This window comes from Xiphophorus maculatus, chromosome 20 (assembly GCF_002775205.1).
Source record: "Xiphophorus maculatus strain JP 163 A chromosome 20, X_maculatus-5.0-male, whole genome shotgun sequence".
Classification (NCBI taxonomy): Eukaryota; Metazoa; Chordata; class Actinopteri; order Cyprinodontiformes; family Poeciliidae; genus Xiphophorus; species Xiphophorus maculatus.
Genome location: NC_036462.1, coordinates 16,532,543 through 16,649,361, shown reverse-complemented (window position 1 = coordinate 16,649,361; position 116,819 = coordinate 16,532,543). Strand labels below are relative to the sequence as shown.

General features: G+C 36.7%; 3 protein-coding genes across 7 annotated transcripts; 1 reads left to right on the top strand and 2 right to left on the bottom strand.

The window, feature by feature from the left end:
• Positions 1-9,158: 9,158 nt before the first annotated feature.
• On the bottom strand, positions 9,159-49,840 carry LOC102218167 (potassium voltage-gated channel subfamily B member 1-like). 2 transcript variants are annotated; one of them, XM_005797001.3, is made up of 3 exons: positions 49,435-49,840; positions 46,921-47,572; positions 9,159-13,923 (listed from the first exon to the last, which is right to left on the bottom strand). In XM_005797001.3, exons 2-3 carry the CDS (start codon positions 47,515-47,517, stop codon positions 12,010-12,012), a joined length of 2,511 nt encoding a protein of 836 aa, XP_005797058.1. In that variant the 5' UTR covers positions 47,518-47,572; positions 49,435-49,840; the 3' UTR covers positions 9,159-12,009. The 2 variants fall into 2 exon arrangements, with proteins under 2 accessions (XP_005797058.1, XP_023181366.1); XM_023325598.1 differs by having other exon boundaries at positions 49,716-49,840.
• A 2,173-nt stretch (positions 49,841-52,013) lies between these two features.
• Positions 52,014-59,840, bottom strand: LOC102218429 (prostacyclin synthase-like). Its single transcript, XM_005797002.2, has 10 exons — positions 59,689-59,840; positions 59,136-59,259; positions 58,825-59,003; positions 58,589-58,735; positions 58,376-58,488; positions 56,876-57,042; positions 54,074-54,239; positions 53,619-53,800; positions 52,908-53,059; positions 52,014-52,543 (listed from the first exon to the last, which is right to left on the bottom strand). Exons 1-10 carry the CDS (start codon positions 59,757-59,759, stop codon positions 52,384-52,386), a joined length of 1,461 nt encoding a protein of 486 aa, XP_005797059.1. The 5' UTR covers positions 59,760-59,840; the 3' UTR covers positions 52,014-52,383.
• Positions 59,841-64,842: 5,002 nt separating this feature from the next.
• LOC102218680 (SLIT-ROBO Rho GTPase-activating protein 3-like) lies at positions 64,843-104,811 on the top strand. Of its 4 annotated transcripts, none has more exons than XM_023324979.1 (22): positions 64,843-65,344; positions 75,336-75,531; positions 80,099-80,261; positions 81,701-81,763; positions 85,643-85,834; positions 86,143-86,271; positions 86,352-86,573; positions 87,192-87,293; positions 89,567-89,764; positions 89,879-89,963; positions 91,505-91,532; positions 95,851-95,881; positions 96,215-96,275; positions 96,801-96,878; positions 97,197-97,331; positions 97,425-97,530; positions 97,606-97,833; positions 98,261-98,334; positions 98,454-98,634; positions 99,662-99,808; positions 100,450-100,768; positions 101,431-104,811. In XM_023324979.1, exons 1-22 carry the CDS (start codon positions 65,278-65,280, stop codon positions 101,893-101,895), a joined length of 3,270 nt encoding a protein of 1,089 aa, XP_023180747.1. In that variant the 5' UTR covers positions 64,843-65,277; the 3' UTR covers positions 101,896-104,811. The 4 variants fall into 4 exon arrangements, with proteins under 4 accessions (XP_023180747.1, XP_023180746.1, XP_023180745.1 ...); XM_023324978.1 differs by having other exon boundaries at positions 100,450-100,798; XM_023324977.1 differs by lacking the exon at positions 95,851-95,881 and adding an exon at positions 94,232-94,334.
• The last annotated feature ends 12,008 nt before the right edge of the window (positions 104,812-116,819 follow it).

Here is a 116,819-nt window from a genome sequence, read left to right as displayed (position 1 = left end):
AAGTACTTCAACTAAAGAAGAGTCCAACTAGAAGTGCAGACGGCCAGGCGGCTGTTTACCTCCGTCTGACAGTCTCGGCTTCCACCAGTTTATTTGAACTCCTTCCTCTTGGATGCTAATGAAACCACTTCTGTTATAAGCTGTGAAAGTAAAAAATGTTATCTTTTCTGCTGAGCAAAATAATGTGCCAGAGATCATTGTTGATGCTGGTATGAAGAATGGTAAAGTTTAAAGTTGAAAGCATGCCATGGGATCAGAAACAACCAAACATGTTGGCTCTTGACTTTTTGTTTGTTTGTGTTTGATGTTTAAAACTCATACCTTATTTGGATTTAATTGGATGGGGTGTATTCTTGTGTAGCAGAAGAAAAAATATGCATTCAGAAGAGATAAAGGAAAACTCTGAAAAGCTGCATTATAGCTGAAAGATTTGGTGTTTTTTTGCAGTCATTTCTATCCATGTTGAGGAAAATCTGGAGAGGGCATTCTGTTTTATTTGATTATAGCACCTATTTTCACTTTTGCTGATTTTCCCCATCATGGCCCATAAAAACAAATAAAACTGGTCACTCTTCCATAAAGGCCAAATTTGTGAAGTACATCACTAGGACTGATTAGAAATACTTTTGCAAGACGCTGTAAGCACAGATGGATTCTCAGCACACCAAAATGAGAGAGACTACTGAGATATAACCTCTCAGATGGAAGATGGAGTGTGAAAAAAGTCACAAGTGATAAGGATAAGAAAGCTTAAGACTGTTATATTTTTATGTTTTCTGGGAACATGGCTTGTAACCAAAATAAATAGTGAAAGGTTGGCTGTAATATTGATTGGATGTGGTGGGAAACATAGAAGCATTATAATGAACCTCAGCCTGTTTCAGTATTAGCTCAACCAGAAAAAATGAGCTTGGCTGTGTAGTTAGCACATCTGGAAGTATCACTGAATCATCAGGATGAATGGACACGATTCAAAGATTTAATCTGGCTTCACTTCAGCAGCTGCTCAACTGAGCAGTGAGAATCATATTAAATAAGTAAGGATATTATCACAATACACACATACTTGCTGTCTACTTCATAAAGGCAGGCTTCTGTGAGCCTGATTGTGTTTTCTAGGTGAAGATGAATGGCCTGGTTCTTATGAATTTATAAATGCTTTGCAAGAGCAATTAAAGCTCTTTTCATAGCTTTTCCTACCATCATTTTTTATTTAGACTCACAATTATGTGCTGTGCAGGGACTTAAAAAATGTCCCATCTCAATAAAGCTTCAAGAGTAAATTAATTTAAGACCATTTAATTACTATATAACAAAATTTATTTTGAAACAATAACATTGGCTACAGTGTTGCACAGTCCTCAGTGGATTTCATTAGCTGGCAGATAATTGAAAAAAATAAAAACTCAATGTGAAGCAAACAAAAACAGTTTTTTTTGTTTTTTTTACATATAATAAATATGTTTCTAGTTTTCTAAATGTATCAAGGACATTTCCTTGATATATTTCCTGTCTGTTTAACAGACAGCTTTAACTGTTGGGCAAAGAAAAGGGGAAAATTATTCACTTATTTAGCAGACTACATTTTATGACTTTATGATTTTCCATTTCTTATTAATCAAAGGCAGATTTTAACAAGTTGACTTTTTGTGAAGAATCAAGAAGACTTATTTTTATTTGAAACTCACAATTGCAACAATGTGACAAATGTCACATTGTTGCAATTGTGATTTCTATGTTGTAATAACCAAGCTATGTTTAACTTTACCAACGGCTATTTCTGTTCCCATTTTTTTCAGTGCACTGTTCCCTTGAAAGATGCAGTGATGACTGATGAATAACTTCCAGCTCACCACCCTGCTTTCTGCCTCTGGTGATCACACAACTGGTACTAAACTAACTGAAAAGAAATTACTTTGTCTTGTTAGAATTAAAAACAGAAATTCTGGGTGAGAAAAACAATCACAAGTTCAATATGTGTTGTTTGTATCCGTATGCACAAATTCACAGGTTTTTAAATTTATTTTTTCTTTTCTTTTTCTGTTAGAATATCAAGTAAATTTTAACACCAGACAAAGATAAGCTGAGTCTACACAAAATTCAGTTTTCAAGTTATCTCAAAGAGTTTGGGGAAAAGAGGGGAGTGGTGAGACAAATATCTTCCTTTTTTCAAAGGGCTGTATTTTATTCTATCTGGTGTAAAACTTGCATATCATACCAAAAGTAAGAGATGGTGTTAGTAATGTAGTGGTCTTGAACTGTTGTGCAGCCTACGTGCATCTCTTTACAAGAAAGTTGTGAGAGAGGAAGTCTAGCTCTCAGTTTGAAAACCCAAGACCAAATGGGTCACACAGCAAACTCAAAATCAAAAGTCCCAAGAGATATTAAAATGTTATTAAATTGGGCTCTTCTCAAAATTCTACACACAAGTACTTAATTATGACAATGTGGACAAATATTTGAAATTTTTGCAAATTTATTAAATAGAAAACCAAATGAACAAAAACTAAAATATATATATTTTTTTACCTGAAACCTTTAAGTGTGACTTAACAAGTAAAGAGAAGTCATCTATAAAAGGACACATTTCTAATGTCACTGTTTGATGTTCTTACATTTCAGTATTGATCCAAAATTATTGCTTTTTCCAGTGATTCTATTTTCATCTTTTTCTTTGCGATGTGCTTGGTGAAACATTTTCGTCTCATTTCAAATGTAAATCTACCCGACATTACAAGGAACGTCATTCTTTTCATTCCTGCATCCTCTGTTTCGCCAGCTCTTACTACTACTGGTAACTATGGCAACCATATGAAAAAAGAGATGTCCCTGAGAGCAGCAACATTATCATTCTTAACAAATGTTGAAAATGTGCTTTTATTACTTTATCTACAGTATACGAGACATTTAGTATTACTCGTACTCAGGTAATGCTAGCCCCAAGCTAGCATTACCTGAAAGAAGTGTTCCAGGCATCTAAAATATGAGTTTAACTGTCCATTCAAGACATTATCACCACTAGTTAAAGATCTCAGCTTAATTTTTAAAAAATCCATTTAATAAAAAAGATAGTTAGCCTACTACTCAAACACCCCCCAAATATAATGCACATAAATTTCTGATGGTTTGTTTATATATTGTTTGTCTTTAAATGTTTTGAAAGGCGAAATTTTACATTTAAAGAAAAGCAGTTCAAATCTGAGGTGGTAATGTCTTTCACAGTCATTATGTTTTCAATGACGACTGGTTCATCTCATTGCTTCTTAAGTGACTAAATAGAAAACCTAAATCATTGTTTCACACAAATTAACTATGACACGCAAATGCTAGCTAATTGCATACTATAAACTGTAACTTTCTTTTCATATTTTCTAGGTTGGCACTTTAATAAAAGATATGATATTAACAGAGTAAATGTTATCAATCTGTATTTATGTTTGCTACATAGACACATCAATAAATCTAGAGATTAAATCGCAATATTGTAAAGACAGATGTTCTTTGTTGGTTAGCAACTGTTACAATAATGTATCAAATACAGAAGCCTTAACTTAATCCTTGTTGCCATGGTTACTTGAGTGCAAGGCTTGTCCTTGGGGTCCTCAGGTGTTGAAACAGCACAGTAATTTAACGCATATGTTCTATAGTTTCACTGGAATAACTTGGTGGCCTCTGCAAGGAGTTTCATCAAACCGTAGAGCTCGATCAAGATAACACAAATAATTCAGCAACAGTGTTGCTTGCATTACAACAATCACAGTGTCAAGAAGTGGCTCTAAATTAGCTCTGTAGTATCCCAGTTGTCTGAGGGGAGTGGTGGAATGACAAGGTGAAAAATGAATTAATAAACTTAGAAAGTGCAACCAGTTTGTTTTCAGTATGAAATAAACCACATTATTAAATGATTATTATCCCTTTGTTATGTAAATATAAATCATAGCCTGAGTTATGAAGAAGGGTTGCTCCCCCCCACTAGAAAGCAATGCTAAAAGTTTTTTTTTTTTTTTTTAATTAGACTTCTTCAATTTACTGTGAATACTAATTCATGTAGGTGAAGGTTCCATGCATTTTCATGGAATTAGCAAAATGTGCGACACAGAGGGTTACTACAGACATTTCACAGGAGAACTATTCTCTGCTTAGCATTATTACAAAGAAAAGTGTTTAGTCATATTATAAATCTATACATTCTAAATGTTTTCATTTAGGGATACAAATATCCTACATATTTTATGAATGGAATTGACACTGACGATAACTAATTCTGTAACACATTTATTAGTTAAACATATTTAGAACAAGAAGATATTTCATGTATAAAAAATATGTTTCATAAGAAGCAGCTTGGACTAAGTTTAGCTAATTCCCTGTAAAGTATCATCCAGGAAACCTGATTTTATTTCTACTCTGGTTTGCTATTACACAGACAAATGCATTATTCTAAGCTTCTTGCTAATGTTCAATATTGGTAACGACCATTTAACTGAAAAATAAGAAATATTTTCTACTCTTGAGTTTTTCAGTGCTTATAACTCTTTGATGCCTTTTAGCTGTTAACTTCTAGAAAGAATTCTTTATATAATTTTTACAAGCACATCAAATAATAGCTGTTTTGCCAGCAGCTATTATTTGACACATCATCCTGTTATAGACGGCATGCAAGATCTAGAACAGACTTAGTGTGTGCAACACTACCTCCACTAGTATTTTGAGAAGTCCAGTGGTGAGTACAAATATGTGGGTCAGTTGTATTGGAAAGACTTTGGTCGCAGTTCTAGTTTTTCTCTCTTTTTCTTCTCCCAGAAATTTGATCTGGACCTACTTTGTTGCACAGAATCGAGCAAAACATACCACCACTAGATGGCAACCTTGTTTCTCATATGATTTAAAAAAAAACGTTCTGGTTACTTTTTCCTCCCTTCCCCCAATACCATCTCTCCAGTGGCAGGCTGGGGGGACCCTCGATTTAGGGCTCTGTGGTGAAATCTTGGAAGGCTGGAAGCTTGTTTCTGCCCAAAATCCTTCAGCCTTCTCTTAATTTAACCTCATTCTGCATTTTTTTTATTATACATACTCTGTCTTACATATAATCAACTGTAAAATGAAAGTCAAGAAATCAAAGTTCAAACTGTAAAGTGATTTGCTTTATTTCATTTTGAGTCATTCAAGGGAAATGTTGCTTTTTCATAAGAAATAGAAATATCTTAAGACATTCAGACACATTTTTTTGTACATGACAGGTACTGGCTCTGTGTGAATCACAACCAGTCACAACGCCAAAGTTACAACATGCACTGAACAGTAGAACACTTATACAGAAACAACAGCATAGAAAGTCAATGGGTAAAAATGTTCTCTGTGGTTTTTTTCTTTTACAAAACAGACAGCCTCGAGACCTACAAATAAACATCATATAAGAGCTGGCTAAGGTCGTTCAAATATCTTTTTTTTAATTATTATTATTTAATTCCCTGGAAACAGTGTGTACTTTACAAAGATCAATGGCTTAGGCAAGGTTGGGGTCAATTCCACTTGGAGTGTAAACCTTAAAAAAATATATCTGACATTTTGTGTTGTACTGTTGGTTTTATTGTACTTTCATTCTCTAATAATACTCATTTATGTCGCATGTGATGAGTGTACTCCATCAAGGCATCCTGAATCAACCCCAACCCTGTAATACAGTGTTAGATTTAGTGTGTGCAGCTAATAAAAAAAATCCTTATTGGGTTTTTAAAATTACCACATGCTCTTTAAAGGACCTATGGGGTTCTATCAAATAATTGCAAAAGACTTAAACTTTTAAACTGTGAAATATATCAGCTAACAACCTAATTACACATTAGATTTTAACCTAATGAATTTATCTGTACACTTGGGAGTCTTATAAGACAATTGAGCGTATGGTTATAATGAAAGAATCTGTGCTCTTCTTGAAATGTTCTTTTTTTTAACTAAAATCAAACAAACATAATTTAGTCTTTTAATTTGAGCAAATATCTCTACTAGGAGGTTAGGAAATTAAAAGGTGCTTTGTACGGTTTGTTTCATATTGGCTTCCATTAAAATTGGAGCACCCAGGCATACCTTAAAAAGACAACTTGATTTATTTTAAATAGGGTTCTGTGGACAGTGAGTAGAGGTCAGTATCTTTCCTGATTATTTTTTTTTTAAGACAAAGTGGATTTCTACCCTCTTAAAAAAACCTCCAACCTCAAAAATTATATTATGATAACAAATAATTGGTCCTTTTTGTAAATGAATATATAAAACTGTGGATATGATCATATTGTATTGGTATGATTCTGATTAATTTGATTATTGATTTTGATATACATAGATTTGAACTGGATATTACATTTCTTGTAAAAAGTTTGAAAATAATCATTTCTGTTAACTGGCTCTTCATAAATGAACTGAAGTGAATTGGATAACCATCTTATGTAAATATAGTTTGACGATTGAAGATTGGTAAAGCAATAAAATAACTAAATTGGAGTTTTAAGATGCGACATTTTGAAACTGAACCAATCATTACCTTGATTTTCAATGCCAAAAATAATCTCTCTTTATCCAAGCAGATATTTTGAAAACTATTTTTACACAAGATACTAACTGCTTACAACTATTCCACATAACCCCACTTTAACAATCCCAAATAATTATGCTAGCAAATAAAAACAAGATTAATTGTAAGAACATACATTATGTAATAATATGTTTGCTCTGTGTCACAGTATTACAGTCTAAGTATCAAATTCAACTTCTTGCCTAGTGTTTTCTTGGTCAAAAAGATTAAAAGTATCAACACTTGTTGGGATTCTGGTGCTTATTTCAGCAAGAGTGTGTTTGTGCATGGCTGTAAATTTGTATCTCCACAATAAATCTCAATTCTCTGAAGTAGAGCTTGCTGCCTTCTGATGAAATATTGATTGTCATCATTGTTCAGAGATATTTCAGCAGTAATGGTCCCTGACTATATTGTAGTATAGAAAAAACAAATAAAAGGATCACATGATGCTTCAGGAGCAGTTTTTGTATGTATATATTTTTTTAGGTTACATTGTTAACTTTAAAGGACATCTGTGACTGTCATATAATGAAATATAATATAATTTCTTTTTACGGGTCACCATATAGTGAAAGATGACACATATTTGACTGCTGGTTATGAATGATTAGCAGCTGTTTTTACAGAAATTAACCATTTAAAATCATCAAATTCAATGTAAGCACACATGGTTATCGAGAACAGAATACATGTATCTATGAATGTAAACAAAGCCATTTTTATTGTCCATCTGAGGAAATGTGCAATGCCTTCCAGCAGTTCTTGTGCAGCAGTATTCAAGCGTTAGACATATGGCAATGTTTTATTAGATAGTAGCAGAATGTGTACTATAACGGAGCACTTGTTAAAATAACAGTTTATTGATTTTTCTCTCTAAAAAAATAAGATGCTGAAATACCGGTTGAATTGTGTAGTATTTTCCCTAGTGTTAAACATGCCATTTTCAATATAAAATTTTATTTTTTTGTGTCATGTGGAAAAAAAAAATATTATTCTTTTCTCTTTATACTGTATTTTGTTTCAGCCAAAATAGCAGATGTACTTGGGAAGAAAATAAAAACAGGAATCCAACAACACAAACACACATTCCCATTGAATACAGTTCATTCTTTTCCATTAAGCAGCGCCCTTGCTGCTTTAATGCTTCCCAGTGGTAACGCACACACAAACAAGCTTGGCTCCCCTCTGCTCCTCACAGTCATTGCTATTCCTTTCACACCTCAGCTACTCTCACTAAGGGAGAGCAATATGAAATGGTCCAACTCTGTGATTAAAACTGAAAACAGAATCGGGATTTGTGATTGGATTTTTCACCACAAGTCAAAAACATCTAAATCAGTTGGAATCTGTTGTTATTACTTTTAAAAACTACATTCATTTTAGTCCAATGGCTTTTTTACTTACTGTTTCACCAGTTGGTCTGGGTCTGTAAATGACTTAGATCCTTTTTTACAAACATGTTTGTTCCCATAAACCTTGGTGTGATGAAAGAAGACATAAAAAATGACAGAGTTTAAAGGAAAAAATCTACCATATGTACCCCAGAAATGTTGGAGGGAGGGATCAACTCTACCAGTCCTGGAAACTCTGCTGAAATTTCATGTTTCCTCATCATGTGTTTTAATGATGGAACTGGGAAACACAATACTGATAGATGATAGACTGGAGCACAGATTGTGAGTCATTTTTTTCTTTGTTGAATTATTTCTTTCTTTGCCGGAAATGAAAAAAATATCTTGTTTCACATGTTTTTATTTTGGGATTTTTATCTAACTTCTGTTACTCATGGTTTTTCCCACCTAACAGTCAGACAGTATTTTGATTTTGTTATACTTTGTGAAATTGAGCTACATCTATTGATCATACACCACCAAACTTTGATTTGCTTTTATGGATATTTTCTGTGTGTATTTCATGAGCTACAAGTGTACTTTCTGCCAAATGTTCAAACTTTTGATTTACAGTGTGACTATGTCCTATGACTATGTGTTGAAAGATAGTTTTTTTTAATAATGAATGAGTGATTTATGCAGGGGATGTAGCTATTTCTTCAACATGACTGAGCCTCATTTACTAAATGACAGTGTGATCAAAACAAAACCAAACAAATCTAATTGATAAAACCCAGAGTTTTATCATCTAAACAATTTACAAAGTCTAACAAAATCAAATGTTACCATTCAAACTGGTCTGCCAAGCAAATAACATCACACAGTGCTGAGTAGCTTGGCCATATTATCTGAGGGTTTGTGTACTCATGTAGAGGAAAAGTTGATTAGACAGTAAAAAACAGATTCTCAAAGACCATAGCAATCTGCGACATGTAATCTACATTAATTTGCAGGTCTCATAAAATCTGATGGTATTTAATTTGCAGAAGAAGATACAAAGAAGTAGTACGAGTCACTTGATGCTCTGCTGGATTCAGATAAAGAATGCAACAATGCCACATAAGGTATTTCATCTTGTCTTCCACTGATGAGTATCTGGAGTACCTGCAATCTATAAATAATGTTAAAGCAGTACATATTATGATTATAGAATATTTGAAGAGATATAAAATAGTTTGTCCACTTTGCATAATGTAAGTAGGGGAGCTCTGACCTGGTGCTAACTCCTGGATGGGAGTGAGTGGCAGCCAGCAGTGTATCGTGGATATGAAGTATGGAGCATCTTTTTAAACAAGGGATTATGCTCATTACAATATTAGACCAAAAATTTAATTTTTGATGCTTTGTCTTTTGGTAAATTAGGTAAAGAGATTAATTATGGCTGTTGCTGTGCTTTATTACTCAACAATCATAATCAGCAAGTTCTGAATTCCTTGCTAGATGTTTTTCTAGTTTGGAGATGTTCTTCTATCCATCATCTAAAAAAACACATAAGTCAATGAAAGAAAATTTGCTTGCTCTTCCTCTTTATTTTAGGCCTAGCTTAGTGGTGTCAGAGTGGCATAGACTGAGCAAGAATGGTACATCTGCAGATGTACATCTGCAGATGTACATCTGCAGACCCTCATGGTCATACTTGTGCTTGTTTTGTGCTGTAAAAAGGATTTGGTCCCTTGCACATTTTGTTTGTTTTTGTTTGCTTTTTTTCTTCTCTCACTTAAATGTCACCAAAGGATTTTACCATCTAACAAAATAGCCTGAGGAAATAAAAGAAATGTATTATTCAAATGATGTTTTGCTTATTAGAGGGGGAAAAAAAACAACCTAAACAATGTGGCCCTATGTATAAAAGTAATCGTCACATAAACCTCATAGCTGGCAGCAAACTCTCCCATCAGGTATTTGAGTAAACTGACAAAGACTTTTATTTCCATAAGGAGATATTTTGGGCCACTGTTCTTTGCAGAATTGTTTTAAGTCAAACACAATGGATGGTTTTTCAGCATTATGCCTTGTATAAAGAAAAAAATAGTTTGAAATCTCTTACTATGGTTCATGTTGTCAGACACATACTATTAAAGAGTTTTGGTTTCTTGTTTTAAATTCCCCTGATATGATCATAATCAACCCTAAGGGTGGCTTATGAAATTGCCACCCTTGATGAACAAAAATAATGTAGTTAATCACACGTGAATAAAAAAAGGCGGACAAATAAAATCATGACTTGAAAACATCATTTTGTATTCCCACTGGTTAGTTGTACTGGGTGAGAACATTTTTTGGTTGACGTGAAATGCTTAAGCATGTCAAAAAAAAGCAACAGAAACCCCTGAAGAAATGTGTGAGGGGCGATCACCTTTTTACAGTGCTGTATAGGGCAATGTAAACAAGCTGGCGAATTTAGTTTTCTGAGGTATGATATAGAGATACAAAAATGTTGGATATGGAGCATTTGCTGAACTTTACAGATTCTTACATCATAAGTTTGTAATGACACATTGTTCATAAAAAACACACAGTGAGGAGTGAATTTGGCATGCAACTATCATAGACTCCTGCCACATTATGGACATGTCTTTAATCAGTGAGGATATATGCCTACAAGCATCTGTGACATGCAGACCTCCAACACTAATTAACAAACCTTTGCTTTCCTCTTGAAAGCAATGTTGATTGAATCATGTCTCCATGGAAAATATCGGTATCTATGTAGCCAGTGGCTATCTTCAACAGGCGTGTGCATTTGTGAGTGAGGATCAAATCTGGTGACTATATATAAATGGTGATAAAATCATCCTTGAACATAGTCAGTGCTAATAGAATTAATTACGTTGAGAAAAAAGAAGGAAAGCCCATTTTTTTTGTTCTTGTATCCTATTCAACTATTTAAAACTCAATGTCAGTCAAATCAAAGCTTACACACTCTGAGAATCTGCCACTCAAATGTGAACTTCATGTGAGTACATTGTAAAACATTACAAGATAAGTCCACTTTAAGCATTTCTATACCTGTATTCACTGCCAATTCATGTTTTTAAGTTGATGTTGTGGGAGTGTGCATGTGCTATCACTTTATGCAGCAATTGAGATGTTTCTCATTTTTCTTTAACCAATATTTCAGCTAAGGTCCACCTTTATCCTCATAAAACATCATACAATGCTAAAAAAAATCCAGTGGCAGATGTTCTGTATTCATCCATTCTATACACAACATGTAAACCTAAAAGATAGCAGGACAGATGCTAAAAAGAGGCCATGAGGCTCATGCAATGAGAAATGAGTGGGATCCTGTGATAACTGCAGACCTTAAGCAAAGACATTAAACCTTATGTATTACATAGAAATCTGACATTGTAGACAAGCAAATCACTTCTGTATAAGGGACTTTCTCTTATCTATAAAAAAATAAATCAGGTTAGATTGTTTTAAGATTTTGTTTACATCAGTTTCTCATAATTCACTCATTCATATTCAAATTATCTCACACACGTATGCGCACCCCTGCAAATGTAAATGATTAAGGCCAGGTTTGGGAATGGAGGGCACAATATGTAGCTTATAGGCTTCTAGGTCCTCTGGTATGTCTCCAATAATAAAAAAAATAATAATAATTGGGAGTCACTACAAGAAGGTGGACTTTGTATTTTTATGGAACTGAAAAAACCCTTTGGCTGAAATCATTATTTTGTTGTGTTACTTCCAGTTATATCCGAAGCTCAATCTCTCTGCTGACTCTGCATTTTTAAACAAACCCAATGGCTATTTGGGGGTATTCTTTGTCGATGTGAAATATAGCACACAAGAATTAACTCAAAGGAGGGGCAGTGACATTCTCCAACTTAAGGTACTTTTCTTCCAAAGTATTCCCAACATGTATTGACATAGCTTGTTGCCCTAGCGGCATGCTCAGGTTATTTGCGAAATATGAGAGCCTTCTTCTCTATACCTTTCTTTGTCTCTAGCTTATTGAGTAGCTCTGTTTGCCAGGTGTTTTTGTCAATAACCATATGTCCACCTGCGTTCCATGTGTCTCTGATAACCTATACTTCAAAGGCCTTTGTCCAAAGTATTTTGTCGTCCCCTCTCAGCCTTTGGTCTACGTGCTGGGTCAGGTCCTATATGATTTTCATGAGCTTTCCCACGAATACCTTCAAGGGGAAAGTAACAGTTCTGACCCAACATCTTTTGGGCTGCTTCTAAATGGTTAGTCCCCCTCTGGTAATTTATGTTAATACTGCGTTTTGGGCTGCCACCAGCCAGTAGACGATCTGAGGGACTGGCCTCAGTAATGTCCCGGAGGTGCTCATCGTCATCCGTATCAGCATCGATGTATTTGCTGATTGAGGAGTCATGGAAAGTGAAAACTGTAGGGGCCATGGCAGTGCTGTCTGGTGACTTTGGAGGGGTCCTGCTGCTGGCAGTGGTGTACACAGATGCTTCGGGACTCAAAAGAGACTGGTCTGAGACAACTGAGCTGTCTGAAAGTGGGGACGGCCCCGAATCCCCGTCGCTACGGCAGCCTCCTTTAAGGCTTTTTGAGGAGTTTCCTGAAAACAAGAATCTTCTTGTATTCTCTGGGCCTGAGGATTTTAATCCTGGACTCAGCACAGACTCATGCTGCCCTATGATTTGATGACCAATTCTTTTACTAATGTGCTGAGACAAAACTGTAACTGGACCAAAAGTAAACCGTGTGCTTTCTTTAAGACCAATGTCTGCTGCTGGACTGTGGGGATATCGTGGATTCTCTTGGAAGTCTGTAGCACAACTGATGTAGCTATCTATGCTAGATAAGCTTTTCATGTCCCCCACTCCATCTTTGGCTCCTAGCACTGATGGTCCATAGTCATGAATGGCTCCAAGCTCTATCTCATCTCTCTGTTTACTAACTCTGGACCCTCTGTCTTTTGCATTGAGGTTAGGTTGTGACTGTGTCTTTGCCATCTGGCTGTACATCTCTTCTAATTTCTCGACATTCAATCTTTGGGGACTGGTGTCTCGAGCTTTGCAGGGAGAGCCGATTTCTTGGGCATTGAAGGAACGATTTGAACTTGTCTCTGATGCAGCTCTTTTGGACGCCCATTTCCAATGACTTGGGGACAGGTGGTTGTCATGAGGTCTCTCGCTCTTTTCTACTACTACATCCATGAGCTCTGCACTACGAGCAAAAGCTTCCTTTAAGTTCATAGAAACAATGCTACCATTTCGTTTTGCCCTCTCAAGAGCCTCCCTTCTTTTAAGGGCTTTTTCTTGTCTTTTCTGCTCCTTATAGAACTCGGAGAAGTTATTCACAATAATGGGAATAGGTAGCGCAATTACAAGCACTCCAGCAATACAGCACAATCCCCCCACAATCTTTCCCAACAGAGTTTTGGGATAGATATCTCCATACCCTACTGTGGTCATAGTGATGGTGGCCCACCAGAAAGAAGCCGGAATGCTTTTGAACTTTGTATCCTCTTCATCTTTCTCGGCAAAAAATACAAGACTAGAGAAGATCATGATACCCATGGCGAGGAAAAGAATAAGCAGGCCCAGCTCGTTGTAGCTTCTCCTGAGTGTGAAGCCTAGAGACTGAAGACCTGTAGAGTGACGAGCCAGCTTTAGGATACGAAGGATACGCATAATCCTGAAGATCTGAACCACACGGCGGACATTCTGAAACTGCAGCACACTCTTGTTGGACTCTGTCAGGAAGATGGTGACATAGTAGGGTAGAATTGCCAGCAGGTCAATGACATTGAGAGGACCCTTGAAGAACTTCCATTTATTGGGAGAAGAGAGAAAGCGAAGTAGGTATTCCATGGTAAACCAAGCAATACAAACAGCTTCCACATGCGCTAGCTGTGGGTTGTCTGTGGACTGGCCGAACTCATCTGTGCCCTGAAGCTCTGGAAGGGTGTTTAAAGACAGAGCAATGGTGGATAGCACAATGAAGAGAATGGAGATGATGGCCAAGATCTGAAAGACAGAACAAGAGAAGTAATATGAGAAAAGATTGCACCATTAGGGAATTAGATAAAGTACATAAGACTTGAAATGAAAGAGGAGAAGACACTTAGACTGGCAAACTCTGTATGAGAATACCAGTAATTGCTAAGAATATAAGAAATGCATTGTAAAGTCGTGTGCAATTACACCGAGTAGAAGTAAAGGGGTATTTTCTTAAAATTTTTGCTGTGATATAATAACATTTTGAAACTTTTGAAATAGACCCCACTTTTAAACCTATTTGCTACTTTACTTAGTCTTAGACTTAAATACACCTTCAATGTATTTATTAAAGGTCAGGAAGGCAGTATGAAAGTGGTGAGAAGTGTAAGAGAATGCTGATATTCTCACAGTGTAAATAAATCTCCACTAAATACCCAGCAGAGTGTGAGACTGGCTGACAGCAAATGGACTGAACTCGGTTGGATTACTTATTTATTTATGACCGACTTATCCAGTGTACTTACATCAGTAAGTGTGCTGGGGTGAACAATAATGGTTAGCAATCTATAAAATCACCATCGTGTCTGCATGTCTGGTCGAGGTGACATATTTAATAGCCAACACTTTAATAAATATAACTAAAATAATGGGATTCCAAATTTGTTAAAAATTCAATACTTACATAAATTTGTGAAAGGTTCCAAATATTGTAAAAGTTATTTCACCAGGGAAATCCCATTGAGATTAAAAATCTATTTTGCAAGAGAATCCTGGCGAATACGTCATGTACCTCTCAGGAGATCATGCAGTTGATGGATTGTCTTCCAAAATTTGATTTGAAGGTGCTTCTTTCAGCTCTTACACCTTTGTAGGATTAATAATTTGCCTTTTTTGCCTGGGCACAGAATAGCACAAATCCCCTAATTGTTTCTATTTCATCAATCCTACAATGATACAACATGCAGACTCAGTCAATTTTAAAAACAGGCATTATTGGCACAATTTTGAATTCTTTGTGGAACTAATATGGTTAAAATTAAATATACATGCTGAAATATACGCAATGAAAAGGTTAGGATATTCTGGATTTTTCTAACACATTTGTATATTACTTCCTCTAACAGTCCAAAAACATGACTATTAAGAAAATCGGTCTTTCTAAATTGTCCTTAGGTACAAGTGTCTGTGTGTTTGGTTGTTTCTCCCGTGTGTCCCTGCACTGACCACACTTCTCTCCCATTGACTGCAATAGACAGATGTAGTAGAAAGTTAACTTTCATGTGACGTGTGCACAAAGTTAACCTCTTCTGTTAAAGGAAGAATGAAGGTCAAAATAAAGATGGCAGTTTTTAAATCATTAATGTTGTTAGAAGTATCATAATGTCACCCTTCAAATTAGAACAGTTCAAATAAACCATTAAAAGAACAAAATAAATATGGCATTCATGACCGTGACAAGCATATGTAATCTTCTGACAGAAATTGTTCCTTAATAGTTTAGTCTATTTTAGTCCTCCGTTTTCTGAACAGGCACTTATCAAAAGTTCCTCTGCTTTCATCCTTTCCAATTGAAATATGTTTGTTTGTTTGTAAATGTTTTCATAATCTTAATGCAGCACTTAGATAACAAAATGCAGGGTGATGAGCATCCTTTGCCTTTAAAGAGGACAAGGAACAGGATTACTTCATGAACTGCTGTCTACAGTGGATATATTAACCCTAAAACTCCAAACAGAACAACTTAGAGAGATGAGTAGGAGGTTGTTGCTAGAACACTGAGCCTGTTTTGGCAGTAGCCCACACGCTAAAGGTTAGGATGTTATATGATGATATAAATCAAAGGATTGTTAAAACATTTTCTGTAAGAGTGAAAACCATTGTGCAGGGCAGCATAGCGCAAAGAGATATTCAAAACAGTGATTAAACATTCTGATTTTACTGCAGTTTTATTTGCTATAGACAGAGTACAGCTGCTTTTTTATTAAGAAACTTTATTACAACATTAATCAAGTCCATCTGCTTAAGACTTACCTGAAATTCTGTTTGTTTAAATAAAGGAACACTCTCCACAGTTAACATGTAATGGAAAATTAATCTAGTATTCAGATTCCCCAGAGTGTAAGAGTGGCTAAAAAAGCATCCTTATCTATGACCAATCAGAACAGAAGGATCCTGTTGCCATAGCTTCATGGCAGGCATGAATAATAGCCCTATCTGTTTATTTTCTTCCTTCTGTGTGTGTCTCCCCCCCTTCTCTTGTCCAGGAGCAAACCTATTTGAATCAAACACTTGAAGAGCAAAGAGGGTCTGGGACTGAAAGGTGAGTGTGAAGCTGACAGGGGCAGCATACAAGGGAAGGAGGTAGGGAGGCCACAGTGGAAACAATGATGTTGTTTAACACAAAATTATTCCCCATAAAGCAAATAACAGGATGTGCTGCTTGTGTTATCTGCTGTACCTTTGTAAACACCAGGTATTAAAGGTCATCCTCTGGGTAGGAAACACATCAGACTTGTAATAAGTCTCAAGGGAGATACAGAGGGGCACCGCTGACAGATTCCAAACTTACAGCCGGGAGAGATAGCAGCTGAGGAAGGGCAAGACCAAAAAGGGGGCAGAGGTAATAGGATTGAGAGGCTATAAAAAGATTGCTAATGATGATGCACCGATGCTGCTGTGTAATGTTTTGGTGATGAGGTTAAGTTCCACCAGGAAACCCTGCACATTTCCCCCAGGATGTGGTGCCGTGGCCACTGTCCTCTCTGAGCATTCATCCACCCTACACATCTTTACATTTGTCATCCCGGGGTTGTTTTAATGTCAAAGGGCTCTAATTTCATAAATCCACTGAACTCCACAGCTGACACAAACCTTTAAGCACACAAATGAGACCACAATAGAATGAAGAGTGGGATGGGACTCAGGAAAGGATTAATGGCATCAATACGATTACAGGCTGTTTATGAGCAGTGTGTTGACTCAGAAATCAGTCTGATCTGACCTGACTGGTGACAAGCCAATTAGAAACTCAAACTATCCGTCATTTTCTGATTAGTGAATGTATCGGGTAGCTGTTACCAGCAACACTCTTCAGTGTGGATGTTGTTATAAAGAGAAGAACACTTGGCAAAATATTTTCATTATCAGTGAGGTGTTTAAAAATTATATAAGAAATACAGAGATTTAAAAATCTACTTAAAAGAAAAAATTTTTTACAACATGGTGAATTTGACTAAAGTGTAGTGATATTTCATAAAAATATTACTCAAATAAAAGTAAAAGTAAAAGGTACAGTGTTAATAAGGTATATTTTTCCAAAAGTTTCCTTGTGTCACTAGTTGCTACACACTTGTGTCTTGATTAAGTGCATTTATATTTGCCAGGTGCATCAATTCTGAATTGTTCTTTCTCTTGTAAATACAAGAAGAAAAACTGCTGCTTAAGTAATGTAGCCACATTTACTGAGTTAATTGCTTGTAAAAGATGCTAAGTTTAAAAGGACATATGTTAAATAATTTTACGTTATTAAAGTAAAATCCAGTTTTATAGTCCCTGCTCTCTCACACAGTGTGTCATCATCTCCGAATGCTGGCTGCAATAAATTGTAATCAGCTAAAATGGGAGTCAATTAAGCTCAAAGGTTTACAAGGAAGATAGATCAGAAAATGGACATAAAACATTAATCAATCCATCAGTTTCAAAACCTTTCACAGCAGAATCTGATGACTGACATGGCTGACTATGTTCTCTGTAAAATAGAAAATGAGTGCATGAACCCTGGTGGCCAACTAAAGGAAAGCTATATAAAATTATTTGAAGGATAGCAGAAGACAACATGTGCATGATAGATGGATAAAGAGAGGGGACACACTGACAGGAAATCCCACTGTGACACTAAACAAAGCCAGATCTCACTGGTTTGTGTCTCTCCTGGCATATGGTACAGTGGTTCAGCAGACACAGTATTCCACAGAGAGTAGCCACATCGTTGGGGCAAGGTGACACCAGAATCTCATTAGGCTGTTAGAGAACATGTGCTGGACCAAACCAAATATGCATATTTTATTAGACCAAAGAAAGGGTTGCATAAACTACACTGATTGCCTAGTCTAAATTCCATAAACACATACATTTAAAACTTAGGCAACTGTATATTAATGCAGAATTAATGCAGAAATCCAGTTATTTCTGGACAATCTGCTGTGCCTCAATGACAACTCTGTAAAACATACAGTGACCTACTTTTAGACTGGCTATGTCCCAGCAGCTGTGCCTTTTTCCTTCTCTTGTAATATCACTTCTTGTCAGGGATTTCACCATCTATACGTCTATTCACCACTCACTTGGCAAGAAATCAACTTAAAACCCCTTTTGTCTGTTTGGAAATATAAATACTTTCATTTGGGAGTTTTTATGCACAAACACCTCTGAGTTTACAGAGAAAGATAAGAAAAAGAGAAAATATCAAGTGTGCTGCTATTGTGTCAAAGAAAAGACCTTGATAGTATCAGAAGTCTGGAGGAAATATTCAGACTGATTTGAGATAATAAAAACACAACAGAATAATCATTCATTACAGTCAATCTGTAATGAATGCCAATTCTCAATATGCGACACACTTGTCCATAACACATGTCCATAACTTTGAAGCAGATGAAGCAGAAGACAATGCCAGGTGTCACACCTGTCAGACAAGAACAGGAAACCGAGGATGAAAATTTACACAGGCTCACAATTGAACAACAGTAGAAAGAAAAGGTGTCGCCTGTACTGATAAGTCTCTATTTCAACCTGTAATATTGAAATGATTGGAACTTTTCACTAAGCATGCACTGACAACATTAAAACAAAACAATATTAACATTTATCACTTATCATTTATAACATTACAAGCCACTATTTGCTTTATTCTGACTCTGAATTCATAAAGCAGCTACACAAAATATTTGGGTGATGATAATGTCAACAGAAAACAACAGAAAACTCCAGGCCAAGACCTGATGAGGTATTCCTCAAAACTGTATGAATAACATGGAACAAAAGTTGGGTTCAAATTTACAAGTAATCCTACATATTGTAAGACACAACCTTCATATTACAAATACAACAACTAAATTATTTAAGATTAAAAAAATAAAAAGCATGTACATGATTCCATCATTTTAATTTTTACTTAGAAGAATTTATGATTTCCCTTGCAGTGGGCTATGATGTTGCTTGTTTTGGCATTTCTGATTTTATTCTGTTGCAGCAAAGTTACCACTACATTTTGTCAGCCCATCAGAAACAGTTTGGTTATGAGGAAAAAGAGTTATTTTCCCTGGATGGGATTTACATAAATATGGTTGAGCCTTCACTTAAATGGATGCAAAATAGCTAATTTAAATTTAAATTTAAACTGTGACAGTGCCCAGAGAAACAAGTAGGCATGCAGATTTACCTTCTAGTTTCTAGTTTCAGAATTAGATGTAACTTTCCAGTTAGGTTTGCAAACATTTAGCACCCATTGATAGCTTTCTCCATGAATCCCTCTGTTTACAGTTCTATACAGTTTTTCTTTAATGTCTGACCTGATTATGATTTTAACTAATTCCAATTATTTACACAAGTCTTATCTGCTGCAAGTGTTTAGATATTGGATGAGTTCATAAATATAAATGAAGACAAAGATTAACCCTGTTAATGTATAGGACACAAATCCAACTAATGTAATTTTCATAGAATTTTTAATGAAGTAAAGTCAGAAAAAAATCATTTCAAAGAATATGCAAAGTGTATCCATCCATCCATCCATCCATCCATTTTCTGTTCACCCTTGTCCCTAATGGGGTCGGGAGGGTTGCTGGTGCCCATCTCCAGCTACGTTCCGGGCGAGAGGCGGGGTACACCCTGGACAGGTCGCCAGTCTGTCGCAGGGCAACACAGAGACATACAGGACAAACAACCATGCACACACACACTCACACCTAGGGAGAATTTTAGAGAAACCAATTAACCTGACAGTCATGTTTTTGGACTGTGGGAGGAAGCCGGAGTACCTGGAGAGAACCCACGCATGCACAGGGAGAACATGCAAACTCCATGCAGAAAGACCCTGGCCGGGAATCGAACCCAGGACCTTCTTGCTGCAAGGCAACAGTGCTACCAACTGCGCCACTGTGCAGCCAAAGTGTATATTTACTATTTACATTGCATTTACTATTTACTATGCATGTACTTGAAAACATCAGCCTGTGTCCAATTAACCAATATAATTTGTTTCACTAAGAAAACTGAGTGACTGAAATAAAATATATGATTATATGACTACTTCCTTTTTCATGTCAGCCAACATTACCATGAAGAGTATTACAACATTGAGGTGCAACAGCAAGAAATATCCATGAAAAAATAAAATTTAGTCAGTAGTTGACACTTGTTCATATGGATGCGCTAATACCAGCCTTTACAAATTATAATTCAAGAGTAAGAATCAGTATATTATAAGATGTTAAAATAGTATAAATGCAGTGTAAGAAGTTGATAGGCACAACTTTTATTCAAAATGTAACAAAAACATGCAAATTCTTTGACAGAAAAGTCTGGATTGAAATTTTAAACTGAAAGAAATATTTTGTTGAACCAATTTTAAAAAATTACTCTAATTTATCAATGAGCAAAAGTGATAATTTTTTATCACTTTTGGTTATTTTCTATGTAATTCTGAAATCACACATATAACTTGAGCAAAACTAACAAAACCAGCTTTAACAAATTAGAGTATTTTTTTAAAAGTTGGTTCAAAAATAAAAAAAATTCAGTGTCGTTACATTATTTGTAGCTCAGCTTATATTCTCCCAGCAAAGAATCTGTGGTGAGATCCAACTCCTAGCCTCCCAGTGCTCTAGCATCTTTCCACCTTTTTCTATGGGAAAAATGTTGCATGAAGTCCCATTCTATTGGGACTAACCCCCACTGCACTGGGACTAACCATCACTCCACCATAGTGCTTTAGTGGCCGAACTTCCTGTTCCTCTCAGCCACAGTGTCATTGTTATCACTCTGCCAAGTCTCACCCATAGAAACACATTAAACCTTCATAATAATGGCAGGTAGTACTTTTTAACCTCCACCTAAGCCTTTAAACAGGCTGGGGCTGAAGAGGTGTCGGTTTCTGTTTTCGGTTGAGTGAATCCAGGTTTTGCTTGAGCTCCAAGATCCCCCGACAGCTGACTTGCTTTCTCATCATCCTTGGAGCCACATCGTGGGCCACAGGGATGCGATGCAATACACTCTCTCCAGCCTTACCGCTCGCCACTGTCACCATGACAACCCCCTCAAAGCTTGACAGGAGGTGGCGACGTGGACCTGCTCGTGAAAAGCAAGTCTGACAGAATCTCCTTCTTTGTCTCTCCCTTCCTCCTGTCCCAGTGTTAATACCTTTCTGAAAGCTTACTAAACCTTGAATCATCTGTACTACTTTAGTCTTTTTTCTGCATTTCTTCTGCTTGTGCATTTTGTATTACAGCACAGGATTCAGTTCAAGTTGTTAATAAAGCAGCATTATTAATAGAAAGGGGATGAAAAGATTTCCTAAATAAGTCTGCCAGGCACCATTTTCATTTGCAGATGTTTGCTCCACCCGATTAATCTTTAATCTTTTCAAGAGATTAACGGGCATTATCATTACTACACCACTGATATTCATTTTATACAAGATGTTATTGCCAGTGGTCAATACTATGCGAGTAATGATGCAGAATAATTCACACCCCTGATTCCGAATGTAGAACGGCTTTGCCTCTCCGCCTGTGAAAAGAGACGGGGTTTCCATAGAGACGGGAGGAGACTGTGTCTTCCACAATTCCCCCAGCATGATAGCTTGAAATACACAGACACATTTGCAGTGGCTCAGCTGTAGGCTCCCCACCCTGCATCACCTCTTAACTTTGAACAGCAGAGCCCTGTTTGTCTTAACCTCCAAACGTCTTGCCGAGGCAAATCACTTGCATATCGCGGTTCTTCCTGAATTCTGCCAAAAGCTAGAATATCATGACCTTGACTCTTTGACATTAAATAAAGGCTCTTTAGTCTTCTTATATGAATCTCAGGAGCTGGACCGATACATATTCTTATGTTTAAGACCATTTTAGTTTTAAGATGACTATTATGTTTTGCGTAACTGTATTGAACAAAATTTAAGTTACTTGATTTTTTTCCACGTAGTGTTGCCATAAAATCCAGCATGAATATTTAAAAATATTGCAGAAGAAAACCAGAGTACATACAAAAAGCTGTTTTCAAATTAATCGTTCACTTCTTAAGGATAGCTAACAAAACCAACCATCCTCACTCTGTCCTTCTCACTTGTTTTGTTTTTGTGAGGCTATGTGTGTGTGTGTGTGTGTTTGTGTGTGTGTGTGTGTGTGTGTAAAAACCAGACTAGGGTGCACAAGGGTTTTTGGTTTGCATAAAACACAAGCATAATTCACATTGAGTTTCTAAAAGGTTTCAGTCTGGAGCCTGTTGTCAAACCTTTGTGTTTTTGTCCACTTAAAATGTTACTGACAAAATGAGAGGTTAAAATGAAGCGGAAGATAAATATTCTGTTTCCTGGTGTTGCTGCGTAAACAGGGCCTTTGGATTTAGAACTGCAGCAAACCAACATGAGACAACTGGAAAAAAGTTGATATATTATCCTTCTATCATAATGACTCCTAAAATGCATCAATTCACCCAGAAAGTCACAAAAGAACCCAGAACACAATCTAAAATACTGTGCCGTGTTCAGTTAAAAGTCACCAAAATGAGAGAAACAGTGTAAAATTTGCATCTGTGGGCAAGATCTGAGGTCAAAACCACTGCTGACAAAACACACAGATCTTTTTTTTACATTTTGCCATTACACAACTTGACCATCCTTCAAACTTTGGAAAAATATTATCTGGACCAATAAGTACAAGGAATAATTTTTGGAATATGTGTATATTAGGAGAGAAACAGTTAGTTATTTAGTTAGTTAGTTAGTTAGTTAGTTAGTTAGTTAGTTAGTTAGTTAGTTAGTTAGTTAGTTAGTTAGTAATATGGGAATTTCAGCTCTCCGTGAGAAAATGCTAAACCTTTGTGTATTCCTGAGTTAAAAGACAAGCACTTTTGTGTTTTCCAGAAGGACAAGAACTCAAGCTAGCAATAGCAAAACCATCTATAAATGAATTAAAACAAATGAACAATATAAAGGTTTGTCTGTAGCCTGGTCAAACTGCTGGCTTAAATTTGATTAAAATGCCATGGCATGGCTCTGAACAAGCTATTCATGCTTGACAGCTCTCCAGAGTGGCTAAATTAAAACAGTTCTGCAAAAAACGTGGGCTAAAATTCCTCCACAGTTATGTAAAAAGCTCTCTGAGAACAATCAATACTAAATAGGAATAAACAATTTGCCAATTTAATTTAACTTTGTTAAAGAGTTATGTAAATTCAAAGCCAACACTGAATAGCAATATAAAATTTACATTTTCATGAGCAGTTTCTGTTTCTAATCACAACTGTCTCCATGCTCCGTGCACACACAGTTGTCACTTAGACTCTTCCAATGTTAATTTTGTCACACACATTTTCACCATTCTTTCATTAATATGTAATGTAAGCTTCCTTTTAATAATTAGCACATGAAAGCCTCTGTAATTAATTGATTCAATTTCTGCCTTTTGCAATCTAGAACGCTTGCTAAGGAGTACATGGGATGATTGAAAAAACGTAAAACAAGCCATATTTGGAATATTTATCAAACTTCCCTCTAGTCTGTGCGGCCAAAGTGAACCATAGCCCTCCCTTACCAAATCAAAGACGTAGGTACAAAATCCATGCTTGCACCATCCATCTTCTGAATGAATCCCACCTCATCTCCTCTGCTCTTCAACTATTCATGCATTTCAGATGAAGAAGAGAATCCAGACTTAGCATCTATATTTAAACTCCGACTGGTCCTTGGTGGTTATATAATTAGAAACAGTATAGGAGCTGTGCTGCTACGCCAAAGGAGGATGTTTTCTGAGGGATTCTAACTTTGGGTACAATGCAACTGTAATTACAAGAAGAAGACTAAATAAGATCTTTCAGTATGTAGACATTTTTGTAATACCAGAGCAAATGTGCAAGAAGACCTATTCCTGTCATCTATTTGAAATTGTTTTTTGTCTGGGTGTACAGTAACATGCTGCCAAAAAGTACAGAGGCAAGACTATTACATTTATGGGGATTCTGCTTCTACATTAATGAATGTATGATGCAGTTCACGTAGCCTCACAGTTTATGATCATTTATTTATTACAGAAACCAGAGAACATCCTGGTATGCTCTGCAAACATCAGCGCAAAGGGGAAAAAAAGATAAACAGAAGAAAAGCATTGATTTGAAATAAAAAACAGGATCAGACAGAGAAAGACACAAACTCCTCTTCAAATACAGTCAATCAGCACCAAGGCCTGAATAGGAGGCAGCTGCAAGTCTAACAGTGATGACAGCTACCATGGTGATGGTGACAGTGAAGTTTTAAACATTTCAGAACTGACTCTGAAAGAAAAGGAGAATCGAGGAGCGAGAGAGAGAGAGTGTGTGTGGAAAAATTTCAAAAACAGAAAGACGAAGACAAAGAGTCAAGGGAACTCAAATGATAGATATGAACATTTCTATTTACAGAGCAACCGTCATGCAAAGAAAAATTCCTCTTAACACATCAACTAAAACACATGGTTTTACACAGTAATAATGCAACATGCTTTTCTTCACATCATGTAGAAGCTCAGATTAGAAGCCGTTTCATGTCAGGGTTGTTAATCCCTTTGAAATTTACACACAAATTAGCATGCAAATCCGTATAGCCTTGGTGAACGGACAACTTGAAGCAAAGTGGATGCAATTTAAAGGTACACTGACTAATTCAATTAAAATAGGAACAAGTCTGCTTAAGACGCAGTTAATGTAAATTAATCTGCGTGAAAATGACCAACTGTTAAGCTCTGCCCTCCCTTAGTTACTGTTTAAAGCTTGTACTTGGATTTAAAAAATGCTTGAAAGTCACAGAGAAAAGCCTCCATCTTGTTTGGCCACATTTCCTCCCTTTGCTTTAATGTGTTTTTATCAGCTGATAAGATAATTTAGCAGAAGATTAACCTAATTTCTATGTACCTAAACTCTGACTTTGTTAATTACCACATCCACAACAGAAAATTTCCTTTACTGCTGAATTGAAAGTTATTTTTGACATTTTCACAGACTACTTTAACAACATCTAACATGACAATTCCACATACATACTGACCCCATTATATCATATCATTAGACCCCATTTTGCCTTCCAAACTGTCTATATTCTTCATGGCATTCATTCAACCAGGTGGCACAAAGATTCTGTAAAGATTTTCATCCATATTGACATGATAGCACCATTCAGCTGCTGCTGCTTTGATGGCTGTGGCTGTTTATCTATTTGTATTTCTCCTTCTACTGTTTTCCTAAAGCTGCTTTATTATAGGGGTCACCAATAGCAAAGGATTGAACAATAAATATGACCAGTAATTTCTGTATTGTTAAGCAGTTCAAAGAAATATTAATCACTGAATTTATATTCTACTATTCTATTCATACTGACTACTCAGAGCACTTTAAACTAAAGTTATATTCTCCTTGAAACAATCAAAAGATGCACACATTCATTTTCCAATGAGCAGATAAGTTGGCAACTTGGGTTTGAGTGACTTCCTAAGGGACACATTGAAATATGACAGGAATAAAACCCACAAATTTCCAGTTGTATGATGATCACTCTGCCCACTGAGCTTCACACACAGCAGCCCTGTTTTGAAAAGTTGGAAGGATCTGTTGGTGAGTTTGACAAGTAGGAACATATGCAGTGAAAGAGAGCATGAAGGCAAGTAAGTGAGCTAACATGGATGAGCAACCATGTGGCTCTGCCGTTACAATATACACAAAGGTCTGTCAATACATCTGGAAAGGCAAGTCCAGTCCATGGCAAGCAAAAGATATCCGCTCTATTGAGTCGAGATCTGGTGACTGTTGAGGCCACTGCAGGAAACCTCTAGAAAACCTGTCCTGTTTCCTCTGGATGAAAAAAGCCCTGTGAGAAATAGATCTAGTTGCCTAAGTTTCTCAAGCATCTTTTGCTCATTTTGGTGAGCACATATACTCTTGTTACACTCAGCAAGTGCATTGTACTATAAAGATTTTGTAACTTTTTCTGGGTATAGTTTATTTAAGCTGTAGACTGGTCACTGGTTGCCAAGGCTTACTCGTTTAGTGTTGCCTACCTAGTCAATTTGCTAATGTGGCTTGCTTTGTTACAATGTTAAAACATAAGGTTATAGGGTGCAGAGGATTTGTGATTAAAGCACACAATGATATAGTCAAAAAAGGTTAAGGTAAGTTTCAAATTTGACTCTATGATGTATTTTTTTGTTTTATAAATCCTTTTGTAAAATGCACTTAAAATGAATCTTTATTTTGAGTTATATATAGTTTTTGATTTGAAATAGGTATATATACATGATGTTCAAGCTGGATCTGCCATAAATCTCACACTACTAACTCAGCTGGGAGTTCCAAGGTGCCCTTTCTTTCCATTTGAACACGTACACCCCCAAAACGTCTGTGCACACCACCGCACACACACTCCCGGGTCAACATAAAACACCCCTGCTCCACAAAAATATGTTACTTGCGCTATCACATAGAAAGTAATAAACCCCCCAGTTTTGGGGAAAAGAAAATTGGGTCAGTCTTGGTTAGGCTTGCGGGCTTTTCTTGGCACTTTGCTTTTAATTTTGATAAAAGTTGATTATGAAAAAAGCTCTTAGACCTAAGGTATTTAAAGGCTACCTGGAGGACAAGCCAACATGAACACACATCCACTATTTTGGTAAATCTTGACAAGTCTTCTTTGCCTCCTCAAAGCTGCAAAGACAGAATTGAGTCTTTTTGAGGTAAGGTCTTAGTCACTGCTAATTCAGGGAAGGCATTTCTAATCCCAGACGACAGCATTTGAGAAATTCACCTCCTAATGTGATATGCAGCTTTATAGCAGTTTATGTATAGAAAACTCAAAGTACTCCACTGGGTGGGTGAGGTTTGGGGTTCTCTCCTTTATTGTTTTCATAGTCAGTGGGGGGTTTGTTTCTCCTTCACTAGGTGAATCTGCTCTTTGCCCAAAGCCTCCACACTTTCATCAAGGTCATCCGGATACGCACCTATTTTCACAACCTTCACAGTGAAAAAACTGTCTTGCAGTTGTTGCAATCCAAGGCACATATTCCTGTGTTTCCTGACTGTTGGTTTGCAGAAATATTGAAATCTCAAGGATTACATGACTTTAGGGTTACGTGTGAAAGTGTATGAGCTTTCCTACGAGGCAACAAGAAGCTGATGCCTCAGGGCTCCAATGCTGGGTTTTCAGCTCAGAATATGTTCAAGAAAACAAACCACTTATTCCAGATTTGTCCCATAGGACAGTATTCTCCTGCTTGAAGGTAATGCTTGGTGACAGTAAAACCAGCTCAGAATAAAGCCAAAATATTTATTTTTAATGCTGTAAACTCATCAGTTTGAGTTGTGTCAATGAAAAACACCCCACTGTATTTTCTAGGCATCCTTTCTGAACCTTCTCTCAGAGAGCTATGGAAACTGTTCTGTTGCTGCACTGCTCATCTGCAACAAGCAAAGTTCCACTGATGCAAGCCCTCAGTGCCGATGCTGCTCGACCCGTCTCCGTCTGCAGGGTGAATCTAAATAACTCTGGAGTATAGTCTATTATTGACTCTCTTCAACCATCACTTAGGCAAGCTGTGCTTAGCTGGTAAAGCAAGTACTATAAAATCACATGAAATAAATCAATTTTACCAGGGTTTACTTACTAAGCTTATCATTAACCTTTTAGACAATGGGGACTGATTAAAGCTGATTAGAGCTTGTTAGAGATTGCTTTCAGACTGATGTAAATCCTCAAAGAAGAAATAATCAGTCAATGTCACGATGGCAGCTAGAAGAAACTTTCACACATTTAACCTAGAAAAAGCAAAAGCTTATAAAATACGCAAATAAATAAATAAACATGCAAACTTTTGCTATTCTGCCACCTTCTCAGAGCCTTCTGGGTCTCTAAAAATATACAGTTAAAGGACTACTAAAAATAATCACACAAACTCGTGATATTTTTGAAAGTGAACTGGTTTCAATATGACAGAGGTCTTTTTTGTGTGGTAGCCTCACATATTTAGATTCAAACCTAATCTCCATTTCATTAAAATGCCAAGAAAGTTATGTTCTACAGCAGGTGCCTGCTCTAGTATTGCTGTTCTGCAACTTTTGGATGCATCCCTGCTGCAACACACCTGAATCAAATCAATGATTAATGATCAGGCCTTTGCAAAACTTGCTGAAATGCCAAGGAAGTAATTCAGCCTTTTGAATCAGGTGTGTTGGAGCAGGAATGCTTCTGAAAGGTACAGGACAGTGGTACTCAAGGACTGGAGTTACAAACTTTCGTTGTACAGGTATGAGCCTTATTGGCCATAACTTTGTCTGATTCTGACTTAATGATTAAAGCCTATGGCAGACATTTGATTTGCTTTGCATAATATTAATCAAGCACTAATTTGAATTTGTTATTGGTTGTTTTTCCAGAACATTTTGGTTTAAGCAGTGTAAACTATGTGTTTTTTTGTCTCTCACATACACTTTTTATTGGATGACAGAAGTATGACTGTGATTATTCAGAAAAAATATATTTGTTTGTGCAGCAATTGTAAGCTCATTATAGTAACTCTGGCTCAATACTTTAAGAATCAAAACTGGTTTTGCTCTACTATTTGCTCTACCCCTGATTTCTATTGCTAAGACCACATGTTAATTATTTTTCTGTATGCAATAAATTATCAGCTACATTCTTTATGTTTTCAACCAAAATTATGTAGGGAATTCTCATTGCAATCTCTCCTATTTTAATGCAGCTATTTTACTCACATTGTCTCCTTTATCACATCAGGAGTCACATCAGTATGATGTTTTTAAATCCGTAAAAGCTCCAATGGGGTAAACTACATGTAGCCCATGCAATACTAACTTGTTATCATGTAGCACATAACCAAAAAGACTTAATAAGTGGCAAGAGGACTGTTGGTTGCCATTGCTGGGAGCTGCAAGGTGATGACTGTGTGGGCAAGTGGACAGCCAACAATCGTGAGGTTTGGATTTCGTATCTAGAAAAGCAACAGGATTAGATTTTAGACAAATGGTCTGAACAGTATTTGCAAAAATATTACACTGTCTTTATTGGAAAACAGGATCAATTCTACCTTCTGTGGCATTCATGACTTTTTTTGTAAGCCAGCACTTAAGTAAATAGCATTTTTACTTATTCTGTACTAAAATTACCAGATTTCAGAAGATGGTCATTTTTTCCCACTCAGATAGTTTAATGCAAATTACCTGCAGTTTAGTCCAAAGCTGTGTGGTCTGGCTGTATTTCATATAAACATGGATGGGCTTTCTTCTAATTGCAAACATACTTAATTCAAATGCTAGCAAGCTGCGTAAGTGGAGAGTGTTGCTATTTGCTCGTTAGAGCTATTTGAGCAGATCTGCCTTTGCATGTTGATTCAGACTTAGGACATTAAAATCTTGAACTTGTATTTGTGAATTTGCCTCTTCTAACTGAATAGTTATAACAAGTTAACCATGCTTTTCAGCTTTATTGGAAAACTTATTTTAAGTCACATGAGTCATGTGATCAAAAGCTGGATGTTACTACCGGCAAAAAGGACAAATAGGATGGTAGGAAGTTGTAGGAGGATGTTGTTTTTTTTTTGCTTTGCTTTGTTTTGTTTTTCAGACAATGTGCAGCTGGCTCCACCAGAACTCTCATAGCATTGCATATTTCACTAAATGTATGTCATTCAAACATGTTGAATCCACAAATCTTCTGTAAAATCATTAACTACAATTTCCCCAAAATGCTGCAAGCCCCAAGTAGGCAGGGCTTGTCGCTCCAATGCATGAATAAGACGCCAGCATCTCCTCTAATAGATAATGAGCACTAATGCCGTGGATGAATTATGATATTTATATTTCATGAAACCGTACAGCCTTTGCTGCCATTATTCTTTATGACTTAAATGCTTATTCAAGAGATTTTAATTCCGTTTCATATTTAATGGAAACACCATTCCATTAGATATGTTTTTTCTACCTTAGCAGTAGACAAATTACTGCACACATGAGTTGGAAATGCAGCTATTGTCTCATTTTGCTGTGCTGTGAAAGAGGGCTGACTGACAGACCCACCAGGTCACCACATGGCTAGTTATCAATAGTCACCCCACTATTGTCATCTTAGAGGCTGTATTGCAATATCTAGCAACTTTTCAGACAAAGAAAAAAAAAATCAGTATCGCAATTGCTAGACATGAGGTATTTGGTAGCCAAGTTAATAGGTTAATTGAACAGAAACAGAACTCAACCACCAGGATGCAGTAAATAAAGTCAGCTCTTTGAAGACTCTGTGAGTAGGTTGTATAATTTGCATCAGAAAAGTGCAGTTCAGAATTATTTTAAGCCTGGCTAAACTAATAAAATATACATACTGTTGAAGAAAGAAAGTTAAATGTAGCCTACTACCACAATGACAAAGCTTTTGTCAGAGAACTTTGGAAGAATCCCTGTCTATTTTAACCCTGGCTGCACAGACATGCATGATTCAGCAATGGCAGGCACCAATGGGCTCTCCATTTTACTGCTGGCTCTGATTTGGAAATCCTACACAGAGATGCGATAATAACTACTCACTCACTCACTTACAGTCTTCCTGGGCATATTTTTACATTGTAAAGTGAGACAGCATTTTACCAGCAAACTCGACCTCCACTTCACTTCTACAGTCAAGCTGAAAGCACCATCTCTTCAATAAAATATTTCGTACACTTTGCTGCCGAAATCTTCTGTTTTCAGGCTGGGAATACATATGTCTTCATATCAAAATAGAGGAAAGTTGATCGGAGGTTTTTCTGCCAGCCAGCTGTGTTAAATATTTTATTTTCACCATGCACATATTTCCTCCGGAGCATCTGTGTCCCAGCATGGCTTTTTTTGTCTAAAGAGATGCACTGATATGCACAATAAAATGTAAAACAGATGCTTTTTGTTCTTTTTGCCACAGGAGCTGTGGATGATTGTCTTTTATATGAGACAATCAATTTAATTTGGTCTAAAGGCAACCAAAGACTCGGATAGCTAATTATGAACCCAACAACAGTTAACATCAAAGGCTTTTCTCACAAAATAGTGGAGGACTGAGCTTTTTCAAAGTTGTTAGAAGCTGAGAAAAGCATGAAATAAAATTCATCCTACAGTGTAGACATTGTATGTGTCTACAACTACATAAACATTGTCAGAGCTGCTCATTTTTTTTAATTTATTTTATTTTTAGTCACTGCGTTAAATCAATGCAAATAAAACACTAGAATGATCTCAGTACCGGTATGTTCAATCAATTAATCAATCTTTATTTATGGATCACATATTATGCACAAGGACAGCACAAAGTGATTAACTAAATAAAAAAGGAGGGAATAAAAATAATCCAACATAAAAGGAAAAGAACTAATGACTTAAATATGGCAAAGCATGGAAAATAAAAAAAAATATATAGTTAACATAGTTGATGTTGGCTTGAAAGTCTGAAGAAATATAACTGTGTTGACAGTGATTAATAATTCTAAAGCTAATTTCAAAAATACAATGAGAAACACATGGAAACAGGTCAACCAGGACAGCCTGGGATGGAAGGATTTCATTTTTTCCCCCAGTAACATTATACATCCTGTCTGGACCTGCTAAACAACCACACGATCCCCCACAACTGCCAACAATAACAGGAAAACGAACTGAAGCTGGATCAAGTCAAACCAGTTAAACTTCAGCAAGCTACAAACTAAGTCATTCACTCTCATCGTTCACTTTGTAGAGTGAAGATCTGAATGACTGCTGTCCTGGCCTGTCACATAACTGAGGCAACACCAGCAGGTGAGCATGTGCAGAAGTCAATCAAGTGAAACTACTAAAGTCAACAAATTAGAACAAATCATCCTGTTTGTCACAATTATTTTAGCCTTATATATCTGGCCATTTAATATAAAAATATCTCTGGTTAGTTTTATTTGAAGCTTTACAGATGCAGTACTGATGTGCAGACTCAGGAAATACTGTATTATTCAACAGAAAACAACAATATCATACAGTAACTGTACATAAAGTTTACCTGTTCTTCCTGCAGGCTAAAAGGTACATACGCACTAATCTAATTGAGAATACTTAGATTTTATTTTCCTCATAATCTGAAATCTTCATGTCTAAATTAATCTTGAATGCAGTATTTTTGTCTTTCATGTTTACCGTCTCAAACTCTCCAGATCTTCTGATCACAGTTTTTTTTCTCTCTCTTTACACTCTTCACAGTCCTCCCCACTCCCCTCCAGGGCTAACTCCTCCTGGAGACAGTGACGTCTTTTGTGTCTTTCACTCGGTGCTCACATAACAGCTCGACTACAAATTGAATGAACAAAGGAGCTTGCCGAGCTTTGAAGCAGCAGCCCATGATTCTTGACCACCTCCAGAGCCAATGCAGAGGTGCCAGAAACTGCAGTTCCTTGCTGCTTTTCAAAGCCAATTAATCTCCACAGTTCACAATGTCAGAATACACACTTTTCAGCTTCAGTGTTCAAGTTTACAGCTTTGAACGGCATTTCAGGCTCAAAACTTTGCTCTTTGACACGATACACTATACAGTTGTTTAAATTTAAGTTATATTAATGTCTAATAAATGTGTTTAAACTAATGGCTTTAAACATATTTAAGGCTCTAGATTTGAAGCTTAGTTAATGCAATACATTGGCTTGATTCCTCTCCTGCTTCCTTCATCTTTACATCAAAAGGAAGAATGAAGAGCGGTAAAGAACCAAAAAGACTGAGCACAGTTTTCAACAAGCTGTAACGTGGGTGTCACTGAAGGTGCATATGTTCAAAAATACCAAAACAAATAGTGCCTTAGATTCTTTGCCTTGTGCAGATTACATTGTATTTTTGTACTGTAATGCTGGTAATTAATTCACAGTGATAAAAATTAGAAAGCATTATAGTATTTATATACTTTGAAATTTTTCATGCTTTCTCGCTTTCGCAACCTGAAACTCCAAAGTATTTTATTGGGATAACATGAAGTGGAGCACATGAAATGGAGCATAATTGTAAAGTGGATTGAATAATGGTGAGATAATCTGTTTGCTGTACAGATACTAGTACTGTAATGCCATTTACAAGTCTTGTCTTTATTGAAGAGTGGCAAAAAGAAAGGCAAAATATAAAAAATCTCAAGCATGTGAATGCTTTCGCAAGGCTCTGGCTTTTCCTGTTAAGACTTCTGTTTCAAAGTAATCAGACATTCGAGCTTTCAGATTGAGATGAATATTAAAGCCTCTTCCCACTAAGTAAATTCAGACAGCTCTTATAACAACTGCATTTAAGTTCTGTTAAAACAGTTCACACAGTTAAATGATTTCTAAGACAATATCTATAAACCTCATGCTCCATCTATGATAAATTTAATAATTTCAAAATGAGCTAAGTGAAAAAAATGAGAGAGATTTTCTATCTCAATGACTGGTGTCCTGACATTAGCTAGATGGACAAAATACTATAATCAGATGTGATGTGGATTTATTTGCAAATGTAAAGACTACATGCATTCAGGCATAAAGTCAGTTATCTCCTGACTTGTTGGTGGAAAATGACAATTTATTGTTATTCTTTGTAAAAAAAAAAAAAACTTTGGTTTAAATTTTATTGTACTTTGGTTGTTTTACAACTATTGTTTTTCTGTTGCTATTTGGTTCCCTGGTGAACACTGGCAGCTTTTGCATATCTGCTACAAAATGCATAAAAAGATGTAACTATGGCATAAGACTTAAACACATTGACAGTGCATGAACATAAAATATGCAACACTTTAGTTAAAGACCAGCTACATATCCCTAAAAGCTGTCCATCATTAACAAATGTGACCAGTTGAGACATTACTTGGACATGGACTTAACTTATGGGCAGCATACTCAACACACTTCATGTAGACACATTTGCTGCCAAAGGGTGGTGTGGATAGTAACTTTTTTGGAAACTTTTATCTCAGAGTAAGTAAGAAAGAAGTAAGTCAAAGCAAAATTGAAAAAATCTATTAAAACATTCTATAGAGGTACAGAAGCTGCAATTTTTTCAGCTATTATCAACTTTAAAATGACTCAGACATTTTCACCCCATCTTTTTAGCATACAATCCATTCTGTTCTATTCATGCTATTCTAAGTACAGTAGCCAGATAATGCACAGCCTCAGAAAGTAATGACAGACGTACATTAAAGATCCACTTCTCTATATTTTCATATTCAACAAAGATTAAATAGAGATGACGTGGCAACAATCATACCAAGAAAAAATGCTATTCTCTACAGAATCAATGTGTGTACAGTATTTATTGAATTTATCTTTTGGGTTATTTGCTTTTTAGCATTCTTCCGGTCAGTGTCTGACTTCAAAAATATTCTCCTGCAATACTAGTCAAAACTTCCTATGAGCACACTTCTCATTTTTGTAGTTGAAGATGTTGCTGCAAAGGTTGGGTCAACACCACAGCACCTTTATATTAAGAGGCAAGTGACTGAATACTTTTGGCAATAGAGTGATTCAAACCTACCTCACCAATGTTGGCTGTCTATTTAAGCTGCAAACGTTTCACCTCAAGCTGTATGCAATACTCCACCGCTGCCGCTGCCTGCTGTTTGCTGCTTTTCAACCCCTCTACCATCCCAGATGTCAGAGAGCACATTCTCATTCCCAGACATACTGGAAGAAGTCTTTAGGAGGAGGACATGTTGAAAAGCCTGGACTTGTTGTAATGAGATTAGAGCCTGGGTGCCAAAATGATTCTATAATTTTAACTGAACTAAAATAGATATGGGGTTGGATTCTCCCATAACAAATGCAGCTTAAGTTTTCAGTGATAGCTATTTAGGATTACCTCTCTGTCATCAACTTTTTCTGATTATGCTTGAAGTTGAAAATAAACACAAAAAAATGAGATAGAGGTTTAACAAACAAAATTATACTCAAACAAATATTTTATTTATGTATCTATTTATTTATTTATTTAATCAATTTATTTAATCTATTTGCCAACATCAACCTGGGGATTTAAAAAATGTGTTAATTGGAAATTGCTTTTTATTTAATGTTTTTTAACCAAAAACTATGTCTTTGTGAGGTTAGTTAGTTTTGCTAAAATTTCCATACCGATATAGATGTGATCTCCACATTTCACCTGACTAAAAGCATTCAATCCTTGGTCTTCTGTCAAAAGTGTGTGTTGTGTACAATGCTCTAAATAAGACAAACATAAAATGATGACCAAGGACTGAAGGGTTTGTAATAATAGTTAAAAACTGCCATCTACAATCTATGTCTAGTTGAATGCTTTGTTTTTGCTCAAATCTGTAGCTGCTAAGAAAAATGTGTTGAAAACTTCTAAGGTTAATAGTATTCCCTTACCCTTTTCACATTGATAAATCATTGTGTTGAGCATTATTTCTAAACCCCAAACTTGATCAAAATTGTGTTTTTCAGCCTATTTCAACCTTCACATTCAAAGGCCACTGTAGAGCTTTATTACTTCTGTTTGGGATTTTGACTTCTGGGCTTTTATTCACTACAAAGCTGCTGACAAGGGGAGGGTGTGACAGGCACAGAGCAACCGACAATAACCCAAACAACGGGGCACTCAGCCCGTCAGTACTTGAAATGTGTATTGCCTGGTCACCGAACAGCTTCCTGGAGGAGAGCCAGGTGTAATATCTGATACTGACCAAAATTCTCTTGTTCTCTGGGGTCTTTGAAAGTTTCAGTCTTTTTTTACCCCTCCCGGGGGTCTTTTGTGGGCTCTAGTGTTCCTTATGTGATAGTGGACTGACAGGAAACAGGGAAGGAGAGGGGGGAAGACATGCGGCAAATGTCGTCGGGTCCGGGACTCGAACCCGCGACGGCCGCGTCGAGGACTCAAGGCCTCCAAATACGGGTCGCGCTAACCACTACGCCACCACGGCATGCCCGAAAGTTTCAGTCTTGCACAAATACCACCAAAAAGAACTTCCTGCTGCTGCAGCTTCATCAATAGATAATTAACTAGTTGTATTCACAGTCAAACAGGAGTTACTTCAAAGCAGATACCTGAGCACCATTTCCTCCAAGATGGAAAGCAGCCATTTTGACAAATCGCTAAATATTTAACAGTAAGCTTTTTGAGGGAATTATATATTATGAATGCTATTTCAATTTTTCAGTTGTGAATGGTACTGATCAGCAGATGTCACTGAACATTAAATGGCTTTTCTTGAGTTATCTTGCCATCTAACGTACTTCAGACAATCATGGTCTGTTAAGTTATGTTATGTTCTCTAAAATTATTCAAAGAAAAGTGGGATAAAAATTCTCCACACTGATGCAAAAGACTCATTGCCAGTTATATATCCATTTTATTTCTTCCCATCTGAGGCCAAATGTTGAAGATTCTCCCTCAACCGGGACCCAATACTGACATGCAGGGAAGAATGAATTGACAAAAAAGATAATTATTGTTTTAATGTAGATATGGGCAAGTTTAGGTGAGTAGGCGTTTCCTTGTAACTATCCTGAATGCTCTACTGTCTTTCCAATTTTGAATAGTGGCTAAAAGAAATGGACTTGTGTGTCATATCATGTTTATACACAAAAGAAACAGAAAGCTATGCTTTGTTTATTAGAAGGACTGTACTTTGACTAGCTTAAAAAAGTACATATTATTACTATTATTTTAATTATCAAAGGGTCTATGGGAATTTTTATGGTGCCAGTGACAGAGCCGCTTGTGATTTTGTAAAATGAATTTTTCAGTATGTGGTTATATAACTGGTCCTTGTATATTCAAACAGTTTTTTTGTTGTTGTTTTTGTTCCATTTTTTTGTTTCAAATAATAAAAAACAACTGCCTCAATATAGACAACTGCAATAATGTATGTTGTATTTGATTTGACTTGTGCAAACCAATCAGTCTTTAAAGTATAGGTGGAATAAGGAGTATTCCAACTTTGCATTCTTGTCTTGTTTTTTATGGCTTACCATAATACATCATCTGACCTGAGGTGACTACGCAGCTGTCAGAAACAGTGATAAATTCTCGTCTAGTGGCTTTGTGTCAGGGATTACACCGCAGACTGATTTATGAATATGGCCAAACCACATTTATATGTCATCTTCAGTGTGACATGAGAGGAGCATAATTGGAATTTGTGGCCTTCCTTCTGAGGCACATTAGCCACTGAAAAGAATAAGGAACGGGTTTTACTCTTTTTGGATGTGGTCAGGACAAGCATGGCAGCAATATTCAATGTTCAGGTTTGGCTTTGGTTGATAAACCAATTTCACATTGCGTACTTTTTTTGCATATGACACACTAACACAAAGTATTATGTAATAGTAAAGTGGAAGGAAATGATACATGGTTTTATAAAACATATTAAATTTATCTCCAGTTACCACTAAATAAAATATAATGAAATCACTCAGAACTAACCTAATTAGTAACCATTGGCCCAAATAAACAGAACCATAGAACTGGAAGATATAGCTGAAAAACGTATCACAACATAAGACTTTAGTACTAGTTGATATTGATAATTATTGGTTACAGGAACAGAGATGCTGGTCAGGGTTTATGGGAAGATGAACTGATCTTAACACAGGACAATCCTGTCAGAACACTTTTGAGTTTGCAAAGATTTGAGTTGATGTTACCCCTAACAATCCTAAACAGACAGCCAGAGCAACAATAGGATGGTTTAAATCAAAGAACATTCATATGCTCTAGTCAAAGTCTAGACCTAAATCAACTTGTGAATCCAAAAATGCTGCTCAGCATCCAGTCTGACATTGAGCTACATTACAAGGAAGAACAGGAAACAGTTTCAGTCTCTAGATTTGTACAGCTAGTAGAGCTGCAATTGACAAAGAATGCTCTGCAGAGATTTATATAGAGTATGGTCAGTAATAAAACATATTAAGTTCTGTTTACATTTTGTTTGTCATTAATAAAAGTAAACAATGATACTTGAACTGACATTGCACACAAACAAGCTTTAGAGGAAAGGACCTCTCCCAGTGGCAGGGTGGCTCTTCGCCCGTTCTGTGCCAGCGGTCAGAGACAATCTTATTTTATGGGGACTCAAATCTGATTTGAACCAGAGAGAAACAAGGCAGCTTACAAAGAATGTAAACAGATAGGGTGGGGGGGACTTCAAATTGGGTCCAGAGTCTCCTGGAGAATAATTAATGTGACATTTCCCTGACATTTAGTCAGAGGTATGGCAGAGGAGCCTGCAGAAGGAAAAAGGGAAGGGAAGACATGATCGAGCGAGGGAAGCGAAACACAGAGCCGGGCGAAAATGGCAGCAATGCTGGTATTGTCCCCCAAAATCTTGACAAATATCAAAGCTTCTACTCACCTTCCTGTTGTTAGTCATTAAAGTACAGGAACATAGCAGAAGTGTAATTACACAGAAAGAGAGAGAGGGAGATGGAAACATAAATAGTTCAATAGCTACTACTTCAGTGATGATAAAACTTTACTTTTGTTGCTTGGTGACCGTTTGTTTGTGCACATCTCTTCGATCCGCCATCTGTTTACGGGCTGCTGCATTCCCATCTTTGGACCAGGATAACTGATGAGCTAACACTGAGTCTGTGGTTGCTGCTGGACCACTCAACAAGCCCACAGTTGCCTATTAAAAATACCTAAATACCATCAACCTCTGTCAATGCTTTTAGTACCCTGGTCTGTGGTTTCATGTTGCTCCTTTAAGCTAATTAGGAACTGATAAACTCAGCTTCTTATTTGATGGAGGTTGCTCTGTTTATGCAGGAGGAAATCCTAAACTGTAGAGCTGCATCACTTCAACCCAAAGCCAAGTCAGGATATGAATCACTCTGTTAGCCTCAATTCTGGGCACCCCTGGTAAAGATGTGCAAAAGTAAACTGTTATTTTATTTCAGAGGCATCTTAAACTGAAAAACATCACCAATTAAAAGCAGAAAAACATTCCATGTCAAGAAATAATTGTTTTACAATGATTGTTACTACTGGTGTTGATACTTTCGACATCAACAATTTGGTCTTAGGGTAGCACTTAGTCTTCTCTTAAAACATTTAACAAGGTTGGGAGCATATAGCAAGTATCTTTTACCATTCCTCTTTCAAAAATCTCTCCAGCTCTTCCAGATTTGTGGGTTCTCTCTTTTCTTGTGTCCTCTTTACCTTAACCCACTGACTTTCTGCAGGATTTATATCTGTATTCTGAGTTGGCCATGGAAGGAGTTTGTTTTGCTTTAGCTTTGAGAATCAATATCTTGCTGAGAGAAAAAGTGATGACTCATTTCTAGTTTTCACATATCCCAGATTTCCATGGGAAATGCTGTGGTACAAACTTGCTGAAGTCTTTTGAGGAGAAACTCTCCCACAGCATCATAGATTCTCCACTGCACTAAACCGAGGTGTGTTTAATTTCATCCTTTGTTATACACCAAACCAACTGCATTGTTTGCAGCCAAAAAGCTCACTGTTAGTCTCATCTAACCAAAGTGCATGGTTCAGTTCATGTTCCAATAGCAAACTCCACATGTTTACTGGATGTTTATTAAAATACTTGTTCTGGCATTTGTCAATGAGTTTTGAATGTTTTGAATTACCTCCATTATCATTCTGCTCATTGTGAGTGGAAGCCAGATAAATATTTGTTCTCATCGACTCCTGTCACAATTTCAGCTGCGCTGAGCTTTATAATTACACTGCCTGGCCAAAAAAAACGTCGCCACCTGGATTTAACTAAGCAAATAGGTACAAGCCTCCTATTGGATAAGTACTGCATAGGCAATTATCTTTCAGCTGGCAACAAGTTATTTAACCCCAGCTGATGCAATGAGTAACTCCTCATTTCTTAAACAACCATGGCAAAAGACACATCCTGTGGTCATGGAAAAGATGTTAGTCTGTTTAAGAAGGGTCAAATCATTGGCATGCATCAAGCAGAGAAAACATCTAAGGAGATTGCAGAAACTACTAGAATTGGGTTAAGAACTGTCCAACGCATCATTAAAATCTGGAAGGATGGTGGGGAACCATCGTCTTCCAGGAAGAAATGTGGTCGGAAAAAAATCCTGAATGATTGTGATCGTCGATTACTTAAACGTTTGGTCAAATCAAATCGAAGAAAAACAACAGCAGAACTCAGGAGTATGTTTAATTGTGAACGCAAAAGCATTTCCACACGCACAATGCGAAGGGAACTCAAGGCGTTGGGATTGAACAGCTGTGTAGCTGTAAGAAAACCTCTAATCAGTAAGGCTAACCAGAAAAAAAGGCTTCAGTTTGCTAGGGAGCATAAAAATTGGACTCTGGAGGAATGGAAGAGGGTCATGTGGTCTGATGAGTCCAGATTTACCCTGTTCCAGAGTGATGGGCGCATCAGGGTAAGAAGAGAGGCAGGTGAAGTGATGCACCCATCAAGCCTAGTGCCTACTGTACAAGCCTGTGGGGGCAGTGCTATGATCTGGGGTTGCTGCAGTTGGTCAGGTCTAGGTTCAGCAACATTGTGTGCCCAAAGAATGAGGTCAGCTGACTACCTGAATATACTGAATGACCAGGTTATTCCATCAATGGATTTTGTCTTCCCAAATGGAACGGGCATATTCCAAGATGACAATGCCAGGATTCATCGGGCTCACATTGTGAAAGAGTGGTTCAGGGAGCATGAGACATCTTTTTCACACATGGATTGGCCACCACAGAGTCCAGACCTTAACCCCATTGAGAATCTTTGGGATGTGCTGGAGAAAGCTTTGCGCAGTGGTCAGACTCTCCCATCATCAATACAAGATCTTGGTGAAAGATTAATGCAACACTGGATGGAAATAAATCTTGTGACACTGCAGAAGCTTATTGAAACAATGCCACAGCGAATGCGGGCTGTAATCAACGCTAAAGGCGGTCCAACAAAATATTAGAGTGTGACCATTTTTTGGTGGCGACTTTTTTTTTTGGCCAGGCAGTGTATTTTCTTGACTGTAAGAGCAATGAGTATCTAGCTTCTTGCCATTTCCTGACCAACAAACTTTTCTTAGTTGACATGTTCTCTACTCTTTCCCACTTTAAAGAGAAATTAGCTTATGTGTCATTTTCTAATTTGTGACATCTTAAAATGGAAAATAATTCATTTCTAATTACTTGAGATGTAATATTTGGGTTTAAAAGGTGCTGACTGTATGTTTTCAGAACCACACTTCAATCAAGAAAAATAAACTAACCTACATAATTCTTTAAACTTTTCATTATGCTCTAAAACTTAGAAACAACATGAAGTATAAAACTGAGTACAGCTGTGGATTTATTATTAGAGTATAAATTAGTTAAAGACAATAGACAATGCCTGGATAGAAAGATTTTATTTTTTCATTTCCTTCATTTAACCAGGTAAACCCCGTTGAGATCTAGATCTCATTTTCAAGAGGGCCCTGGGCAGAAGTCTGCAATGCACAGCAACCTGGTTACAAAAACAACCTGGTTACAATAAAGATCATAGAGCAATATGACCAGTTGAAACAGTCAAACAATATTTAACAATTTTTGAATCACACCATTGCTTATATTAGAGAATAAACATTTTTAAACCACTTTAAAATTGTTTTGATGGATAGACAACCTAGTGTGCCAGCAGTACCTGATTGCACATTTTCATATAGAGACTTATACAACAATTTACAGAATGTATGGAGTCTGGATTGTTTGGATGCTACAGGTGGTCATTTGGAAGTTAGCTTATTTTTGTCCAGTACCAGAGATTCAGCTTCCTGTTGTTTCAAATAAAAAAATTATTTAAGTGCTTAGCTAGCTATGTTGCTGCTGGCTCTAATGTTTAGTTTAATATTGCTATGGTGACAACTGGGAGTCTTCTCTGTTTAGTTTTGGTGTAACTTTTTTAAAGTTGGGCTACATGCTGTTACTTTGCTCACTTGGTTATGCCCATAAACAGCGTGTGCTTAGGTATAAAAGAGTATGTATTTGTTTAGTACACCTGTGGATACAAAACCAACAGGCTATAATGAATATTTTCAGTATGCACCATTACAACCTTCTAATTAGTTATTTTTTAGAAATCTGATCAACTTAAAAAAGTATAAATATAATTTTTTTTCAGTTACATTAATTTTAAAGAGACAAATACCAATCAATATGTGTGCTTTCTGCGATTACCGTACCTTAGTCAATTATTTCTTAAAGTTGGATTTCTTCTGCTGTACAAAATAAATGTTCTAAAGTAAATATTTTTTGTATAATATTTAGCGAGTTTATTCTACTGCATTTTGAGGGTTTTCACAAACTTTTACCTGGGGGCCTACTTGTAAATACCAATATGACTTAGTGGCCTAATGTGAACAGAGACTGACAATATTCATCAATGTCCAGAAAACGTGATTAGGGTCTGTAGGAAACACTCTAAAGAAGAAGTTTGCATTATTGTGCAGATGGAAGATCCATGCTTATTTTACTTCAGCACTACAAAGTGCTTTTCCACCAATATTTCTGTTAAACTCAAGATATGAGAACATGAGAGCTGAGATGGCAATGAATGTTGGTCATTTCCTTTTTTTAGACTACAGCATTTCCTTCAGTGTAACACAATAAACATTGATTTTGCATTTCTTTGATTCCTCTGAAGAAGACCTTCCCCTCACAGACATGCACTAATCTGAGTTTGTTTGCAACAAAGAGCAGGCAGTCCTCCTGAATCCTTACTGCAGAACACTAGTCAGTACAATTTGCAAATTGTTTAATTTTCATTTCCCATGCAGTACAAGCTGTAGAGCAAAATGATGTACAGCATTTACCCTGGAGGGGGGAAAAGGTGCTGGAAACAATTCGCTCTTTGATTTCTCATAAATATCAGACCTTGAAGAAATGATCAAAGGTTTTTTTCATGACACAAAGGTTACAGTTGCAGGCTTGTCCTGAATGACCAGCCGAGGGCAGAACCAATCTTCTTTTGACTAAGGTTGAGCACAGCTGATATGAGGAATCAGATGTAATTTTACCAATGACTAAAAAACTACTGAGACTCATTCAACCAAACTCTGCTTCATATCAAAACACGGCCACATGTGCTTCAACTTGAAGCAGCTGCTCAGTGTTTTCAATGTATCACTTAGAAAGTCCTTGAGCAACATGATCTGACTGCTTATCTCATAATAACTCAATGAATCATGAGCTAAACTCTGCAACTACCAACTAACCTTTGTTTCTTTCCTGCCTCTCCTGTACATTAGAAAATGTTAGGTACACTGTCTTTCATAAATAAAAATATGCTTGTCACATGAACGCCTTATTCTATGTCTGGTTATTATCACATTTCTGCATGTACTGACATTATTTGCATAAAAAATATATACATGTGTGCATTTTCAGTTCTGTTTCAATGTGCATAGCAGTTCTGCAGTATGGAAGAGATATATTGAGATTAATTTTATAAAAGCAGGCTGATGGAGATTTGATATAGCCATTACTGGAAATACAGATAATGATTTTCATATTATGTTTTGATGAGATGGTAATTAAGATGGCTAATAGCTGCACATCCACACAGTCGAGATAAGTTCTTCAATAATGATAATAGAGAGTGAACACTTCTGGTTATACATCACAAATGATCCAGGATTCCTTTTACACCGAGAGAACATTTAAAGATGCTTGTAGACAATGATAACATTAACAATAGGTCATTCAGAACAACAAACCTGCTGTAAGTCACGTGTTTTTACCTTTCCTTCCTTTAGTTACATTGAACTACTAGTGAATGTAGAGTGAATAAAAACGTTTATGCACTCCTTTTAAAATGTAATGTTTTGTTATGTAAAATAAATTAATTCAAGACTTTTCCTACTTTTAATGTGACACCGATTCAGTCAGTAAATTGAAAACAAACTAATTTATTGGTGTAAAAGTATGAAAAAAACAATAACTAAAACTCACTTTGGGTGTGGTGATTTTTGATTAAAATTTTAAGCTTGGTAGCATTCTTCCACAAAACTTTGGGAGATTTTAGACAGGCCTGGTTGTTTCCTTTGAAAAAAAGTTGCTTCATGTTATGTCATGGTCAGTGTCTGATTTTTATTCTGTCTTGGTTTTGTGTATGGATTATTACACAATTTTTTGTGTTGTGTTTCTTTGTTCTTTCTTGTGTTATGCTCTTTTTGTGTCTAATTTCAATCTTTAATTTCTGGTTTAGTTTCATTATCTTGCATCTTGTTTAGTTCTCCTTCCCTTAGTTTTCCCTGCGCAGGTTCTTCCCCAGCTCCTTTGCATTCTCCCGATTAGTCAGCAGGAACAGGCAGCTGAAATTCACTCCTATGAGAGTTCATGAGATTGTCTGTGATTGATTGCAGTTGTGACTTCAAGAAGACTGAAATCGAATCAGAGTGCTTCAAAAAATAAAAAGGTTGTGCACACTTATGCAACAAGGCTGTTGCAGCTTTTTATTTTTACATTCTTTCCTTTAACAACTTTACTTCTTCTGCATTTGAACTGTACAGCATATGCCACAGTTAAAATTTCATGCATAATTTATCTTGGTCTAATTTTTTATACCTAATATCTGCTAATTATCTGCTGATTAAAAAGTTTTTAAAACTATACATATTGATTATCTGTACAAAAAAATGTCAGTTTTCTGCTGGGCAACAACATTTCTACCTACTGACTGTAAGGAAGTGACATGTTTTGTAGATGAAGAAAGAAAAGAATCACCAATCATAAGTTAGGAATTTGACTTAAGCATTTTCTAAATCTGGATAAGTGTAGAAAAAAAAGAACATTTAAAATGAAAAGAAAGATCATAGTTTTCCATCCATCCATGCAACACTGAGTAAACGTATATTCCCACTATCCTACTTAGAAAGTAACAATTAAATGGCACATTCAGAAAAACAAAACTCTTTTTATTTTTATTTTTTTGCTCAGCTTAGAACAGCAGCCACCTATCTTCACCTCGTTATTTGAGTAACTTTAAACTCCTAGCACTGCACAGCCACATAAAAGACTGTTATTTGGAACGGAGGGATTTTATAGAATGACTCTTTGCAGTGTTTTAATACCTGGCTTCATTAAACAAGTTTAAGAGTGGACCACACCGCTGATACCTTTGTAGCACCATGTTTCTGATGTGTTACAATCCAATTTCAGATCAGACATTTCCAAGACCCGCATTATAAATTCAGAGCATACAACAGAACTCACAACATCAAATATAAGGCAGGTGAGTGTGTTTTTAAAGGCAGGGAGGATGTGTCTCTGAAAGCAGCAAAAGCTTAGTTTGATTTAGTGAAAAAAAAAAAATCCCATACAACTGTAAATAACTAGCATGGAAATTTAACACAGTGATATCAGTAAAAACCATATTGAAAGTTATTGCATTTGATTTACCTTCTTCGCAGGAGGATTGAACTGGAAATTACATCCTTTCATCCCCACACTTAAAAAAAAAACAGGATGGCTGCAGGCTCTTTTTTTACATTCACAGAAATATGTACACAGTCAAATAGCAAACGCATAATCCTTCAAAATTTAAATGATTAAGTACTAAAGCTGATTTTTTCATCTGTTCTGAAGCATTGTATCTCACTAAGTGTAGAAAAGCTGCATGTAGTCTTCAAATGGTTACTGAGTAAGCAGTCTGAGACTCTTTTTGCAGACTGTCTAATGAGTCTGAGGGCAATGCCAAAATGTTGCAGCAAGTCTGTTGATGAATATCCAGAGATCAGTGGTAGGATGAAGACACCCATCCAAAAACTAAATGTGAATGCAAGTAAGTGTGGAAAAGTAGACAAATTGGTTTTATTACTGTTCTGCTATGCTACTTGTGTGGACCTTTTTCTGTTATATTCTGTAGATGCATTTCAGCAAATTAGAATTTTATGAAAAATAAATTTAGTTTAGTAATTCGGTCAATTTAATTTTACTATATGAACTTGTCACATTCAGTTGTTTATTAAGTGTTATCAGGGTTTTACCACATATACTGTACATTCATTCTTTGTGTTCAGTTTTACGTTAATTTCTGGTGTTTTGCTCTTTGTGCTTTTTGATTTATTTCTCTTAGATCAGTGTCTTTCAACCCTGGTTTGTAGTTAATTATCCGCCTTTACTCAGTCTCTCCGTTTTTTTCTTCTCAACAGCTTTTCGAAATTCCCCTGATAAATGATCACCCGAATCTCTACATACGAGTTTAAGTTTTTGAATTAGCTAACAGAAATATATTACCTTTTCGATGGTATCCTAATTTATTGACATGCTGTTGGATTAAAAATAACAGCTTGAACTTACTTTTTAACAGTACTTTCCAAACAACATGAAACATGTGATTTATATACAATTAATTGTATATTCACACACAAATATTTGTTTGTTCATTGAATTCAATCTCATTATTTAGCATCCAGTTTCTAATGTTTTCTTATTTACTTTATTGTCTTCAAACATGCAAGCTACTTTACAACTACTATAACTAATTTTCATTAGGTTTTAGAGTAATACAAACCTAAACTTTCAAGAGGAACAGTAGATCCAGTAAAAATGTCAAAAGTAATCCCAGAATCCAGATTCACTGAAAAGACCAAACTGGACTAACTTACAAAAATGTACTATGTTTTGTTCTCTTGTTTCTGTTTGTGCATATTTGTCAGTCAACATTTAAATGATTAAGTACTAAAGCTGATTAAGTACTAAAGCTTGTATTAGAATCAAGTCAGAAGGCTTACATCGGTCATATGTTCAGCTCACACCCAACATTCAGTTCAAAATTACCTTCGCTGCAACGGATGAGCTCGGCTTTTCCAGCAGATCCCACAGCTTCTTCCGTTTTTCTGCACAGCAGGTGTTGTCAAATTCCTCTCCGTCTCTGTCTTTTAAATTGTCAGCCTCTCTCTTCAGCTCCTCGTTCATCTGCTCCTTCTTCTGGTGGTACCTCGCCTGGCAGCAGGACTCCAGATAGATCTCATCAATGCCCCAGTAATCGAGCTCTTGGCTGAAGGACAGGGCACACATCTCCTCCATCATGTGCAGCTTGCCCGTGCGGTAGAAGTTCAGGATGGACGTGAAAGCCCCTGGGTGTCGGTCAAAAAAGTATTCGTTCTCCTCCAGGTTGTAGTCATCGCACACCTCCATCAGAGAATCATGGGAGTTGCAGTCTCTCAGTTTCCCTAAACGAGTCCGAGGCAGCCGGTCCAACGTTCGCCACAGGACCTCGTGTGGGAGACCCCCAACATTCAGCCGGACTCGGCGGTAACACGACTTGCTGCGGATGATGTCCACTGGCTCAGGTGGCAGGGACGATGTCGACCGAGAGCCAGCTTTGTTTAGATCCAAGGATTTTTCCATGATGACTTTGAGTTGAGGAAGCATGCAAACATCCAGGACTACGGACTACTGTTGATATTCTTTTCTTTCATTGTGGTCTCTAAAAACAAATCATGGAAGCAAAAATTATTTACTAGTTTTTAGTGATTTGGGTACAATTTCAGTATTGCATAATGATTTAATCTTTGGAGTAGCATGGTTAAAAATAAGGGTTGTAACTTTGACATTGCTGGGTAAATCTTTAAATATCCCTTATATAAAATGCTAAATAATCCCTTAAGAATCCTAAATAATGATTATATAAAGTGTAAAAATATGTTATAAATTGAAAGAACGAAGCAAATATACCTGAAGAATTAATAGTATCCTTAAGGAGACTATACCATAAAACTCTGTAGAAGAGAATTCAAGAGAAGAAAAATGATGAACAGTATGTTGATCATATGTTAAGCTTCTTCACCAAACTTTTCTTCTGTAGGATCAGACTGTACTTCGACTCAACTTAAAACAGCCCATCATGAATAAACTAAAAAGGCTTTTGTGAGCAGATGGGAATTACTGAGATGACTCACCCATATTAGCAATGCAAGAAACAGAGCCCTGGCTTAGTTTGTGTTGTCAAATTCTCTACCAGCCATTAAAAAGAAACCTGATGAATTATATATATTGACAAAAATCACCAGCCCCTAAACTCCAAGGTTACAATAACTAGACAGAAATTACAACAATTTGGTATACGTTTTTCTATAAATGTTTTCTGATATCATGTTATATAAAATCTAGCATTTTACTTAATTTTTTTTTCTGAAGCAGTAATAAACACGTCAACACATGGGATTGTAGAGATGACTCATGCCTTAAACCAGCCTGCAGAGTCAAATGTCTAGCTTGGTGATTAAAAAAGGAAATTTTGGCACTTGGATAAAAAACAAATACCCCCATGTTTTATAGTATTAAAAATATGTTGAAACTAAACTTAATTTGCATTAAGTTTGCAAAGGTAATTTGGTTTTGACCTGAATATTAGACACAAATATTTGAAGACCAAAATAAAACATTTTGCATGCATACAGTGCATGCACTGTGGTTCGAGATTTCTTCGTTTAATTTATTCGTTTGCATGTTGCAGTTTTTGCTCTCTGCTCCAATGACGCCCATGCAGTGCTGTGGGTGGGACGCAGGGATGCTACAGCGCAAAGTGAGCGCTGTCCAGCCCAGAGGTGCTGAAACGCCGGGGAAGCGCTGTTTTCTCCCAGCGTGCGGCCACCTTCCCCAGGGAGAGGAGGAGGGATGACCCAAAAGGAAGCACTTCTTTCTGAGTCTAGCATGCCCTGATAGTTTTTTTTTTTTTTTGTGACTGTAGACGTGGCACCAGCAAACCCACTCCACACCACTGTTTACAGTGTTTATGAGAGCCCGGCAACAGACCAGGCATATAGATTAGATCTTTAATCACTGTCATGCAAAGTTTATTTTACTCTTCCCAAACCCGACAACGAGTGACAACTGTGTCAAGTACAAAGTAAAAATATAACCACATTCAAAATTAAAATTAAGACAGAAGCTGAATATATTGGACGCCTTGGGAACATGCTGTAACAGACTGGGCTAAACATGAGAAAAACAATTATTTTAGCCCTCCTGTTCCACTAGAGTCCAGGCTTCAATAAAGCAGGTAAACATTACACGAACACCACTCCCTCTTGTGCAAACGCTGCTGTTCTGCGTAGCTACAGGGAGGATGTAAATAAGCTGGACTGGAACCATTTAACAAAGTGCAAATCTTTCTCATATTTTTCAGAAGCTGAATGCTCTATGTTGCTACAGCTGGTATGCAGAGAGCTCACACACTAAAAAGCTATCACAACTGACAGGTTTTAAAGTCCAGAGATGCGTAAGAGCTTAAAAAAAAACACCATGATGGGTTGTAGTCATACTGCACTGAATCAAACCAGCACGTACCAGCTCTGTGATCAATCAATCCGCAGCCATAAACGAAGATGAAGCAGAGGCGTTTAAAAAAAAAAAGGAAAAAAAAAAAAAGCAGAAGGCGTCGATATTGGTTTACAATTGCCGGGGTTTAACCCATCTCTCCCTCCTCTGTCTCCGACATGGCAGAGACAGATCCTCAGCACGACCCGAACCGCCAACCCGCGGGCTTCCCGCTCCGCATGTCTCACCGCGCTGTTTGAGCCCGGATATCAACAAGTACGCCGACAGACAGCCCCCTTCGGACGGACTACCTGTGTTCCCAGTCAGCTGTGCGAGGAGGCGCCGCATCTCTGTGAAGGTGGATTCATGGCAGCTCCAAACTCCCCTCCACATCTGTTTAACTCTTCCTGCACCGAGTCCTCAATCACTGTAAACACACTGCTGTGGGCTTCAAGGCTGAGACTCCAATGGGTATTTTCCAGTTTTTTTTTCTGCTTTTATTTTATTTATTTATATATTTTTTTTAGTGTTCCAGATCATCATGCAAAATTTAAGATGAAACAGAAATAAATAGAGTACATTTTAAAAAACGTTTTCAAACCAACCTGATTTTTCTTTTTAAGAAATTGCCTCCTTTAGATAATAAACCCATTCTGGCTAAATAAACCCATTCTTGGGGACCAACAAATGTCATCAAGATTTCGCTACTGGTAAGATCTTTTACATCAATGTGAAGAAGTTCTCCTCTTTTCATAAAGGTTTTAATTCAGTCACACTGAAGAGTTTCCAAGCATGAATGGCCTTGGAACCAACTCTAAAACTTTTTTTTGTTAAGTCAATCAGAGGTGGATTTGCTGTGTTGCATATCATTGTCCTGCTGCTTGACTCTGAAGTTGCACCCCGACAGTCATGCATTCTCCTTCAGGATTTTCTGGCAAATAACAGAACTCAGGATTCCAATAAGTCATGAAGCAGAAACTCAGTGAGAGACCATCACACACCCATCACAATTAGCTTTATTTTGTAACCAGGTTGCTGTGCATTGCAGACTTCTGCCCAGGTCCCTCTTGAAAATGAGATCTAGATCTCCACGGGGTTTACCTGGTTAAATAAAGAAGAAAAAAAACACTTGCTCTTTTTTCTGAAATACTGTGTTGTACTGTTTGAGGTAACAACAAACACAACTTCCAAACTGTTTCACTTTGATTTCCTCACTTCCCATGTAACACATGTCTTAATTTCACCAAAATACTCCTTTATATTATTCTCTTTTATGCTTTAATCTCCTGCCTTTACATTTCATTACATTTATGGGGTTCTGAGTGCATGAATGGATACTTGAGATGTACTGCAAAGTTGTCCATCTCACTGATCTTTGGAAATGAGTCAACGGTACCTTGAAATTTAAATTAAACAGACATATAATAAAGGACAAATGGATGTAGTTGGTTGCAATGGTGCAGTTTATTTGCATATGGAAGTCTATTTTTTGAGATCCCAGTCAGAAAACTGCAGGACCACCAGCATAGTAGTACATTGCATCACTACAACATCACTAACAATTGCTATGTGATACGCATAAAACATATCCAGTTGGGGTGTGACCTCATTCCAAGACCCGACTTCTGAGGCAAATACACCGAGCGCAAGATGAATTCAGCACAAATTGAAGAAGTTATTGTTGCAACCAATTTTATGCACTCACGTTTTCATCCCATTGATTTTACTTACAACTCAGAGCTTATCTGCTTTGCTGTGTTGCTCACCAAGATAAAGCCACTATAAAAGCTACTGGTGTCAAGTCTTTAACTTAGAAAGTGCTAGAACAATGTTTCTGCATTTTTCTTAAAAAGTAACTGATAGGCTATGGCAAAGGCCTCAGGCATTGCTGCAGTGTTCTTCAATACCCCATTATCTGGTAATGGGGTATTTTGCCTTTCCATTGTTTATATATGCATCCTTATGTATTACAGCAAAGTTAACTCAATGGAGTCATCTGTCCACTGTTGCTATGTTTCTTTAGACGGAGGAGGGATTGCTGCTGTCAGTCACTCAATGGGTTTCCTTAGATAGAACGCTTTTTTTTACCAATGAAACTATAATAAATTGAACATGATTGCCCTGTTTTAGAACGTAGATAAAATTATATTTTATGTATTTGGCATTGAATATGTCTGCATGACTGAAATGAATGGGCTAGGATCTGTTTGTCTTCTAAATTGACCTTAATTGTGTGTAACTGCCTCTTAAAGGCGTGTGGGGGCGTGGGTGTGTGTGTGTTTGTGTGTGTGTGCGCTGAGGAGATATAAAAAACAAACCAGACTGAATTGAATCAATACATTAGAACACATTCAGATAGCTTTTTAAATCCACTTTTCAATGACCCATTTATTAATTAGACAAAGGCAAGCTTATCTCAAAATATAGAACAGTGCAAATAAAAACAACAGTCATTAAATAAAAGTAGCCTATCAAATGTAAACTAAATCCACCCTAGAAAATATTCTTCACTGGAAATCACTGTGAACACTATATATATATATATATATATATATATATATATATATATATATATATATATCCAATTTATATCCAATTGGATATTTTGTGTAAAATATCCAATTTATACACAAATTGGATATTTTAAGACATAAATTACATTGTTTTGACAAAATGTGCTTGTGTGATATGAATTACTGTTGCATCTTACCTACAAGTAAAATGTATAAAACAATCACAGAAGATCTGACACTCTGGAATATTCTGTTTCAGATGAGTTATAACCTGCTACTTAGCAAAAGGAAAACAGAGGGTGACAAGGCTTTCTATCATTAATTCCCAACATTTTTTAACACGCAAAAAACTTGAAAACAATAAACTGGCAAGCTGACAAGGTATAAAAACTAAATAAATAGTGCAATGCTACATTCAACCAAAACAAAGTTTATAAAACAAGATATTGTGAAGCTTTCCAACACTTCACATTTCATGCTGCATCGTCTTGAGTCTGAATCTCACCCGCAGATCTCCATCTGGCTGGAGCATCCCAAAGCCAAAGCGACTGGGATTAACTGGTGGAAGTTTAGAGCTGGGGCTGCACAGCTCCAGATCAAAGTGGGTCAAAAACAGGAACACAAATCTGTAGGGAGAAAGTCAAGTATTATGTGAGAATATAGCTGCATGACAAACCTTGTATGGACAACAAATTGCAGAGCAAATACTCTTTGATGCTGTTGATTACATGAAGTGGTCTTTAACCTTTGCCTGATATAAAAATTGTCTTCCACATGTCTGCTCTCCCTCTCTTTCATTAATTCCAGCTCATTATTGAGTAATAGCGATTACTAACATGAAAGCATGGCTGAAGCTACAATGTAAAAGATTATTCAAGTATGATTTTGCTGGTTTGTTGCTTGGGATGAAATTCTTTGGTTACAAACATAATTTTTCAAATGACAAGATGCGCAGGGGATTACATTAAAAGGCCGTGGAATCACACTCACTGTTTAATGGATGTAACAGCAAACTCCTTTCCAACGCAGATGTTCTTCCCTGCGCCCCAAGGCATGGTGAAGTACTTCAGCTTTTTCTCATCCTTGTAGAATTCCTTCTTCACTGTTTTATCTTCATTTAGGAATCGATCATACTTGAACATCTGTCAAGGGAAAGGAGAATGAAACAGATGTGCACAAATTAGGAGATGCAAAAAAGCCCTGTTATCTGTTTCCTCTGCCATACGTTCTGTCAAAAATAGGTTTTACTTTTGTTATGATTGTTAACCACAGAAGACAAGCAGAATTAACAAAGATGAATTATCTTAGTTCACTGATTAGTTCACAAGTCAATTTCTTAGTATTAATGTCCTGATATCACACCGTGTTGTGTAAAAGTACTGATAACGTTTTTACTTTTTGTCACTTTATAGTCACAAACTCATAGTTCATCACGATTTTATGTGATAAATTAAAACAAAATTACAAAATTAAAACGAAGCAGAAGGAAAATGAAACATTTTCAGCATTGTTTTTTGTTACAAATAATCTTCTGAAAAGTGGGGCATGCATTTGTGTGCAACCCCTTGAGTTTGCATATTGCAGGACTGATTACAGCAGCATTAATCTCCTTAATCATGCGTGATATAACAGCAAAACATGCTGTAAACTGTTGCATACCCAAATGAAGCTCCTTATCAGTATCGTCTGCATGTTAAGTACCTGTGGTTCTTCATGAATCTGTGGGTCCATTTGAGGGCTGAGGAAAGGAAACAGACACACCCTGTCCCCACGTCTGAGGTGGTACTCCTTTCCATTGGCCATCCGAAGGATCTTGTCTTTAACAACTTCTCTATTGATCATTACTGCGGCGGTGAGCCGTAAGGTCTCACTCAAAACGCTATCTGCAGAGCGGAAAGGACAGGAAAGTGGATGATGTCAGAGGGCTGTCATGACTGGTTAAATCAGTAAGAGCCTTCAGGCAGTATCCACAGAGGCACAATAATTTGTGATGATAAGAATATTTGAAAAAGGCAATTCTGATTTAATTAGTTCAAAGTTCAGATGCTTATTTCAAACAAGTGCAACAACTGTTGCGTCCATCCCAATTAGGTGATTAAAACCAGGGGTGGAAGAGCGCAATTAGCATAGAAGGCAACAAAGCAGCTGCTACGTACCAAACACAGGTGTGCTCTGTGATTCCAGCTGGTTCAAGGGGCGTCGCTGCAGGGAAGTATCCTGGAGAGAAGGAAGGCCTCTGATCTCTGACTTAACAGCCTCCATTGCCTCAGGGTGAGTGAGCAGGAAGCCGAGGACCCAGAAGGCAGCTGGTCCAGCATTGCACTAAAAGGAAAAAAAAAACACCAAAAAAAACCAGTTTTTAACTTTAACATCTAGTCCGTAAAACTACGCAGGAGATGGAATTAAAATATAATTCAATGTTTAGTGAAATATACCTATAACATGGCCTAAATGTTTTCTGCAGTGTTGCTGTCTGAATATGACTGATGTGAGAAGAAGCCAGTAAATGAGTCCACACTTTGTAGAAACTGCTGTCAGATCCACAGAGACAGACACCTGAGCCTGTCAGACAGTAATTGCTGAGGGTTGAGAGAGCTGTTCTTTTTACCTCTGCACATCTCAGGTCAGCTCTCTACTGACAGCAGAGCAATTGCCCCAAAAGTGACAGGAGTTACAACACATTGTCTTTCTGCCCTCTCAATGTCTTTGAATAAAAAAAACTTTTAAAGTCTCAGAGGAGTCTGGGTATTAACAAAATATCAGATTGTCTTTTTAAGTACTACATGTCAGATGACATGAATGAAAGGTAAAATTAAATTTTTTTACCTTATTACAAGAAGCCACAGTACATAGATTTTATAGGGCCCAAAACACAAGTTTCATGTTGCTGTGAGTTTATCAAAAAGTAAATAAGTCTTCAGCTAATCAGACCAGTCCCCTGTTTTAGATGATTTTAGTAATTTAAAACAGCTCAAACAAAAACGTGTATATTAGGTCATATGTTAGCACATACTAAAAGTCTTCATTTTTACAAGACACTGTTGAGTTTGTCTTAGCTGAACCAGTTCTATGTAATGATGCTAGAGTTACACATATTGAGGAGCCAGCCTGTTTCAATCCACCTGACCAGCTGCGACTCATCGGTCTGCTGTAAGTTGAGTTAAGCTGTGGATTTGGCAGAAGGATGTGATTTGTGTAACATCACGTTCCTGTGCTTCTACGGGCCTCTTGGCTATTTGGTAAACTCCCAATCAGCTGATTGTGCTGACTGATGTAGCTGGCAAGAAAAATAGATTGGCTGAGAAAACATCAACAACCTTAAAACAAATCTCCTCTGAAAATGTACACCTTTAATATACTGTACACTAATACAGCATTGTGTGGCATGGATGTGAACATTTTCAGATTGAATTATTTTAAACAGCCAAATAAAAAGTGAAAATAGTGATTCATTTTGCCTAGCTAGTTTCCATCTCTTTTAGCAATTTACTGTTTTTTCTCTAAACTCACAAATGAGAACTGTCTACAACAGGAAAAGACCCTATTACTCTAACTTTGCAGAACCTCACTTAAAGTTGGGACTATACCTTTAAATTATTTTAAATGCCAAAGGAACTGATTTTTCTTCTCTTTTTTTGACAAAAATAAAAGTCCATCTTGTTCCTCATGAACAGAAATACAAATTGGAAGTTTTGAACATTAGTTTTCTCTGTGAAAAGTTAAGTAATGTTTGGAAATCTTTGCTGAAGGGATCCAAACAAAGCAGCTGATTAGTTTCCTTTGTACAGCTCTGCTCCAGTTCTTAATTTCTTGCCAATATGTTAAGTTTACAAGAATATGACTCCAATAGTGTGTTTGGATCTGATTAATGTATTATCACAATCTATGTGATTTATCTCAATCGCAATAAAAATCACTTTTACATGTATTTCAGGTTTCAGACGAATGGGAATGGAAGATCATTCAAATCTACAGTGGATGTAGGTGGGTACTGGGTAGAGTTAAATGTTAGCATTATACTTTCTCAAGACAAAAAAAAAAAGGCATTGTTATTACAAAAAGGAAAACCCCAATCCCTGCGGCACTTCTCACCATCCTAAAATCTAATCCCTCTGTTCTCGGCAGCGCTGCTCCAGTTTCATTGTAGCACGCAGATTGTGTCCCCCTAAACCACAGTTATCCATAATAAGGCACGAACGTATATGGAGTGGAAGTGTCAAAATTTACCCAGAAAAGCTGAGTCTCTGTTTCAGAGAGAACGGCAGGTTCACGAAGGGGTAAATTACTACAGATAAAGTGTTGCACCGATAAACAGCAAACACTATGAACGGCTCTCTTTCTCCCCCACCTGGATGCTCTGGGGAATAACACCATGCGGCCATGAACTCGTCTAGGCTGATGAACAACTATTTAGTGTTCAAGCCAGTACCTCACACACTATATTCGTGTGTTACTATGTAAACACTGTTTCAACAACGCTTCATGGGCAGAGTCAGTTAATATTAATCTTAAATAAAAATGTTAATATTAAACAATGGTATAGCTATGATATATTGGCACTGAAGAAAGGTCATGACTGAGAGTGTACGAGCCAGAAACTGTGTGACGTACACAAACAAGGAAGCATTTTAGCTATGACTGCATTCTTCTAATAAACTACTGTTTACACAAGTAATGGACTGAACCTTAAGACATATAAAAGGATGTGAAGACTGATCCGTAGGATCAAAACTTAAAAAGAAAAACAAAAGATGTCCTCTTCAAGTAACAAGTTGAGGCAGGTTTGTCTGAGTAATCTGACAACAAGGAATCTGGCTCTTCTTAGATTTGCACGGTTAGAAGGGCAACTGTGTGTTTCAGTCACAGGATAGCAATGTTCAGCCTAAGAAGGGTGTGTGAGTCACTGTGTTTATCTTTTTTTATATATAGCTATATATATATATAAAAAGAACTCTCACCTGGGTGTTCCACAGCTGCAGCAGCTGTGCTTTTTTCTGCATGTCTGCATCTACCCCCATTTCCTGCAGGAACTGAACATAGCTCTGTTGCCAGGAACCGTTCACATGACCTGGGGACAGCAGGTCCCACAGTCGGTCCTGGGATGTGGCGACCACTCTTTTTTCCTCTGTTATTGAAAATAGTTGGAGAAGTAGGTAAACAGGTTCATTTGCCATCAGGTAAGTGCAACTGACAAAGTGCTGTTCAAGAGCAGGAAACGGTGCCTTGCAAGATTTGTCACCGCAATCAGTGTATTTTATTGGGATTTTATGCAGCAGGAGTGGAAGGGGAATAATATATTGTTTTCAATGTTTTTCAAGTTGTGGAATGCACTTATGTATTCAGTGCCCTTGAGTCAATAATTGGTAGAGCCACCTTTTACTGCAGCTAGAGCCACAAATCCTTCAGGGTAGGGTTACATAATATATTGGAAATACATCACCAGATGAAGCAACAACAATATAACAATAGACTGTTTGAAACTATATTATTTTGGGCTAACATGTTCCAAGGAGCAGGAGTAAGAGCAGGCATACCTGGATTTCAAATCTTATGATAATATGCATTTTATATTGTAATGATGGTTAAAATGATTTTAAATTACTCACAGTTAGCTATAAATATATCCCGGCATTCAATCAGAAATTTGCAAAAGAAACTAAAAATAAAGAATGTAAATAATATAGATGGAATTATGAAATAAAACCAGCATGTTTTAATGTCCTCATCAAAGCAACTGTGGACAAATCATTCAACTAACCAAGATAACTATTCAAAACACATTAACAAATGTTGGCGTTTTTCAACAGCTTTCCTGTCCCTATCAAGCAAATTACCCTGATAGCATGACACTCCCACCATCGTGTTCAAGGTAGGTTTAGCAGTAATTGTGTTCATTGTGATGTACAGTGTGTACAAAGAACTCTCAGTGTTAGGTTTTGAAAGTTTTGCTGGACAAAAAGATACATTTTGCTTTAATATGATCAAAGCACTGTTTGCTGTGTCATACATGGCTTGTCAAAAATGCAAATGAGGCTTTGTAAATGTTTCTATCAACACTGACTTTCTTCATGCTACTAGTCCATAATGGCTCATTGAGTACACAACTAACAGAGAGCCTGTAATCTTCTGAAGACAATTTGTTGTTCTATTTAATGGTTGTAACTGAGTAAAAAGGGCCATAAAAACCTGTCACTCTTGCAGTTAAAAAATTAAAAACCATGAATCATTTAACATTTGCTTGGGAGACCGGTTCCTTTTGGTCTCCCAAGCAAAGTCCCAGCAAAATACATTGAAGTTTGGGGCTACAATGTAACAAAATTACTTATGGAAAGGACTGTAAACAGATGTTTTAATCATGTCCAGAAACCTAAGCCCATAGAACTACTGTGATTACAGTGACTGTAGGAAGAAGGGGTGGATGTCAGAAATGTGCTGTCATTTTCAGTGGAACTGCTTACCTCGTTTCAGTGAACCTCGAGCCAGTTTGGTGAGTAGATCGTCAAACTTGCGGAACTCCTCATAGACGGCATCAACATCATCCCTCCTCTCAAACAATGTAAGATATCCAGCCCTGTCAGCAATTAGTCAAGTATAAACACACAGTTCCCATGTATCACTCTGCTACCGTATAAACAATTACATCATGAATGTCTTTTTATGTATTCTGTTACCTGAAAAGAAGACTGTAACAGAGCTCGAACAATCCATCCTCTCTCCATTCTGATGGGCTGCGAGATTCAAAACTTTTCAGCATCACGTTGGAAAGGTGAGCATTCATGGAGGCCTTGAGCTTCTGCTGATTGACACCGTGAAAATGTCTGAAAGAAACAATCAGAGAATTAGGTATTTCTGAAACCATTTTTGAGTGTTAGTTATTTTTGATTAACTTAAATCATCAAATCATTACTGTTCCATCCATTTTCTTTCAGAAGCAGGATAGTTGCCTGGGAGCTGCAGATTGAAGATCTTTTTTAAGAGCTGGCCTCTGCGATTGCTGAAGTCAAAGCTATTGGTGTCATCGTTCAAGACACCATCAAAGGAGTTTGGATCCAACAGCATTGTCACATAAATGCCAGCAACACGAACCTACAAGGACATGTTTGAGCACACATAAGTTTTTTTTACTGAATTCTTAATGTTTAAAGTTTTGACTTCTTTTCATATGAACTGCTTTTTAATGATTAATGTTGTGGTATTTCAGTAATTATAGACACTTACAGTGAAGATGTCTCCATGTTTGTCTTTCATGCGTGACAAAAATTTTCCAGCATCCTTTAAAAACTCAAGAACATGGCCGAGCCACGGGATGAAGCCCTTATCAAGAGGAGGCTCATTTTTATTTCTGTCAAGTACGAGGAAATTCAAATTAGTGTACCATGGTTGTTTGCATATCTACATTTCGCAAGTCATAAATCTCACTGAACAGGTTTCAAGTTTACATAAAATCTTGGAAAAGGAAGTGCTCATGAATGATAAAAGAAAAATTAATAAAAGTGTTGAGTTTCAGTCTAACCCTGTGTTTGCAAATAAAACTGCTTGCTGCGAGTGTTTTTAATATATTCATAAATACAGAAAACAATATTAGATTTAAACAGCATCAGTGACCTCTTACAATGAAAGCTTACAGAATTTTTTTTAAAATCTATTTTGCCTTCAGATTAGAAGTGATGCTTGGTAAACCTTAAGAAAAAAAACCTTAAGGTTTACCTTTTTTTCTTAAGGTAAACCTTAAGAAAAAAAAAGGTAGAAAAGTAAACAAATAAAGTTTTACCTTCTGCGAGTGGTGTAAAGAAGTAGAAGTATAACCAGTCCATTAAGAAGCAAAAAGGCTGTTCCCAACATGTTTCGGTATGACCTGACACTTGAGCTCCTCTGCAGATTCTAACCACATAACCACTGTCAACCTGCTTATAGCTCTGAGCCTGGCTTTGGTGTAATCACCACTTGTCGAAGGGGTGTGGAAAGGTGCGGCTGGTGACACAAAGTCTTGCACAACTATCTACAGTAGACAGTGTCTGACACCTAAAAAAACATACCCAGCCTTAATAAGCTGCTCTAAATAAAAGAATTATAAACAACACAGAATAGCAGGTTTGAGAACCTCTTCAAACAGTCTAGACCTAATTCTGCTTCACGGTGTTGAAGGAAAAGTCACATACCACAAATTTACATAGCTTACATAACATCTAATTCTAACCAGTACTTTTGAGTTTTGCAAGAGATGAAACCAAGAGATGAGTAGTGGTATAAAAACTCTCGCGATTTGACAATCTGAAATCTTTATGACCACACCAACTTCTTCTTTTGCAGAACATCTATTTTTACATTCATGGTGACTCAAGCAACAAGACAGACAGGAAAAAAGTACAGTTTGCAGTCAGTCTGTCACACTGAAACCAGCCTGTCATATTAGACAAATACCAAAGAGATGTTGTCCTATAGGACATGTCAAGCCATGAAACCATGACTCCATGAAGACTGATCTCAGTGTATAACAGAACTCCTAATGAACTGATGTCAAATATTCTTACCTTATAAATTAAGGATGCGTTTAGTATTGGAAATACTATTGGCGGTTGTTTTTCTTGGTGCGTAGGCCTACCAGCAGATGGCAGTAACGTATCTGCATTAGCTTTATCAGAAAGCAGGTGGTGGTGGAAAATTTGCTTTAAATTTGAATTTATTCTTTTTTAAATACATTTTGAAAACATTGTTGTTGTTATTATTATTATTTTTGCTCTGTCTAAAAAGAATGGCTAATTACTAAGTTTTAATAGCGTAGAAGTTTGTCTTCATATAAACTATTGAATAATGATAATGTTCTGTCATTTTACAGAGCATTAGTTTCAAATGGATATAAACCAGAAATTATATAGCTTTAAAAATATTTGAAAATAAATAAACCTTCAGGTAGATTTTTAGCCTATGTGCACGTGTGCTCCTTAAAAGAGTCCGTGTAGCAACAGCAACTTTAGGTCAAAAAATTTAAATAAAGACGCGCAACAAATGCGAGTGTTGTGACAGAAGGAAAAAGTGGGGGTAATTATGACAATTTACTCTTCTGAAAAAAGCTGATCATCACCATCAACTTTATTTAGAAATTGCTTTAATATGATCCACAGCTGAAACAAAGTGCTGAAGATCATTAATCAGTAAATAAGATAAAAGAAAGCATAAAATAAAGTGACAAAAAAGTTGAGTACCCTCTTAATGAGAAAAGGCCACTAGTCTCAAAAAAAAATCTGAAAAAAAAATCTGAGACTAAGGAAATAATTTGATTAAAATTAATGCAGCTTGAAAGATGTTAACCTTGCTCTCGAGCCTGTCTTTCATCTTTGTTGTGACATCAGATGTGTGTCCATGCTCAGTCCTAACAATGTGCTACTTTTAGATGTGTCCCTGCTCCAACAACCCTGAATCAAATAATTCCCTCACCATCAGTCATTTAGTTGTCATTTAATTCATGTGTTTTAGAGAGAATAGATCTAAAAATTGCATGATGGCAGCTTTCTAGGACTGGAGTTGGGCACCCTTGCCACAGATTATTTATGATCCTTTGGTCAGGTGGGTTTACTGGCCAGTAAAGCACAGCAGTGACACCATGGTCATTAAAGCAGGCATTGGTAGCTCGAGGTCTAGCTACTTGGTAGATGGCTATTCTGATTATTGACTTGAAAAAATGCCATGAATCAATACTTTAAAATGACTTGGCTTCCCAAATGATCATTCATTGTGGTAATTTCAAACTGGACCTCCAGCAAGTTAGATTATCTAGTTCTTTATTCTTCCTTTAGACACTGGAACCTTAATTTTCCAAATGAAAGTCAATATTCAATATTTACTGAGATGTTATTTTTGACTTTTCTCCATAAGAATGATTACATTTTACTAATCTAGTCTCTGCAGGAGGTAAAGCTGTTATCTTATGTGCTGTAGTTTTCTGTCATTAAAAACAGTATACTGCAAATAAACCTTAGTGTTAAAATTTCATAAATTGAAATTAGAAAGCCACATCTGCAAACTGCTTCGCTGACAACAGAGGAGTGATTTTCTGTTGCTTCATCATCAGTTTTAGAGTTAGGATGAATATGGCTGATGACAGATAAGAAACATTCTCCTTGAGATGCAGTTGCAATGAACCTTCATCATTCTAATCTTTGAATTAGTCAATTGCTAGTGAATCATTCAGCTCAGAATTAGCTTTGTGCAGATATTTTTAGATTTTGTTTTGCTGAACATATGGGCAATAACCCTAAAACTTAGGCAGCCAATACATTTAGATCCTTCTGCTTTAATGCTAATCTTATATCGCATAATATTTGCTAATAAGTATAAGTAGAGCTAAGATAAGTATGATTACATAAGTATGAGCTAAGATAAGTATCTTAGCTCTACTCAGACATTATGAGCATAAAAATCTCAACAATGTTTTAAAGATCAACATTTTATTAATGTCTGGAGAAATGTGTGCAAAATTATTTGAGCTTATGTATTTTTTGTGTTACAAAACACAAAAAATATTGAGAACATTTTCCAGGTTTAATCTTAAACAAATACATTTTGGTGTATCTGTAGCATGACATGTTTTTTATACACATTTTTATTAGTTCTTTATTAAAGAACTAATAAAGTTCTTTAACTTTATTAAGTTCTTTTATATTCTTTATTAGTTCTTTATCAAAGAACTAATAAAAATTTAAATATAGATTACTCTGTAAATGTGGCGGTTAGCACTGTTGCCTAACAACAAGAAGGCTGTTGGTTCAAATCATGCCTGAGGCCTTTCTCTGTAGATTGCATAGTTTCCCTGTGCATGCAAAGGTTCAAGCCAACATGTACTCTGGCATCCATACAAAGCACAAAACCTGAATTTTATATCAAACTGGTTTGTGCTTGGATTTAAAAGAATGTTTGCATGGCTGTAAATCCCTGTGTTGCCTTGTGATGGACTGGCCACCTCTGCAGAGGGGGATCCTGTGTCTGGACAAGATTACACATGTATTGAAATGGATTCAATGTAAACAAGTAACATCTGTTCAACTAAGCATTATAGATCATATAAGGTCATATAAAATTAAATGCATTTGTTCTACTATTAACTATGTTCTCTCAGAAACACAACTATATTTTAATGTGTGCATAGAAATCAAAATTTGAAACAAAAGCTGCTCATTGTTGCCCTGAAGCACTTACTGTGCATAAACCTGAGGTGAAATTTTATTTTATTTGATGAAATAGTTCCATAAAAATATTTCAGAGGTTCAATTAAAAATGGATTGTTTTAAAATTAACAATAAACTCACAAAATAACCAATTTTTAACTCTTCAAGATTAACAGTATGTGACCTGGGCAATCCAGTGTTGCCCAATATAATGGTCCAATAATATAACCAGTACAACTCTATTATTTATTTGTGCTATGTAAAGAGAAGGAGAATTGCTTATGTTAACCTTTTTATTTGGTTAAGTTTATACCCAGTTGCCTGGGTAGACACAACTTTTTCACTTTATTTCAAAAATACATAGCTTATGTAAAGTTCAAGCTGAGGTCTATTTCCTAGTTTTCCCCCAGAAATTTGTGTTAGAATGGTAATTCTTTGGGAGATTTTCTGCTGCATCCCTACTGGGATCTTTCAGTTTGTCAAAGACTGACTTTTACCTACAGATTTTCTGAGGATTTGCAGCAAAGGTGGATGAGCATTTCTTAACTCAGATAAAATGAAATCTTCTCACTGCAGCAGCTGCTCTCATGTGAGACAAAGATATATTTTGGGAGACAGAAAAACTCCAAAATAGCAAATAGTAAGTAAGATGATACAGGAAGTCATGTCAAAAAGCCCGTATGCAAACTGTGTCAGAGTGAGTTACACATAACAGCTCAATGCTATATGTAGCTCAGACAATGAAAAGGTTTCATAAGTGCATCGACTGTAGTTCACAATTAGCTCACAATTCAGTCAATAATGAAATGTCAACATCCCAATAAGCTGTTTTACCTGAGTGAAGTTTTCCCGTTCCGCCTCCCTCAAATCAAATTAAATTGGTGTCAAACATTTGTGTTTGTTCTGGTTTGTAATGCAAAAATTTTCATTTGTACTGCTGTCATTTTAAAATATTTATAAATCTTTCCAGAAATCATCATCACAGCCAAGAGGTATGCTTGTGCTGGATTTTTTAGCAAATGGGCCTGACCTTTAACCCCAGAGAGAATCTATGGAGTACTGTCAAGAGGAAGATGAGAGGCACCAGAACCAATATGACCTGCAGGCAGCTCAGACTTCCAGATCACCTCAGCAGAATCTGATTTCCCCCACAATGCATTGATCCAGTAATTTATGGGCCAGAACCCTTAGAATTACAAAAAAATAAAGGCTTGAAATATTCCACTGTGTCTAATAAATCTATTTAATGTACAAGCTTTACTTTCTGAAATAAGTGACAAAATTTTGAATCTTTTTTACAATATTTTAACTTTTGAGATTTATTTGTATATTTAATTTGCTTCCTGTATATCCTCCAGACTCACACTTGGTTTCTCATCACCTGCAGTTGGGTCTTGGCCCCTACTTCAGTAACCAATGATGCAGATAATAGGAGACTAAAAGTTCAAGAGGTTCGTCATGATTATAATAGCTTGACTGGACCATGTGGATGCAGTGTTATTCTCTTGTTAAAACCATACATGCTACACTACCTTAAAAATCCATGTGAATCTGCAACATTTGTGGCATTGGCAAGCCTGCAGATTTAATTCTCATGAATGCCCACAAAGTCATGGCCTGTGTCCCCGCAGACAACATGCAATCTGTTATTGAGACAGATTTTAATTTCAGTTCACACAGAAGAATCTTAAATCATCCATGAAAGAAAAGAGAGAGTGGGGAGAGGGCTGGGGGAGGAGTCTCCCACTGACTTTCACATCCATTCAGCCAAATCTGCAGCAGCATTGAACTCGCACAGAAAAGGAGAGGCCAACAAAAGAAAAAAAAAGAGGCAAACTGAAGAATGCTTTTCTGAAGGATCTCCTATCACTAGGGCTGAGTTGAGTTTGCATGTACATTAGACGTGAACTGGTTCATGATATACTGAGGAGTGCTGGTGAAGAGGAGGAGGAGTGGTCAGGATCGGAGATCATTAAGTACTTTGAGAAAGACGTCGCCCTGAACGCAGCACAGCAGCACCGCAGCCAGGAGGACCAGAAGTGCGTTTAACCTCCGAAAGTTGCGTCGATCTGGATATGATTTGCTTCTGATTTGCTGCTCAGCTGCCCGGAGAGGACTGCGGAGGGGCTGAACGCCGCATTGTGGCAACCGTCACCCTCGATTCCTGCCCGAGGACTGCACAAGCCGCTCGCTGCAAAATGTCATCTCAGGCCAAAGTCAAGAAGGACAAAGAGATTATTGCTGAATATGAGACCCAAGTGAAAGGTGGGTGACGTGCAGGGCCTGCTTCTATTGTTTTTTTCTTTCTTTTTTTTTTTGTTTGTTTGTGGGAGGACACCCTTGCATAACTTTACTACAATCTTTATGTGGCTCTAGTGTGCAATGTTGTGGGGTGGGACAGATTACATTGGTTTAGATAACTTATTTTCCTGCCTTCCTTCCAGAAATGGTCCCTGGCACCATGTTTCACTCTATTTTATTTAGATGGAGTTCTTTTTACTTGAAATTAAACATGGGGAAAATTTAAAGCAAGCATCTAGCTACTGCAGAGAACTCTGTACTCCAGTTTGTCAAACATGCCTAGCTTTGTGTGACCATGTAAGCAATGGGCTTTTATTATTTCTTTGCTCTATGGAAGCTTTGACAGTTATTCCTGATGATCCCGCAACAAGATTAATTATATTTTTAAGTACATTTAACTCTTAAAATGTTCCCACCTTCCCATTGCAGAAGCTTCTTTGACGTGAAAAAGTTAAGACATATGAGAGATGGTGATCATCCCTTTTGTAGTATTTTCCTGTCACTTCATGACTCAGTGTGATATGAGAAAGAATAAGAGGGAATGCTTGAGAAGGTCACACAACAGTTCAGAAAGTCCATGAATTATGTATGCTGTTTGTATGAATTATGAACTATGAAAGGATTTCACTGTCTGACACTAAATATGTGACTGGATGAACCAACCAGTGAGAGTGAGAAGAAGGTCAGGAACAGATCTGACATTGCCGGATGTGAATAGTCAGGCTTGTCTTGTCATCATGCTGCACCTCTTATTGTTGTGGTTTTAATGTAAGTCTTACATTTCCTGTTGCTGTAAGGTGCCACTTCAGTCTGTCTGAACCTCAGAAGCCAGTTAGATCTTTTTGCATGCTAACTGATGACTTTGTTTAACTGATGACAAACCAATGAGTTTAAAATAAGCGTTAGTTAAGCTATGCTCACTCAGTTTCACGCAGTTTGAGAGAGAATTGTTTTCACAGGTTATTATATCCATTGAATGGCAGACATTTTGGTCTGAGAAAGAAATAAGAACAAAGGTATGAATTACATGAATGTACTACATTCCACTTGATTATTCCTGTGAACTAGTCCTGCAGGAAAAATGCACTAAAACAGAATGACCACTAAATGGATTTCAGCCACTTATTGCTTTTTCATAGTCCTGCTCATTTACATCAACGGTGGTTAAAACAGGCGATTCTTTATCAGGACAATTTGCAAAAAATTTGCAATGTTGAACTTGTAGCTTCAGTCTTTTTCTGTTATTCGACTTTCATGACCACATTTAGTGTTGCAAGCTCTGTTAAAAATGATGTTTTCTTTTTTGTTTTCTACTTACTAGTTTCTTTTTACTGACTAGTTTTTTGTCTGTGTAAACCCCCCTGCCACACACACACACATGGTGTTCTTATTAATTGCAACCTTTTTTTAATTATTTTACATTGGTGAAGCATTTAAACAAAATTAACTCTCTTACACATTCTGTGATCTGAACCTATTTAGAGAAAATGTTTGAATATATCAATCTAGTTTAAAATATCATGTTCCAAACTGTAAATAGATAAAATTGTATTTCTGCTTTGAAACCCAATCATCAAAAGTACATTTCAATACTCTACTCCAAGTATACTATGAAGAAATGTGGTTACATGACTATAGTAAATATTTATCAGCAGAAGCTTTCTGGGAGTTTCTTTTATTTTGGCCATAACTGTCATATTTTATCAGAGTCAAATCCCACAAAAATGGATCAGAAACAAAAAAATAAAGTGGAAATAAATATTTATATTTATCTATATACATCATGCCAATCCCTAAGTGCAATGGAGAACACAGATTTGGGTATGATGGGTATAAAATTCATTCTTTACATGTATTAAATCGAAGTAGGAAGACAAACAGCTGTACAAAATGAGGGTTTGAAATGCTGAAAGGGCAAAATGCCCTGAAGCTCTGAGATAAAATAATATGTATTTATCATATTAGTATTGTGATTACCCATTCGGGGCTGCATGGTGGGGTAGTTGTTAGCTCTGCTGTCCAGTAGAAAGGTCTTGAGTTTGGACCCTCTACATACATTTTGTATGTTCTCCCAATGCATGTGTGGGTTCTCTCAATCAACTCTACCCACTGTCCAAAATTATGCACGTTAGATTAATGGACTCTCTAAACTGTCTTTTAGAAGTCTAGATGGTTGTCATTGAGTGTCACTGTGTTGCTATGTGATAGAGTGGTGATCAGTTTTTTAAATACACCGTCTCTCGCCCAGTGATTGGCACCAGCCCTCCTGCTGCTCAACAATAATATACACATTTGATGGCTGGATTGAAACTACGGCTGTATGATATTGTGAACATGTGGTAAAGGATGATTATGATGGATCTCATGATGTTGTCTTTTTACAATGACAACAACAAATCAATAGCACTATTGACATCTTTCTCCTTTGGTTTTACAAGAAAAACAGACCTCTCATAATTAGTAAGCTAATTATGAGGGAAAAAAAACATTTTCTTTTTTCCATCTTTAGAAATGTTTTTTTTTAAGTTTTCTCAGCCTGATTTCTGCTGTTTTGACCTTTTCAATGTCTGTGGTACTTTTGCTTACACACTGAGACTGTGATAGGCGACTGGTTGCATATGAGATCAATGTCATATGCCTGAGATGTGTCCATGCTCCAGCTTGTTAACGTTGGAGCCAGAAAGCCTCAACTGCACGCTCAAAGCACAGAATGTATAGCCGGTGTGAAGCCAGGCTTAGATGGGAGAGCTAACCACTGCACTGCACAGCTGAAATGACAAAGGATTGTCAACACGTGTCGGGAATGAAGAACATGATGAGCATTTATAGTGAGAGGAGAGGTGTGGTGAAATTTTTTTTTGTCACTCTTTCAGTCTCACACTGTCTTCACGCTCACCCCTACACACAGATCGGTCTACACTCGGCTCTGCGTCTCTGAGAGAGCCATCACAGCCCAATCTCTCGTCTCAGTTTCAGGACAGGCTTTTAAGCTGACATCTTAAGCTCATTTGCTAACGGGGCTTGGATTGGTTTGGTGCTATAGGTTTTATTCATGCACCGACTCTGGCCTCCAGTAAATCTCAGCTGCTGACTGCACACCCCATCAATCAGACCCAAATCTTCTGCACTTTACAAGTGTTTATTTCTCTGACATTTTGTCACTGTTTGAACAAATGGTAGTTTTATCCTTTTAATACTGGCATGTATTGGCTAACATTTTTAATAAGCTGAGGGAAAATACTAATTTATTTCGTAATTTTGTGAATAATCATAAAATAATTCACAAAATAATTACTAACTTGTTGGCCAAGGTAGTGACTTTATTTGTGAGAAATCATTCTATTTTATCTCTTGCTAAAATGCATCCATCATGCTATTTCAGTTTTGTATATTAAGCCTTGCACATCTTTTCCATAATTTAAAGTTGTTTGAAAAATAAAAAGCGCTGAAGACTTTGTGCAGTCTAACTGCAACTTTATCATAGTTAAGGACTTGTTATTTCAGTCAGTCTTATTGATAGCCATGAAATTAATGTGATTTTCTTCACAAATACGCATTCCTTGGAGAGCAAGCAGACAAACCTTTCTTCCAGATTCCATCACAAAGGAAAAAATGCTTTGATAAATGCTGGCCTGAAGCGTTATGGTTGAATTTTGACAGTGCCATAAATATCTTTGTTGTTTGTGTCTTGGTAACACCAATGTTTGAGATTCTTGTTTGTTGCTTTGGTGACAGACCAAGGTTCACAGCGGAGCATTATGAAATCCAAGGAGAAAGCCATTTGGAACTGCGCCTGTAAATTTAGGATTTTCCTGTGTGATTACACCAAGAGTGACGCAGTTAGTTGTTAAAAGCATTTTTCAGAAGTGAGAGAGCAAGCTATGTGAACTCAACCAAACCAACTACAAATGCATGCCATAGTCATTACTGCATTCAGAAAACAAGCACTCACACAACACAGCCTTGATTTGCACCAAATTATGTCAACGTGTCATTCTGGGTTAGGTCCCTTGTGACTAGCCACGCATGGCTAACAACAGTCTCAGTCACTACTACCAGCCTCGCTTACTAATAACTGTGCTCGGCTACTTTGAACTGGCAGCCGTGGTGACGGCGACTCAATTCTGCGTTGTATTTGGTGTTCTGTTGTAAAGCCCACGCCTAGCTGACAGAGCTGGGATGAAACAGTGACCAAAGCTTTCTCTTATTTCATTTGACTGTCTGCCAGAGATTGGAGCATAACCACCCCAAGCACTGCTGCTGTTAAATTTGTTGGGTGAGCATGTCTTTTTTGACCCTGCAGAGTAAAAATAGCAGGTGACGGCCTTCTAATATTTCAGGAAGGGCAAACATTTGTAACAAATAACCTTTTTGAGCGGTAATTATATCAGATTAAACGATGTAGGTGGTGCTACATCTCTTAATGTAGCACCACATTAAACAATGTAGTGTCAAGCTAAATTATGTTTTAGTTTGACACTGACGTGGGTTTACAATTACTGACTGTCAGTTTGAATGCTGTATGCCACATTACCATTTAAAGACAGAAAAATATTTACCAGCATCGTTTAACATTAAATTACTGGGGCTTTGCTGTATATTAAATAGTCACTGACCAGCTTATTAGATACTCTTGGTTCGTACTGGCTGGTATTTTGCAATCAGAACTGCCTTTTTGTTTTTGGCATAGATTCAACAAGGTGGTAAAAATATCTCTCAGTATTGGGTCTAATTTAACATGATAGTGCCTCATAGTTGGTGCAGATTTGTTGGCTGCACATCAGAATGCGAGTCATTTTTTTTTTTCAATCATAATCCTCAAGGCATAACTCCCAGCATGTTATAGATGTTTCCCTGCTTCAGTACATCTGGGTTCTGGCTGGTTGGCAGACTTTTGCTGAACTACAGAAACCTGAATCAGGTGTGTTAAAGCAGGGAAACATCTAGAACATTCCTTGAGGAACAGGGTTGGGAAACACGGCTCTGTTGGATTGAGACCTGGTAACTGTGGAGGCTGTTGGAATTCAACAGCAACAATACTCTGGTAAGGTGTGACATTCAAATGACATCCATTTGGTACTGACTGTGTCAAGAAGTTATCCTTCATGATTACACTACCAGCACCATCCTGAGTCATTAAGACCTTTGCTATCATGTTATAACAACCGACCATCTTAATATTGTATCAAAATCAACATTTTAAAGACCAGACAACATCTTTCCAATTTGTTTCTTTCCACGTTTGCTAAACCTGTTTGAATTGTAGACTTGGATTCTTGTTTTCAGCTGACATCCGGTGTGGTCTTCTGCTGCTGTTGCCCATCAGAGTTCAGGTTTCTTCCAAACCTCGGCTGCAACATTTCTTGCTTAAGCTATTACTTTTCTTTCATTTAAAGCCAGACTGGCTATTTGACTGACATCAACAATACATCTGTGGCTCACAGAATATTTTTGTTTTTTTTTTGCACGTTCTCAGTAATTCAGACAAAAAATTATGGGTGAAAAACCAAGAAGATACTCAGACCGTTTTGTTTAACAGCAATGCAATAAGAGTAATACAATAGCAATAAATAGTTAATCTTAAACTAGTGAATTTAAGATTTGAGGGAATCTTAAACTACCGAGTTTAAGACTTTTTTTCCCCTTTTCTTCCCCCAATTTTCATGTTTGGTTTAAACTTAATTAATTTGTCTTTACATGCCTTAATGCATTGCTCTTGTGTGATTGGGTAATTCAATATTTGTCTTAAGCCATCATATTTGTCAGTATGATTTGAAATTTTGTTTTTTGCAAAATACCTTGAGATGACATGTGTTGTGAGTTAGCATTAAATAAATAAGTTGTACTGAATCAGAAAGGTCTACCTAGTAAAGTGGCCTGAGAGTGTATTTTTAAAACTGAAAACGTATTACAAATAATAAGTTTTCAGAAATATCATCCAGAAATATCATCATTTGGCATATTTTCAGTCCGTGCAAGTTGGCGCTTGTTTCTCACATATTAAAGTGAAACACTCAGTGCACACAATCAATAATGTCACTGCTTACCTAATGTTTTATCCACCTTAGAACAAGCTCAATTCATGTAGCCATTAATCTTAACTATTAAAATCTATTGCCATATCCTTAGTGAGGCATTGAGTATTAAATGTTAGTGTATTTCGATCACTCTGAGTAGGGTAAGAAACGGCATCAAATGTCCAAAACCCTGCTTGTGAATTTCCATCAGCCTTTGGGTGTGGAGCATGCACAATGTTCCCAGGCAAAGAATCTGGTATGACATGCTGCTCGACATTTTATTACTCTCAACTAAAGAGAGAGGAAAAAACTGTCTGGGTCCTATTTCTTGAATTCCTTGCAAGCTTCTGTGTAATTATGCATTACCCTGCAAAGGCTTGAATCATTCATTGAATGTAGTGCTCTATTGCTAGTAACACTTTAGGATCTAAAAATAACTGTCGCACAGGAGGGGAAAAGCAAATATCATAAGTGCATCTGGTTTTCTTTTTAAATCAATGAAATAAAATCTTGCTCTCCATCTTGTTTGCTTCCTGACACTATGGGGATAATACTCACTTAAACCATAAAGGCCAACAAATTGTGTTGCTCATTGGTCTATTTCAGTTCAAGAGTGCATCACAGCCCTTGAAGTTTTGGACTTGATCACTGCCTTATTCATCATTAGAGGCTGGTTGTTGCTTATTCTAAAGCAGAGTACGTTGCCCTTGTCCTTGGCCATTATGCTAAACAGACTGACTGCTGCGACTGTTGGAGCAGGGAACTGGCCTGCTCTCGCTGAAATGCCTCCAGAGGTATGTAACCAGGCAACTAGGCAACTGTGGGGACCAAAAGAGGTACATCTCCTCCTTTCCGCATATCAGGGGATTACATATTTACTTTGTTTGTCTCGGTCTTTGCTCACTCATTCACAATTTCCCTCACAGACAGTGGGGGAGGAATCTTTGACATCCTTCCCTCTGCTTTCAGAAAAATAGCACAAGGCTTCTCTTGAAGGCAGTTTTTTCTATGCATGCATTTACATAGATTTGTTGTCAATTCAGCAATGATATGCATGCTTGTAACATTCTGTCATAGTGAGATCTTTAGGAACAGTGTTGGTCAAGTGGTCTCGTTATCGTCTACACAAAAGAACTTTGTTCAAAAAGTCTTGCATATGTCTCTGCATAATTTGTCCATGTGAGCTCAGAGGTAGTTTAGCATAATTAATGCTAAAGTAACCAAAGTGGATGTGCGTCACTACTGGGTGCATAGAAAAATACTTGTTTTTTCAGTATTAATATGGATTTAACTGGAACTAGAGCTACACAATCCATTGAACATAATAATCTATATAAATGTACAAAATAGAAAAGTTCATCTGTGTTGCTGTATCTCTTACATTCAGTTTGGAAGATAATTGTGACATTAGATTTACAATAACAAAATAACTTTTGATAATATTCTGGGGACAAATAAGAACCTTTTTTTTATTTTTCACTATTAATGTGTTCATAAATCACAACATGTTTCTAAAGAATTAGTATTGACTGTAGAATCAGCCCAGGTTTGAGTTTTATCTAACTCAGGGGTGTCAAACTCCAGTCCTCGAGGGCCGCTGTCCTGCAACTTTTAGATGTGCCTCTGCTGCACCACACCTGAACAGAATAATTAGGTCATTAAGGCTCTGGAGAACTGATCTACACAAGGGGGAGGTAATTAAGCCATTTCATTCCAGTGTTTTCTACCTGTGGCACATCTAAAAACTGCAGGACAGCGGCCCTCGAGGACTGGAGTTTGATACCCCTGGTCTAACTCTTAAGATGTCTGAATGACAAAATAAAATGAGTGAAAACAAGCATAAGTGTTTTTAAATTGGACACTAATGGAACATATTGTTAAAAACTATCAGTCTGCCTGTAGCCGTATTCTCATGAGGCTCAAAAATCTTTCTGTTACTCTGTCAAGCTTATTTTTGACACATTCAAGATGAAAATAAGAGACTTAAGCTTTTTTGCTCAGGGTGTTGAGGATAACCCCACAAGGTAATTTCTGGTGCCCGTATTAAAGAGCTTACACTTCACTTCTCTGTCAAGCTGACGACAACTAAACTGCATTTCATGTCATCAAATAGACCTGGATGTAAATATATTGTTGCATTTTCATTGAATAATATTGCAATCACAGACCTTCCTTGTGTCATTTAGTCTTTGTCTGAACTAATATTCTTTACAGCTGCTCAATAAATATCTATTGATTGCAATTTGCATTTTCTTGCCCTTCCCAGTCTTTTCTGCGGCTGTAATGCCACAAAAAAGACATTCTCTCATTTGTGGGTATTGGCATTTGTGTCATTAAATCTATATCTTGTTTTGGCATCAATAACAGAGGAAGTCCATTTGAATGGATCCTAAATATTATGCTAAAGTTCTTTAATTTTGATTATTGAGAACATTAATATTGAGAGGACAATTTCAACATGTTGCAATGAACACACTGACTAAACGTACTTACTACAATATGTATCTGCCAAAATTATAGACATATGAGTGATTTATAAATGTCATAAATATTAATGTAAAAGCTGGAGTTTTAAACTGATGCTCTTCTAATTTCCTATACAAACTTGCTCTGATTTTAAATCCATGAAGCAAGTTTATCCAGCTATGATTTAGAAAATATGCCTACAAATGATATGTTTAAAATTCTGACTTACCTAATAACTTTGCACATAGTGCATGTTGCCCTGTGATGGACTGGTGTTCTACCAGATTGCACCCAGTCTCTTGCCCAGTGACCGCTAAAGATAGGCGCCTGTGACCTTGAACACATACAATAAGCCAGACTGTTATTTGCATTTCTTCTTATGAAAACATATGTTTACTGTTGCCTGTCTAATGGTTCAGATGGGATCTCCTCCCTGGTGATGGGGAAGCAGAATATTGTGAAAAATGTTTATCTAGAAGGATTTTATGACATTATGAAACAATGTTTCTATTTCTTTGTGTAATTTTAATCAAGGTGTACCTGTAAGTTAGACATAAGTTGTAAAGGAACATATAGCAATAAAGAGTTTATATTTAGCAGCTATATGTAGTCACTGTATTTATTGCTGTCTTTCTTTAGATGTTACAGGTATGTGTTGATATAGAATTTATTACCTTTGTTTAAAAAAACATTTTAAGAGTCATGGTAATATTGCTGGTTGTCTTTTTGTTTTATTTGAGGTTTTATTAAATGAAATGCGATGAGTGGAAATGGGTTCACTGAAATTCTAGGCTATTCAGGAAGGACTCAGGAGGTTTTAATTAGCTGTTGTATTGATAAAACTGTAAACCTGACCTTATCAGTAAAACATGTGGCCACAGGATAGCAGCCAATTTACAGAAAAATGAATGCATTTCTTTACAAAGGGTGATGTTGGATTTTATCGTTTTATGTCTCTCAATTGTGCTTCAAAGTGTTTGCCTAAAATGAGACTTTTCCCACTTTTAACACATCACAATATGGTGTTCAAATCTCAAACACGGAGAAACCATTGTAATCATGTAATGAGACAAATGCTCGCAGTTTGTGTATTTCAGCCAATGTCCTCTGAAGGCTCTCTCAGCACAATGCATTTTGAGAAGCTGACCTATTTTGAATTTTCCGTGCTGTCTGCTGCAATCATCAGACATGCATCTCATACTGTATGCACGTGTGCAACCCCAGCAAGCAGACACTCCTGCTCTCTCTCTCCTTCCCTCTACCCCCACAAACACTTGCATGTAAAGCTGGCAGACAAATGAATCCTGACACTTTGGTTTTCTCCGCTTATGGTGACTTTGTTCTGTTTGGTTGCATTACTTTTGGATTAAATGTGCCCTCACATGGCTTGGTGATCCTAATTGGGAGGGGGGGCAGACAGACATGTAGAGAGGCTCTGTTTATTTAGCTAATTCTCTTGTTTTGTTACGCAGAGATTCGTAACCAGCTGGTGGAGCAGTTCCGATGTCTGGAGCAGCAGTCCGAGTCCCGGCTGCAGCTACTGCAGGACCTGCAAGAGTTCTTTCGCCGAAAGGCCGAACTCCAGCTAGAATATTCCCGAGGGTTGGATAAGCTGGCTGAGCGCTACTCCTCCAAGATCCGCAGCTCCAGAGAACACCAGCATTTCAAGTAAGTGTTTTAAGCAGAGAAAAACACCTGATAAACAAAAATCACACATGTGCCATGCTGATCACTGCCACTGCAGACACAGAGCAAAACAGAGGGGGGGATAAAAAGCAAAGAGGGAGAAGGGATAAAAGCAAAGGAAATGACCTGAAATGAATCCAGGGCCAAGATGCCTTGTGGCCCCAGGCTTCTCTGTTCCTTCCAACTAGGTCAGACTCTTTATCTATCCCTCCACCCCCTCCTTTTATTCTCCGGCTATCATGTCGTTTATATTTTCAAAAATCATCACAATAAAATCCTAGCCAAATAAGCATAAATTCATATTGCACTGAGAAACTGGGACATATCTTTATTTAGAATTCGATAAAGGAGAAAGGAAGTGATATATTACTAATTTTCTCTAGTTTAACTTTCAGTGTATTGTGATCATTTGTCATGGGCAGCAGCGAAGCCCTGCAGCGTGCTGGAGATGATGCTTAGACTAGTCTGCAGCACACTGTGACTGTGCATGTTCAGAAATTGCCCAACTCGATTTTGTTAATGAGAATCACTTGGCATAAAGATAACTATATAAAAATGACATTAATAATGCTTTGAAGCATAATATTTTCGTGTGAGGTTGGAACACTGATCAATGAAGACTGCAAGATAAATTATTGAATGCACTAGTTCATAGATCCAGTACAAAGTGAATATCCATGCCTAAGAAGCCCATAGGGGAGCAATATTATAAATGTACTAAATTAATTGCATACATTTGCTTTTTTAAAATGTAGGTATGTTTGTGTAATTCTAAAAAAGCATTGATTTCTACTACTAGAATCTGAGATTACTTAAAAAAACATTTCACTGTAAAATTTTTCACGTCACAGTTTGTTTTATAAAGTGGTCATATAACAGATCCTACAAATTGTTCATATCTTGTCTGTCACATTTTCACATTTCTTCTACCAATTATGCAGCTACACAAAGGATTTAGTGGGAAGAATTTTAATTTTTTCTTTTAACTTCAAAGCATGAGGCTCAAACATGAAAACAGTTTTGAAAAACTTGTCTTCATACTAGTAGCACAAAACTGATAACTCAAGCTTACCTTTCTGGATAGGATTGCATATTGGCAGAAACTTAGTAATTGTAAATTGAACTATTTTTACAGAACCTGAGTTTTAAGGAACTCTTAGAATTACCCATCTCCTGTTCGATCAGTTTAAATATTTTAGATCACGAACTACATATGATTCTATTTTGTCCAGTCTTATTACAAATTTTTGCTCCTTAAGTTTCACACAGTTTGGAAGTGATGAAGCAGATGCTAATTTTAGGAGCTAACAGTTACCCAGTTGTGTAATTCTCACAGTTCTTAGATCAACACTTGTATTTTATCTCAAAGTTATTTTTTTTAAAACACGTAGTTTTTACTGCCATACAAAAGGGAATAAAAGTGGTAATTTTTAATTAGCAAGTGATGTCTGCTCAAGGACTATTTGCAAACACTATCAGTAAATTGAAACTGAAGAATAGAAAAGAAAAAAATAGGAATGGCCTTTATTGCCACACAGAGGGGAAACTCAGGAGAAATGGCATCATTAAATATATAAAAGCCAAGATTAACAAAAACAATAATAATGGTAGTTATAATATTCTGAGAAAGATTAAAACGTAAAGAAACTGTGCAGTAATTAGAATAGAAATTTTGTAAATATCTTAAAAGATCAAAATAGGAGATCTTATTTACTTTTAAACAAAAGCCTTAAACAACAGGGCACTGCGCTTACACAATCTCATTAAACCTCTATAGATTTGTATCTTCTACCTTGATACCTACACATTTTATATGTAGTTTTAAATTATCAATTAGGAAATCTGTTATTTACATTTAGCACTATGGTTCAATTGGAGTAATTGATTCATAAGTAGTTGTACATCTATTTATGCTACAGCCATACAGAGATTTATGCAGGGAAACTCTTTTCATCTCCATCATGAAGTCTCTCTTTAGCTAACTGGACCCAAAGCGCAATCATGGGTGAGAGCTCCCGTCACTAGGACATTGATTAATGGAGCGTTCCCTCAGAGGGAGACTCCTGCAGAAACTTCTCCCCACACCCTCACTGTCCCAGATTTCTCCGTCACATTAAATGGTCATCATTATAACTGAATGTCAAAAGCTACTTTTATGCTTGTAGAAGAGATTGAAGGGGCTCTTTAATGTCATTAATAACCTGCAGTTGTTTCACTTCTGCTCTTTAAGCTATCTCTTATTGCGTTTTCCCCACTTATGATAACAGTTTTATTCTCTGTATCACTGTGCATGACTGAATACACTGGATTAGTTCATAGATCCAGTAGAAAGTGAATGTCTATGCCAGAGAAGCTCATAAAGGAGCAAAGATTTGCTAAATCTACTAAATTAACTGTACAGATTTACTTTACAAAGGACTGTCCGCATGCATCACTCATTACGAACAGTGCCTTGCAAAATACCTCATACCCGTCAAACTTTTTTTTACATTTTGTTAGGTAACAGCCAATAATTTCACAGTATTACCTGTGAAGTAATATGTACTTCACAAGTAAAAAATCAATTCTGAGTATTCACTCGCATGTAGGTGAGCACAGCAAAGTTGCAAGTATTTTGAGGTCTTATCTCTACAGATTGGTATATCTCAAAACTTGAAATATTTGCCCGCTCTTCTTTGCAGAATGCATGCATCAAATGCCTTATGGCAAAACGTATGTTTCATCACTTTCTTCATGGCACCCTTCCATAATTACATATTTGCCATATTTGCTAACTGTACCACTAACTGTTTCCTAACTGAGCTGTGAGTCTCTGCAGCTCTCCCAGAGTTATAGGCCTCTAGTCTTCTTATTTCATTAATGCTCTCCCTTCCTGGTCTGTCAGCCTAATAAAATTATTGAAATCTGAAAACAAAGAGTATGAATTGTTGTGCAAGGGACTGCATATCCGTGATGTTCAGTGAATGAGGTAACCGATTCAGTTTATGTCCTGTATTGTCGGTAAAAGGTTATTGAGTTAGGTTTTGTGTTCTTCAGATGCAATGGCGGAGCTGTAAAATAGGTATTGTATTTTTTTATGGGCTGTCAAGTGGAAAACCTTTTTCTGTCATTTTCCTTAAACAGTTCAACATTGTGCTGCCGGGGCTCTGAATACGAAAAGGCTCATCCTTATTCTTGAGCAGCCGGCAGGCAGACATTTTTATCTTGTCATCTTGAAGGCATGTCCAGGATCAAACACCAGCTCAGTTTGAGAGGCGAGTCTATAGGAATAGCTTGTTCATGCTTTTTTTTCTCTCCCTGAAGATCTCAAGTATCTGAAGTAAAAAAACGATGGAGATGCACAGCCCTTTTTAGTTGTATTTAAGTGGGGAAAAAAATACAAAACGGTGCATTAAGAGATTAGGAGTTTGGGCCTTTTTCCTGCGTCATTTGTACAAAAGAAAAGCAACATCAGAAACTGTAAGTAAATATAAAGCCAATCCTTAACCATACTTATATTATGCATTGGAGAATGCTTCAGAGTATGCACTGACTCACACTGTGTGGTTAATTGTTTGTAATATCAAAGAAACGCTCCAGTTTCCTGAAGCAAATCAAATTTGAATAGTTTCAGTGGTTTCAGGTGACTATCTGGCTTTATTGTGGGTGCTCTGTGTGAATCACAATAGAGTTGATTCTAGGTTTCTTTGTAATAGCACAGAAACTATAATGAGGAAGAAAACTGGGATCAGTCATTGAATATACCTGAGGATTAGAGATTAAAGTCAGCTTCATGTCAGTCAAAGTACAGCCAGTATTTATTTAAAAAAAACAAAAGCATGAACTCATTTAGTTAAGGTTGAAATTTATCAATGCTTTAATAGATTAGCACAGATGTTGTACTTGGCTTGAAATCTATCTTTAAATTATTCTTCCTTATTAGTAAAAGCTATAAAAGTGATGAAGTCATTTACTGAAATTTGATTTCTCCTTTTTTATACATACAGAACAATTTAGATTTACTTAGAATCCTAGATTAGATTACCTATTTGCAGGGGAAAAGATTTTTAACCACCTTGTTGTTCTTTTGTTTTTTTTTGATTAAACATTAAAAATAGTGGCATGATTCTGTTTGTCTAAACCTGATCCCAATCATAGGAACATTGAAAAACACTAACACATATTTGCACGGAAGAAAAATCAACAACAAGATGATAAACTATTTGTTGTGAGGATAATTGAACTCACATGCTTCTTTGAGCAGTCAGGCAACCAGCATGCCTCACATTTGTGTGTGTACTGATTTCCTCTCTGCATGCCCTCTGGCGTTTTCATCTGTAATTGGTAAAAACTTCTTGTATCTATTGATGGACTTAAGGATTGTTCAAGGGGGAAAGTCTTCATTAAACCTCATGTTTTAAGTGCACGGATGTTACATCTGCCAGTTTCTCAGAATCCAACCGCTTTGATCAGAGTTAAAACATGAAACATTTGGCGCAGCTGTAAGTACTCCTTGAAGATGCACTTTTGTAGCAACAATGTGTTTTTTTTCCCCCCTACAACGTCGCAGGAAAGACCAAAATCTAATCTCCACTGTGAACTGCTGGTATTTGGTTTTGGACCAGACCCGGCGAGAGAGCCGAGACCACGCCACTCTCAGCGACATCTACAACAACAATGTCATTGTCCGCTTGGCACATGTGGGCGAGGATGTCACCAGACTCTTCAAAAAGGTCAGAATGGAACTGATTCTTACAAGTCACGCACATTCATGCAAACGAACAGCTCATATTACATTTCTAATGCATGTTATGGTGAGATCAGTATACATACACACACATAGCGGTTATAAAGTTTATTTATGTAACTTTTATGCTTGTATGGCATTCTCGCTTTCTAATAATCTTGAGTAAACATAACACAGTTTTAGCACATGACATTTAAATTAAAATGCACAACATGGTAGAAAGAAAGAGTAGAAAGACAAGAATTATTCTTGGTGCTGGTGAAATATTATAAAACCTTGATTATTGTACTTATAATAATATGTATTTATTTATTGCTATTTGTATATTAATACAAAGGCATTAATACAAATGGCAAATAAACATGAGCTTGATGTAGTCATTTTCATGGGTGGCACTCATTAGGTGACTGTCCAAATATTTTGGAAATGCTTCTTAACAGACAAATTTGTCTTTCTTGGAAGTAAGGTAAAAGTGTGTCTATGCTATCAACAATAAGGCATTTATGAAGAGGGTCTAATAAGGAGGCACAAGCAAGGTTTAAACATTAGTGATGTTCTCTACTTGTTACTGACGCTTTCCCTACACAACAAGGCTCTTTATATTGTTTAACAATAGCAAATGTGGGATTTTAATAAATTAAAACTGAATCTAAAAAGATGCACTAATGCAAAGGTGGTTAAAGATGGTTAGCTTGGGCCAGGTTAAAGGAGATTACTGATGACCACCTGCTGGAAATCTGTCACAGAAAATTTGCTAAGACTCCTTTAAGACAATAATCCTGTTATGCTCGAGCTTCCTGGTTCAGCTGCAGTGCAGAGTTGATGGTAATGAATTACACATGCGGTGTCAGGAATGAATCACCTCTGGCACTTGATGAGACGAACTCTAAATGGACCAAATGTGCTGAAGTCTTACTCTCTAAGCATGTGAAAATGCAAGTTTGTGGTTTTGAGGAGTTGTGCCTTGGAGGTGACAACAAAACAGGATAGATCGGCCAAAACGGCGTTCTTTATCCACTCAACAGGATTTCCAGAGTCACACTCCGCTGGAGCTGGCACCATTCTCTCCCTCTTCTTGCCTAAAAGCCCTATTGTGTGGAATGTCCAATTCATCATACGCTCCTTTTCCCTGTAACTGAGCTGAAGCTGGGACTCTCTGTCTGGGGAAATGTTCTGCAATGACTGCACTGTTCTATTTTTGTCTGGCTTTTTTTCTTTGGGCATTGTATTAGATCCTCTCAACTGCAGAGTAATGACAGCATGTCAGCACTTACTGACAGCCTTCGCATAGAAATAAAACTGCCTCACAGCTTTTAAGGGTTTCATGCCATGATTAGAACAGTAGTTTTCCTATTTATATTTATGCACACTGCATGTTATTTCTCCACTAAATCTGCTGCTGCTTCTGTTTTCCTTTCTTTGCAGAGTAAAGACATCGGGGTCCAGATGCATGAGGAGTTAGTGAAAGTCACCAATGAACTCTACACAGTAAGTTGCACAACATCCCTCCTCCTGCCAGCCAAACATTTCTGTGTCGGTGCCCAGCCTTGGCAGCCTGCAGCTGCAGTTCCGTAGCCTTCTTTTCAACCCCAGCTCGTAACCTGTGCAGCAGCTGTCCAGACGCTGCACGCTGAAGACAGGCCTTATCAACAGAGCAGGCTTTTATATGTATCGCTTTTTCCTTCTGCTGAGGTTGTGAAAAAAAACTATATTTGTTCAGTTGTCAATTGCTGTATTGTTCCAAGGAAAATGTTTTGTTGTCTTAAATTGTTTTTAGTCAGAGACAGCACTCTGCTTCAGAAATGCTCATGGCAAACAGTTTTGAACCAGCTATGGAGTCTGAGGAAGCTCTTCCTTTTGTAAAATTAACAATTCACAAATGATTTAATCTAATGTAAAAAAAAAAAAAACATTTCTGTAATTCTACAACATGTGTGATGGTGCAGAACAGAGAAAAGACACTGTTTATCGTTCATGCTATCTAATCCATGCTGAACACAACAAACATCTGACTGCTTTGGCATGGGTTTGCTTGTTTGCTGATGTTGTGGTTCAACTGCAAGTTAATGCAAAATCTTTTAACATTTAATAGCTTTAGAGCCATACAAGAGTTTTCATACATTTTGAACTCTACTGTCACACACACACACGCCCCCACGCCCACACTCTGTGGAGTCCAGTCAGATTTGATTGAAATTGATTTCTCATATCTTGCCACACAATCTAACTTGAGTTTAGATCTAGACTTTAACTAGACCATTCTGAAAAATTACTATACTTTCATCTGGACCATTGCATTACAATGCTGGCTACATATAGAGGACCATAGTCATGCTTAAAACTAAACTGTTGCCCCAATTTCAAGATTTTATCAATTGCAAACTGTCCCCATAGCATGATGATGTCACCACCATTTTTTACAGTAGGGATGGTTTGTTTAAGTGATGTGCAGTGTTAGTGTGAAAAAAAAACACTTTTTCACATTGCTGAGTCCTGGGTCTCCTACTGGATGTGCCCCAGTAGATCTCAAGGAGGCATCCTCATCAGATGCCTGACACTGACTCCTGTTGATGTTCAAAGTTCAGCCCTTTTCTAAGTGCTGTAACTAAAGCAACACCAGAGCCATAGTAAGACGAGCAGTAAAGCAGAAATATTAACTCATTAATTGTCTTGAATTCAACACAGGATTTTTATTTGTGTCCTTTGGCTACTTTATACTGATAAAATAATTTGTCCTGAGCCTTTGAAATTATTTATTAAATTTAATGTATTATCAAGTGAACATAATAAAAATATTTTTTAGGCAAAAATCATGAAGAAACTATAAAATTGCTAATGGCCTCAAGTAACATATTGAATCATTTGGATTTGACCAAAAGGGAGAAAAAATGTGAAAATGTCTCATTGAATGTTTGACTTTTGAAAGCATTTGTTATTTGCATATATTTCCTTAAATGCAAAATAAGTATACATTTTATACTAGCTGCATTACAAACTTCAGTGGTTGCTATGCCAATATTTATTGTGGAAGGTGTAAAAATACATCAGTGTGAGAAGCAAAGGTTCAAAGAGCAGAGAGCACCATGATAGAAACGGCATAAAAAAATCTTCTCGCATATAACTTCATACAGCACAACTAACATTGCTGCTATACTAATATTGATTTTTCTCTTTTCCCCTTTTCACATTCATGCATTATTAAAAGCCTGTCTGCAACTCAGACACACAGCATACTGGATAGCAAAGTCTTTTCAACTTTGCAGCTGCAACAGTAACAGAGCTAAACCTGGATGTGTAAGCCATTTAATCTTTTGTGTTGAGAATACTTTTTAGAAGCTAATGGATTAGGGCAACCATCATCCACCACATTTTTGTGCAGCACTCGGCTTGTTACTCGTTTCATTTGCAGCACAGACATTCGCTCGGTGTCACTTTGTTACCTCCTTCCTCTCCTGCTGATCGATCTCACGTTCTTTTCTCATCCATTTCAGCCAGGGTTGCTAGGTAACCAGAACCTGAGAACTAGTGATGGAGAAGCAGATGTTGCCTAATTGAACTGTTATATCTGGCGTTACTATTTAAACAGTATATATGTTGACAGTCGTAAAAATCTTGTTCATAACACCTAGTTCTTTCTTTAAATCACTGAAAAGTTTATTTTGTGTCTTACTGAAATATAAGACAAGATCTTGGAAAATACACCCAGATCATCTCCAGAATATCAATAAGAATATGACACTCATAACGATGGTGAATTTGATACGATTCCTGATGGTTTCATCTGAGTCCACTGAAAATACTCCACAGTCTTCCACCATGTCATGATCATGTGTCTGTAACATGAGTAACCTGTGGAGAGTCTTTATTGAACAATGATGTGATACATCTAAATATACTAACACTCATTTGAAGATTAGGCAATGTGATTTTTCTTTTTTCAGAAGGACAAGTAACAAGTCTAAAGCTGTCTACTCACAAACTGATTGTTCCAGTGAGCTTAATCAAAGCTAGTCATTTACATATAACCTAGTTATTTAATTACAGTTAAGAAATATAAACACGTAGTTTGGAATTTGCAGCTTTTTCTCCAAAACAGTGTAATATTCACATTAAAATAGAATACGATAATTGGAAATTATTTTAAGGTTCATAATAACACAAAATATCTCACAATATGTTACATATTCCTATCTGTTATTTTTTAAACCAACTTCAAATAAGCTTAAAGATTATTTTGTCAAAAATCAGCACTAGGTGACTCAGTGGTAGAGTAGTGCACCATGAACAGAGGCAACAATCCTCGACACAACTATCCCAGATTCAGTTCCCGACTCTGTGCCATTTACTGCATGTCCTCCCTTTCTCTCTCTCCCCTTGTTCCTGTTAAGCTACTATTAAATATAGGCCACTAGTGCTGACAAAAAATAAAATAAATAAATAAAATAAAAAAGAGGGGGTCTTTATTTTAGGGACTCTCAAAGGCAGATGGGAATCTTTACAAATAAAGATGTACACTAAATGTGTGTCTCGTGTAGTGAAAACAATGTGTTTGCAATCAGTAGGTCAGGAGTTTAAGACCAGCTTGTTCTGGTCTATATTTAGTCTTCTTCTAATAAATGTCTAAAAATATCTTTGAACAGCTTTCACTTTTAAACCAAATGTAGACCAATTTTAGCCTAGACAACTTTGGACCTTTTGGAAATGGGTTAGAAGAAAAAAGCTCACGGGTGACTTGGTGGCATAAACTGCGATATGTTGATTTGCTATGTTATACTGCCTGGTACTCTCAGAAAACACACAGATGGCCAGAAAGAGACTACATCCCGACTTGAAGTGTTTTGTGAAAGGGGCTTCTAAGAGCTTTCATGCCATGTTGACAGACTGCTGTGAGAGCTGGCAAGATTTCCAAGATGTAGCGAGCAATTGCAGCTGGCCTTGTTATCATAAACCTAGAGACAGATATATTAGAGGATTATGTGATGGACAATACACAGAGATACATTTTGTGTTAAATTTTTCTACTAGTGGTCTACAACAGCAGAGACTTTTTCTCAAATATTCATTTTTTTTCATTACAATGAAACATTTCTTTCTCAGTCTCAGTCTCAGTCTCAGTACCACTCAGTGATTTTCATTTTATTTTTAATAACTAATAAAAGTGCTGATTTTACGACATTTCAACCAAGCATTTACGTCTTATGATTCTGAAGGTTTTCAGATTTCACTTGGTACAATCTGAAATTGTTAAAGGATTTGCAGACTAATCAGTTGAGTTGTCTGACTCTAAATAAGAAAGATGTGTGGTGGTCAGTATTTTAAAGTTCACTATTGTTTTTACTGTTTATCGCCTTACATTCTTTTTTTTAGGTGATGAAGACATACCACATGTACCACAGTGAGAGTCTGAGTGCTGAGAGCAAGCTGAAGGAGGCAGAAAAACAGGAAGAGAAGCACATTGGCAAGGTGAATGACATCAGCGGCGGTCTGTTGCGTCACAGTCACGATGAGCGTCCCCAACGAAGAAGTTCTGTCCGGAAGATGGAAAAAATGAAGGAAAAGGTTTGTTTCTCTTGATGCAAACACACATGATAAAGATTTATATCAGGGGCAGAAAAGATAATCCAAACGTAAACCATGAATACATTTTAAATGAGATTGCTTCATTGCTTCATTATGTATTTGTAGAAATAATATACAGCTGGCAGAAAACTCTTGTCTTTGCATTGTGCCATACACTCAACACATACAGTACATTGACCAATTACTGAGATAAAATCAATGTAATGTGGTAAGCTTTCTTTGAGCACATTAGGATGACACTTAACATCCTGCATTAATGGGACTCTTCCTTCCTGTTCCCTCCCCAGAGACAGGCCAAGTACTTTGAAAATAAGCTGAAGTGCACAAAAGCCCGGAACGACTATCTTCTCAATCTGGCAGCTACCAACGCTCTGGTGGCCAAATATTACATACACGATGTGTCGGACATGATAGATGTAAGTGAAAACCAGTCAAATCCAATGTTGTTCAGGCCTTTCATTTGTTTAAACTTGACACATGTTTTCCTTGTTGTCAGTCTTGTGACTTGGGCTACCATGCAAGCTTGGCACGCACCATGAGGACCTATCTGTCTGCTGAATACAGTCTGGAAACCTCTCGCCACGAAGGTTTGGATCTACTTGAAGGAGCTGTAGATGCCATGGACATTAGAGGGGACAAGCTAAGGTTTATGGACACACACAGTCAGATCTTCTGTCCTCCAGCACGCTTTGACTACCAGCCACATATGGGGGATGAGGTGAGTTTGGTGCTGGTCATTTCATCGCCTTGATACTTTGTACTTTTTGGTCTACTTTCTACCACAGATCATTTTGTAGCATCCATGCACACATTCAATCCACCCAACCTTTCCTTCCTGCTTTGAGAACTGATGACTTAAAGTAAATTTTAATTTCTTTATTCATTGGTGACTAAGAAAAAGTGACTCCATTCAACAATATTTAAATGCAGAAAGTTGCATGGGGTTGCTTTGGTTTGGGCTGGGATCTAATATTTATAAGAGTTGTTTGGTGCAGTTCAATCAGAACCAAAACAATAGAAAATGTAATGTCATACAAAGATTTTATTAAATTATTTGCAAGGAAATCTCATAATACATGGCCTTTGGGCATATACATTTCTTTTCATCACTATTAAATACTTGACTACAGTGAATAGTGAGCCAAACCTGAATGATTTAATGACATAAGTGCAAAATAGGTGTGAAAGGGATATGGGAAGAGCAAAACATTTATGAGTAGGTGAGACTTGTTGAAGAGGCCTGGAGCTGCTGAACTGTCAGAGATGAATGTTCATGGTTTTATTCAGCCCTTCTTCTAAGTTCAATGAAAGGTTCCCTTTTTTTTGTCTTTTCTAGGTGTGTCAGGTTAGTGCACAGCAGCCTGTCCAGACAGAGCTCTTAATGCGATACCACCAGCTGCAGTCTCGCCTGGCCACACTGAAGATAGAAAATGAAGAGGTGAGAGCTTCTGTGCACACAAATCTCAACTGTAGATTGCATCTGGAGGACAGGGATGAAAAGCTAAATTTGAGTCTTGCACAGAGAATACAAATTCATGCTTTAAGTCGTTATGCCAGAAAAAGGAAAAAAATAAATACCTCCACTTGTTGCTAGACTACAAAAAGTGCTTCTATATTAAACGGTGCTGTCTAGTTTTTAAAAGTCATAGCATTTGACTCATACACTTATGTATTTATCAAATCCTCAGTGATTCCCCCTGGGCGAATGATTAGTGCATTCCAAGGCTGAAAGAGACTACTCCCTTTAGGATGATTTTCTTGTGATTCACTTAAAGTAAGCAGGCTAGTGACTTAGAATAATTCATAAATTCTATTTTATTTCCATAATTTAATGTTAATATTTTGCAGTAGCTGTTTGTTTTAGGGTCTTCATCATAGAGGATTATTTTAATGCAAATGCTTGGCACAAATGAAACTTCACTCTATTTAATTGGTTGATAATGGTGTATTCTAAAGCAACAATTTTTTTACGCAAAGCACCTTTCATATTTGTTGGCACTTTGCTAACGATGCCAAAAAAGCTTAAAACAAATTCATCTTTTCCTGCAGCACCAAAACCTCCTACTTCAGAATTGCTGCTTTTCTTTAAACAATTATATACAATTATTATCATTTTTTTTTACCTCTGTTACCATCCTCCCTGTTGTTGGGTGCTGCAAGATAAGCTAGCCTCCTAATCCTTTTAATTATTGCTCTGACTGGAGGTATGGGCACGTTTTGGCAAGTAGATATTTTCTTGTAGTCATTCCCTGAATTACATGAACAGAATAGTACCTAAGGGAAAATAAACCTCATGGTTTCTGCTACAGAATAACAATAAAATATGTGCTTATAAATTACAATATACTCATAAAATCTCTTGTAAGTCTGATAAGCAGCTAAACCTAAGCTAAGTATCTTTAAGTTTAGTGTTTTGTTGTTATCTTTACTCTTAACATCCTAAGCAAGGTATGTTTGCTAAGGATAAATCAATTTATTTGGGTTTAGTTTAGTACCAATTCAAAAAAAGCAGAGAAAAAAGCTTCCAATTTATACGTGAGACGGATTGAAAGTCAGATACATACATTCCAATTCAATTCTCTTTATTAAACAAGGCAGTCATATTTATTTTATTATTAAACTTGTAGAAGGTTTTTTTGTCATCCAAGGAAACCCAGCTGATTAAATTGAGTCACTGAATTTGGATCAATCACTTCTTCTCAGAAAGTATATAGCGACAGCAGACAGCTGGATGCATTGTTTCATTGACTTAATGCAGCAATCCTATCTACTGATCTCCTAATGGAAAGGAAAACTTGCCTTTAACAGAAAGAAACCTCCAGCAGGATTTTGACTTGGTGTCCTGCCATGAATGGTTGTTTAAGACAGCAGTGCACACACACAAAAAACACAGTTGCACTGGTCCAGGAGTACTTTCTGTGCTAAAAAGTAAAAAGTTAATCACAATGGTAGCTTCTTTAGAGGTTTAATCCTGCAATGAAAATATAGCTAAACAAATGAGCTTTGGGCTATAAAATGTAAATCATAAGAACAGTAGAGACATTAGTCGCAGTATTAGCTCTTTTAGTTGTTTTTTTTATAAAAAAGACAGAGATAGGTGTATCATGTTTAGCAAGAGACCATATAGGTTATTGGCAGCAATCGCTAAATTAACACAGGAGGATGTCACAGCTAAACCAAACGCCAGACCTGATGGTCTTGTAATTAGTTGTTTCAGTCATCATTCTGACTGCAATATAACTCAAACCATTAATGATTCTACCAGATGCGCACATTAAGACTCCATGATTGCCACTGTTCATTTATGTTTATTTTTATCTTTGTCCTCTACAGTGCTGCCACTGGCAACCACATTAGTGAACAAGGTCAAAATTGTTAAAATAGACCAATTTAATGGTCACTATGCTGTGCAAATGTATCACACATATGATAATTGGTATGATCTTGTATCTGTATACCTAACATGAAGTGTGAATTTTGGGTCACAATGGGTCAGCGTTAAGAATGCAGTTTCCCCAGCTTTTTACAGTGTTCAAGGCCATAGCTAAGAAAAAATCTAATTTCTAATTTCTAGGCTCTGCCTTTTGAAATGTACTAGATTTAGGTACAGTACTTTAGTATTCACTCTACATAAATCACTTGTTTTTTCCACATAAACTGCATATGAAAGAGGGACTGGATACTATGATGTGCTTGGATGTCTTTTATCAGGTTAAGAAGACTCTTGATGCCACCATGCAGACCCTCCAGGACATGCTAACTGTGGAGGACTTTGATGTATCAGAGGCCTTCCAGCACAGCCAATCCACAGAGTCTGTCAAATCGGCCTCCTCTGACTCCTATATGAGCAAGGCAAACATCACCAAAAGGCGAGCCAATCAGCAAGAGACTGAGGGCTTCTACTTCACAGTAAGTTAACAGATGACTGCAGAAAATGCACAAGCATGCAGGCAAAAGGTTGTTTAAAAAATATCAAACATCTGTGGTACTATATAATTTTATTTTCTTTTTTTTGAACTGCAGAAATACAAAGAGTACTTGAACGGCAGCAATCTCATTATTAAACTGCAAGCTAAGCACGACCTTCTGAAGCAGACACTAGGAGAAGGTGAGAACATAAAAACCTTTATTTGTACTGGACATTTGTAGAGAGGTAAGATCTACTGTATAGTGATACAGAGACAGGCAAATGGCTATGGTAATAGTCTGCCATCCCAGAGCACTTATTATCCTGTGGGATTGGGTGATAATTGGTATAGGTGTGGATTTATGACTGATTCTTTAAATACAGAAAACATCTGCCACACATTTCTTGAATGACACACACCCACCTACATATTAATGGAAAAAAGGTGTGGTGTGTTCTAAAATGCACTGACTAACATCTACATCATCCAATAAATTTGTAAACAGTCGTTTCTATTTGTTATGATAAATGACAAAGCCCAATAATCATCCTTAGCCCATTCCTGTTAGACTTCTTGTCAAAAAGGACAAAATTCAGTAGCATGCTTTAAATACCAGCACTACTCCAGGAGACCACGTGCTATTTGTTTATATTTACATGTACCTAAAATGCTTAATTAAAATAATAATGAAGTCCCAAAGACATAGATCCACCAGAGGAAGTTATTTTTCTTTACTGAGCATCTACAAATGGCTCATCTCATCTTGCACAATCAACCTAGCTTGTCCAGGCTTGGCTGCTCCCCTTCATATATCCAGACAACAATATTAATATTCTCTTAATCGCTCTTGGTCTGTTGCTGGAAAAATCCTTGCAGTATCCTCCCTGAATTTGTCCTCGCTGCTTTCCTTTTAGCAGAAAGCCATAATGCTGCCATGTTACAGCTGGGAGCATTCCTCCTGCTATATATCCCCACTTCTGTGACATTGGGCACGTTTTTTGCATACATACATGTCCTTACAGAAACCAATGCATCAACTGTTTAATTGGTGTCAAAGTTTTATTCTTAGCTCAAACATACACAAAATGTTGAAAAGAAGGTCATAGGTGTGAGATACTGTTTTTTAGTTTTTTAAAACAGAGATTTAAACAACATTTACTGTAAATTAATCTTTTGGCTTAAGGTGCCAAATATACAGTATGTCAAAATAATACATCAGAAACTTAGATTTATATCCATTGTTCTCAAATCCTAACAGTTAACATGTCTTGGTCTGAGTCTGAAGATCAAAGAAAAAACGGATGTGTTTGAGAAACATTCATTGTTATTGTCTTCTAGCTTTTTTACATTCTAATAAATTTGTATGTTTTCTCAAAGTTCTTAAAGTCAGTGCGCTACGGATTCATGAAATCATCCAACTGTGCAAATGAGCTCCCTCAGCCTGCCTCTCCAGTTGCCCCTGGTTACATTTCCCAGTTTGCGGATGGAGAGAGTAGACAGGCCCCTTCTGGGGCCGACCGCTGAATGACCGCTGTCTGGCAGCGAGTCAAATGCAGCTATGGCGCTCACCCCATTCAGTTTGGCTGAATAGATGCCCCCTTTTTCTTTATAACACCCCCTTTCTGTCTCCATCTGCCAGCCTTGTATAATCAGCCTGCACTCAACCATACCACTAACTGCTGTGACTGTGAACTAGCTGATTCTAATTTGGCCTCTTTTCCTCTGTTTCCTCTGCTTTTAGGGGAGAGGGCTGAATATGGAACAACAAGGTAAGATGTTCAGTGACAAGAAGGTGAATGATGTAGGAGCTGATGTGTAAAATCCTTCCTGTGTCTCTAACTGTAGCTAAAATGAGACCAAAGTGTGGGAATAAAGGAATTCTTAAGATTTTTAAGTCTTGTTAAACATTCTCTTAGTTGTTTTATTTGTAAAAAAAAAAAAAAAAAAAAAAAACACCTTCTGCTTGACTGAGCAAGTTTAATGAGACAAAAATGATGAATTATTAAAATAGTTTAAAATGATCAAAATAATTATCTTTACTTATTTAACCATTATTTTACCAGGAAGTTGGTTGAAATCAAACTTCTTTTCCAAGAAGCATGTCAGTGTACAATGTACAAAACTATAAATGCAATGTGGTTTTAGTTTTAATTTATGATACATTTTATTAAACCCACTTAATATTTTATTTACTCTATGAAATAATTCTTCAGTGTCTTGGATAAGTACTCTTACCCTTTGAGCTTGCTTCTTATATTTTGTCATATGAAAACAAAACATTTTGATGAAAACAAATTGTCTCTAACCTACGTTAAAATATGGGGGTGAATTCATTCATGCTTTGGAAATCATTTTCTTCACCAGTGCCAGAGAGACTGGTCAGATATTGATAGGACTGGGGCAGAGATTCACCTTCCAGCAGGAAAACTGTTCTAAACATCCACCCAGAGCTATGATGAAATTGTTTAGATCAAAGCAAATTGATGTGATAATGGCCCAGTCAAAGTTCAGATGTAAACTAAAATGAGGATTTGTGTCAGGAGTTGAAAATTGATTTGCACATATACTCTTCATGCAATCTGACTGAGCTTGAAATACTTTACAAAGAGAATAAGCAACATTTTCAAGTGTCTTGATGTCTAAACTAGTAGAAAAAAACATGAAAACACTTGCAGATGTAAATGCAGTGAAAACTTGCAATATGAAGTCTGTAATTGGGGAAGTTAAATGCATGGCACACTTTTTAGATCTTTATCTTTACATAGAATTGAAAATGACCATTATTTTCCACTTCACAGCACTACTGTGGCCTATCACATAAAACCCCCAAAAGTATGTTGACGTCTGTTGCTGCAATGTGACGTTGTGAACAAATTCTAGTAACATGAGCACTCTTTCAATCCACTGTAACATCTAAATAGACTATATTAAAGAAAACCCAGTTGATATTTCAGGTATGCTTCTTTATGTTGATTCACACTAAATGTTAAATGAAAAGCACTAATGTCTCTGTCGTGAGAGAGGGAGACATTAGTGTGCTGCAGGTTTAGGCAACACTAAACATCCTGTTAGTTTGCCTTATTTGTGCATGCAACGGAAGCAAAAAGACAGAAAACCTCAAGCAGCTAGTAAAACCACAATGTGTCACGTTCTTTTGCTTTGGTTTCTTGGCATGAAGAACACTGACGCCTTCAGAGGATAACTTTTCTAAAGAGGACAGCTTGCACGCACTCATCATTTGCATGGAAATAATGCCAACGTTAACTCAGTTTGAAATGTTTTTGTTTCTTTAATTGTTGAAGCATGAAAACATCTTTACACTCAGTACTAAAAGAAAAACAAAAATGAGTAGCAAATAGGTAATATTAATAATATGAAAATGTTATTTACTGTAGGTCTTCTTAAAAAGGCACAAGATAAAAGATACTAAACAGAAATAACTATGCAATGCCATTGAGTAGAAGTAATGTTATAAGTTTGCATCAAAAAGAAGAAAAACTGATCACAGGTCGCATTTTTTAAAATAATTCTTGTTTATTTTCTAAATTTCTTTAGTATTTGCTACTGTTATTCGCATGATCAAACTTTAATGTGAAACCATTGGGATACACTTTGCCAGATTTTGATAAAAAACCCAAAAAACCCAACTGTTCTTTTTCTTAGCAGCAGGGCAAAATGTGAAAAATATGTCGAAATGTATCTAAGTTTGTTAGTGAAGTACATTTGCATTTTTAAAAAATAGCTTTTAAAACCCTAGAATTTACAAAAGGTCTCAGCAAAAACATGCTGCATGTTGATGAAAAGCACAAAAGCATCTTGTGGATCAAGCTACACTTATTCAAGTTGCTTAATTTTACAATGGTACCTCCACAATCAGTTTCCAATGCATAGAAGTGTTCAGGTCCACACTTGTTTAGTTGACGGTTTAAGAAAATGCTGACCATCTTGGAGTAGTCCACATTCTCCATTGTTTTATTAAATTTGTGCATCATTCATCGTTGCACTGTCAGCAAAACAACTCAGAGCACGATGATACCACCACCATGTTTGACAGCGAATATAACGTTGTTGAGAGCATCTTCACTCGTCCACCCTTAATATTTTTATTGAAATATTGTGAGCAAACTTTCTGTTCTCAGAATAACAGATGAAAGCAATCACTGAAACGGCAGTATTGTCATAATTTTTCATCATCACACAATTATTTGTAAAGTTACTGAATTACAGTCTCTGCAATACTTTTCAGCTTAGTGCACGTGCTTGAAGTGTAAACGGTTATTTTATTTTATTAAGTTGTAAATAATAATTAATTATATTAATTTTAATCATCAAATTTATGCTTATGCTCATTTGGATGCATTTAAACATCTGATATGAAAAATGTTTTTGAAAATATGTTGGTACTTTTACGTGCATGATGTATTTTTATTATCATCATTCAACGCTATAATCCCTACCATCTCCCCAGGCCCCCCACTCTCCCCCCTAAACCCCAGAGAATGCGGAAGTGTAGACCTCGTTCCATTTTTAACCGTAAGCTGTTTAACGGCAATATGGAGGCCTTCATTCAGGTATCAGCCCATCTGTGCCCTTTGTTTCTCCATGAGCTCAGCTGTCCCACTCGCTGCCCTTTGGTGGTAGTGGTGGTAGGGAGGAGGGGATCTTTTTGCTTGTGACCGCTCTCTTATTCAAACGTTGTTTCGCTCATGCACTTTCCTCTTGCTCAATGCATTGTCTTTGGTCTTAAAGCAGTTAAAAATGTGATGTGGAGACAAGTTTTATATTCTTAGTCTTGTGAGCCTCCAGCTAGCAGACACTGAATTAATTTGGCTTTATGCGGGCCAGTTGGCTATGCTAATAAACACATGGGCATATTTTCTTGGCGGCTGCAGCAGCATCCCACAACAACAGCATCAATATGAAATCATTGCTTAATCAACTACTAAATGTATCAAAACACATTTCAACCACAGATATGCTGGTTGTATCTTAGCAAAAAGTAAATATGCAAAGTTCAAACTTAATAACAAATATTTTCGAAGAATTGTAGTAATTACTTTTATATGGGTTACAATAAAACCCTTATAACCTTATAACTCAACCTTTGAGTCCTTAAATAGACAAAATTTGAACCAGCATGTCTTTCTAACAGGCATGTATCCAAACCCAATGCAGGGTTTCTACTTATTCTTGAAAGGTCTGAAATTTTATGGTATAATTTTGAAAATCTGGACAAGTACGGAAAGTAAAAATTGAGTTTAAAGAAAACCACACATTCCAGACATAGAATTATATTGTTTTATATAAAAGATAAGATTTTTAAAAGATACAAATCAGAATTTTAAGAAAATAAGGGTATTGTTATATTGATTTATATTCAGTTGACTTTTATATTTGACTTGCCACAATATAAGTTGAGTTTGTGTCACACTCCTGACTAAGCACACACAGTCATTCAGGAATAAATAAATGGACTATGTCACTGTTTTTAATTACAAAAACAGTGACATACATAAACTCATCCATTCTTGATTTGGGTTCAGCTGGGATACGAAAAACAAAGCATTGAAATTTCTTTATGTGGTGAAATGACTTCTCACAAGTTGTGATTTAAAGATTATCTTTGTTTTGATTTAGGATATTGTAGTGTAGACTTTTACATTCAAAATGATTTTTTACTGCCCCTAATTGGTCCAGATGTCCAAAAAGCAACACAATAGCCCTTTGTCAGTTTCACTGCTGTGTTTCCTGATTGGTGGAAATAAATCCATCAGGATTTATTGGTGTTTTGTTGCCAGATGACTTGCCAAAATGTATTTCTAGAAAATTGGTCTGAATAAGTGTAAAAAATTGAAATAAAAAATTTGTAGGAGCCCTGCCAATGCTCTGCGATGGCAACTTCCCCTTTCTCACCCTCCTCCCTCAGGCCCCGTACTCCTGTCTCTCACCCCACAAGGCGCTGAAGCTTTGGCTGCTCTCTCAAGCCAGGCCTCTGTTAAGATCTGTCTCTCTGTCTCTTTCTAATCTTTTGTGGTTGTTGTTCCTTCTCCTGCTCTGTCTCTCCGTGCCTTACTGCTCTCTGCCCAGGGGAAGAAGAAATGTCCGTGCCAGGAGTCAGGTACTTTGTCTTTAAGCAGGGTGGGATCGTCACTGTGGGTTTTGTTTGCTTGCTGACATTTCTCTGCATTCTTTTCCTGTTCTTGTAAAAAGGCTCTTTTATGTTAAAATGCTGTATGCTGTACATATTCTTGTTCAGATATATTCTGTGACATGTAAATTTGATACACTTACCATAAGTTATTTTATTTTATATTAATTTAGCTGTTAATGATTATAATATTCTACAAATATCATAAATTAATCAGATTTTTTTAGAGTTCCTCCATATTAATTTCTAACTGTTACTGTTGTTTAAATACCTCCAGTCATTCCGATCTATTTCTTCATGTAGGATTCAGGGCAGCCTATACCAGTGGTGGTTGAGAGCTGCATTCGATACATCAATCTGTACGGTAGGTTTCAAGTTCTCTCCATCACAAAGAGATTAAAGTGCAGTTTCTGCAAATGCTATAGTTTAATTTTCCATCTTTTTTTGCATTTTATGAAATATATGTGCATTCACTTGAAGTGTGTTCACTATATCACCCCCACCCAAATATATAATGAGCTCAAAGGCGTTTAAGCGTTACCTGAGTAGGTCATTTGACTGAGGTGGATACAATGAGTTATGTTTTCATTTATCATAAAGGTAATCACAAAAACGTCATAAAATATTTTTGGGGAAAAATGAAAATTGATTGTTTATTTTTTTGACCAAAGTTGTTCTGTTGCTAGTTTGCAAGCTTGTTTGTTTACCAAGTCTGTCCAAGCTAAAATTCTGCATGTCTCTTTCAAAATACATCTTTTTCTTATGTACATTTTATTATTGTTATATTTGTCCATATTTATTTGTAATTTAACAATACCTGTGCTATTTTTAAGTAGCATTGATATTGATACCGCCCTCTTTTCACCTTAACGGTTTTATCCATCCATAGGTCTTCAGCAACAAGGCATATTTCGGGTTCCAGGATCTCAGGTCGAAGTCAATGACATTAAGAATGCATTTGAAAGAGGTTAGTCCCCAGGTTGCCTCCATATCTCCCCTTGATCGATTTTAAATTGCGTTTTGCCCACCTGAAAAGCCACTGTAACTCTCACAGGACTCTAAAGTGCAATTAAGAGGGCTGCAAGCCGCTTGTACCGCTGTAATGGACATGTAAACCACCTAATACATAAAACATAGCATCCTGAAATAATAATAAATGAGCAAGAATAATTGTATTATGGTGCTCTAATTTGAAGTATATATGAGATTGCATCTGAGCCCTATTAGATGAAAGTGGCTCCAATGAATGGGTAATTAGAGGATTAAGAGTTTGGTTCATCTGCAGGAGAAGATCCACTAGTGGACGATCAGACTGATCATGACATCAACTCTGTGGCAGGCGTCCTCAAGCTCTACTTCCGAGGGCTGGAAAACCCGCTTTTCCCCAAAGAACGTTTCCTCGACTTCATCTCCACCACCAGTTAGTCACATTACAGGAGAAACAATCTGAAATATCCAGTTGGTCATTAAAATTGTTTCAAATGCGGTCTGTTTATTTATCTATTTTACCCAGAACTTGATTCTGGTGGTGAAAGAGCTCATCATCTCCAGCAGATAATTGTGACCCTACAGCGGCCTGTGATCATTGTCATGAGATACCTGTTTGCTTTTCTCAATCAGTAAGTTCCTCACACAGCAACAGCTAAAATAAGCAATATTGTTACTGTTTTGCTAAATGCTGCCCTCTCTTCAAGTCTTTCCCAATACAGTGACGAGAACATGATGGACCCCTACAATCTGGCTATCTGCTTCGGCCCCACGCTGATGCCCATACCGGACGACCAGGATCCCGTGGCTTGCCAAGCACACGTTAATGAGGTCATCAAGACGATCATTATCCACCACGAGGCCATCTTTCCGAGCCAGCGGGAGTTGGAAGGACCGGTCTATGAAAAATGCATGGCAGGAGGTGAAGAGTACTGGTAGGTGCACGGAAATTGAGCATCTTATAGCCCAAACATGTGCAACAGGTTAAACATTAGATTCTCAAGAATACCAGATCTAATTCTTTGTTTAAAAAGTAGACACACAAACAAAACCATGTTGTCAAAAACAAACAAGTTGTGAATTGAAATCTGATCATAATTTAAAGACAGAAAAAGTAACATTTGGTTGTTACAGAACACAGTTATGTGTCAGGCAAATTTGTTGAATTTACATCTCAGTTTACCTGCAAATGTAGCTTAAATCTGCAGATCAGATTTCACTGTAGTTCATAGTAAAGGAACATATCTGCTTGAAATCTAACTATTAAAGCCCTAAAAGCTTAAAATAATGTATTTTTTTACATGTGTGGGACTTTTTGCTATTTTTTTTCCTGATTCTTTGCATTTCTTTTTGTTTGTGTAGTGAAAGCCCTCACAGTGAGCCAGGAGCTCTTGATGAGATCGACAACGGGACCGGGCCAAACACAAGTGATGAAGGTCAGATACAGGCGCAATCGATGCACTGTCAAGATCCCAGCTGTGGCATTTCCAGCGTACTGTGAAAATAATGAGATTTGTTTTATATATAGAACTCTTTCATGTGTTGACTCCTGCAGAGTTTGAGCCAATTGAGGCCATTGCCAAGTTTGACTACGTGGGGCGAAGTTCGAGGGAGCTGTCCTTCAAGAAGGGAGCGTCTCTGCTGCTGTACATGAGAGCGTCTGAGGATTGGTGGGAGGGCCGGCACAACGGTGTGGATGGGCTGATCCCGCATCAATACATTGTAGTGCAAGACATGTAAGCTTGATTTATTGGTTTTATGGTGTAAAAGGATGATCTGAAAAAAATGACAACAATCAGGTGCATCTAAATAAATGATTATCATGTAAAAATCTGTAACACATTTTATTTAATGAAACAGTTATTATTATTCAAGTGTTATTTTTATATATATAAATTTTGATTCTTATAGCCTACAGCTAAAGAAAATCCACAGAATGTTTCATAAGATGAACATTCTTATTCAATATATTTATTTTATTTATTTATTTCTTGAATGAATACATTACATTCTACATTGCCTACTCTTAGCATGTGAGCATGGACATCTGCTGAATTGTTAATTAGACCCTGGTTGTTTTAATAGCAGCCTTTTGCCCGTATGCGTTGTTGGCTCTGGTGTCTCTTATCTTGCTGTTGAAAATACCCTACAGAGGTTTAATTCAGTGAAGCACATTGATAACATGCACATAAAAGCAGATATTGTAGTGTTTGGCAATGTGAACAAGTCACAAGTAAAAGGTTCGGATTGGATTCATTTATTGAGATGGACATGTGCAGATCAACATCTGTAGCAGTTTTATTTGTGAAGTGAAGTTTTATTTTTTGGAGATTCATGTTTGCAAACTTTTGTTTGATAGGGAAGTCTTGCATAAGAACCATCTCTGTCTCTGTGCATTTCTTACTTCTTTTCCAATTTTAGTTACAAAACAAATCAGCAGGAAAAAATTATAATTTGACAAGCCAGTGTTCAAATAGGGTTTCTTTCACTTCCAGCCATTTATTCTTGAAAACCAAAGCTTTATCTCCCAGCATGTAACTTAATCAAAGCTACATTTTTGAGCAAATTGAATTAGGTTGTGTACATGATCAGTTCATTTGCATTGTGCAAATATAGGCTCACTTTGAAGATTAAATGCTTATGTTGGATTGTTATGAGTTCTCTAGGTGTTTCAAGACCCAGCAGTATTTAAAATGTAATAAGCAATGTGAAAACGTCACTAAAACAGAACATAATCATAAATATTTATTACTCACTTCATAGGGATGATGCTTTCTCAGACAGCATTCAGAGGACAGAAAGTGAGACCAGCAGTGGATCTCACTATGATGACAGGGCGTCATCAAGAAATGAGCATCAGTCTCCCTGTGACCATGCTGCTGAGAACCGTTTTGGACCTGCATTAGGAAGGTGAGGTTTATTAGACGAGGTATCTCCACTTTCTAGAAAAGTCTGAAATTTGATTTCAGTATTTTCAGGATCTGAGAAAAACTAAATCAGAGTTGGGAAATATTTGTTGTTCCAGACTTATTATCTCTGTTGTTTTAATGTTGTTACATTCCTTCAATCATTCCTTCTTTCTGTCCTTCTTTTCTTAATTGTACCTTTCCATCATCATAAGCTTTTGTTCTTTCCTATGTTGTTTTTCCTCTTTTCCTCGTGTCTTTTTCTTCCTTCTTTGGTCATTGCACCCTTATTTTTGTTTCATCCTTTTCCTACATCTCTTTGTAGTGTCATTCTTATTTCCATTTCCTTCATTCTTTCCATCCTTCCTTCCTTGTTTTTTCCCCTCAGGTTACTTAAAGCCAGCCCACTTAAGAAGTATCTATCACAACTTTATAGTGGGCTTTACTGTATAATATGATAAAATGAACAAATTGGCCTGATAGTCCTGCAAACCTGCATCTTTGTGAAAGGCTGGAATTTTTATATGAAAGATGTATGGGAACTCCCAAGTAAAATACCATGAACAGATATATGATAAGTGAAAAAATTACATTCCTTGTAATGCAAAGAAGTTAATTTCTCTTCTTATAATCCCATTGTGTCAGGGTAAGAGTGCGATCAGATGGAGCCGCAGTTCCCCGCCACAGGAACAATGGTGCCGACAGCCTCAGCCCCACCAGGGCTGCTGACCAGCCGCCCAGGGTAATGCCGCGCCCCTGCAGCCCGCACAAGATAGCCGTCAGCAGGGCCCATGCCGACAGCCCGGAGAAGCGCCGCTTCACCACGTTCGGCAGCTCAGGCTCCATCAACCACCCCGACAGGAAAGCATTTGTTGAGAGTCACTCTCAACGATCATCACCGAGCACAGCACGGCACGGCAGTTTAGGGGACCATAAAGCTCTGGAGGCCGAGGCGCTCGCGGAGGTGAGGGCTGCAACAAGTTATCGAAGTGCAGTTGAGTCAACTCACATTTTTTTGTTGTTGTGTTAAGTGTGTTGCACATGTAATCTTTAGAGGCTTCTGAGAAATGCTTAACTGGAAGCAAGTTGTAAGAAATCTCACATAAAGCTGTTTTTTCATGTGAAATTAAATATTAAACCACTGAAAGATAATTGTTGATTAAAGATAAGAATAATGTGATAAATTATGCCCAAGGATAAACAGGGATGGATGGGTGGATGGGTACATTAGAAACTGAGCTGTATAAAAGATACTACTGTACATCTATTGACTTGCATTGTAGAATGCAGGAGGTTATGTGCTGGTGGTTAGCCATTTTCAAAAAAGTAGCTGTAGCAAATGTTTACATTTTGTATTATGGGATGTTTTTTAGAGGGAAGGTTAAGTTGCAATACATTTAGTAAATAGCATTCTATTATTTATATAAGTTTTATCTTAACTGTTAGCTTTGAAACACACTCAAGGTATGTTTTTGATGAGGAAATGACATTATTACATGATTTAAAACTCAAGAAAGTCAATAGTGCATAACACCTCTCTTTAGAAATAAAATTGAAATTTAGTTACTTATTTTCTGGTTCATTGATTTTCATAAAAATAAACAGTTTTCTTCTTTTCTTTGTTAGGACATAGAGAAAACAATGAATACAGCTCTGCATGAATTGCGAGAGCTAGAGCGGCAGAATGTAGCCAAACATGCCCCCGATGTTGTCCTGGACACCCTGGAGCCTCTCAAGCACCCTGGTGCTGCCCAGGAAATGTCTGCCAGCCCCCTGCACACCATGGTGATCAGGGACCCGGATGCAGCCCAGCGACGTTGCAGCAGCAGCTCCTCCTCTGAGACCATGACCACTTTCAAACCAGCTCTGTCGTCACGTAGACCGAGCGCTCCTCTAAGGCCCCCGCCGGTCAGGCCTGTCCGACCGGCTCCAGTGATTGGACCTGGCCAGGTACCGCACCGCTCCAGCAGCTCCAGCTCTTCTGGTCTGGGCAGTCCTGGCATCACCCCCACTGAAAGGGTGTTTCCTAAAGCACCCTCCCCATCGCCGTCCACGTCCTCTTCATCCTCCGACAAACAGGGTAACATGTAGCTCCAATTTACCAGCTGTCAAGAACAATGTGGATAATGAATGATATCGGCACGGCCCTACAGGTCGTCTTTACATCAATAACAAACGACAACACCCATTTTGTCCAAATATTTCCCCACTAATCTTGTACAAGGTACGCTTGCTGCTTCTGGTTTCTTCTTATACCACCTGGAAGCAAGTAACTGTACTGTTTAACAGTGATTATATTACACAGAAATAGGAATTAAAACTATAAAAATTACTTAATAGACTCATACAAAGCTGGACTAAAGAGATGCACTGGAGAATATTTCTGTTTACTGAGATATGAAACGTCTCGCTGAAACAATATTAGATTACAAAGATGCTGTGAGCTTGTGCTTTGTGTCTGGTTTCCTGCTCCATTACCATGAAACACTTACGGGAATACTACACCACTTACCATGTAGACATCCAGACTGTGCTGGGGGTCTTATGTGTGAATAGTTCCTTCAGAACCACTTATGTTGATGGAGAGAGGTTAATGTTGAGAAAACTGTCCCACTTTGGAACAATATTGGAAGACAACATGACTGAGGGACGATATCCACTGCCTCAAGCTGCAGTTCTTCTGATGAACACAGAATGTTGGTTCTGTGGGAATTAAGCCTGTCGTATTTGCCTTGACAACAGCTTCAAAGCATAGAGCATTTGGAAATATACACAGTCAGATATGTTGGTTACAATTTTCAAAAATCTGGGAAATGCTGCAGGCCCTGGTGAAACTCATGGCAGCACAAGGACTTGGCTGGCACTGACAGCCAACTAAAGCACAAATGTAACAAAATGGCTCCACCCACTGTTGTGATCCCAACTGGTGCTTTAGTTTAGGGATTCAGCAGCATCAGTACCATTCATCCACCTCATTGTGCCATTTTTTTAAAAATATCCTGATATTTGATAAATACAGTATTTTGCAAAAGTTTTCAAACCCCCGCACTTTTTCACATCATCATGTTACAGCCGCATACCACAACGTTGTGTGATTATTAGGGAGATTTTTTTATTCTAATTTATTTGAATAAACCAACACAAAGTTATGCTTTATTTTAAAGTGGAAGGAAAAGTATACATGTTTTTCTGAATTGTATACAAATAAGAGTATGAAAAGTAAATTTGTTAAATTTTAAAGGGTTGATTGAGCACTTTAGCTTCAAGTCTTTTGCAATAAGTCTGTGCTTTCTTTGAACATTCTTCTTTGGAAAACATCCGACTCAATCGTTTCATCTGAGAATATATGAATGGTAAAGTTCAAGTTTTTGAGCTGATTCTAAATTGGATTTATAGCAAGACTTTGAATGGAGCATTCTATCACATGAAGATAGATTGGATATAGACAATTGCAATGTGGCTCTCCCTTTATGTTTAGGGTTATTGTGTTGCTCTAACATGAACATCTGTACCAGGCTAAGGTCCTTGAAGACAGTCATTTTCAGAACCCTGGACTTCAGGCCCTGCTGAACTTAATGTTTGATGTGTCTCTGCTTCAGCCCCCCTGATTAAAACTGATTAGATTACCACCTCAGCATGCCTCCATGTCCTGCAGAGGATTGTTAACCACCCATTAATTTAAGGCACATTTGCTACATCAGGAAAATATGAACTGAACTGTTCATTGTTCATTGTGATGCGTGGAGATACTTTTACTGCATTCATACCTTTTTCATGAGGGTTGAATATTTCAGTTTTGCTCTAACGTAACCACAGGGCATACTGTGGATTTCTTCTTCTACCCCTTTGAGACCAGATTTCTTAAGTGCAAGGCTAACAAATTGTCATGTTAACCTATTGGATCTTTGTTGCTACTCCAGAGTCACCATGGACCTCTTGGTTTAATGCTCCAGTTGCTTGGATTGCAGTTTCCAGCAAAGCAGTTCAAAGCTTGGGATTTGTTTTTATAGCCTTGACCTAATCAGTTTTGTAATCTGCTGTGTTCCTCGGTTTTCTTGATGCTGCTTGTCTGTTATATTTTAATAGAAAAATTTATTTTGTGCTAAGTTTAAATAACACACAGGTTGACTATTTTCTAAATTGGTGATTTTGAAAGTAGTTCGTTGCACTGGATATTATTTTGGGGTGTCAGAGTAAAAGGAACAGAATAGAAAAATACACACTTTTCCGTGTTGGTTATTTATATCATATTCCAACTAATTACACAAATTTGTGGTTTCAATGTGTCAAAAAAAAATTCAGGGGGTTAAAATTGCTTTTGTAGTGGACATTATAGTGGGTTTTGTATGTGTCTTTGTTTTAAAGAAGACCAAAATTTAACATCTCATCTTTACTGCTTTTTCATTCTTCATCTGTCACTTTCAGAAATGTCCAGGGGGTGGCAGTATAGACCAAGTTATAATGGTGCACAAGACATGAACCGTTAGCATTGCATTCTAGCTTTCATGATCATTTCTGTAACAAAAAGGATGAAGTAAAGTTTACTTTGATTCAATAAACAATATCCTTATCTCTTTTTACCACATTATTAGCTGTGTTACCTCTAAAATAAGTAAGACACTTGCACAATTCAGTTGAATGACGCACTAATAAACTACATGGAGCTGAGCTGTTTGTAGGTTCTGTGTCTCCAACCTGAAGCTGCACTAGAAACTAGCTTGTCCAGGTTGTATTGGGTCTTTGCAGGCTGTTACTGTTGCTTTCTCTTGATGACATGTGTTACCCCTCCTCCAGAGGGTTGATCAACATCTCTTTAAAGTGTAAAAGGTACATACGATGGGACGACTTAACACCTACTGCTAAATATTGCTTGTAAATATAACATTGTATCATAGGAACAGGATATATACAGTATATATGTATTATGTGTAATGTGTAGATTTTTGTAATTCTTATCCTTGCACAGAGATTACCTGAACAATAAACTGAAAAAGTCTCAAACATTGAGCAAGGCTCCATGTTGTTCTTAACATCATGTTTAGCTTCTCTGTGTGTTATTGATTTGAAAGATACTTTTATTATTCCCTGTTAATACAACACAATTCATATGCTTTAAATTAAAAGGACATTTTAGTGCCACCTGCCGACCAAAATAAAAACTGAACTCGCATGCATTTTCTGCAATTTGTAGGTTTTGTGTTTATAATAATTATCAATTAATAATTATTTAAGATTTGTTGTTGTACAACTTATTTCACATGGCTGCTGGATAGAGAGGCATTGTCAAAGTAAAACTTGTAACAAAATTAAGTTGATTTGATCAAGTATTGAAGAATCTTAAAGTTCCTAATTATATGAAGTGTGTTTTCCAGGCTTCCTACACAGTCTTCAAAACTCATCTAAAGTTTGAAATGTTCTTTTATCGCTTTCCAGGTCTTTCCAGGAAATGTATGGAAAGAGGAACATTCAGTTTTTCTTCATGATTGATTTTCTAAAGAAAAAAATGATATATTAAACATACTGCAATGTTCATTTAATGCAGTGATTTTAATTTTAACATTTTACCCATTGGTATTTTGGTCCTTTAAAAATGGCAGCAATTAAAAATCAAAATGGCCATGCCATAGCTTTTTGGACTTTAGAACCTAAAATTTAGTCACCAGGTTTGGTTATAAAGTTGTGAAGCATTAAAACTGCATGTTTTTCTCCCAAGCAAAGTAAATATACAAAAGTTTATAAATCTGCATTTGGTATTTGACACTGCAATCCTTCGGCAAATACAAGAAGTACAAATTTTGACTTAAAGCTGTAGTAAGCTGATCCAGATGCCCACTAAATTGTATGACTGTGCTAAATCAGTCTATGTGAAGACTCCTGATGCTTATTTATTTGTATTTGTTTTCCAGAAGCCTGGTGTGATTAAACCAAAAACGTATAAATTGAAGCTATGAGTATGCATTATGGAGACACATGCACCTGCTGTCTTGATTTTTTTTCTTCTTTAAAATAGGCCAGTAAACCCCCAGAGGATCACAAGATTAATTTTAAAAAAACTGGAAATAAAACAGAAACAAAGTTATGTCAGCTGTTTTACTTCACATTAATTTTCCCCCCAGTACAGGACAAGCACAGTTAATTTCCAGTTTTTTAAAAAAAAAACATGATGCAGGTCTCATTTCCTGCAGCAGATGTGCAAAATCTTCATATGGGAAAGTTTCAGGCTTAACTTAACAAAACTTAGGTTAAAAAGAGAAGAACTGAAGAAAAATGTTTGATTAGATTTTTACAATTTATTGCTTCAGTCATTGCCAGTGTGCTTCCATGCTCTTACTGGTCACTGTTTTGGAAATGTAATGTTGCAAACCTTTCAGCAGCGAATCAACCTCCGCTCTGAGGCAGTGTGGCTATGCAAACATAATACAATGAATGCTTTATGTTTGATTTCCTCTTCAAAACTAAAACTGGCAGGTGTTTCACTTTCCATAACCTTATCAGGAGTAGTTTAAAAGGCTTTTTGTTTGTTTGTTTCTGTTTTTTTTTTTTTTTTTTGTCATGACCGGCCCCCAGGATCACCTTTAATTCAGTTAGGTTTGTTTATTGGGTTTTAAGTGAGAATATAACCAGATTAGCACTTGGAACCAGGCCTGAATGGCTCAGGGAAGAAGGAACAGGCTACTTGTACATAAGCAGCCGACTGTCCGGCTATCGCCTCTTTGTTCAAAAGGTTTTTTCATTAGTGCTGTGATATGATTAGTAAGGCCAGCAGGTTTGAAGCAGATATAAGGTGAGAACCATCAATCAATATCAGGAAACGGAATGGTACTAGAGTTATGAAGATAAACATGTAAGTTCACATGTTTATTTGATCAGTTATTCTGGGAGCATATTATACTGTTTATATTTTACATTTTATGTACTATACATTTTATGTCTATATTACATCTTATGTAAAATATACAAAAATATACATGTAACTTATATGTTTACTTTGCATAAATATTCATACATCATGTTAAAACCACAAACAAAATAAGCTTTTCTAAAATATATTTGTGACAGAAAACACAAATTAGTTTTTTAAAAATTATATTCATAAACATCTGCCTAAGAGAGTAGTTATAAATATTTACTGTTTCAGACCAAAATCCTGTCTGGTTGTCACGTGATAACTTTATATAAAGTACACATTGTCAGCAACATTGGTAGACAGATGTGTAACTGTGTGCTTCATGTTTTTGATCGTTCTCATGTGGCCATATGGAAAGACACCAGCTAGGCTTGGCAAATGTCTCCATCTGTTAACCACAGTTTATACATAAATACCAGCCTCTGAATGAAAAGTTGTTCTAGGAGACATGAAAGAGATACAGAAGGATCGATAAAGGTTAAGGCCACCTGACAAAATGCATGAATAATTTTACTTACTTATATTGTTTAGGTTCCAACTGACACCGTTTGAATGCTGTATCATACTGGTACATTTTTAAAACCATAAGTCTTAATAAGGGATAAATTGACTCAATCTTATTTACAAATCAAATATTACAAAGACATACTGATGTTTATATTATGAAGAAGGGAGAAATATTTGGAGAAAACTTGTGTCCACAAATTTTCCTCAGTACAAAAAAATGGAGAAAAGGGGGGAAGATATGGCTGCCAGCTTCATTGCCTTAATGTCAATTTATATATAATTTTAAAACAATAACTAGAAGTGTTACTTTATTTTGTTGTGTATCCTCAAACAACTCAGCTCCAATAGTCATTGAAAGCAGGTTTCAGGTCACAATAGACATTGAGATTAATGATCTCCTTGCACAAGATAGAACAAAAAAAAAAGAACACAAATTGTTTACACAAATAATTTGTCAAGGTTGCTTGCAGACTAATAGCTCCCATTATAAACTGAATCTCTCTGTTAGTGGTAGATTAGCTCTGAGGAAACATTTGTTTGTTGCTGATGCATGTAATTTGCACATTTTCTTGGTACTCACTTGATTGATTGGGGTCCATTAAAAGTATCAATTTACCTTTTGATCTAACTTTTTCTGGCAATCTTTTTATGCAATTAACTGGCAAGATTCTTGTCAGAACTCAGCTTGCAGTTTTAGGTTGTTGAACTGTAACACGCACTGATATAGCTTGTTTTCAAATATATTATTATATTAATGAATGTCAAGCTCTGTATCTAAGATTTTGGTCTTAGATACAGAGCCTGACATTAATATATTTGAAAGCAGGTTGCAAATAGTTTATTTGCAACCTGCAAATAAACTATTTATTTATCTCTGGTTTCCTTTAAAATCTCAAAGCATGGAAGGTTTATTTTTTTCTAAAAGCACAAGAGTGACAAACTGCTAAAATGTCTAATGAAGATATTTGACACCAAATTCTTATTAATTCATCTTCTTAAATTTTTTCTTATATGGTAGGATGAAAAAACGTCTTGAAACTGTATTAGAATTAACCTCCATTATAAACTGCATATCCACATATTACTTATTTCAAGCCAATTTTTTTCTCAATGTTATCATCATTGTTATATTAGACACTCTTATACAACATTATACATAAATCTACAATTTAGAACAACCAGGAACAGACAAAAACCACAACCTCTCCAAATTCTCTCAGAATACATGACTAAGGCCCCATTTGGTGGCATCATCTCATTAAGACTGCACTGCTGCTACCACATTTCTTCACACAGCATCCAGGATCCATAAGTGCTGCTATCAAAGTTATCAATCACCATAATCTCATCACTAATGGTTTGTGCATTCTTGAAATGACATTTTGCATTAGCGCCCTGTTTTCTTTACGGCCCCCACAATACCTCTTCAAAACCTTGCATAGACCATTCATGATCTGTCCCACTTTTATTGTGGTGAGGTGAAATTTAATACGTTATGCTTCTTACTTTAGCTGTTCCTTTCTCTATATTTTGCAGAAAGAAATGCAATCACTCCTATGTATTAATGAACAGTTATGTTTTTTAGGTCCACATCTTTATATATTTTTTAATTGAATTGAAATGTATTAATACTCATATTTCTGTATTGGTCTGATGTAATATTCTAATCAAAAATATGTTTTCATTAGCTATAAGTGGAAAATCATCATAATATTTAACAGAATTAAAGGAAACATCAGTCTGTGTATGATTAACATATTTAATTTATTTCACTTAGTTAACTGATGTATTGAGATAAATGTACTTTTCTGTGATACTCTAATTTAGCAAACAGTTTATATGGCACATTGTCACTATTATGCACAACTAAAAAATGTCAGTGATAATGGAACACTTTTTAAAATATCCAAATAGGTACAACACATTTTGCATTTAGTCATTTGCAAAGTTAAATTGTAGCCAAAGAGCTTATTGTTCTCACACAGCTTTATTTTTGTAATGTCAAAATTGTTTCAGGCATTGTGACAGTCTACTTCCCTCGGCCCTAACAACTAATTTCCGAACCTAACCTCACTTGGCCCTCACCAATCCCAACAGGCTGTCTCTTTCGCTTTGTTCTAGTTTCCGATACAATCGAGTCACCACTTTATTCTTCTCTTTTAAACTGAGAAACTGCAACGACTGTTCCCAGCTGAAAAACCCTATCGCTAGTGATGGGTCAGCTCAGTTGGCTTTATCAGACTCTGTTCAGATCATTGAAGTGGTTTTCACTGTCAAGTCAGTGTGTAGGAGTTAACGAGGAGGAATAAATCATAATGAAACCACAATTCCAAAGAGAAATGAGAAAGATACAGTAATGCTGCAATATAATTTTTAAAAAATCCAAAAGAAAGTTTAAGTAAAGGGGGATTATTATCCATTGCAGTTAAATTGACAGTATTAGTATTCTAGTATTCAGAATTCAAATTAGATCCAAACCTGTTCGAGATAAGCAATATAAATGTCCGTCCATTCAGGCACAGTACAATGTGTGATATTTGAGCAGGAATTTTAACACTTTTGAAAATTTGAAGCTAACTCTTACAAAAGAAACTAGGGGAACAAGTACTGCGTATATTTGCTCCATACACATCTCCCATGTTTCTAACTCACAGGAGAGCAAAGAAGTATAGTGCATCGCTGGATGAAATGCTGGTTTTCATCTGAAGTTATTGAAGCAGTCTATGCTGGTAAGAGTTAAAATACCTTCATGATTCTCAAAGCCCATTTTGCTTTGATGTTGAGAGCCACAAAGTTGATGTTTTTCTAGTTATAAAATGTGAAATCAGGTGAATGTATTGCAATTGAACTTTACATCAGGGAACATTTTGCTTGAAGGAACCCAGACAAATTACAAGAGGCACAATGTACTAAAAACACCACATATCAAAAGAGAAAGAAGTGGTGAGATTAACAGTAAAGTGTTTGATTCTAAATCAAAATTTCCATCTTTATTTGCACAGCTCATATAGTTTGACAAAGTTAAGTGGGAAGTCAAATGCAGCATATTTTCAGATAATCTGCTAAAACTAGCTAAAGATACTAAAACAAAAAGAGTCAGCAAAACAGCAGAAATTGAAACCGGGAGAATCAATCCTGCCTCTGGCTTTTCTTACCCCTGCAGTGGGAGAGGTGTCTGTTTCCAATCAGCAGACCGTGGCAGGATAATTCCTGCTTTCCTTCGTTCAGGTTTTTGCCTGATTTTATCTGCTACAACCTGGAGGTGCTGAGGTACCTGACAAACATGGTAAGTCTTTCTGTTAAATAAATATGGCATTTATCCAATACTATGACTAGGTTAACATTTTCAGGTACATGATGACTGGAGGCGCTGATCAACGTGCCAAAGTAACCTTTGCGTGTCAAGGTGATTAGTTTCTCATTCAGTGAGACTCCAGTCTCAGGACACATCAGCAGTGGAACAAATGTGCTTAAGGAAAAATGCAGGCCATTTCTCTCCTGCAGAACGAGGGATATATTTGGATTCAAAGAAAGAAATCTTCCTGCAGGCTCTAACCCCAAAACTTTATTTTCAAGCTGTTTCTTGTCTGAAGACTTTGAAAAGTTATGGGCATGGTGAGAAATGTTGGCCAAGATTTGACATTGGACTGAGGAGTGCGCCAGAAAAATGCTCACCTTTAGATTAATAAGTTGGGGTATTTTTTTTTCAAATTCTTTTTCTCGTCCAGTTCACTTTCCACTCTCCTGACAACCTTCAACATACAGCTGCTTTCCATAAACAAAACTCAGATGAAATCACTACATGCCACCTGACCTGATGAAAGGCAGCAGACTGATATGAAGAAAACCACTTGTGGTGAACACAAAGAACACTTACTACAGCTTTTAAAGAAATATCTTGTAAGTATTTTCAGTATTTATAAAAACAGGTCAAGACAATTTAATGTTTCTCTGAAGGTCTAGTTGTGGCATCATTAACATTAACAGCAGTAGCACCCAAACAGCTGAGCATCACATTTCCATAAACTGCAACAGAACTTGATCCAGACTACAGCTGTGCTTGAGCTATAAAATAGATTTTGACAAGAGTAGTTGCAAATGTATTTTTTTTTTTTTGTATAACTCCATATCATGATACCACAAACTAACGTATTTCATCCTGGTTACTTTAGAAAAAAAAAATCAACTGTCCGATCTGTAGTCTTATTCATAAAACCATATCTAAGAACTCAGGTTTATGTGGCTGGTAATGTTTAGTGTTAGATCGTATTAAAGTTAAATACTATTGAATACGATCACTACGGAGACGCTCGTAACTGCTATTACAGATGCATGGCTTTTGGGTACGTCTCTAACAGCTTTGCAGATCTAGAGAATGAAAGTTCTGCATGTTCTTGTTTGGAAATTAGATTTTCAGTTGAATTTAGGTTTGAACTTTGACTGGGCCACTCTATCGAATGGATATGCTTTGATCTAAACCATACCATGGACCTTTGTCGTACTTCAAGTCTTTTGCAGCCTCTTGAAAGGTTTTCCTTCAGTGTTGCCTTGTCTTTACCTCCATTCATCTTCAAAGCTGACTTACTTTCCTGACTGCATGTTTCACCATGGGGATGATGTGTTCAGAGTGATAGTTTTCCTTTATCTGTCTTTGTGACAGTAGCACAAAGACAGTCGTCTTTGTGCTACTTTGGTTTATGACATCCAATTAAACTAAAATACATTAACATGTAGCTGTAATGTGATAAAATGTCTGCAATGCACTGCATGGTGCATATCTGTGATTAGTTTACCAGTGCTTCCTGATCAAATTCAAGATCATATTCATAAATTATTATTTTGATGAATCAGCATTTTTATGATTTATAAAGTGAAACTGTGGCATGTCTATTCATTGTGGTGTTTCCCACATATTAGATCTTTTTTTTCTGTTTGTTGTCAAAGTGTACACATTTGAATCAGCTGCAGGTTAAATTATCCCATATGTATATTTTAGTTTCGTAAAAGGAGGAAATAAGAAACATCTTTGAGGGAAAAAAAAAGTTTTAATCTTCAATTTAAAGTGAGCTGTGTTGGTCATCCTGGAAACTATCAAAAGAACAAAATACAGCAGAAAATGAAAAACGACTTCCTGACAGATAAGACAGGAACAACTGAAATAAGCAGTGAGTGTTATAATGCTCAACACAAGCCATGTTTCCAGTATCTGAGACTTAATAAAGGTCCTGTCTATAATTGACATGGTATACCTATTTTTTTTAAAGTTATTTTTCCACATATTTTTAGTCTGCCTTCTGGTATTTGTTTGTTCATTTGTTTGTTAATTGAGGATATAAAAAATAGACATGTTCCATCTTTAATTGTTTTCACCTTATCTGTTTGATATTTTGTAATATCTACTCAGTGTCATCAATTGGAGGGTGCTTTATGCATCTATATGTCTGTTTCTAACCTCTGGAAAATGCTATTTTATTTCTCTCACTTGTATGAAAGTGCTGTACTGATAAAGATGGACTTATTGATTGATGTTTGGAAGAAAAACTGGACAATCTGAAGAGTAATGTTACCATAATGAGGCGTTATTAATATGTTGTCTTTCATTTCACAACCCAACAGAAGAACACAGAAATAGAAGGCATGAAGATGTAAAAGACATGGGAGACCACCTAGTTCCTAGTTGGAACTATATTTATCAGGTATTTATCATTATCATTACCCTGTTCTCTCTATAATATCTCCTATTTATTAAAATTAGTTCTTGTTCTTCTAGGACGCAGCTCACAAAATAGTTTATGGTCACCAAAGATTGTGATTTGACATGGATAGAGTTTCATATACCCTATGAGTCGTTTGAGTCTTTGCTAAATTAAACTGCTGAGAGCTTCCCTTGTATCAATTCCATGGATATCAACTTTCTGCGTGCGATATGAGATACAGATGTTGCGTGGCTTTCCCACATTTGAGATGCAGTGCGTCACATATGAAACAGTGAATCTGGAGATTATTTGTTTGCTTAGCCTCTGCTCTTCCTGTGGAACAGCGGTAGGCAGTCACAGAGGACGGTGCCATCAGGATGCAACAGTCTCATGGGTGAGAGAAGCCAAGAGTGGACGGATTGGACTTGTTTAGAGATCAGGAGATTCTGCATTCCTGACCTTATTAAAAGTTAAACTGTGAAAACATCAGCGTGAGTTAACTGCTTAGGGTGCTGAATCTTCAAATGAAAAAGCAATAAAAACAATCAGATAAAACATTGACAGGTGAAGTGGCTATCAGCAGTTCTTTATGATGGAGGCAAACGATGGATCTGGAACACGTGGCAAAGCAGATGAACAATCAGTGACTGTAGTTAAAAGGCTATAGTATGAAAATCTAAGAGGCTCCCACATGGACAAACACTATTATTACATAATGCCCCTTTTCAATAGCTTATCATTTATAAAAGGTGGTCCAAAAGCCACTAACCTTTAACTAAATAAAACATTTCAAAACTTTATATCATGTTATAATGATATTCTCTCATCAAAAACATACATGGAGTGTTACCTTGATTCTATCATCTTCTATCATCTATTTACCCAAAGCTCCTTCTTGGATCTGCAGTCTCCAACCGACTGTCTCCTCACAGAGCATCCCCACTCAGCTCCTCCAGACTAGCAGCAGCAATTAGCAAACATCTGGTGGAATTGCAAGTGTACTGAGCTTATCATACAAGCTACTTTTCTTGAAATCTCGATGTTAGCCATAACATAAGGGCAGTGTAATTGTAGATAGTAATTAATTACATTTACTTGAGTAACTTTTTGGACAAAAATAGCTTTCTGGAGTAGTTTTACGCACATTTACTGATAAGTGTTGCTACTCATTTCAGTAAAATGTGTGAATACTCTACACATTGTGAGTAACAGGCTTGTTTTAATAAAATGCATCAGACAAAAACCTATACGTTATTTCAGAGTGATGCTTCTTATTTGTTCACAAATAATAATCTGGTGTTTTAATATTGTTTTCTATTTCTTCTATCTCTCTTTCTAAAAGTTATGTTTTGATTTGCAAACATGATAGTCTTACAGAAAACCTTCCAATATATATATATATATATTTAATTTATAGTCACCATGATAGGAGTTCTTCTGGACATGAAATCTTTTTTAATGGTAATCTGTCTGTTATGGTGTCAATAAATAATACAACTTTATTAAAGTACAACACATTTTTGGGGGGGAGGTATGGATGTTCTCCTCTTGAATCAGAGTGTTTTCTACTCTTGCTTTCTCCCAAAAGCCCAAAACATGAATGTTTGATTTATTTGAGGCTCTATATTGTGAGTACATGGTTATTTGTCTTTATGTTATATGTGAACACAGTCTTTCCAAAACGAATCAAGACAGCTGGATACCTCTGTCATGGTGTTGTTCGATTAACTTAATACACCCAGCAGGTAAATACATTTATTTGCCACTAATAAAAATTGTTTTCTTTTTTTTTTGTAAAACTTCTGTCATGTTAGCAAACACACCACTATGGAAGATCTGATGACATGTGAATTACAGCTGTTGTTAATTAGCCCCTGACCCTTAATGTACTTTTTACATTAAATGTGCAACCACAATATCTGAGGATTTTTTTCTGCATTGGAAAAGTTTATATTTCCCTGGAGATTAAAAGAATTCATGGTCCTTCTTACATTATGGTTCAAAGAAAAAAATAAAAGGCACATCCAAATATTTTCATCCATCTGCTGCAATAACATACACCAAGTTATTTTCCAGCTTTGGTGTTCATGGCAGGAAATTCAGATCATGTCAGGCTCCTAACAGGTCAACAAGAAAACATAATGCAAAGTTTTGATCCAGTTTACGGAAAATCGAAAATAATAAAAACCAAATGCATCAAAGCTAAATAAGCACACAGAGGGAATCCTTGCAAACACGACCAACCCCTGTGTAAATATTTACAATCTGGTACCAGGATTTGGAGGCAGAAACTTTGTAGTCTTTTTCTTTGTTCCTCCTCTGAACCATCAAACACATCCAGTCATCGAGAAAACCATCCTCCAGTTAAACAAAGCACACAGCACTCGTTGCAGTATAGCTTTCAAAGAGTTGACTGCAGGTGCTGTCCTCTGATCACGTCTGACTTAATCAGAGTAATCCAAATAATCTGAACTAGGCCTTCTGGAAAATTATGCAAATGGCAAAAGTATTAATAACCTCAGAACTTTTCCAGATTTGGTCACATAGCCACAAACTTTGATGTGTTCACTGGAATTTTATGTGATTTTCATATGGAAGGAAAATGTCTTGGTGCAAACATTAAACTTTATTTTTTAAAGCTTTCGACTATTCTATTCATTTTTATATAAAGGCCAGTTTTGTGGAGTGGACAACTGAATACTTTTTCCATTAAACATATTTTCCCACCTGAGCTTAATGCTCTCTGCAGCTCCTCCAGAGTTGCCATGACCCTTTTCTCCATTCAATACATATCCACTATAAGTTAGGTGGACAGTAATGTTTTGCTACCGTTGAGGTTGTACCACCATCTTTCTATTTTGGGATGATAAACTGAATGCTGCTCTGTGATATAATTGAAGCTTGGGATACTGTTGTATAATCTAACTTTGATTAAGCTTATCTGCATCTTTATCCCTGACCTTTCTGCTGTATTCCTTGAATTTTGTGATGTCGATTCACTAAACTAACAAAATTGAGGCCAATCTGAGACCTTCACCAAACACCTGTACTTGTACTGAAATTAAATCCCATACAAGTGATCTATATCTACTGATTATATGACTCATCAAGGGAATTGACTGGACTGAATGTTATTTAGGGTTTCATATTAAAATGGTTTGGGTACTGTAGCACCTCACAATTTTTAGATTTTTATTTCTAAAACCATTTTCCCCTTTTCTTCCATTTGCTGTAAAATACAAAACAGCTTGAGGTTGTTATGTGAAAAAAATTGAAAAGTTATATGAATACTTTTGCAAGCTTCTGTGGTACAGTGGCTTCAATTTAGGGATTAGGGGAGTCATGGAGGAATGGAAAATAAACCAGCATTTGTCAGTACATTTTTCCATGTTAATTTCACCCCTTTATGCTATTAGAGCCCCGAAGAGGGGATGGCAGTTTGTTTACACGTTAAATAATCAAATCTTTAATCCCCAGATTTAAACTTTAGTTCTGCATTTTAACTATGACGATAGCAAATCCTCTCGGGGGGAACAATCTCTTCCATTGCAGCGTGGTTCTGATTAGCTGAGAGACTTTGGGGTGCTGTTCAGTGTCCAGATTTGTTTGTGCAGGTCTATAGGGCATAACTGGAAAAAATTATTACATTTGTTTAGTTTTGACATGACCCCCCGCTGTGTGGGTGGAAGACTCAGCAAAAGGCAGGACACCAGGAACTAAAAATATCTTGTGAATCTGTTTAAGGTTGAAGGATTGCATGCTAATTGGAGGAGATTGCATGAATCAAAGTGGACTTTTCCTTTGATCTTACTAACAATGTTAGTGCAGGCAGGGCAAGGCATCAAAACTGTTTGTACATGAAAAACATTAACGGAAATTTATTTGGTTCATAACTTTTAAAATAA

What these genes read in the sequence shown, in the direction of transcription:
- LOC102218167 (XM_005797001.3), bottom strand. Translation starts at nt 47,517, where the DNA reads ATGCTTCCTCAACTCAAAGTCATCATGGAAAAATCCTTGGATCTAAAC. An exon ending in GCTCATCCGTTGCAGCGAAG is followed by an intron (nt 13,924 to 46,920) that starts GTAATTTTGAAC and finishes TCTGTCTTTCAG; the next exon opens with ATCTTGGCCATCATCTCCAT.
- LOC102218429 (XM_005797002.2), bottom strand. Translation starts at nt 59,759, where the DNA reads ATGTTGGGAACAGCCTTTTTGCTTCTTAATGGACTGGTTATACTTCTA. An exon ending in AACATGGAGACATCTTCACT is followed by an intron (nt 59,004 to 59,135) that starts GTAAGTGTCTAT and finishes ATGTCCTTGTAG; the next exon opens with GTTCGTGTTGCTGGCATTTA. An exon ending in TCGAGGTTCACTGAAACGAG is followed by an intron (nt 57,043 to 58,375) that starts GTAAGCAGTTCC and finishes TTTCAATAACAG; the next exon opens with AGGAAAAAAGAGTGGTCGCC.
- LOC102218680 (XM_014475920.2), top strand. Translation starts at nt 65,278, where the DNA reads ATGTCATCTCAGGCCAAAGTCAAGAAGGACAAAGAGATTATTGCTGAA. An exon ending in TACATTGTAGTGCAAGACAT is followed by an intron (nt 98,635 to 99,661) that starts GTAAGCTTGATT and finishes CTCACTTCATAG; the next exon opens with GGATGATGCTTTCTCAGACA. An exon ending in CAACAAGTTATCGAAGTGCA is followed by an intron (nt 100,799 to 101,430) that starts GTTGAGTCAACT and finishes TTTCTTTGTTAG; the next exon opens with GACATAGAGAAAACAATGAA.